The sequence below is a fragment of the Barbus barbus genome (assembly GCF_936440315.1).
Source record: "Barbus barbus genome assembly, chromosome: 47".
Classification (NCBI taxonomy): domain Eukaryota; kingdom Metazoa; phylum Chordata; class Actinopteri; order Cypriniformes; family Cyprinidae; genus Barbus; species Barbus barbus.
In genome coordinates, this window is record NC_136725.1 from 22,342,510 (window position 1) to 22,486,688 (window position 144,179).

A 144,179-nucleotide genomic window follows, 5' to 3' on the forward strand; every position below is an offset into this window, starting at 1 on the left:
TAATTCAAAATAATAGCAAAAAATTACAATAGTATATACTGGCAACCCCTCTTATTTTTCAAATCCTCTCCTCCAATCTGGTTGGACACGCCCACTTTTAATGCTCCAATCAACTGCTGTCAGAGGTCATAATTACAACATTTCTGAGCTATCCAATAAATGCAATCTCAACTGCATATGAAAATGCAACTGCATTCTGCATTCAAGACAGAAGACATTTCCTTAAGCGAAATATTAACATCCAGGTCATGGTGAGTAAAGGTGAGAGCTCATCCCAGTATTACTGTAGAATTATCAGACCTCACTACATTGTCTTAAGCACGTAAAGGAGGGCGAGGGACGGCAAGCGTGATCTTCATCAGACCCACTGCTGTCTCCGACACACACACACAAAACTAACACAACGTGACAGTGATGAATGTGCCAGAGCGCTGCTGGGGCCGCTTGGACCCTCTGTGAATCTGCATACATATGGCGGGGGGCCGACCCATGTGCCACATTAATGTTAATCAAATGCACTTGACAGTTCCTGATTAAAAATGTTTTACCTAGAGGCCAGACTTCATGGAGCAGGTACAGTCGCTGCATTTTAAACACTGCAGGAGTTTCACATAAACGTGCTGGAAGCATGAGGAATATGATGATTCTGGTTCTGATTTAGAACCATTAATGCTTCTTTTAAACATTCTTTTAGTCAATTTGAGGAAGAATAAACAAAATACATTATTGTTCAAAAGTTTGGGGTTGGTATTTTTTTTAAAGTCTCTTCTGCTCACCAAGGCTGCATTTATTTGATGAAATAACAGCAATATTGTGAAATATTACTACAGTTTAAAATAGCTGGTTTCAATACATTTTAAAAAGCTATTTGTTTCTGTGATCAAAGCTGAATCAATTACTCCAGTCTTCAGTGTTACATGATCCTTCAGAAATCATTCTAATATACTGATTTGCTGTTTAATTTCTGATTATTATCAATGTTGGAAACCGTTTTCTGCTTCATATTTGTTCATAGAAACTGTGATATATTTTTCTGGATTTTGTGATGAATAGAAAGTTCAAAAGAACAGTATTTATTTTAAATAGAAATCTTTTGTAATATTACAAATGTGTTAACTCTCACTTTTGATCAGTTTTATACATCCTTACTGAATAAAAGTATTAATATCTTTCCAAAACTTTTGATTGAGGTGTATATTTGGAAAACCTTTCATATTTTACATCCTATACTTAATAAAATAAAAATTTAAAATATTTTTTGCATTGTAAGAAGCTAAGACTAATATATAAAATATACAAATATTTTTTTCAATGGAAATAAATTATTATATATTATTGTATATTGTTGGTTTATTTGACCATTTCCAGCATTTATAAAATAAATGGCGTAAAGTCAAATAAAAATAATATTAAAAATGAAGTGGATTCCCAAACCAATATAGCAAAAATATTTAAGCAGATTAGGAAAATAAGATCAATTCACAATTATGTTTTTTAAATACATATGCTAACTGGGCATTTATACATCATATGATAAATCTTACGGGTCATGGCACCAATTTCAGCATCCTGCATCTTTCAAAAATCCACTGTACCTTTGAATTACTCAGTCTAGCATCATCATGTGCGACGAAGAATAAAGAAAAAGAAAAAAAGAGGCATCAGAATTTCACATTAAACCTTTTTTTCTTCTCCCTGTCCTTTGTGGCCCTTCAAGCTCAGGCAAAGGAGCCCATTATGTGTTGCCCTAAAGCCTGTTTTGTAAAGCGCCATGGCACAGTGTAAATAGAGCGTCTTTCTCTCTCCGAGAGGCTGCTGTACGGGTCCATGTGAAAGGATCAATATGCTAAACTCGCGCAGTGCCCACCACCTGTAGGGCCGTTTCTTTTGGGCCGTTGCTCTGTCAGCCTGGCAGTCTGTGCCATTACATTCAGCCCAATGAAAGAAAGAAAGAAAGAAAGAATGAAAGAAAGAAAGAAAGAAAGCGAAGAATAGACTGGATTCTGCCGGACGGGACGGGCTCGTGTGTATCCCCCCTCTCTGTCCTGCATTAATCCAGGGTTGGAGGGGCAGCTGCTGTACTGCTGAACAGACACCTGGTGCAAACCGCCAAGAACAAACGCTCAAAGCGATGCTCTTCACCAAACGCTAAAATAAATATCACTTAACCGAGAAATGTTCAGCGTCACATTCTTCGTCAAACATTCAAATAAATAACACTAAACTGGGTTGTTTTTAGCATGTCGATGCTTAAGTATTCTAAATTGCTTTTAGCCTGTTGCTATATGATTGCTTTGGTGTTCTGAATGATTTTTTAGCATGTTGCTATGTGGTTTCTTACTGGCCAAAGTCTCCAGATAGGCCTTATTAGCTGCGATACCACATCGTCGGAGTTTGTTCAAATCACCAACCCAAACTACGACCAATAGCAACAGTCCTGTTTGCCTTAACCAGTTTTTGAATTCAAATTCGCATCGGGCAGCAGATGCCGTGATCATGGGCATTAGACGCTGAAAGGCCTTTCATGCATTTAAGGGCTTCGTGCAAGATCTGCATGTGATTTTGCCTCCTCGCAGATGTGTCTATAGTTAATCTATACTTAGCAGACGGGCAGAGCGGGGGGAGGCGGCATCAACATACAACTCATTGTGCCTGAAACTGACCCCATTCAGGGTCATTTAGCATGTGACACCACTTGAGGCGGGGCTTAATGGCCCCGTAGAATCAGCCACACAAGGACCATAAAGATGCCAACCCTCTTTTCCCCCGGGGTAGGGAGGTGCATGCTGGCCTCTTGACATACACTGGCAAGCCTGGAGGGGGAACAAAAGGAGGGCCGGTCTAAATGGCCCTGAGAATGCCGAGCGGAGGGCCAGGCAGAGGGGAAAGAAAAGGGCCACTGAAGGAGCGAGCCGTCCACTCTGATTGGTGAAGCTCTGAGTTGGGCTCCCAGATGGCAGACGGACCCCTTGTGCCACGGCCAGTTAGAGCCCGGCTGGGGGGGAGGGGCCCCCGATTCCCTCTCTCGCCCTCTCGTCATTAATCATCGGTGACCCCCGGTCTCAACGATGCAACACGTCCCGCAGCATTCGTCTCTGAACTCAAGTGCAGTTGCTTTAAATGTGAACAGAGCGCTGAACCTGGAACTACAATCAACAGAAAATAATTTAAATTCATTCCTCAGTTCAGTGAATGATGCATGTAAATTAATACATTATGCTGTACACTAAAGTAAACTTGCAATGGAGGTAAATGGGGCACTTTGAGGGCACAAAGGCAGGGTGGCACATATTTCTATTAAAGCACTTACATGGAATCTTCTTGAAAATAAGAACTTTAAATAACTCAAATAAATAAACCAGTTATCTGACACATGCATAATTCCGGTCTATGGATTTGATCCCCTATGTAAAGTTATTTATATATGCATCTTATTTTTTTTTGGACCAGACTTTGCATGGTAAAGACAGTTTAAATATTCAGTTACAAATTTAAAAAGTGATTTCTAATTTTTGCACCAATTTTAAAAGTGTATTAAAAAAAACAATGCAGCAACAGCTGCAGAAAACTTATAATGGATGTAAATGGGGCACTTTGAGGGAATAAAAAGATGAGGGACTGCATATTTTTGTTAAAGCACTTACAAGGATTCTTCTTTAAAGAATTATATATATATAAATACATAGTGAGGAAAAAAATTATTTTGTCCCCTGTGGATTTTGTATCTTTTCCCAAGAAACGATCAGTCTATAATTCTAATGGTAGGTTTATTTGAACAGTGAGAGAGAATAAAAAATAATTAAATAAATAAATCCAGTAAAACGCATTTCAAAAAAGTTAGAAATTGATTTGCATTTTAATGAGTGAAATAAGTATTTGACCCCTTCGCAAAAGATGACAGTACTTGGTGGCAAAGCCCAATCACAGAGATCAGACGTTTCTTGTAGTTGGCCACCAGGTTTGCACACATCTCAGGAGGGATTTTGTCCCACTCCTCTTTACAGATCCTCTCCAAGTCATTAAGGTTACATCGTAATACATCGTCCCTTTGATGCGGTGCAGTTATCCTGTCCCTTTAGCAGAAAAACACCCCCATAGCATAATGTTTCCACCTCCATGTTTGACGGCGGGGATGGTGTTCTTGGGGTCATAGGCAGCATTCCTCCTCCTCCAAACACGGCAAGTTGGGTTGATGCCAAAGAGCTGGATTTTGGTCTCATCTGACCACAACACTTTCACCCAGTTCTCCTCGGAATCATTGGCAAGCTTCAGAAGGGTCTGTACATGTACTTTCTTGAGCAGGGGGACTTTGCGGGTGCTGCAGGATTTCAGTCATTCACGGCGTAGTTTGCTACCAATTGTTTTCTTGGTGACTACGGTCCCAGCTGCCTTGAGATCATTGACAATATACTCCCGTGTAGTTCTGGGCTGATTCCTCAGCGTTCTCGCGATCATTTAAACTCCACGAGGTGAGATCTTGCATGGAGCCCCAGTCCGAGGGAGATGGACAGTTATTTTGTTTCTCTTCCATTTGCGAATAATCACACCAACTGTTGTCACCTTCTCACCAAGCTGCTTGGCGTTGGTCTTGTTGCCCATTCCAGCCTTGTGTAGGTCTACATTCTTGTCCCTGACATCCTTGGACAGCTCTTTGTTCTTGGCCATGCTGGAGAGTTTGGAATCTGATTGATTGACTGCTTCTGTGGACAGGTGTCTTTTATACAGGTAACAAACTGAGATTAGGAGCAGTCCCTTTAAGAGAGTGCTCCTAATCTCAGCTCCTTACCTGTATAAAAGACACCTGGGAGCCAGAAATCTTGCTGATTGATAGGGGATCAAATACCTTACTTTTTTGAAATTCAATTTTTTTGTTATTCTGTCTGTCACTGTTTAAATAAACCTGCCATTAAAATTATAGACCGATCATTTCATTGTCAGTGGGCAAATTTACTAAATCAGCTGGGGATCAAATATTTTTTTCCCCACTGTATAGTCAAAAACAACATACATCTGTTTTAGGCAGTTGAACTTTTAGTTATTTGTCATCTGCCTAATTCCTGCTTGGGTTTTCTGAATCATTGTATGGATAATGTTGAAGTCACAGAGTTTTCTGGCTTTGCATGATCAAGATGAAATATTGGATCATAACTGTACAGACAATGTCAAAAATTGATTCTAATCACAAGTCTAATTTTTTTGCACCAATTTTAAAACCAAATCATCATTTAAGACTGCTGTCTTAGGCAGTTTAACTCCTAGTTATTCATCGCTTGCATATTTACTGTTTGCATGGGAAAATCCAGGCACAATCAATCATTTTCATGCATCACTGCATAGATCATGCTAATTTGAAACAAAACAGTTGAAATACTGGATTACAATTTTGCATAAACAAGGTCAAAAACCGCTTCCAACACACAAGTCTTACGTTTTGTAAAGTATGTAAAGCAAAACAAGGCACTGAAGTAAATGGGGCACTTCGAGGGTATGAAAAGAAAGCGCAACATGTAGCACCCACATGGATTGTTTCTTAAGAAAATTAAACTATGAATTTGTCCAAATTGTCATTTGAGACTACTGTTTTAAAAGCAGATGAACTTCTAGTTATTCTTCACCTGTTTGGATTTTTGTAAAAAGTCATTATCCTGCATCATTGCATGGGTCATGCTAAAGTAAGATTTTCCTTGCATTGCATTGTCAAGATAGTTGCATAAACATGTCAAAAAGCGATTATATCACAAATATTTTGAAGGCAAAACAAACTTACAATTAAAGTAAATGGGGCACTTTTATCACAAGTTTCATTTTGGCATGCCAATTTTAAACAATGGAAGTAAATGGGGCACTTTGAGGGCACAAAAAAAAGGGATACCATACCACATTGTTTTGTTAAAGCACTTGCATGGATTTTTCCTTAAACAAATTGCTATGAAGTTGTCCAAATCAGTCATTTTCCTGCATCATTGCATGAACTTTGCTGAACAGAGTTTTCTGGCTTTGCATGGTCAAGATTGGATCGTACCTTTGCAAGTCAAAAGCAATTCTTTCACAGCAATCTTGAAGGAAGAGAGTTGCATTACCCCATTTGCTTCCACTAAGTCATAAAAGCAAAAGAACACGAAGGAACTCAAACACACAAGGACACACAGAGAACCCAGCGATTTTATGATCAAGATTTTAATGAAAAGATTCTAAAATGACTTCTCGTAGCTGTACATTAAGACTGTGAACATGAGATGAGCTCTCTACACTGTGTTTTATTCACATGAGACAGAATTCGAGCTGCATGCAGCTCTGACCTGAATACAAGCTCTCTGGAGGAACGCAAAACCGCTGTGTTGTCCACGCAACATGTTCAAGGCTGACCAAAAACATGACAGTAATTCGAACTAATAATCGTCAAGAGTGACTTGCGAATCTGACGTCCTGCTCTCATTCAGAATGAAAATAAATATTAAACAGCATATAAAGTTATTGGAATGCTAAATTAGAATGTGTATGGTGGACAGGCTAGCACTGTAATATGGCGTTTAAGTAAAAACATGTGGGAAACATGCCCACCTGCTATGCACGTGCTTGTAAATCTGGCTTTGGTTTAGTTAGTTTGGGTTGGTTTGGTAACTTCAGGTCCCTAACACTTACAAGTTATGTTGAAGAGAGGCAACGTTCAACAAAAACAACATATAATACTATCTGGGATATGTAGAATCGGACACAACTACACATTAGCAGCAAACAAGTGTGAGTTTTAATCTTTGCATTTACTTAAAGCTTCAGAACTCAAGTAAATAACCGATAAGATGTCATCGCCTGCGTAAAGGACCTCAGTGAGAACTTAGAAAGTGCATTTTATAAAGCTTAAAAAGGTGTGATCTTGCAGTGGAAAGTTGAGATGATGTGAGTGTTTCTTAGGAAAAACCTTTGGCTCTGTTGGGCATTTGAAAATAAAACTCCCTTAGAGAAGAAAAAAAAAAAAATGGAATTGACCGGCAGCCTTGAATCGCAGCGTGCAACAACACGGCAGCTTTCAGTACAGAAAACACAACCTTGAATGCCTTTGACACAATTCTAAAAGGTCCCTTCCTGTATCGGCGGGCAGAGGCGTACAGACAGAGAACATTTAAAATCGACAAACAGCCTTCAAGTGTCCGTGACAGGAAACACATGATCCAGAGCACATGCATGCGTTGAGTGAGATAAGATTACAAAAAAATGATGTGGGATACATCCTTTATGATGGACACTTCATGGAGAAATACATTCCTCATGTCTACGTCTTCACAGGTTTGAAAATGATCTATGTCTTGTCATTTTTTTTTTATTATTATTTACCTCTCAGCTTACTACAACAGAATAAACTCAGACCCTGAAGACACGTCGTCTCACCCAAAGTGAACGCTTAAAAAGTGAAAACAGGATCAAACAAATAAATACATTCATCACTGACAATAGACATTTGATAAAAAAAGTGAACACTGTCAGTAAGTGTTTGCACCAATGTAGACGGAGGAGAGGCCAGTCGGTTTTTAAGTTGCTTCTTTTGTGGACAAAGAAAAAAAACAAACAAAAAAAAAAAAAAAAAAAAAAAAAAACAGGCAGCTCAGAATACATACAACACATTTTTAAAAAAACAAACAAAAATAAACTAAGAGAGAGATGATGCAAAAAAATTAAAATACAATATATTTATTTATATTTATATATATTTATGTATATATGCAGCAAGTTCTAAAAAGTAACTTTGAGGTAAATGTGTATGTAGTTTTATTCATGCGTATTTACATAAAAAAAAGAAAAAAAAAAAAAGAAAAGCAGCAGATTCATAAAAATAATGATGTCAACAACATGATTTTCAAAAGGGATGTCTCGGCACATCTTAAAGGGCCAATCGCAGATCAATAAAAGTAGCAGCCCATCCAAATCAAAAGCATGCGGCTATGTTCACAGGGTAAGACACACGGTTACGATTCGTTTAAAGACGATGACCTACACAGAAGCAGGTTCAAACTGGCCTCCCCTCACCTGAGGTCTATGACTGTAAAGAGTTTATGTAAACAATGAGATATTATACACAAGTATCTTTAAATGTCAGACAAGCTGTCAATCAATCAATCAAATCAATCATTCAAAATGTGCTTTGGTTTAGAAAATAGTCTGAAAATTTGGGTATGAGCTTTCATCTTATTCGTTTATACATTTTGCGCTTACTAGAATGCTTTTTTTTTTTTCTTTTTTTTTTTTGTTCAAAAACACTCTAGAACTTAAAAGTAAAACTCTTCCATGCACATCTCTGGCTTTGTTTTTTTTGTTTTTGTTTTTTTTGAAGGCGTTTTTGAAATGGGAACACACTCGTAAAATCTATTTCGTAGGAAACTAGTGTTTTGCTTTTCATCAATAAAATACAGAAATTGACACAGTATTGACAGTCTTACAAATGTAGTCGAAAGCTCCGCATTTCAAAATATGCAGAACCATCCCTGAAGCTTTGAAGTAGAAACATTATTGTCACAGTTTGAAACTTTGTCATCCTTTTCTCCGCTCTCCCAGTTCTCTCAGCTATAGTCTCAAACGCTGGAATCAATAACAGAGCCTCGTATCACCCAAGACATCATATTTTGATGGTATTCAAATTAAGTGCTTGTAAATTAGCAAGATATCAATGGGAACCTTTTCCTGGAATCCTATTCGGTATGTTTGACAACAAAAAAACATTTAAAAAGTCTCCCTGAGTTGAGGTGTATCAACGCCAGAGCGCACTTATACTGTAACAAAACAAAATCTAACATCAAGATGTGCACAACTTAGAAAATAAGACATTTTGGTGACTTGCATTGGGTTAAAGTGAAATATAACTGGCTATTTTGGTTAGCTTTGGTGCTATGCTGAAATCACATGAATACTGTGTGTAAATGGAATGAGTTGCACATGTCTTCAGTATACTAACTTGAATTACTAATGGAGACAACTATAAAAATCAATGAAAAAAAGTTTGAGCAGGCAAATTAAAGACCGAAAGAATTCCAGGAAAAAGGCGTCTGTAAACACTGCTCTGTTAACACGACTATAGCTGCACCCCAAAGTTCATCATTAGCAAGCCCAGACACAAGACTTTGGAGAAAGAACCAGAAAAAAAATATCCCCAAAAAAAGGAATGCCATTAAGACTTTTACATTAAGAAGGCTAAAAATTACTCCTGGAATGTGATACACTGGGATTGGGGAAATAATTAATCCGTAACTGAGTTATGAAATGAAGATGGCAGCAAATAATTCAGCACTGAACTATAAATACATCCATCAGCGTCTACCCAACACTGATCATGTAACATTCACCCGACACAATTACCAGCATTTTGAATAACCTTAAATTCTTTTCAACATGCATACTTTACATAATATCTCAAATTAGTAAATGATAAGGGTTTTTACTTGATGCCATGTCATTTAGAATGGTTTTAGAACAAGGTTTTATTTGGGGCTGATGGCTAATAAGCAATCCAGTGCATCAATTCCTCCTCATTCAGTAAGCTTTCCAAGTGTGGTCAACATGTAAAACAAGAACCTACGATACTTGCTATGCGGTTTTCTCTTGGTCTGAACTAAAATAAATTAGTCCTTCTGAAGTTCTTCAAAGACTCTCTGCAGACAAAGAAAGAATCCAAAAGACACTCTTGAAAAACTACTGTAAACTTCAAAAATGGAAAGCCAGCGGCCCACCAACCACCAGAAGAAGTTCATTGGTTTAGTAAAATGTCAAGTACAAACTAACATCCCACTACATTGCTCTTCGTCAAGAACTAAAAGACAAAAGTACATCCTTACCTCCTGCAATGCAATCTAAAAACTTTGGTAGGGATATTCTACAGGAAACATTTGTTGGTAAGCCATTCTCCCCAATATTAAATTTCTCTTTGGATTTCTCTGACATAAAACTCTCAATACCTTAAATACATGCGCCCAAAGAAGCTATTCTCTACATTAATGCTATTAAAACTTAAAACCTTTGTTGATGGGCAGGTTACAACTACTTTGAAAGCCTCAGCAAACTTTATACATCTATATTCAGAGACCTCCATAGTTCCAATTAATGTATTGTTCTTAATTAAGAGGTAGCAATGAGACAAGACCGTACGGACTCGTCTTGTTCAGTGAAGGGAAGATACGTAATCAAAAAAAGTGAAAAATAACAGTACCGACAGAATTTCTGAAGTTCAAGATCACTACAATGAACCCTGCCCAACCCATCACCCAACTCTCTCTGATCCCAAAGAAATAAAGGAAAAAAATTCCAGTTAAAACATTCACAGAAGCATATCAATAAGTTATCTAAAGAAATCTAAAAACAAGTACCTTTAAGTTTGGCTTTTCTTTGAGAGTAAACCCCTATATACTATGTGAGTAAACGACAAAAAAGACGCCCATGGCCTCTCGTCACCACTTTGCCATTGGCTTGCATCCAGATGTAGGAGCAGGGTATATTAGGGTAAATCCATGCTAAATCTGATCACCGAATCATCAACCACAGTAAAAAAAGCTTACAAAGACCCTGTTTTCCAGCTACACCTCAAATTAAGCCAATGGATGTGATGTGCAGAGTAGGTATACTGGGAAATGTTTGGTTGGATGCACAAAGCTTCTATGAAACACCACTTAAATGACGACAGACAAGCCATCTTGTATGTCTGACAACACTAACTTTGAGACTCTTAGGAGACACTTCAAAGAATTAGAACCTTTGTGTATAGAATAACTTGGTCAGTACAAGCCCAAACTTTGCTGAGAGTTTTACATAAAATATACCACCAGAACTCTCGAGAGTGATACTTTATCAAGGACCAAGAATGTTAAGGAGGAATATTTCTGGGATACCCAAAAAAAAACCTAAACAATCAGGCAGACCACACGGACTCGTGAAAGCAATGCATGGATTGCAGTGGCTGAGAGTGGTCACAATATCCCAAGGAATCATACAACAGCATTAGTTACCCCAGTTTTACATTCACAGCAAAATTCAACAAAGAAGAAAAAAAAAATTAATATGCCCATAAACTCATACCGATTGGTTTATTCTTTCCATTGTTTGGGCTCGTTGTTTGAAAGGCTCCTCCTGTAATTTACAGCAGAAGAGAATCCTGCTTTGGGTTATCGGCTCCTTGCAGTGTACTTCAAAAGGAAGAGGTGTGCATTGACTCTTTATGCTGAGGGTTTCCTGTTCAAGGTGTCTTTGGCTTATGACGGGGAGGTATGCATTCGTAGGTGGCTAATGAGGTTCCGCTGCTGGGTAAATTTGCCCCCACATAGCTGACATTCGTACGGCTTCTCACCTGAGTGAACACGCATGTGCTCCGTGAGCCGGTATTGGCGGGTAAAGCGCATGCCGCACTCCTCACAGGCGAATGGCTTCAGCCCCAGGTGGCTGCGCATGTGGCGGGTCATGGTGCCACGTTGGGTGAACATCTTGCCGCAGATGTTGCAGGGGAAGGGACGGGTGAGCCAGTGGGTCTTCTCGTGTTGTCGAAGAGTGGCTGGATCTTTGTAGCTCTTGTTGCAGACCGAGCAGCTGAAACGACGTGACTCGGCGCCATGGACACGGTTTATTTGTGAAGACAAGTCTTCCGCTTCTACTTCATCTTCCTTTGGATAGGAATCATCCTCCTCCTCTTTGATGTACAACTCTTCCTCTGTGTGGGTCTCCACATGGGCATTCAGTTGCTCGGAGCTCGGGAAGCCTTTGCCACAGGGGATGCAAACGTAAAGGTTATCACCAAGGGCAGGCTCAAAGCCTTCCTGGCGGTAGACATAATTGGCGCTATTCCGCCCACCTTCACTCTCGCTCTGTCCACTCTCTTCACTTTGCTCCCGTCCGTTCTCCAAGCCTTCCTCATCATCTTTACACTGGAAGGATACTTCAGAATTGCCATTTCCTCCACCAGGGAGCCTCTCCCCAGACACCTTCAATCTTTTGACAACTCCGTTGGGTAAAGTTCCTCGTTCTGCAGCTTCACTCTTGTTGCCTTCACTCTTGGGTTGCCGCCTCTGCCGGGCGACCTGCCGGGAACTTTTATGCTGTTCGATGTCCGGAGGCGGTTGGCTCTCTTCGCATTCTCCTCCGCCCAGCTCCATGGGCTCTCCAGCTGTGAGGTTCTGCGTGTTGGTGTTCTCATCAAATGAGGCACTGTTGGCTGTGGATTCTGAGGCAGATTGAGGTGATTCTTGTGGGATGCTGCTGGGACTTACTTCTTCAGTAGCTGTGCTCCCTGAGGGGCTTTTCTTGGAAAGGTCTAGGCCAAGTTCCTGCATGCCACAACTGCCATTGCTTCCATTTTTACTCGTTGAGGGACTGAGAGAATTTGCTGAGGTTGCACAGTGGGTGTTTCTCACAAACATCTCGTCCTCAGACAAGTCGCCTTTGAGTAGCTCCTCATGCCTCTTTGTCTTCTCACTGTCTTTTAACCCTGACATTTGGTTTGGAGTTACAGGTGTAGAGGACAGCCTTTGGTTCCTAGACGTTCTTCCATTGGTAGGTGTGGTTGGTTTATTAAGAAGGGATCTCCCATTACGCTTGAGCTTCTTCCTGCAGAGGGCAGCCAGGTCATGAAGCTGGAGGTAGCTTGCTGCCGTTAGAAGGGAATTGAAATTGTGGTCACTGAACTGATCAGACGACAAAAGCTTGCCAGTATAAATGAAGTCCAGAACCTGCCGGAAAACCGACGGGTTGACCATGTCCGTGTCGAGGTTAATCAAGTTGTCATGAAGGATAAGGGATTTGAAATAGATACTGCTGGCTGCCAGGATGTTCTTGTGGGCCCGAAAAAGGGCATTTTCTACTACTATGATCACATCACACAGATAACCTTTGGCTCTTTGTTGGTTTAGCTGCAGCAGCAATTGTTTGGCATGATTTGGCAATTCCATTTCCAACTTCTTTTTCTTCACCTATGAAACCTAAAAGAGAAAAAACACTGTTATGCATTGTAATGGAAAAAAATCCATATAGTTTTATGTCCTACATCAAACACGTACTAGAAAGTTCACACCAAGTGACCTTTTTTGCTGACACTTTACTGATTTTCTGGTTTTGTATTCACAGTTGGGCATGGCATATTGAAACACCCAATCCTTATTTTAAACAGGCAATAGTTACAACACAGCTATTGCTACTTGCTGGCCAATCACAGGGGGAGGGTCATTCCTGTTGGATAGTGCATCTGATTGGACAAAACCCAGTGCAATGCTACAGTCAGTCACATTTTACTAACAAATAATGAGTGTAAACATTAAATGTACAGAGCTGCTAAAAATTAACTATCAATGTTTTGGAACACATAGAATATAGATGAGATCAGCTAACAGGCATGAACTGAAAACCACAACTTTTATGCTCAAGCAAATCCACATAAACAAGTCTTAAATAAACTCTTAAGAAATTCTGTGTTCTGAATTTAAACAAATCAAGACTACGGAAAATTTGGTTTCTTCTGCCAGAGAATGCTTGTGGAAAAAGGCCTTCTCATAGTATGCATCTAAGTTGCATTTTAAGTAGGCATCTTATTCATCAAGTGTGTAAAAATTCTCAACTTTCAGCTAAAAGCAGAGAAGGGATAAAAGGTTTGAACAGTAATGCAATTTCTTTTCTTCTGAGGGTGTCCACTAAGGCTTAACGTTCCTGCCAGCAGTCATTAATGCCAGCCTCCAGGGTCAGTCCCTTTGTTGTCATATGGGGGTTGGGTGAAAAAGGCTAGTGGACGTCACCGACTAGCTTGTGTGACAGACAGCTTGAAACCTGAGCTGGGATATCACCAAGGGTGTGGTGGGAAACAGGTAAACCAGCACCCTTTCCACAGGATGAACAGGCCACGGCTTGCAGCAGAATCTTTGTAATGCGGCAAACAAGGTTTCTGCCCCTTAGACCAGCCGAGACTGGCGTGTCAAAGGGAAAAACAGGGATTTACCTTTGCACAATGCCCAGACATTTTCACATTCACAGCGTTGTGGTTATTCAATGCCTCGTTTATGAACAATTAACAACACAAATTAGCATGGGTGGAGTACCTGTCCCTGTGGAACACCCAATTGAAAACTATTATTTTTTTGTACTGGATTTTTGTAAAAGCTTACTCTTGCATATTAGACTCAACAAAATCCATAAATACCATGCTTAAAATAGGTCTAAAAGGTGTCTACATTTCTGTTTATGTACCATGCTGAATATTTAGCCTATCAGTTGTTCCAAGTCAGTCTATCTCAGATTAACTATTTATAGCTAATTCATGATGGCAAATGTACAACTGAGCCAAAACCAATAATGGGGACAGGAAACCAATCAGTCAGCGGAATTTTCAGTTTAAGACTGCTTAAAAGCAGACAAATGATGACTCAGCAAGGTGTGAAAAAATAAATATGTAATGTATTTTACAAGATATTTAAATCCCACCAATATGATACATTAAAAAAGCAAAAAAAAAAAAAAACACGGATTGAAGAATAGTTAATGCAAAAAAAATAAACAACTTGTAGCTATACAAGTCTGAACCCTGAAATCTTCAAAATGACAGTCTCCATTTACTTGTCTCATAAAAACCAGTATGCCCAGCCCTAAAACTAAACCCTATAGCATGATACCATCTCTCAGGGTATTTATAGGCCTCAAGCACAGTCAAAAGAACTGCAGAGATAACGATAAACCACAACTGTTTGGGCAAACACTGATAGCAACAAAAACCCACTGCTCAAAAAACAAAAGACGTTTAAGAAACACATTTATCTAAAAGTTGCACACAAGTTTTGATAAGATGCTGCTGGTCTTTCAATTGCTTTGCTGACATTCCAATCCCTCCACAAAAAAACAGCAGACCCGTCCCAGAGATGAAACAACTGCTCTAATCAGAGAGATTGTCGTCTGAAAATAAAGTCAAAGTGCAAAAGCGGCCAGTAACAACACGGGTAAACAAGTCTGGCAAGGACTGCACTTAACCTCATAAACAAGCTTATCCAGTGGCACGGACCCCTGGGGCCCTGATTTTATTGTCTTAATGCCATAAAAACACAGAGCAATTTTGCTCATATGAAAGAGGGCATTGGCAAAACAAATGCATAGTCATATAATATTTAACCTGCAGTAAATTAAGAACAAAATACAACCACAAACACTTTCCATTTTTAAAGTGCCTGAATTTTTCAGTGAAGATTTAAGATGCACTAAAATCTCCAAAAACACTGCTGAAAATTGGGTTTTAATAATATCAGGTAGGTTAACTTGGTAAGTGACACTTCCATAGATTGTGCCCAAAAACATTAAGATCTAAGTGCTTACTGTAACCACCAGCCTCAAGAGATCCGAGCCTACTTGGAAGCCAAGCAAACCTGATCCAAATAATCTGATGAACGACCTCAACTAAGAGATAACATAGTATCACTTATCTGAAGAATTCAAGGCCTTTGTCCACTGCCCGTGTGCTTTTCATTCAATGTTATGCCCTATTTGTGCTAAATGAAGGATGGGATTTTATTTCCAAAATCAGGCGTAAAGTCTTTTTAACGGTGATGAGAAAACAACTGCACAAACAGACTAGCTTCTCTCTGTATTCAACCATTAAATCTAGAATCTGACACATCAGAAAATTAATGTTCAAAAATTAGTGTACGGTGAGATTTTTTATTTGCAACATGAAGCAATCATGCATTAAATCAATTCTGACAAAAAGTCAACTTGGACTACAATTACACTATTGCTTTCAAAGGCTACCGTTTGAAACCTGCAGGACATTTCTTACATTTGTCCAGACATGCACTGCTGTATATTTTGCAGATAAGCTAAAAGTGCATCTGGGTTCACGTGCATGTCATTTGTGGGCTGGGATGAAAGTTGCAGAATACCTGAGAAATTAGACTCATAATGCCTAAAAATTGTCCGAAGACATCAAAAGACCTCATTCTCACAAACCTGTTTCAAATGCACTTGCATGTTACACATTTAATTAAAAAAACTAAATGACTGAACCCAAAGACCACACAACATGCTTGATGTAACATTTCTCTAATGGAAATCAAGAATTAGGGAATCTGGCACAAAAACAACCACTTAACCAGATTGGGCAACCCTGGAACAACCCTCACAGATAAATCACATCGTATTCGTCCCAACGCAATCATGTAATGTCTGTTTTGCCCAAGAAGTGGTTAAAAGGTTCCAGGTTAAAAGGATCTAGTCAATAAACATGCCAAGCATGTTAGACAAGATTTCAGACATGGGGTGATGCCTTAAAGCAACACGTACACAATGCATGCATTCAGACATGTACACATCTAAACTGGCCTAAAAGGGTTAAACTATATTGTGGTGAAGAACAGAAATAGACCCAAGTTAATTATTTCAAACAAGGTTTATACCCATTTTCCTGTTATAAAACATGAGGGTAATTTAAAAAGAAAAAAGTAAAACCAGACAGTACTAGACAAGTACAAGTGGCATGACTTGATGAACAGATAAAGCGGTCAAAAACATTGTAAATTTCATGAAGAAGAGGAAAAGATTGTGCTCCTCTTAAAGCGAAACAAATACTCAGCTGGGTGTGAAATAAGATTTCAATCTAAATGCAAACCCACAACACAATTCATAACGATCTTCTCAATGATAATGACTCTAAATAAACTGTCTTCAAGCGTGTTCCCACCCCACTCACTCAATAGATCTGATCATCTGCATTATTCAAAGCAGAACCCAAAGCTTCCTTTCATAAGAGTATTGATTAGATCTTAACATGAATGCCACTACATCTATTAAACACATCTTTTATCCTCGTTTTCTCTGACCTTTGTAAAGGACAACAAAACAATTACGACAAGGCCAGCCCGAGCTCGTCGAGAAGCATTTGGAAGCAAACTCTACAGTTTGAAGATAAGCCTCACTGGACCATGGACCTCAACATCAGCGCCAAAGGAAAGCAAAGCAAAGCATGCATCTGCAGGTTTGCTTACCTTAAAAACATTCATCACGACAGCATGCACAAGACTCCTAACAGGATTTCCTTACACAAAATGGCCATATCTTTGGTTAAATGTAACTCTACGCCTCATTCAAGGAAACGGTCACCCAGAAAGGGAGTTTCTTTAATGGTGTGGCACTGATCTAAACCTACCAACCACTGTAAAACAAGCCCCCTCCCCCAGCCCATTAAAATGGATGAGATTAAAAGGGTCCTTCAAGCTCTCCTCAAGAGATAGATCATTTATTATAACATTTATGCATCATTTAAATAATCAGAGCCATGATGATTACAACCACAAAAGCACTTTAGACCCTTAAATGCACTTAATAAAGCAAAACAACATAGCACCTAGGATATTGTCCTCATAAAGAGGGATCTACTTGCAAACAGCAAAAATCTTCACTGCAATGCTTGCCAAACTACAGTGACTGAGGCAAAGGTAAGCTGTCACAACACCTAAAATACTTCCCCATATAAACTGTAGCATAAAACCACAACATTGGGTGAAAAGTTACCCATCTTCATGTTTGCATGACTCATATGCCTCATTACTGCAAAAGAAACAAACTAATTATCCAGTTATTGCTTCATAACACCACCTAGTCATGATGATCTGAATGTACAAGCACACAAATAGACAGCAGACAAGACTCGACAGATACCACTAAAAAAAAATCAGCTTTCCACTCATAAACAGCGGTTTGCTTTTGTGTATTTAATGAAACAATCACGGTCAACCTAAAATCTTCATTAATGTTTGGATTAACAATGCAAAACATTATTATATACGAACAGTATACATGTTAAACGCGATAGTTTAATGCATGCATTAACGATGCACAAATATTCATTATGAGCATTATACACGTTAAGGTAAAACACACACTGAAGGAGGGGTGAAACAGGAATGCTGGCCACATAAAGGGCCACTGATCAGGTTTTGCCATCAAGGTGTGAATTAATCATTTTTAGCAAATTATAAAGATGCAGTATACAGGTATTTCATTTTTTTTAAACGTTGCATTTGATTACTGCATAAGTCAGGCTGAAACAGGTACAATGCTTTTGATAAAACACACATATCTGCCCCTGCCAGGCTGCGCTCGCGCTGTGTGTGCATTAAAAGCCCAGTGGGCACGCGATAAGAGCAGTATGTTGGAGGAATCAGTGTTTCTTTAAAAAAAAAAAAACAAGAGAAGAACCCCCTCACAAACCCCCGTTACATCGCTCACAACACAAAAGCAAACGCGTATGTAATAATAAAGTATCTGTACCTTAATGCATCGACAGAAGCTCTTCAAACAGTCATTCTGTTTTCACATCTCACAGCTTTCCGAGCGCCATCTTGCCTGCAAGCTTGTGTGACGTGAGAAATCCTCACCCCTGACCCAAATTTGAATAAGAGGCAGTAAAGCGAGGGGGGGAGAGGGTAAATGCCCTGCCTCTGCCAGCCACACACTCTCATTTGCCTAAACAGCCCAGGGCTGCTGCTGCTGAGATGGTGTAACGTGCCATGACCTGCCACTGCTGCTGCCACATTTACAACCAAATGCTACTGTGTGTGTGTGTGTGTGTGTGTGTGTGTGCATCTTCATCATGCTCAGGGGTTGCTCTCATTTCTCATTCTAGTATAGTAGACTAGATTCAAATATACATGCATGGAATATTTGTACTTGTATGCGTGTACTTTTAAAATTTAAGGGGAAAATGTGGTTAAAACAGCCTCTCAAATACACTGAAAATACATTGGCACAGAAACAGTTTTCACTCAGAAACTGCCTGTTAATTTCACTTAAAAACAAGTAACACATTAAACAAAGTGGAAAAACTCAAATAAAATATTAATAATTAATATTAATATATATATATACAGTGCACATTTATATATAGTGCTTTATACAATAACCTACAGATGTTTTCAACGCAGCTTCACCATAATAAACACGAAAATAACTGTTAATGATTGCAAAGTTAATCAAGTACAGCTGTGCGGAAGACAATAGTGTCATTATTCAGCTCAAACTAGTTCAAGTGTTTGTATTCTCATCTGATAGAGTCAGTACTGTTAGATCATTAGCAATTTCTAAAGATTGATATTCTTTTGAAGCATTTACCTATTTAGCCATATACATTTATATTAATTGTAGCCTAAAATATTAATGTTAAAAAAGTCTATAATATGTCAGCTATGCATCTTGACGTTGTAGGGGTCTTTTATGTCTTTGCACATTATTGTTAGGAAAACATGTCATTCTGATATTAAAGACTGATTTCAAAAAGTTTAAATTTTATTATTATTATTATTTTCACATCATTTAAAATTTCTAAATTAAAAAGCTATTAGTTAATTGTGTAGGCCTACATCTTGATATATATAAATTAAATTACAAGAACACTTATTTAATACAAATGACACTTGTACAGAGATTTTACTGACAAAAGAATTAACCATGTTTACAAGAATAGTTGTTTTTTTAATGGTTAAGTCAAACTTTATCTTAATATTATATCTCTGGCTGAGGCTAGACTGTTTTGCTGGTTTGTTTGCTCAATATTTCTGGTTTTCAAGCCCCTGGTGTTTTGAGAGACAAACAGGAACAGCAGGTTTGTAAAGAAATTTCCGTTGAAATTCGTTAACATGTTGTTACAGCAGTAGAAGTGAAACTATGTTAAACATTAGGAAATGTAGAAAGTTTAGAAAAAGGAAGTATACACGTATAGAAAAGGAAATATAAAAAAAAAGAAAGAAAAGGAAATATGTATGCCAAGATAAAAAATTCCCTTTACTTTCTATTTTTTCTTTCAGTTTTGGAAATGTTTCTTTTTTTTAATTACATATAGGCTACTACAATAAGTAGACATGTGTGGCCTAAAATAACAGGCTTAAGTTGATCCCCAGCTGAGGTATTATTGTTCTGGGTCAGATTGTGCAGCATTATTAAAGTGCTCTTATACCCTCTAGTGGACTCGTCTTGCTTTACTTTCTCATGTTGAAGTAGATTATTGCAGCCTACTTTTTATGCAAAGAATATGTATCTCCTTATATATAACATATATATATATAGATGTAATATTTATAATATTTAGAATGGTTGTCGTCTTAAAAACTGCATTTTCAGTTGTCTAATCTGTTAACATTATGTGTATTCTTTACATTGTACTGCCAACTGTATGTCAGATAAAATAACATTAACACGCTTATAAAACTAATTAAATTGTAACCACAATTGAGGAAGTAGCAGCAGATATTACTGATGGCTAAATAAATATTTATATAATTACAATATATATATATATATATATACATACATACAGTCAAAAGTTTACATACACTTTGCAGAATCTGCAAAATGTTAATTATTTTACCAAAATAAGAGGGATCATGTAAAATGCATGTTATTGTTTAATACTGACCTGAATAAGATATTTCACATAAAAGATGTTTACATATAGTCCACAAGAGAAAATAATTGTTGAATTTATAAAAATGACCCCGTTCAAAAGTTTACATCCCCTTGATTCTTAATACTGTGTTGTTACCTGAACGATCCAAAGCTGTGTTTTTTTTTTTTGTTTAGTGATAGTTGTTCATGAGTCCCTTGTTTGTCCTGAACAGTTAAACTGCCTGCTGTTCTTCAGAAAAATCCTTCAGCTCCCACAAATTCTTTGGGTTTCCAGCATTTTTGTGTATTTGAACCCTTTCCAACAATGACTGTATGATTTTGAGATCCATCTTTCCACACTGAGGACGACTGAGGGACTCATATGCAGCTATTACAGAGGTTTCAAACACTCACTGATGCTCCAGAAGGAAAAAACATGCATTAAGAGCCATTGAATTTGAAGATCAGGGTAAATTGAACATATTTTGTCTTCTGGGAAACATTTAAATGTCTTCTGTAGCTTCTGAAGGGCAGTACTAAAGGAAGAAAAAATATGATACTTAATAAGAAAAATTATGTTCAAAAGTTTTCACCCCCAGCTCTTAATGCATGGCTTTTCCTTCTGGAGCATCAGTGAGTGTTTGAAGCTTCTGTAATAGCTGCATATGAGTCCCTCAGTCGTCCTCAGTGTGGAAAGATGAATCTCAAAATTGGTGTTTAATGAGTTTTTGGCTCAAGGTCTGCATTTAAAGTCACACCAGAGGAGTTCAGCTGGGATCAGGACTTGGCTTTCTGCAGACCAGTCAAGTTCTTCCACACTGACTGAATCAATCATGTCTTTTTGAACCGTGTCTTATACACAGAGACACTGTCATGTTAGAATAGAAAAGGGTCCTGTCCAAACTGTTGCTATAAAATTAGAAGCAATTCCCTAGAATATCATTATATGCTTAAACATTAAGATTTGTACTCATAGAAATTACTAAAGTAGTCAAACATGTTCATTAGAAAGGGGTGACCCAATACTTCTGGCAATATAGTGTGTATATTTATATATATATACACACACATTGCCTGAAATAATAGGTATAAACTTTAAATGAAATAAAATAAAAACCTGATGTAGTATAATAACTAAAACTGAAATTAAAATGAATGAAAACTATGCAGACATACTTAAAATAAACACAACAATTATTTAAAAAAAGAACACTATAAAATTAATATCATTCCAATGATGGTAAAATAACACTGTATTTGTCACACATGATGCACAAATGATCTTTTATTAATTTTATTCATTTATTTGAAGTAACTGAGGAGAATTCTACGCGCTTTGCATTGTGGGTAAAGTCAAATCAAAGATGGCGGCGAGCAGGCGACTGCATAAGGTAAATATTCCGAAAAATCTGCTTTTATGCATACTAAATAGCGATTTTACTCGCTTTACCTCCGTGAATAGGAATAATGCGAACTTGAATCACGGTTGGGCGGAAAGCTGAAACTTTAGAGCACTGTGGTGTGAAATGTGACGAGGGTGATGAGGAAGAAGCTAACGATCTTAGCCGTAGTTCGATTTTACACATATAATGGAAATAAACAGCCAGATAAAGCTCAAATAAGATCATCCTTGGTCTGGGTGAGTCTAACTGACGGTGTGCTTCAGAATAAACGTTTGCATGTCTGTTAAAACAGATGATGTTTAGTATATAAGACAACAACTACATTATCTGTAAGTTTATCAAGTAAGATCAAATCCAAAATAGCGGTCACTTTGAGATATAATGAATATTATCTAGTTTAATATAACAGATGACGTTTTCTGCGCGGTTTTAGTGTCATTTGTGATACTATGAGAAAGCGAAACAGGAAGTATGTCTGTTTTCTTCCTTTAAATCATTTGTACTTGACCAGATCTTTTTAAGATTAATGGTATTTTTTTATAAATATATGAGGTCTTTTAGTTTTTAATGATTACATTCATTGTTCAAACTCTTGGGCTTCGCAGCCTGTTAAATGTTCAAGACATAAAAATAACATTTCTCAGTATTTTGCCTGAATTTGTGCCATTTTAACAGATTTAAATGAAAATTTAAATTTTACAATGCAAATATAACTAGATTTAAGTGTCGATGAGAATTGTTCACAGGACCACAGTGAAACCGAAAGTATTTTGTTCTCACTTTGTGGTTTCTCAAATCTCTCAGCAATTCGAGAAGTATCAGGTTTCTTTGTACCATCATATATACTGTGTTTAACAGGAACTTGATGAAATCCGCAAGTCTGGAATGAAAAATTTCCGCAACATTCTGGTGGATGAGTCAAACATTCTGACCTGGCAAGGACTCATTGTTCCTGTAAGTTTTTTGCATTAATTGCATGCATAAAAATATCACCATCTTCTCTCGATTTAACCATTTCGCATGCGCCCCATTTTCTTTTTCAGGACAACCCTCCATACGACAAAGGTGCGTTCCGGATTGAGATCACATTCCCTGCAGAATACCCCTTTAAACCTCCCAAGATCACTTTTAAAACCAAGATCTACCACCCGAACATTGATGAGAAGGGTCAGGTATGTCTGCCGGTCATAAGTGCTGAGAACTGGAAACCTGCAACCAAAACTGACCAAGGTATAGTCTCTGGGCCCTTTTATCCGCCTCGCACTCGTAATATTGGCATTAAATATGTTTTCCCCCCTCTTTCACCAGTAATCCAGTCTCTCATCGCCCTCGTCAACGACCCCCAACCAGAACACCCGCTGAGGGCCGACCTGGCGGAGGAATATTCAAAAGACCGTAAAAAATTCTTTAAGAACGCAGAAGAGTTTACAAAGAAACATGGTGAGAAGCGGCCAGTGGACTGATATCGCATGGGCGCGTTTCCCTTGTTTCTCCTTTGCCCACTCCTCCAAAACCGTTTCCCCCAATCTGAGTCCCCGCCAGTCCACCCTCACTCTCGGTCCCCCGCGGAGCATCCCAGCCGCATTTCACCTTCGGCAGAAAGACCCGTGACTTCTCAGCCTCTGGGTGTCGAAGCGTGTCAAAATTGTGTTGAGGGGAGCGTACGAATGAGAACTCGATAAAAGTGGTGAGATTTGGGGGTGGGGAAGGACGGGGGCGAAAAAGTTGTTCCTTTTAATTTGTTCTTAAATTGCACAGAGATGTGTTCAGGTCATGTAATCTGCTGCGTAATGAATCTTGACTGTTTTCATAGCAGAATACTACGGTGAACCAGAGTATAATGTTAAGTTGTTTCACTTTCACATTTATGACATTCGAAGAAATCCAATCCAATAGTTTGTTGAATGAAAACACGTAAATGTCAAAGGTGTGTGGCAAATGTTTCTTTTTTCTCTCTCATCTGTTATTTTTTTTGCTTAAGTTGCACTGTTTTCTGTGGAATAAGGTTTCATGTTCTTCATAATCTCAGTTTGTAACTCATTGAATCAAACTAGTCACTGTCATCAATATAATGTTTATGATGTCATAAAAAGGAAAGCAAAACTCGAATTGACTTTGTGTCTGACTGAATATAACTGAATATATTAAAGTTTTTCCTAAAAAAAAAAAAAAGTAAAGTGGTAGTTGCGGTAATTATGTCGGGATAAGGGATCTAGAATATAATCATGCATTAATGTATGCTTTTTAAGTACTAATAAACAGACAATATTCTAGTAATGCTAATAAGCAACTAGTTAGTAGTGAATAGTGTTCCCTAATCTGAAGTGTTACCAAATTCATAAACTAAACCTCCCTTTTTAACTGCATGTGAGAAATACGGATAGTATAGGAATAGTAATATCTCTTTTCACTAGTTAATTCCTGGATTTAGCATAAATATAATGATACAATCAGTGTATTGCTGTTGTCAAGGTTTAAGGAAGCATTTTTTTCTTAGATTGAGGTGTTGTGCAATTAACATTAAAATAACTAATGTTTTTGTTAGTTCTAGAAAAAACCTGTTTAGTCTTATTATGCAAAATCCAAAACACCTTATACATCTAAAGATGAGAAGATATTTTCTTATAGACTACAGGATTGCTCAGTGCAATGAGTTTAGTTGATTACAGCAAGCTACCATAGTTGCCACCAAAATATACAAGTACTGTACGGTTATTGCCGACCAACGACAGATACTGTGGTAATTTGCTATTAGCTACCACTTTAATCAAAAAAGAAATCAAAACTGTAAATTCTCAGTCATGGTAGGCATATCTACAGCTCTACACCCATTTGGTAAGTTTGTAAAAGTTACAGTATTCTATCTTTTTTTTTCAGTGTATAATTAGCTGATTAGACCATTTAACCTATAACTGACCGATTTTCTCATATTGACATTGTGTTTTTATAGTTCAACGTTCTTCTTTCCATAAAAAAGTAGTGGTGTTTCCAAGGTACAGAGATGTTATCAGATGGTAAAAAAAAAAAATGCCTATAAAAATATGCCTGTATTTTTTCAGTGGTTTATACAATAAACACGCTGAACCCATTTTGTAGAAGCACACACATATTTACCCCTACCCCCATCCTGCTTCTCTCTTAAGTATAGAACCAAGATTAGCATTATTAGATACGGCACTAAGCAGCTCTAAATGGAGAAATTAGCTCCACTGGATTAGTCTGGATAATGATGGTAGGCCAGTGTCTGGCGTTAAATTAATTAGTTTAAACCACTGTGTAAAGAAGGTTGGACCTTTCTGCATTTTACAATTGATGAAAGACTGTTCAGACAAACACTGAAACGGTCATAAATCTGGGAGAGAAAAAAAGTTTGACAGTGTAGTGCTTGGGCAATGTTTCCGGCCACTGGGTTCCTAGAACCTTGTAATGATATGATGACATTGTTAGTAACATCCTGCTGCTAAATACTTTAGAGTAAAAAGCAACATAAGGGGCCTTATTTATAAATTGTGCATACTCTCAGATTTGATCTGGTATTTGACGCGGAAAAGTGCTTAGCGTCACGTCAGGGTCTGAGCAGGAGTATGCACTTTTTCTTGTTCGAGTACTGCAGGTTTTTGAAAATGTAAGCTGTTCTTGCAGCTTGCTGTTCTAAATTATGATTAGTAATCTTTTATATAATGACATTAATTAGGAATCGTTTACAAGGCAGAGAACTGAAACCATTCAATTGAGTGCAAGTTCAAGATCATTCAAGATCATTTCTGTTCATATGTTCATTCTATGAATCACATGTACTCATATTCGAGAGATGATCGTAAAATTAAATTAAGGAAGGTAAATGAGGCCCAAGATGTCTACACTGTGACTGCAAACAAGCAACGTTACAAAACTAGAACATTGCTGTTATACCAAAAGTAGCTCTTTACACTGCTACCAAGCATTTTTGTTGATTGCAATGGCAGCGTTCTATCAGTTGCTATCTGTGTGCACATTATGTTAGTGGTTGCAAAGAAACAAGAAAGCAGTTGTAGTATTAGGGTTCATTTTATTGAGCTTTCTATACATATAAGACCTTCGGTTTTGGGATTAGTGAAGGAGTGTCCGTGTTTCTCTTGCTGTGTCCATCCTTCATTAAAAGAGCATTGCTCACTTCTTAAAATGTTGGATGGGGGCAGGGATCTTGATATCCTGGCCCTTTTCCAGCCTCTTCTCACACTCTATCAGGTAGTTGACACCATCGATGACTAGTTGCACCAGTTCCACCTTGTAAAGAAAAGCAGAGTCACACCAGAGTTTGAGAAACTTATGCATGTAAAACTCTGTAAATTAACCCACTGATTTTGAATGACCTACCTCGGATTTGCCCAGGCGGTCAAGGTTTGAGATGTCGAAGGTATCACCCACTGCAGCTGTGTCCACACCTCCAGTGCCACGCTTCTGCAGCCGCAAGTTATCTAGGATCTTGCCAAAGCGAGTGTCCTACAGGCAATTGTTACAATTAGACAGATTTCAACAACGGATACACCTTACTTCCGAAAGCTTTCACTATACGATAAAGGTAATTATTGTTACCTTGCTGAGCTTTGGTAAGCGGACGTGTACTCCAGCCCTGAGGCCGGTGCCCAGGTTGGATGGGCAGGTCAGGATGTAGCCAAGATGTTCATTCCACATAAACTCCCAGCCTCTCTCCTGAATCAAGTGTTCTACCTGTCCAACAGAGAGGCAGCCAACAGATGGAAGACATTAACCTTATAGGACAACTCAAGGTAAGTTGGTTAATTGTTAAAAGTATGAAGGACGTGTGGTTTTACCTTTTTGAGTCCTCTGCAGAACCTCTCAAACACCCTTTTCATGTTGCCACCCTTCTCCATGGAAATGACACGGGTGTGGTCTTCCTCATTGATCCATATTAAGAAGGTCTTCTCGTTGTTATGCCTTGTAAATAATGGGATGTTTAAAAGACAAAAAGGGGCTCTGTGCTGTCAGTCATGCCAGCAAGTCCTGCTTGTTTTATGAATCAATAGTATCTTGCAGTAGTATCATGCCTTCAAACTAACATTAAAGCTACATATGAATGTTTTAACTGAATGCAGTTCTTTGCGGTTGCTTGCAGGCAAATGTGAGAATATTTATATTGTTCTTATGTGTTCTTATATCTTGTTAGTTACATAAATGATCAAATCGTGCCAAGAACTTCCTAAAGCCATACCAGATGCCTCTTGCATCTGGCCAGTCACGGGCCATAAAGGCACAAGTCAACAAGGGGGACACGGGTTTGTCAAACAGGAAGTGGTCCTACAGAAGGATGAAAGGAAGACAAAGGTAGGTGGAACTGGAGGAGGATCAGAGAATTAGAGGAAGACCAGACACTTGGAACACTTCTTGAGTCAAATGCAACCAATAAAAAAACTTGGAAGATGGGAGGAATGGTCTAGAACTACAGAGACTGTTGGGGTTGTACTGTCATGGCTTGTTTTCTCTCCATCTAGCCTTACCAGATCCCACGAGCATCTGGCCAGTCCCTGGCCATCCCAGATGCAGTGAGCAGAGGAGACACAGGCTTGTCAAAGAGAAAATGCTCCTAAGCCATGATGCCAGCATGAAAGGAAGAGTTCAGTATCATGATGTGTGGAAGCAGCTCAGTTAATCCCAATCACATTATCAACCAAGCACTAAAATATCCCATGACTCAAAGAACTTTATGGAAGCAACTCACGTCGATAAGTCTCTGCTGCTCTTGTTCAGTCATTTCAGCCAGGCTGTAGTAATGACCAGAGAGGTCTCCCTTCAGGCCAGCCAAGGCCTGGACCGTGACCCTTTCGACTTCACGTCGCTCAGAGCGGCTGCAGGCAGGGGGAAGGCTGAGGCCACGGATACTGCGGCCTGTGCGTACACGGGAGGACAGGACGTAGTTTTCATCGAATATGCCTGAATGGATCTGGAAGATAAAGAACAACCAAGAAATGTTGGAAGGAAATAGAATTAAATGGGAATCTGAGAAACTCATTTTGCACAAAGAAATAAAAACAGACGTTCACCTTGGAGGCATCCAGGTCAGTGGGATGCTTCATGGTCTTTGGGTCATAGCCATTGTGTCTGTCCTTGATTACAGGATCAAAGATTTCAGCAAACACCTGCAACATCATTTGGCAAAGAAGTCAAGGGTGTTGTCTCTAGATTAGTTTGCACAACATTACCTTGAAAAGAGAGGAGAGGCAAAGCCAGAACCTGCTGAAAAGTCCAGCTTATACAATAATAAATTAGATTTGGCCAAGCTGGTATAAGTTGTTTAGTGGTAGTCTAGTTAGCAGACCAACATAGTTGTACCCTCAACTTGGTCTTTCTGGCAAAGCAGGATGATCAAGGAAGTCTTGCTGGTTAAGTAGCCAGCATCCCAAGCACAACATATACCATTGACCAGCTGGTCTTTTCATCAAGGATTGAACAAAACTGCCTTGGGAAGAGAAGTTGGATATTATGTCATATTAAAAAAAGCGTGTAGGTAGTTTGAATGTTAGGCTGTACCTCATAGCTCTCCTCGTCACCAGCAACCATCCCAACTGTCTTGATGAAGGGATGACCAGGGTTGTCCACACCAGTCTGAATGCACTGGTCAAGAGTCCAGTTGTTTGGGGTGATCTTGTCCCTCAGTTTGGCATAGATGGCCGGGGTCAGTGCACCGGCCATGCAGTTGTTGTGTTTGCGAAGGTCAGGGTAGTCAGCACTGTTGAGGAACACAAAGTCACATCTTTAGTCATGTTCTATCATTGGGTTAGACCTAGAGCCTGTGGAAGTGATGACTGAGAGGGAAATGACATCCAAATTGTTGGCTATCATGCCCCATGGCATTCTTGTTGGATTGAAGATTGTGTTCAGCAGTAGAGTGATGCAACAGGGAACACTACAGAAGGTCATTTCTATCTACTGCTATAAGACTGTACAACTCATCCACTATATACTATAGTTGTCATTGTCATTGGCTCGATTGGTGAACCTGTTGGAGATTCAGTCAAATCACGAGACTACACTAGTGAGGACTTTGTAGTGTACTGCTACCCGAAAGTCTATCCAGGATTAAGTCAGTGTAGAGGATCGCAATGCTTGAGGGAGGTATTTGGGGCATATGAACTTCTTGTGAACTGGGCCTAAATCCAAAATCTATAGGACTGTAACAGGAGACTGACTGCTCATTTCTCAGTTGAAGGTTTAAGTATTAATTTAGGTGTATGATGTTGGTTTTGGATCAGCCTAAAAGAGAAATTCTTCATATTTGGCTCCTTAAAAGAAGGAACTCAAATCTTGGACTGCTGATCTGATTTGGTCTTTGGCATCTATTAGAGTAGTGCAAATAAGGTGACATGTGGGACAGGACATAAGCTACTTAAGTGTCATGTTCCTACCCATTTACCTTTCACTCAGTTAACGTGTGATACTTCATCACACAGTACATCATGACCTCTACGTCTGATCATATTTTTTCCATTACAGAACAGGTGCAAGTAAGCTGATGGAATAGAAAGTACCTCACCCTCCTTCTTAGATTCTCATGCATTTGATTCTGATATGATTGCTGAATAAGCAATGTATTAAGTGACAAATGGTAATCTTAAAGCAAGTCTAGATATTTATTAAATAATGACTAGCTGTATTTCATGCAATATTATCAATAGGAAGTAATTGTACTCAAACCTCAAGTGCTTACCTGGGAGGGTAGATTTTCCTCCTCTGATCTGCAGAGGCGGCAGCATTATCGCTCATTAAGTAACCAGTTGCCACAGCACCAGCTCCAAGGCTTGCCATGAGCAAGCCAGTGGTACGGCTCGACATCACCTTGGCGAATGAGCTTGCCATCTTCACACCGTTTCTTGTCAAAAAGTTCTGACGGGATCAGCACTGGTAGAACAAAGTGGCGAGGTTTTCACAATGAGCATAGCTTATTTTTAAGACTATAGCTATCAAACTAAATTTTGTGTTACAGTAGTTGATGGTGCCCTAAGCTGACAAGTATCACCTGATTTACTTGTCTCTGACTGGTCACCTTATTAAGAGACTGGTTGATTAACTCTAATACTTTCTTTTACTAATTGTCCTTCACCAGTTTCTAAAGGACAGTTAAGGAGGAACCTTTATAATGTTTCTGAGAATTGTCCTAAATATAAGGCATAGTTTAGTAGTCAAATCAAACACCACTTTGTAATATTTTGTCAAAGAAACCAAACAAAGGAACACTTAAAATACATTTTAAATACACCTCTCCAAAATTTGGTCAATTAATATTAGTTTCTCCACAGCAGATTCTTAAACTTTAACATTTGGCGACATCCTTGACAAAGTCCTTTTGACTGCAACTGGAACTCTAAAAGTGAAAGTGTTATTAATAGAGTAGCAGACTACATGAAGTGTTTGGAACGGAGCCCCAACTGGCACCAGTCTACCCTGAGGCCTCGTGCTCAGTCGTGACATTCTGAACCGGTCACACAAGCATACACGGGACCCAACCAGAATCTGGCAGCCTGAACTCAGATCTATATTATACAGCAAAACCATGAACACTCTGTGATGCTTCTAAGCAGGTGGCCCGTCAGCACTGGACTGTGGTTTAAGGTCTATCTCTCGACGGAGTTGTGGGGGATTATTAGGCTTTTAACTCAAGGATTAGTCGAGAATGTTAGGAGAATAGCACTAACGAGATCCTGCTTACTGTCCTTCAAGATGGCACAGTGATTCCAACAAATGCTTCCTATTGAAATAGTAATCTATATAGGCATCTGCAATCTGTTTAATTAAAAGTTGTACCAAATATACACTACACTTTGTTAATAAGTATATATCCAAGCAAATAGCTGATTGTTGGTTTACCACTTTGCATCCAGCATTTTCAATATTTATAATTTAATGGAAAGCGATGAGTGATTTCTTACCAGTTACTGGAATTCTAATTCTCAAAATTAGCTAAAGGTTTTTTTTGTGAGTAAGTAGTATAAGAGAAGAGAGTTTTACCTGTAGAGTCTCCTCTGCTACAGTAGGCTGTGTCAGGAAGCACACAGTCTGTGAGGGAAGCTGGCGCTCCTCCCAGGATATGGGATTAGAAGTGGACCTGATGGCCAATCCTCTTCCACGTAAGTGCCAGGTCATAAGCCATGTCTGTCGTCCGGCTTGTCCTTGAGACTTGCCGCCATAGTCCAACATTTTGCACTGTATGCAGCCTCTTAAATAGAACCACTACCAGCTCTTTAAAGGGCACCTATTATGCCCCTTTTTACAATATGTAGGTGTCCCCAGAATGTGTCTGTGAAGTTTCAGCTCAAAATACCCCACAGATCATTTATTATATAATTTTAAAAATGCCTATTTTAAGTGGAAGCAGAAAGACGCTGTTTTGTGCATGTTTCCTTAAATGCGTTTCCAGAATAGGGCTGTGCCTTTACACCTCGTACATCAGATACTCTGCTAAAAAAACATGTTTGGTTTTGATTATCATGTCTATCGTGCCGTTTTAAAGCCAAATCAGTTGAAACTTCTGATATACGGTTTTCTGAACGTGCACATCCAAAACACGCACAGAAAGCAGCTGTCACTCAACATGTGAGTGCTAAACTAAGCTCTCTTTCATGTCTTATTGCACTTAAACTGTCAAATACACACAAGCTTATGTTAAAAACAGACATAAGTTACAAAAACACAGTCGGTTATGTCTGTGAAGGTAAACAGCTGGAAAGAAATCGCATGCTTATATTAGATCCGTGTATTAAGTGAGCAGCAAAATATAGAGTTACCTATAGCTGTCTACGCGGTTAATATGACCCAAACAATAAAATAAAAGCAGAAAATCACTCACTGCTCTTGAATGAATAATTTCTGTAGCTCTAATTAGAAGACATTTCTTACTTGAACGCTGCTTTTAAATGCTTTTGCGTGAAGATAAACATGACGGATTCATGGTGGGGTCACTGCTAATACGGCAGTGTCCGTCAGCAGTCGTGGGTGCAGTGTGTAAAATGTGAAGTCAAGTTCACATGCTAACAACATCTGGAATAGACAAGTGGATATCTTGAATACTTCTTTAAATCACAATAATAATTTCATCCCATTATAAAGGAACTTGCACAGACGGGCAGCAAGCTAGCTAGCCAGAATGATAAAAAATATATGTTGTTTATATAAATGATCTTTTGCTATAATTCATCTTTTGAATGCATAAATGGAAAACAAACCATACAGAAGATAAGACAAATTTTATTTCAAAAGTTACAGCTACATCATGGATAAATGTACAGCACATTTATGCCATTGACTGAAATCACTTATGAAAAAAAGACCCTTCTTTAGAAAGTGTGCATGAGTCAACAGCATGATTTAAATAAAAAAACAACAATGCAGGGCTGCCTAATGTTTACAATATCTAAGTTTCCAGCTAAAAGTTCAAATAAATGAATATATACCCAATTAAATAAACAGGACACTGTGCTGAACCCATGTTTGAATTAAACAACAATTATTCTCTTTGTACAAAAACAGACTTAAATGCCCACTTAAACATTTGTGTAAAATCAGATACAGCTGGGTGCTGTAAACTTTATGAAAACAACCAAAAACTGTAAACTAGCGAATGATTCCCTGCTCATATCAAACTCAACAATAAACCACTTCTTCTGCATCAGCCAAAAAGCATCTTTTCTGCACATAACAGTATGGTGTATAATACCATAGTACACAGATATGATAATAAATCAGTACAAAAGTACCTTGGTATTACCATCACTGTATCATGGTACCATCACAGTATTTCTGAAGTGTACAAAATATGTAACAAATGCTTGGAATCTGCTATTGTTAATCCAAAAGGTAGAGACAAAAAATTTTTTTAAAGAAGAATTAAGAATATGATTAAGTACAGATTCATGCAAACACATAAAACAGATTCATAAAAACACATAAAGCCAGAAAATATAAAAAATTTCTACAAACAGAAACATGCTAAATGAGCAAATGCAGCCTCATTGCAACATGCTGTGTAAACAGATGACACCTAATATTAACAAATGACAAATGTAAAAATATGTTTATTTTGGTAAACCATAAACGTGCTTGGTTGAGCTTTGACATTTCAGCGAACTCCAGTGGATCAAAGTACTGACATGACTGTCATACATGCGGGCAGACTGACTGAGAAACTCGCTTGTCAAAATTGGACAATCACACACATTTTTGATATCTGAACACGTTTGCACGCATACAAATTCTCATTATAGTAAAGGAATGATCAGACTTTAAAAATGGAACTAATATTCTGCATTCAGGCAAAAAGAGAGATTATCAAATTGTTATTAAAATGCATCATGCTAGAAATATGCTCTATGAAATATTATAACTGTACATAATATTGACAAAAAGGCACATTTAAACCTGAGTTTACAGCAAAAAAGATACAAAATTTTATGGAATGAAATAAATATATGGAGAGGTTGTTGTTGACAGACTTCATTTTAGATTCCCACAAACTGACTATATGAAAAGTTTCTTACTTGATATCTGAGTCTGGTTGTAAACATTATCATCAGGTTTAGTTGGCAGGAGGGAGTCTTGGCTCAATCTTTAGAGATAATTCATAAAGCGTGTCCTCGTCCATTACAAGAGTCTTGTCGAGGAGGAACTGTGTTACCTGAGAGAAAAACAGCAATGTGTTACATAAATTGAGACCCAACTACAAAGTCTGTCTTTTAAACCTATAAAACTACTGTATCATATTTAATATGCAAATTTCTAAGGTTTCTAAATGTTCAACATGACCAAAACATTGCTGTTAAACCTGTCACACTCAATCTACTCCATGCCTTGTCGTCTGATTGATAGTTTAGACTTTTTTTTTAGCAAGTAAAAGGTGTAATTGTACAAACGTCCACCTTTAGCTGCTGCTTCACTTATTTCACAGATTTTTATAAAGTAAATGTAAGAACAACTGAAGTTTTATTTCCAGATGAACACATACTGGACTGAAGCAGCTCATCAGTGCGTCTCAAATCTGATCATGATGATCTTTTGAGGAACGTCTTTTTCCAGAAGCGTTACTTTCACTGTTCCTGAGTGGAGGAATGATCTACCTAAGCCTCCAAAACATCTCACGTCTTCTGAGGAACGATTATAACGATCTCTCACTCAGCATTGGATTGCATTGCATTATATGTTTGGATCATTTCAATCTTGTCTTACTAAGACATATTATTGGAGATATAGAATGACTAATGATATTTATATCATTTTATGTAAGTATCTGCTGTACTGTTATAAAGATCTCATTGATCTACATTACAAGCATCAGAATTTCATCATATAAATAATCAGCATTGGCACCAAACTGCATATTTTACTAAGTTTGTGTCTCTGAATAAAATTCAAGTCCAAAAAGTAAAATTTTTCTGCTTATTATACATGTCAGGTTTTACAGGTTTAAAGTTGTGCATGAGCTTCTGTCTTGAAATGTGCACTATGCCTAAAGCAATTCTTTATCTATAATTGTTCCATAATGTCACTATACATTTAGACGGTACCTTGGGTTGCAGATCAATCCTGTAGGGCGCCTGCTGAAACTGTCGGATCTCTCGTATTATGTGTGAGATCTGTGAAAAACAACAGAGACATTTGAAGACCGGTTCACTGATGTCTTTTGAAATCCTCAGATTTGACGTCCTACAAACACCACAAGCAGAAGAATTGTGTAAATACCATCCTCATTTTAGAGAAGTTGACGAGACCCTCCTCTGTGAAGTTGGGCGTTCCTTCCTCGATAAACGCCAAATCCGTCAGGTACATGCCCAGATAGGGCACACACGGAGGGTTACAGCTGTTGATGAAATACGCCACTAAGCATAAAATCACAGAGTATATATATTTTTATACTCTGTGCAAATCTAACAAACTTACTTTTTCAGAGTTTCCCTCAGGTTCTTAAACCTCCCTTCAGATGAAACTATCTTCTGCAGTCTGTCCATAACTGCCTTGGTCTGATAATTAACAAAATCCCACATGGTTAAAATCAACAAAAACTGTTTGTTTACATAGGGGGACCATAAATTCTCCTTTTCTCATATATATGTTCGGGGGACTTTTCTTTTCAAACTTGCTGAAGGTAATTATTGAAGGTCTGCATTATGAATCGCATATTAATCGTGATCAGGATTTCAGCTTTTTTCAATTAATTAAACATGTGCCTGCTGGTTATAATCCTAAAAATGTTTCATTTTTATTTGGTATATGCATAATCTTGCTTTGGGAACAAGTCTCCACAGGCTTTCATGGCTGGGGTTGCCAGATTTCAAGAGTTTAAGTCCCCCAATATTTTTTATAAATTGATACAATTTCATCCAGTAGTTTTCTTAATCTTCCCAATCTGGCAACCATGCACACAAGCTCTCTCTACATTATGAAATAAAAAGTGCTGATGATCTGAAATAAAACAACAAACATATAGAGTTTAATGTGACTAAATCTCTGAGCAAACCATGCGAGTTGATATTCTTTTGATTTGTGCTTATGTGAAAGTGCAATAATTCTAATGAAAGGTAAAAATGACAATAATCATGATTACATTTCTGAGCAAAATAATCGTAATTAATCATTTAACTACTATCGTGCATCCCTAGTTTGACCAATAGCATGCAGGCACCAATCGTGATGTGCGAGGAGGTGGAATCTACAGAGAACAATCAAAGCAAAGCAAATAGACATACATATAAATGTATGAGGATTGAGGACTGTAGAGAGCATGTCAGTAGGAAAACAAAGCCAAAACCCAGACGTTTTAGCAAATTAGGGTGTATGTATGGCCACCCTATTTTACAATCCTATGGAATCTGTGAGGCTTTTTTTGACTCACCTGTTTGCAAACCTTGGCCCATGTTTTCTTTAGCCTGTAGACGGCGCTGCGGTTCAGTGCAGATGTGATCTCTAACACGCCGTTGTAGTTGTTGAGACAGCGACATATATCAGCCACGGCCAGCCACTTCTCAATGGATGCGGCTCTGGAGCTCACATCTGCATGAGCCATGATCTGAGACGCTACCAGATTACTCATCTGTTCAGAAAATGAATAGTTTCAAAAGAAAACAATTCAATGTAATATATTTAATATATATTTAATATATTTCTGTCTTTATTTTTTTTTATAAAATACTAGTAGTACTACTAATATGTTTATAGATTATAATTTTTGCCCACGTCATTGAAATGCTGACTGGTCTTCATAATGTATGGAGTCCTTTCATTTTTCTCCGTTTTCATCCAGCCTTGACCAAGAAACTCCCTGGAAAGTAAAACATCTCTATTAAACATCATGCAATGCTACTACATGTGCATCTCAATAAATTAGAATGTCGTGGAACAGTTCATTTATTTCAGTAATTCAACTCAAATTGTGAAACTCGTGTATTAAATAAATTCAATGCACACAGACTGAAGTAGTTTAAGTCTTTGGTTCTTTTAATTGTGATGATTTAGGGTAACATATTAACAAAGACCCACCAATTCACTATCTCAACAAATTAGAATACTTCATAAGACCAATAAAAAAAACATTTTTAGTTAATTGTTGGCCTTCTGGAAAGTATTTTCATTTACTGTATGTGTACTCAATACTTGGTAGGGGCTCCTTTTGCTTTAATTGCTGCCTGAATTCGGCGTGGCATGGAGGTGATCAGTTTGTGGCACTGCTGAGGTGGTATGGAAGCCCAGGTTGCTTTGATAGCGGCCTTCAGCTCATCTGCATTGTTGGGTCTGGTGTCTCATCTTCCTCTTGACAATACCCCATAGATTCTCTATACCTCAGGTCAGGCGAGTTTGCTGGCCAATCAACCACAGTAACACCATGGTCATTGAACCAGCTTTTGGTACCTTTGGCAGTGTGGGCAGGTGCCAAGTCCTGCTGGAAAACGAAATCAGCATCTCCATAAAGCTTGCCAGCAGAAGGAAGCATGAAGTGCTCTAAAATCTCCTGGTAGATGGCTGCGTTGACTGTGGACTTCAGAAAACACAGTGGACCAACACCAGCAGATGACATGGCAGCCCAAATCATCACTGATTGTGGAAACTTCACACTGGACTTCAAGCAACATGGATTATGTGCCTCTCCTCTCTTCCTCCAGACCTTGATTTCCAAATGAAATGCAAAACTAACTTTCATCTGAAAAGAGGACTTTGGACCACTGAGCAACAGTCCAGTTCTTTTTCTCCACAGCCCAGGTAAGACGCTTCTGACGTTGTCTCTGGTTCAGAAGTGGCTTGGTAGCCCTTTTCCTGAAGACGTCTGAGCGTGGAGACTCTTGATGGACTGACTCCAGCTTCAGTTCACTCCTTGTGAAGCTCTCCCAAGTGTTTGAATCAGCTTTGCTTGACAGTATTCTCAAGCTTGCAGTCATCCCTGTTGCTTGTGCACCTTTTCCTACCCAAATTCTTCCTTCCAGTCAACTTTGCATTTAATATGCTTTGATACAGCACTCTGTGAACAGCCACACCTTTCAGTAATGACCCTCTGTGACTTGCCCTCTTTGTGGAGGGCGTCAATGTTCGTCTTCTGGATCATTGCCAAGTCAGCAGTCTTCCCCATTATTGTCGTTTCAAAGAACAAGAGATACCCGGAATTTATACTGTAGGGATGGTCGTTTATTGAAACTCAAATGTAAATATTCTAATATTTTGAGATACTGATTTTTGACTTTCATGAGCTGTAAGCTCTAATCATCAAAATTAAAACAAAAAAAAACTTTTGAAATGTTTTACTTTACATGCAATGAATCTAAAATATATGAAAGTTTCACTTTTTGAAATAACTTAGAAAGGAGAAATGAACTTTTTCACGACATTCTAATTTATTGAGATGTACCTGTATAGTAAATTGCCAACTATTTAAGAATAAAGCACTCTAAAGTAAAGTGATACACTCACTCATATGGAATATTCCGGAACACAATATGGTCCAGTAGAGTGATTTGTTCTGCTAGTTCCATCGCTGATAGTGACTCAAAGCATTCGACTCTCGGACAGTCACACTGGAGAACACACATAATTACACAGAATGAATAAATGACATCTATACACACAAATCAGAGAGACTTCAGTGCTGCAGTAACACTAACCATTTGCACAATGTCCTCAATCTTCAGCTGTGAATCATCTAGTTCTTCTTGAGAAAGTGCACTTAGAAAGATGAACATTATTAAAAGAGTAGTTCAACTAAAAATGAACATTTCAAATGTAATTATTTACTCATCACATATGATATATGTTGTCCCATTAAATGCATATGCTATTATTTAAATCCATTTCACAAAATTCCATAGATTTCCTCCCAAATTTTGCCTTTCAAAAGTTCTGGGCGTTAGACATTTATAATATTACAAAATCCATTTCAAATAAATGCTGTTCTTTTGAACTTTCTAGTAATTAAACGGGTCATTAGATGCGAAATGCACTTTTACACGCTGTTAGAACTGAAATATGTGTTGGCAGTGTGTGTACACAACCACCTTATAATGATAAAGATCCACCCAGTGTTTTTTAATCTCGTTAAATCATTTCCCCTTTCTCAAATTCATCACACTGACAGGCCCCTCCCACGATTGTTGATTGACACTAGCGTTTAACCTTAGACCCGCCCTGAGTGAGCTGTCAACAGTCCGCCATTGCTTCACCGCCGGAGCAGATGTAGACAAGAATGTCTCCTAAGCGATTGAGATGTTTTGTTGTTGGATGTAATAATGAACATAGCAGTTGTCATTTACTCCCGACATCTCAGCAGCTGAAGACGCAGTGGAGTACGTTTGTTTTTTAAGGGAATGCACCCCCACCGATCTGCCTAAATACATCTATCTTTGCGTGAATCATTCGTGATCCAGCTTCACCTCCAGAAGAAGTGAGTGTAAGGTTTTTTTAATGAATCTTTGCAAATCGCCTTTCCTAATAATGTGCTGGTTAGCAAGTTTCACGATGTATGCGGCTAAAGTTTACCGTCTCTCAGAGAGTGGCTCTGAAGAAGAGAGGGGTGGGGTGAGCAGAGCTCATTTGCATTTAAAGCGACATGCAAGAAAACAGCTTGCTGTAGACAGAGCTGTTTTTGACAGGGTAAAAAGGGTGTTGTTTTACACAACCATTGAGAAATTTTAACCAAGCTATGTTACAGACGTTTCATTAAGACCCTAAAGAATCGTATCAACTTGTGGAAAATGGGCATCCGATGACCCCTTTAAATAATCCTCAAAAAATGTATCATGGTTTTTACAAAAAAATAGTAACTGTTTTCAGCATTCTGAAGGATCATGTGACACTGAATTAATGATGCTGATAATTCAGCTTTTCATCACAGGAATAAATTGCATTTTTAAATATATTCAAATAGAAAACAGTTTATTTTAAGTTGTAATAATATTTCACAATGTTACTGTTTTTACTGCATTTTTGATCAAATAAATTAAATCTTACCAACATTTAACTTTTGAATGCTAGTGTAAGTGCTTCAACTCACTGTTGTAAGTCATTTTTAAGTGATTAGTTAATGATGAACTAATCATTTACAAAACATTCATAAGCAATTAATAAGTGATATGCTAATAATTTGTGTATGTTTTGTTAATTCATTTACAAGTCATGTACAAGTAATTAGCTAATGATGAACTAATAATTTACAAAACATGACTATACATTCACAAATTATTAAGTAATATGCTAATGATTTTACAAATCTGTCATAAGTTATCTTTAAAAAATAGCATCATGAAATAATCAAACAGATCCTTAATGGTTAAGATCCTTAATGATCCTTAAGGTCAGGGTGAACTATCCCATTTTTCAGTGAGACATCAAACTAATTCTCTCAGATCTTTAAAGATTTATCACTCATGCAGCTGAAGCACACAAATGCAGTCTGATTGACAGATAATATGTTCTCCAGTGGAGAGGGCATCACCTCAGTATGTTAACTGCAGCCTTCCTCTCCTGCGGCAGAAGATCTGGATCTCGCAGCACCTCCTCCAGCAGAGCGATCACAGCCATCGTCAGCTCTGCGTTCATCTCAAAGTCCTGCATAGACAAACACAAACACAGTGCTTCAGGGAGCATGTTCCTGTAATTCATGCACTCCATGAGCGTAAACATGACCGTCTGTTTTTATTTCTGAAAAACGGACATGAATTTTGCTCATGCAACTTTCGCTGATGCATGGATTTTTACAAAGTTGATTCAAAAATGGTGTTTGTGTGCGTGCACAGGTTAAATTAATTTAATGTAACTGCTGTCCAGAAGTTTGGGGTCAGTAAGATGTATTAATGTTTTTGAAAGAAGTCTCTTCTGCTCACCAAGGCAGCATGTATTTGATCAAAAATACAATTTCAAATAACTATTTTATTAATTTTTTTAAATGCAATTGATTTCTGTGATCAAAGCTTAATTTTTAGCATCATACTCCAGTCTTCAGTGTCACATGATCCTTCAGAAATCATTCTAATATGCTGATTTGCTGCTTAAGAAACATTTCTGGTTATCAATGTTGAAAACAGTTGTGCTGCTTCATATTTCTGTATAGTAATAGGATACTTTGATGAATAGTGCAACAGCATTTATTTAAAAATAGTATTTTAACTATTTAAAATGTAATTACTTTAACATTATAAATGTCTTTACTGACACTTTTGCCCAATCTTACTGTATGCATCCTTGATGAATAAAAGTATTAAATTAAAATGTCTTAAATAAATAAAAAAAAATCTTACCAATACCAAAAATTCAAACAATAGTGGATTTAAATATATAAACATTTCGTTTTCCATATAAGAGAATTTTGAGTAAATGTGAAAGACAATTTCATTTATATAGCCCTTTTATATATTGTTTTAATATGGAACTATTTAACAAGCTTGAGAAACATTTCTCAGTGTCTTCGCTATGCAAAAGAGTTTGTAAAATATGTATTTGATTCTAAAGATTTAGAGTAAATGGAGAAATCCATTTAGAAATGAGACCTAAAAACTGAATAAATTTTTTTTTCTAATTTTCTCTTTTCAGAATTGTGAGTTTATATCTTGCAGTTGCAAGTTATAAACTTGTAATTGTGAGTTTACATATTGCAATTTCCACTACCCCCCCCCCCCCCCCCCCCCACAGAATTCTGTTTACATCTCACAATTTTTAAAAAATCTAATAATTCTGACATTTCTCTCAATTGTGTTTTTCTCTCACAATTTTGACTTTTCTTCATATCTTATAGTACTTCTAATTCTTGTAAGTCATAACTGTGAGATAGAAATTAACTTTTTAACTTTTTTTTAATTCTGTGGCTGAGACAAGCTTTCATATGTCTGTCTTCAGATTAGTGGAAAGAAAACATCCAAAATACAAAGTGTTTATTTTATTACACTTTGGCCTGGTTTCACATACAGGGCTTAAACTAAACCAGGATTAGGCCATAATTCAATTAGGACATAAGTAATTTTTATAAACGCATTTAGACAAAAACATTACTGGTGTGAATCTAGAGGCAAAACAAAGGCACCGTTATATTTTAAGATCAGTCAGAATGAATCTCTTTCAGTTGAAACAGCTCAGACTTAGATTTTAGTCTAGGACTAGGCTTAAGCCTTGTCTGTGAAACCGGGGGTTGATCTATTTGTGTGTGTATATATTTTACCACTTGCATATACCGTCTTATTCATAACTATGTTCTGAAAGCTTTTACAGAGGAATTTGGCCCACAGCCAGCTATGAGGTCCGGACCTCTGTAAATGTTTCATGTTCAAAAATAAAATTTGTTCTCTGAATGACTTATTTGCTGTTTAAAACTCCTCATATGAATGTCTGCATGTAAACGGTTTAGACAGTTTGCAAGAATGTTTAGCGTCCGTGGAATGAAAATGAGTCTTGAGAGAGTTGTGTGTGAAGGCACGGGCACAACCAGATCCAGCTATTATAAGACTTGTCTTTTCCACTTAATTTGACACTTTAGAAAGTTAATAAAGTGGGAAGTTGCAGTTTAGGGTCAGCGATATCTTTATCTTATCTGCAAAACATTTGAAAATTTCTGTTCATTTTTTTATTTATTTTTCGGATTTTGTTTGTGTTAATAGCAATATCTGGCAACACTGCATCACCGGCACTTCAACAGCAATCAAAAAAGCCCATTGACAGGTTATTGCCGACAGGATAGCACATTCGGTAAGGGAAACTCCAAAAAATATCATGATATTATCTGTCAGAAACATTATCAACGCGGTCAAAAACAGTAGCATTGAAGTACACAGATCTGTAGAACAGGTTACAGAATGAAATGAAATAGCTTATGCAAACACTAGCCATGAAGAAGTCTATGCTATGTCATTCAGTATAGTAGTAAAATTTTCACAAAATCATGCTAAAACCATTTATAAGAGTACTAGACAAAAGTTATCATCTATACAGCAATTATTATTAATGAAATCTATAACAGTAATATGTATTGCTGCATGAATAAGCAACTGATAAAATTATCCACCCCATAGTAAAGTATTAATGAATTTTAATGCAATAAATATGATTTACAGAGAAAATATCGTTCACAAACATCTACATGCCTGTTTCTTTTAAAGTGTTTATAGTGTATATAATGAGTTGTATTTGTAGGGGTTTTTATAGCACAATTATTTAACCCATACCCTGGACCTCACTAATTTTCAAAGCTTGGCTATGGCTATGTATATAATTTAACATTTTATTAAAAAAAAAATATGGTGAAAATTTATTTTTTTCTGTCTGTTGAAAGCATTTTCTAATTTATGGTGAGATGAGAAACTATCTTTTTATATAATATTACATTTTTAAAAACAGAAATCTAAAATCCCCTTGGCTAAATGTCAACAAAATGATATAAGGATTTTGAACCTGGCTTTATCCAATGTTCAGATTCATGTTCTGGAATTATAAATTAGTGCTTATTTAATTAGATAATGCAACATTGCAACAACATTTAAGGAAACCTCTAATACAAAGCAATTGATGAAAACATATGGTGATATCTATTAGTTATGTAAAGTAATGATGTAAAGTCAACAAACCTGCGAATGTTTGGAAATCCAGTGGCGCAAGACGTTGAGCACCCTGTTGGTGGCGGCCCGGCGGATGAGGAACTCCTTGTCGTAGGATTTCTCAGGGTTGGTAAATCCTGAACGAGAGACAGTAGGAGATTTCTGTTAGATGAGGACGAAAAAGACTCCCCAGAGCTGTGTCACAACTCAACCAAGACCCGATGGGAGATCTGTTTCAGCGGCGAGGGCAGCTGTCCGACCCCATCATTGTCTCTAACCTTGCGGGCTGCTGTGTCCAGCTGCGGCGGTGGCGATGGCGAAGGCGGACGCGGGGGACACGGCACAGCGGGAGCTATCGGGAGACTGACCTATGAGGACACGACCAGAGAAAACAAGTATCATGGGAAATTAGATTTTCTAGTTTTGAAACATGAGTTTAATCCAGCTAACAGGGAACATTCTCAGAACTTTGAACAACATTCTGGAAATGTTCTCTCAAAGGTACAAACAAACATTCTTTCAGTAACATTAATAGAATTGTTCAGATGTTCTCAAAACTTCAGCACAAAAACAGTCTTTATACAGTACATCCTTCATGGAACGCGTTTCTTCTAAAACATTTTAGTTTTAGTTTTTTTTTAAATGTTACATTTCGGAATGTTCAGGGGACAAAATTATAAAATGGAATGTTTTCCTTTAACAAGAAAAAAAACATGTTAAACATGTTTTTTGTCATGATAAAATTCCAGGATAATATTCCAGTTAAATGTGTCCAAACATTTGAAGTAAAGGTAAAGTATAAAAAACCCTGTTTAATTTGGTTTTTAAAAATGATGAAGTTTAGGAAACCTCGACTAACTTCAGCGAAAAACACTACTGAAGTGTACAATATGTATAATTCATAACCCAATGCTTACAGTCTGCTAAAATAATCAATGAAAAAATAAGATTGAGAAAGGCAGTACCTGCAGGCACTCGGTAGCGGAGGTGTCGCGGGGTGGACGGTGAACGGCATGGAGCCATGTCTCCTGAATCACTGGATGTGGGTGTCTCAGGAATGAACTTATCCAATGATACTGAGTCCAGTACAGCTGTCAGGAACATCATACAACATCAGTCATGTATCTATCAATCTTCACTATCACACTATTGCACCTGGCCATAAAGTCTGCTTTTTCAAACACTTGGGGAATAAAATGGGTCATGAATCACGTGATACTCTCCAAAATGGTGCCAGGGTGATGCGGAGGAGACGAATTGTTGAATAAAGTCGTTATTTTTGTTTTCTTTGCGCACAAAAAGTATTTTCATAGCTTCATAAAATTACAGATGAACCACTGAAGTCACATGGATTATTTTAAAGATGTCCTTGCTATGTTTGTGGACCTTGATTGTGTTAGGATCCTTGCTGTCTATGGGAGGGTCAGAGAGCTTTTGGAATTCATCAAAATATCTTAATTTGTGTTCCGAAGGTGAATGAAGGTCTTACAGGTTTGGAACGACATGAGGGTGTGTAATTAATGACAGAATTTTCATTTTTGGGTGAACTATCCCTTTAATATCCTAATGATTTTTGGCATAAAAGAAAAATCGATCATTTTGACCCATAAAATGTATTTTTGGCTACAGCTACAAATATACCCGTGCCACTTATGACTGGTTTTGTGCTCCAGGGTCACACGTGTGATTTTCTAACCCATTCATCATCCATCCAGTATGAAGTGAATTCGCAGCTGAACGTTAGAGGACCCAGAACGACACTCACCTCGTCGAATACTCCGTCGCAGCTTCCCACAGAAGGCGTCGATACGCGGCAGCTCCCCGCTCTCCTCTGGGGTGGAGGGGCTGAGCTCGGGGGAGCTGGGGCCCCGGCTGAGGTCCAGAGGGGCCCTGGTGCAGGTGGGTGGAGGGGAGGTGATGACGGGGGTGTAGGAAGACGTCGGGCTGCTGGCCGCAGAAGAAGTGGCCGTCGACAGGTCCAGAGCTCCACCCTTACAGCTCACAGGAGAGCTGAGGGACAGCTTCCGTGAGTGGATGGGGGAAGAGGTGCGCGAGGGGATGGAGACGGGCGGAGGTGCGGAGAACTTGCGAGACAGACGGGGGGATTTGTTGTTCAGGTGCTCTCCGCTCCAGGGGCCTTGGTTTGTGGCGAAGAAAAGCTCGAGGGACCTGCGCCATCAGCATAAGATGGAAACAAGTGAGTAAATACACCGCACAACCAGATCTGCCCTTACAGAAATATCTATCTATCTATCTATCTATCTATCTATCTATCTATCTATCTATCTATCTATCTATCTATCTATCTATCTTGTCTGTCTGTCTGTCTAACTATCATGCTGTGTATCCATCCATCCATCTATCGTTCTCTCGCTCTATCTATCGTTCTGTCTACCATTCTGTCTATCTATCCATCCATCCATCTATCTATCTCTGTCTATCTATCGTTCATTCTATCATTCTGTCTATCCATCCATCTATCGTTCTGTCTGTCTATCATCCATCCATCCATCCAACCATCCATCCATGCATTCATCTATCTATCTATCGTTCTGTTTGTCTTTCCATCCATAACATCCATCGTTCTATCTGTCCATCCGTCCATCCATCCATCCGTCCATCCATCCATCCATCCATCCATCCATCCATCCATCCATCCATCCATCCATCGGTCTTCCAAAGAAGAACATTAGACAGCTGCAGCTTATCCAGAATGCTGCTGCCAGGATTCTTACTAGAACCAGAAAATCTGAGCATATCGCACCAGTCCTCAGGTTCTTACACTGGCTTCCAGTTACATTTAGGATTGATTTGAAAGTACTTTTATTCGTTTATAAATCACTCAATGGCCTAGGACCTAAATACATTGCAGATATGCTCACCAGTGTTGAGCAAGTTACTTCCAAACTTTATTACATTATATATTACTTGTTGCTGTTTTTTAAAAGTAATTCCTTACCTTACAATATTACGTGTATTACGTTTGAGTTACTTTCACCAAAATAACTACAGAAGTAGAACTTAACATTCCAAAATGACAAAATGTGCTAGAGCCCTGCACCGGCCTCAAATTTAGGCCCTAGCCCGGCCCGACAGCTTATCAGAATTACCGACCCGAGCCAGTCTTTTTTTTTTTCCTTCTCCCAAAACGGCTCATTTTCAGCTATTAAAATAGTTCAGTTTTGTATGCAATGGCAAAGTGTTTATATTTCGTTTTTTTTAATTAAGTTAATTTAGAAAAACGTTTGGAGCATTTTTTGTTCATTAAATAAGTTTTTTCTTTCTTAAAGTAATGACCAAGCGGCCAGCAGCAGACCGGCAGGCTGATCATAGCTTATGTTTGATCAATTTAGCCTTCTCAAATCATCACGACTTGCCTAAAATAAAATCTATAGGCCTATTCTAAAACAGTTCAAGCATATAACAATGTTATATATATATATATATATAACATTTAACGTTTATAAATGTTAAACCTAGATAAATGTGCGCTGCATCCAGTAGCTTGTGCGGAGAGTGGAAGCTAAAGCGCAGGACATGGAGGCACCAGCGCAATCAATTGCAATTTTTTTCAATGGAAACAACTTACGCCGTATTTTTGCTCATAAGAGTAATACATAATTCGGAACTGTAAAGGGTCTACTTTTATTTGTGTGCACTCACAATATCAACAAAACATTGCGCTTTTATCTTGAACAGGAGCGCTTCACAACAATGAACCGAAAGACAGCAAATACATGCCTCAGAGACATGATAAATATATCTATAGAAAGCTTTAAATTACTACTTAACGAAATAAATAAAAACGAAAACTCTTTAATATATTTATTATCCGTGAAGATGCACTTCTCTCCAAAGGCGCGTCTAATGAGAAGATGGCAAAACCTTACTATTTCCCCCGGACACATTCATGATAATTACTTTTGTTGGGGCTTTTGCGTTATTGCGTGTATTTGAACGCAGAACTCTTAAGCTGAGCTGACGGCTCGAGCGATCGCTGCTGCTGCGGGTCACTAAGCATCATCGAGCAGCTCTTGACAGTCGCGGCAGCAAGGACTCATGTTGTTTCCACCATCGCGGCTATTTTTTTCATCAATAATTGATGGATGTCTAAAATATATCGATAAGTAGAAGCCTAAAACAGGCCCGAATAAAAAAAAAAAAAAAAAAAAATTTACATTTAATTTTGGGCTAAAAATGTGTTATAACGCAAGCGTTACTGAACATGTACAGAGTAAAATATTACTGAAAATTGATTAGTAATGCCTCACACTACTGCGTTACAGCAAAAAGTAATCCGTTACTGTAATGCATTACTTTTGTAACGCATTACTCCCAACACTGATGCTCACTGAATATAAACCTAACAGACCACTCAGATCATTAGGATCGAGTCAGAAATACCAAGGGTTCACACAAAACAAGGGGAGTCTGCTTTTAGCTATTATGTCGCCCGCAGTTGGAACCAGCTTCCAGAAGAGATCAGATGTGCTAAAACATTAGCCACATTTAAATCCAGACTCAAAACTCATCTGTTTAACTGTGCATTTGTTGAATGAGCACTGTGCTACGTCTGAACTGACGGCACTGTACTGTGTTTTATGTATAATTTTTATTTCTAACTGTTCTAAATTCATTTTAAATAATTTTAAACATTTTTAAATTTCTGGTTTTATTGTTGTGATTATTATTATGATTATTTGACTTCCTTTTATGTAAAGCACCTTGAATTACCATTGTGTATGAAATGTGCTGTATAAATAAACTTGCCTTGCCTATCTACCTACCTACCTACCTACCTACCTACCTACCTACCTATCTATCTATCTATCTATCTATCTATCTATCTATCTATCTATCTATCTATCTATCTATCTATCTATCGTTCTGTCTGTCCATCCATCCATCCAAGTCATTTACATATATAAGTCTTAAAGGTACAATAGCAAATACAAACTGTATAGCTCTACGGATCAGAAAGATGGTGGGAAATGATCATGAAAAACTAAATTATGAAAACAAACCCGATTAACTGATAGTATAAAATGGACATGAGAGAAAATAAAGTCCAAAAACATGTTAAACAAAAAGAGACAGAGGGAGAGACGAGCGATGAGTTACTTGGACTGGTCCAGCGCAAGCCTTGTGATCTTCAGGCTGTAGTCTGGACAGATGGAGGTGATTGACAAACGGTCGGACGAATGATACTGAACCCTGCGAGTGACAGTGAGGGAGGAACAGGAGAATTGTGGGAAGCAGAGGATTGAGGGAACAGAGTGAGTTCTGTGGTCTGTATTCTAAAGACACAGATGAAGTCAAACCTTAAAGGGTTAATTCTCTCAGAAATGAAAATTAGCCTGTGTTTTACTCACCCTCAAAGCTTCCTAGCTGTATGTGACTTTCTTCTTTCAGACAAATCCAATCAGAGTAATATAAAAAATTGTCCTGGGCCCTCCAAGCCTTTCAATGGGGGCAAGCGGGTGTTTGTTGTCAACAGTTCAGAAGACGTGAAATAAAGTGCATGCATCTTTAATAAAATGTCCCTCACATGGCTCCAGGGGGTGAATAAAGGCCTCCTGCAGCCAATCCATGCATTTTTGTAAGATAAATATCCATATTTCAAACGTAATAAACACTTTTTTCTCACTTCCGCTGACTGTGGTACGTGGAAACCGTTCTGGCGGATGACGTCATAGGACGGAGGCGTTGCGTGATTAGTGACGAATGCGGAGAGAGAACAAAACAAAAAACGCCGGTCATGAATTAGAAGCACAAAACGAGGATTTGTAAAGAAAAATGTCGGAGGATTTCGATATAAGCGAATAGCAGACTGGCTTTCCTTTGCTAAAAGGAAGGAAACTTTGTTTCCTTTGCTTCTGCATTTCTCAGAGGTGTGCGCACGATGCCTACGTCATCCACCGGAATGACTTGTGTGTACCACAGTCAGCGGAAGTGAGAAAAAACTGTTTATTACATTTGAAATATGGATATTTATCTTACAAAAACCCATGGATTCGCTACAGGAAGCCTTTATTCACCCCCCGGAGCCATGTGAGACACATCTTATTACGGATGAGCGTGCTTTATTTCACGTCTGCTGAACTGTTGATAACAAACACCCGCTTGCAACATTGAAAGGCTTGGAGGGGCCAGGAGAATTTTTAATATAACTCTGATTGGATTTGTCTGAAAGAAGAAAGTCACATACACCAAGGATGCTTTGAGGGTGAGTAAAGCACAGGATAATTTTCATTTTTGGGTGAACTAACCCTTCAACATTTGTATGCATCTTTTAGTGTACTGTAAAAGTAATGGTGGTTTTGTGTATTATACAGATCAATAAAAATCCATAAAGAAGGAAAATCAATTAATCTGCATTTTACCTAATGATTTCTTGCACATAGACTGGAGGATTAGATTTGCCTTTTTATTTTATTGCCTTCAGTTTGCATGTTTGAATTTGCAAATTTGTTTTTAGTAAAAAAAAAGAAAAAGAAAATCTAATTTGTATTTCGACTGAAAACTGATTAAAGAAATCATTAAAAGATAAACTAAATATCAAAAAAGTTTTGTTCAAAAGTTTGTGATCAGTAAGACTTTGTTTTCCAAAAAGAGTCTTAAAAGAACATTACTAAAAGATATATTATGAAATATTATTACAAATTAAAATGACAGTTTTTTATTGTAATATATATACAGTGCCCTCCAAAAGTATTGGAACAGTAAAGACAAAATTGCTCTTTTGGCTGTGGAGTCAAGAAACTTACAAATATGATTAAAAGATTAATATGAGACAAAACTACAGAATGTCACATTTTATTATTAGCCGCTTCAACACATACATGTTTTACCAGCTAAGAAGTTCAGCACTTTTAGAGTTTCATCCCTCTATCTGATGTGAGCATAAGTTTCTAAGTGATCAGCTGTGTCCTTTTGCATTAATTCTTCAGATATTAAAAGCAGGGAATGTGTCGTATCAGTTATATCCATTACTTCTGTTTTCTGAATCTTGCATTCGATGATGACACACACAAACCAGGATGAAGATGAGGGAGCTGACTTTGAGAGAAAAGCAAGCAATTTGGATGATAAAAGAAAAGAGGAAGTCAATTAGAGCTACAGCAAAAACAAAGGGCATGGAGAAATCAAGAGTTTGGAAACCACCAGCGACACCAGCAACCAACAACTACCTGATCGGCTGAGAAAACCACAGTAGTTGATGACAGACAAATCATAAAAACTGTGAAAATGAATCCTAAAAGACGTGTCTGTAAAATCGCCAACAACTTCCAGAAAGCTGGGGTGATGCTCTGACAATCTACTGTCCTCAGGAGACTTTGACACAGAATTACAGATGCTACACAGCAAGATGCAAACCTCTGACCAGCACCAAACATAGAAAGGCAAGATTAGAGTTTACAAAAAAGCACAAAGGTGAGCCAGAAGAGTTTTGGAACTGTGTTTATGGACCGATGAGACAAAGATGAACCTTTATCTAAGTGATGGGAAAGCAAAAATGTGGAGAAAAAAGGGAACTGCAAATGATCCCAAGCATACAGCCTCATCTGTAAAGCATGGTGGAGGTGGTGTCATGGCATGGGCATGCATGGCTGTCTCTGGAACAGGCCCTCTCAACTTTACTGATGACTTAATGTATGATGACAGTAGCAGAATGAATTTGGAAGGGTACAAAACCATCTTGCCTACCAATATTCAAGAAAATGGCACCAGATTCATGGGGAAGTGCTTCATATTGCATCAGGACAATGACCCAAAACACCCTGCCAGTTCAGTCAAGGAATTTATAAGAGCAAAGAAATGGAAAGTCTTAGATTGCCCAAGTCAATCTCCAGATTTAAATCTGATTGAACATGAATTTCACCAGCTGAAGAGGAGAGTAAAGGCAGAAACTCCCCAAAACAAGCAACAATTGGAATTGGCTGCATTAAAGGCTGGGAAAAGTATTTCAAAGGATGAGAGCAAGAGTCTGGTGATGTCTATGGGTCACAGACTCACTGCTGTGATTGTGTGCAAGGGATCTGAAACTAAATAATAGCTTTTAATCTTTTATATCTGCCTTATGTTCAACTGTCCCAATACTTATGCTCTCATCAATGAGTGGGATGAACTCTAAAACTGCTGCTCTTTTTATTTGGTAAAACATGTTTGTGTTGAAACGGCTAATAATAAAATGTGACATTCTGTAGCTTTGTCTCATATTCATATTCGAATCATATTTGTAATTGTCTTGACTATGGAGCGATTTTTGTGCCAACAGAGCAATTTTGTCTTTACTGTTCCAATACATACATACATATATATATATATATATATATATATATATATATATATATATATTTTTTTTTTTTTTATTTATTTTTTTTACATTTTATGTTGCAACATTATGTTAAACTGCTTTAAATTACTTTTATTTCCACATCAATCTACACTCCATACACCATACTGACAAAGCAAAAACAGAACTTCATAATTTATTAAAAATAAAAAATTTAAATAAGTACATTGCAAAAGTATCCATACCCTTAACTAAATATTTAGCTGAAGTACCTTTACAGCCTCAAATCTTTCTTTGTTTGATGCGACAAGCTTTGCTCATCAGCATTTGGCAATTACCTGCCATTCTTCTCCTCATCTCTTCATCTCTCAAGCTCTGTCAGGTTGGATGGGGGCAGATGCACATTTTTAGGTTTCTCCAGAAATATTTGACTGGGTTCAAGTCTATAAGCCACTCTTGCTGTGTGCTTAGGGTCATTGTCCTGTTGGAAGATGAACCTTCTGCCCAGTCTGAGCTTCTGAATGCTCTGGACTGGGTTTTCATTAAGGCTATCTCAATATTTTGGTGTATTGAGCTTTTCCTCAGTCCCTGCCTCTGAATAACAGTCCCACAGCATGAGGCTGCTAGCAGCACACTTTACTTTTGGGATAGTACTCTGCAGGTGATGAGCAGAGCTGGTTTCCTTCAAACATGATGCTTAGAATTGAGGTTCATCAGACCAGAGAATCTTGTTTCTCACAGTCTGAGCTAGGGTCCTTTAAGTGCTTTTTATTGAAAATTCAAAAACCGCACCGCCATAAAGCCCAGATCGGTGGAGTGTTGCAGTGATGTTTGTCCTTTTCTAGGTTTCTCTCATCTGCATAAATGATCATGGAGCTCAACTAGAGTGACATCAGCTTCTTGGTCACCACTCTAACCAATGCCCTTCTCCATCAATTGCTTAGTTTGGCCAGGAGGCCAAGCTCTAGGAAGAGTCCTAGTTGTTTTAAACTTCTTCCATTAAGGGTAACAGAGACTACATGCATTTGTGACATGTAGCAGTTTTTTCTGAACTCTTCCCCAGATGTGTGGCTTGACACAAACCTGTTTCTGAGCTCTACAGGCAGTTCTTTTGACCTCAGGACTTGGTTTTTGCTCTGATATGCATTTTCAGCTGTTAGACCTTTTATTAATTCATGTGCGCCTTTCCAAATCATACCCATTCAGTGTAGTAACATCTACAAGCAATATGAATGCTCCTGAGCTAAATTTCAACTGTCCCAGATAAGGGTATGAGTACTTATGCATTGGAATCATTTAAGATTTTTATTTTTAATAAATTGTTAAAAACCTTTTTTTGCTTTGTCATTATGGTGTATGGAGTGTAGATTGATGTGAAATGAACACTAATATATTATATATATATATATATATATATATATATATATATATATATATATATGAACGGCAGTATACATACTCGAAATGAGCTTCAGATTAAGTGTATCACAATCATCACAATAATAACTGGCATTCAGACAAGGATGGAGAACATGTTGTAAATATGTGACAGTCAAACAAAACATTTAGATGAAAGCAGTGATCAAATCAATCATTTTTTGCACTTCCTTTGCACTGGAGAAAAAACTAAAAAAAAAACTTCTAGAGTGACAGATACTCTAACCTGACAGGTATAGACGTGAAGGGTTTCTTGTAGATGTCGGCCAGTTTGTCCACCACAACAGCCGCGGTGGTGAAGATGCGGTAGGTGTGGAGGAAGGTGTTGAGGAAGTCGATGGACAGGAAGCGCAGGTCGGTCAGCCGTTCCAGGAGTCTCTCCACGCTGGCATAACGGATCTGTGGCACCTTGCAGGAGTTCAGCGTCTTACTGAAGCAGATGTCCACATCGTCTTTATGTAGTCGGGCATCAGACCTGCAGACATGAAAGAGCAAATGATTAAATTAACTATTTACAGTGAACTCATCTGGACTAAGTCTGTGTCTAGTCTGTAAACTAAAATTAAAACTTTTTTGTTAAATGGTATTATGAAATGAAATCTAAATATTAGATAAAAGTCTTAAAGTTAAATGGAATTTAGAAATAATATCTTGGCAGCTAACTGAAAAAAAGTTTTTTTAAAAACATTTTAAATACATAGATTTTTATTTGAAAATAAATCAAATATTTATATTTTATAATAAATGTTTGTTTTGATATTTTTCATTTTTAAATAAATAATTGATTTAAAATAAATATGTATTTACTGCATTAAATAAAAATGTTAAAAATGTATTTTTAAATAATTAAAACAAAAATACATTTTATGTTTATTTATATTGTGTGTGTGTGTAAATGTAAATAAATATTAATTTAAAATTAAGAATATTTATGTTAAATACATGCATTATTATTGTAAAATAAACTAAATATTTTTATAACAAATATATGTATGTATTTGTATTTGCATAATAAAGGAATCTGAATTTAAATTAAAAATAAAGAAAATTAGAGATTAAAAAAAGCTGAAGCACTACAATTGCTAAAAATTAGGAAAAAATAAATAAAAAACCTAAACAGAAGTAATAAAAAAAATAAAACACAAATAAAAAAAAATCTAAGTAATAATAAAATAACACTGGAGTGCTTGTGTTTTACTTGATCATGTGAGGCACGGTGACTTTGGAGTTGTCGTCAAACACGCTGGTCATCAAGCCATTGCAGCGAATGTTGTCAATGCACTAAATGGCATAAAAATAAGAGAAAAGAAAAATAGAATGCAGCAACTTCACACTCATGTTCTAGCAACTGTAACAGGAGTCAAAATGAACAAACTAGGGGTGCACAATATATCGGTAAATAATCATTCTCAGCTAATATTAGCATTTTAAATGATCAGCATTCGTCTGATTAGGCTCATACTGGCAACATATAATATAAGGGCTTATTTTTCCTACTCAAATTGTTTTTATGAGATGAAATCAAAGAGTTCATCTGAAGCACATAAAATTAGATAAATAAATAAACAAAAAGACCAAAACAGTTACCAGTACTAACATAAAATATGCATACTAGGTTATCCCTAGGGCAAAGTGTATAATAGACAGTTCATACTAAAAATATTATGCAAAAACCTTACCGTAAAGTCAGAGAATCTATTTATGTCAATGCAAATATAACGGAAACTTCTCACTCTTGTGCATTTCATGCATGTTGCTTTCTAGCTAGAAAACATGAACTTCTGCTCTTTGGGTTTGATGGAATCTCTACATTTCTGAGCTTGAATAAACTGCAGTTTAATTCTTGTGCATGCATTTTTGTTTCATACGAGTTGTGATATTCATAGAAAAAGCTGTCTGTAGTTTGTTCTACAGATACTAAAGGTCTGAATAAGCGAGTTGCATGTATTGTGTCGATTGTACCTGGCTCATGTCGCTGGTCCAGGCTGCTTTCTCCTGCCGAGACGGAGCGAGCAGAACGACTGAAAACGACGGCCCATCAGCAGGTTCAACCACTATTTTAAACTCCAGATGGTTGAATCCCTGGCCAGCAGCATTATCTGAGGAGAATGGAAATCGAAACTCACTCTATTTACTTCATTGCTAGTTAGCTTTGTGTTGGTATCAGTAGGTTTTAATGATAGCAATAAAGTCGTATAGACGGTTGGTTTGGCATCACACTTACAGTCTTCATCACTGGCGTCCAGCTCCTCGATAAGCGTACACTCTATCAGAGACAACTTGCTGCCCTGCTGTGGTTTGGAAAAAAGGCACTTTTATTATAGTTATTTTATGCTTTTGCATGTAACATTAAAAGTAAAAATTCCCCCAGATGTCTGAACTGGTCTTTTCAACAAAGGTGAACAGTGACCGATACTGTAAATAAATCAAAGTGAGATAGGAACAACATGACGGTGATTAATTGATGAGAATATTTTAGGGTGAACGATTCCTTTAAGAAATTTAAATCACTTTGGTTACTTTAATTGCTGAGGTGTTGTTATTTTCAGGGTGACTCAACTCACTTTGAGAAGGTGCATATTTTTATTTCTGATTATTTTAAAATAAACTAATTATATTAACTGAAAACGATACACATTTATTAAAAATAATTTCTACATTTTCTTCATCAAAATAATTAAAATACTTTTATTTTGATATTATATATATATATATATATATATATATATATATATATATATATATATATATATACACACACACACATACATACATCATACATATACACACACGTTTAAATGAAGACAGAAAACTATTTAAAATAAATAATGCATATTTAAATAGTAAAATTTTTATTTTAAAGCAATTTTATTTTTAAAGAAATATATATTGATTTTTTTATAATTTTGAAATAGGGAAATACTGTTAACTTTAAATAAATAATACAGATCTACATTAAAAACTATATAATTTAAAATAAAAAAATAATATTTATATTTAATATTTTAAATAATACATTTATTTTAAATTTTACATTACATTTTATTTTACAATAAATACAATTATTTAAATAATAGTTAAATGTAATAATTAAAATATATATAAAATATCTAAAACATTTTGGGTGAACTATTCCTTTAAGAAACTCAAAGCATCGATGATTCTTTGTATTGCTGAGCTGTTATTATCTTCAGAGGGACTCGACTCACTTTGAGCAGGTGCAGTTTGCCGCCTGAGGTGCGTGTGCAGATGAGGAAGTGTTTGGTGAACAGAAAACACTGGCGTTCAGCTTCTTTCCTGAGCGACAGCGAGCCCAGACGCACCTTACTCAGTTTACCCTTCTCCACGGAGGGCACCTGAATCAGAGAGCCTACAGCACACACACACACACACACACACACATCAACTCATTACCCAGAGGAAGGAGAACATTAAAGACAGCGTTTCAGGGAGAGAGGGCAGCGCTGTCTCATCCAGAGACACTTTTCTATGAGACAAGATGCATTAAAATGGCACATTAGATCTCATTAGAGCACATTTCACACCTTGCTCTCAGTGTGGAGCAGAGCTGAATGAGATCAGTGTATGGGTGGAACAGAAACAATCACACACTCATATTCATACAAAACTACTGACTGACTCCAGTTAAGCTGGTCAACTTTTGTTTTAAATAAAGAAACAATAATAATATAAAACAAACAAATAATACATATGTATTTTAAATAAACATTTTTATTTTAACACAAATAAAATATTATTTTTGTTTGTTTGTAAATATGCTTTTATATTTGTCACTTTCTTAAATAAAGAAATAATATTAATTTTAAAACTTTTATTTGTATCATATATAAAAATAATATATTATATTAAATTGATTATTTTTAAAATAAAAGATTTGTGTTTGTAATAAATATTTATTGCAAACAAATATTAATTAAAAATGATTATACATATAGAAATAATGTTAATTAAAATAAATAAAATATTTTGTTTGAAAAAAATTAGTTTAATTCTGTATAATACATTTATAAAATGTATTATATATTTTTTTTATCATTTTAAATGTAAAATAATCAGAATTTATAACAAAAAATAAATAAATTAGATTTTTTTAAAATATAAATTTATGTTTAACACTTAAAAAGAGAACTAATGCCTATTTTTAGGTACATTCAAACGTGAACATCTGACCTATAAAAACTTTTCCTTGCCGTAACACGATAAATAGGTCGGAAATCAGTAATATTTAATCATTTAAATAAATAAAACAATCAAATAAAACTAACAAACAAACAAAAATAGTTACTGTGGATCAGCTGGTAGAAAATGGCACTAGTAATGTAGAACAGAGAGAAACAAACAAGAAGGAATTCACTTCATGAAGTATTGGGGTAGTAATTAATTTGAAGAGGAAGTGTCCTGCAATCAAACACCCTGCTGCTCCATTCATGTGACTGGAATGAACTGTGCGTCTCACCCTGCCGTACAAACGTCTGACTGGTGTCCAGCAGGATATCACACCCCTCCACGATCATTCGCTCGATCGCCAGATTCTTACGGATGTTTTCTGTGTCACTCACTTCATCGTGCATCATTCTGAGAATAAACACACAAACACACAGCTGTATCCTCTCAGTGATATAAAAAAAATTATGTTTTATACTAAATATATATATATATCATTGAATCATTAAAGTCAATAAAGAACGGCATGAACAACTTTCTAATACTCTAGTTCTTTGTTGTACTCTCTATGTTCTGGTGCTTTATAGCCAAAATACTGGTCCTTTTTTAGCTTTCACTCACTTGGACAGTTCCTCAAGTTTGGATTTGGCAAATTCCAGACTCTTGCGCTCCACATGTTCATGAGGCGTGTGAGCGAGGAGCTCATGAAGGGTGATGATGTACCGCGGGATCTAATAGCAACAATTTTAATGCACAATTACACATTTTTACACAATGGACCACAGTGAAATGAAATGCAATATGCAGTATGCTAGTGTTACAATCGGTTATTCTCACACTCATTGCTCAAAGGTCAGAGGTTCACCTGAAACATGGGGTAGGTAAGGAAGGTTTCCAGCATTCGCTCCTCACAGGCGGTGTTTGCTTCATACTGCTTCAGAAGCTTGTCAAAGTCCCGGTTCTGTTTACAGTTCGCCAGAACCTGCAAACTGTACTGATGGTTTCGCACAAACTCCTGATAAATGTTCAGCATCGGCAGCAAGATGTCGAAGAGATCCGCTGAAACGTCACGGTACGGTTTTGCATCATGTTTATGTGAACATTGTTAGACAAAATTATGATATGTAAGTGGTCGTGAGCATTGGAAGGAAGTCAATAACACACTTACTCTATGTGTGGAGAGTAAAAAAAGCATTTCACTGCATATCTGCATGTATGTTTGTGTGCAAAAATAAAATAAAATACATAAACTCACCTAACACTAACGTTGGCCAGTTGGCTATCCGAGCCTTCAAGCCTTGATGGAATATCTCATGGAGAAACATTATCGTCTCACTTAGAAATAAAGAAAAAAATGAGAAATGCATGGCGCATCAATTTCTGATACTTAAAAACAGATATTATACTTTCAAAAAGAGCTGCATATACAGTGCTGCTTGAAAGTTTGTGAACCCCTTGCAGAATCTGTGAAAATGTGAGTAATTTTAATAATCATAAACAAGAGATCATACAAAATGCATGCTATTTTTTTTATTTAGTACTGTCCTGAGTAAGATATTTGACATAAAAGATGTTTACATTTAGTCCACAAGCTGAAATTATTAAAATAACTCCATTCAGAAGTTTGGGAACCCTTGGTTCTTAATACTGTGTGTGGTTACCTGGATGATCTACGACTGTGTTTTGTTTTGTGATGGTTGTTCATGAGTCCCTTGTTTGTTCTGAACAGTTAAACTGAGCACTGTTCTTCAGAAAAATCCTCCATGTCCTGCAGATTCTTCAGTTTTCCAGCATCTTTTGCATATTTGAACCCTTTCCAGCAGTAACTGTATGATTTTGAGATCCATCTTTTCACGCTGAGGATGATTGAGGGACTCAAACACAACTATTAAAAAAGGTTCAAACATTCACTGATGCTCCTGAAGGAAACACGATGCATTAAGAGCTGGGGGGGTGAAAACTTTTGAAAAGGATGAACATGTCCAAATTTTTATTATTTTGTAGAAATATAATTTTTTTCCATTTAGTACTGCCCTTCGGAAGCAGCAGAAGATACTTGGATGTTTCCCGGAAGACAAATTAAGTAGAATTTACCTTGATCTTCAAATTCAAAAAGTTTTCACCCCACGGCTCATAATGCATCATATTTCCTTCTGGAGCATCAGTGAATGTTTGAACCTTTTTTAATAGTTGTGTCCTCAGTGTGAAAAGATGGATCTCAAAATCATACAGTTACTGCTGGAAAGGGTTCAAATATGCAAAAGATGCTGGAAAACTGAAGAATCTGCAGGACATGCAGGATTTTTCTGAAGAACAGTGCTCTGTTTAACTGTTCAGAACAAACAAGGGACTCATGAACAACCATCACAAAACAAAAAAACAGTTGTAGATCATCCAGGTAACCACACACAGTATTAAGAACCAAGGGTTCCCAAACTTTTGAATGGGGTTATTTTAATAATTTCAGCTATTTCTTGCCTTGTAGACTAAATGTAAACATCTTTTATGTAAAATATCTTACTCAGGACAGTACTAAATAAAAACTAACATGCATTTTGTATGATCTCTCTTATTTTGTTAAAATTACTCACATTTTCACAGATTCTGCAAGGGTTTCCCAAACTTTCAAGCAGCACTGTAGTTGCATATTGTAAAAAGATTATAGTTGCATATTTTAAACATTTATTGGTGGTGTCTGAATAAAAGGGTTTTTTTTCTTGATCAACAGCCCGACAAAATAAAAAAAATAAAAAAATAAAAACTACTGCATAAAGCTTGTTTCTACCAAGGAATAAAAAGCTAAAAGTGCTTCATAATTAAAGTAATTGTGACTTTTATCTCAAAATTCTGTTTTTTTCCCCACAAAGAAAAAACAATTGTGAGAAAAAAACTTTGCATTGACCGTTTTCATTATTTATTCTGTGATGGAAAAAAACTAAATTGCAGAGAAAAAAAACAACCTCAAGATATAAACTCGTAATTTTAAAAAGAAAAGTCAGAATTGTGAGATAAAAGTCCCAATTACCATTTTAGTACCTTGGTGACAACGAAAAAATAAAAATGTAAACTTACAATTCCAAGACAAAAATCAGAATTGCAAGATATAAACTCATAATTCTGAGGAAAATTTTGAATTGTGAGACAGAGATATAATCTTGCAATTGCAAGAAAAAAGTCACAATTACCTTTTTAATTTTTTATTTTGTGATGGAAATGAAAAAAATCAGAATAGCAAGACAGAATTGTGAGATACAAACTCACAACTGTGATATATAAACTCGCAATTGCAAAAAAAAATCTGAATTTGTGAGATAAAAACTCAGCTTCCACAGTATTCCTCCAAGTTAACCATCAGAACATGAATTATACCTATTAAGGAAGATGCTGCTAACATCGTCATGTCTAATGGGGGGTTTTTTGGAGCTGGCCGCCATCCTGAGCGGCCGCAGGAAGCAGTTGACCAGGATGGAGAGCTGGAGCACGTACTCCGTCTCGGCCTCCACCATGTTAAAGACGATCTGGTTTCTCTTTCTCATGCTCTCGGCGTGAGGTGAGCAGATGTAGTCCTGCACAATGATCTTCCACTTCCTCCTGCACAGCCAACCACGCATGAAGCTTTGCACCTGCGAGAGACGCAACGGAGAAGCCCGAATGACTTCACTTACACTAGACACAATAGCAAACATTACTGTGCAAACAAGGTGGATATATAATTCTGAACAAATATACAATCCAAATGTAGACAATCATATACCTTCTTGATTTTCTTGATATCTGGATCTTCTTCCTCTTGATTGGACTGATAGGGCAACATTCGCTCTTTTGTTTTGTTCAGAACGATAATCTAGAACACAGATAACAGTTCATATACACATAGCAGGGTTGCCAGAGTTTTCTTGTACAACTGTGCTCTTGAAAAATTTAGTTGGAAATGTATATTTTTTGGGGAGTACTTTTACAATGGGCCGCGGCCACCAAAAAGGTTTATCTATAGACAAAAAAAATATGAAGATCCTTTCTCAAATGTGTATTGATACTTTCCTGTTAATACCTGGCAACCTAAGGACCACTGAAAGAGCAAGTAAGAGCGAGACTGTGTGGACATATGTTTGCTGTCATGTCACAAACTAAAGGTTGCATATATATATTCAGTAACTTAAGAGGTAAAGAATACAGTGAACAATAAATATGCAAATATTACATATAAACTAGTCTAGCTAAAATCATTCAAATGAAATGTAAAAAACAAAAAACCTGTAACGTTTTATTTTAAGTCCAATTATAGGAATCCAGCAGCTGTTGACTGTGACTGGATGCTTAAAAACAAGGCTAGTTTTTATTAATTTAACGGTTGGCGTTGAGTTGGTTTTGGGCTGGATTTTTTTTCTGAGAATAAAAAAAAAAAAACGGTAAATGGAATTTTTTCTCACACAATTCTGACTTTTTTCTTGTATTTTCAAGTTTATATCTCACAAGAAAAAAAAAACTGCGAGAATATCTTACAGACAGAATTGTATACATAGCTATGTCGGTATAATATGCTCTGAGAGTGTTATTATTATTCGTAGCTCACATTTTATGCAATTTATCATGCAAAATGCTTTTTTTTAATTTTAATTAAAGAGAGTAACTAGATCAATAAAAATAAAATTTAAACATTTATCAAAACGTCTGTCAACTGGGATTGGACACTGGAAAAATTGGGCTTGTTTTCAGTCCTTATGGGTGGGTTTTGGAGTGTAAATTGTTCCGGGACCTGGCAACCCTTGACAGAACCAGTGAAGATGAACTGACCTCTGCCTTCAGCCTCTCGATCTCTGTATCCTGGTCTTCCAGTTGTGTCCGCAGCTGATTTGCCGCCACCTTTTCCGTCTCCATGATCTGCACCAGATGGATATATTTCTGCATGAGAACTTCCCGCTCGATGATGAGGTCTGAATAACTGCCAGCGATAGCAGAAGAACAAAGCTGGTTAGAAACATTTACAAAGAGAAACTCTGAGTGCTAAATAAATCAATGAGCCACTCAAATGTAGTCACCCTAATGCAGACACACCTATAAATACTCGCGCATACATATAAACTTCCATGCAGACACACCTATAAACATTCGCACATACATATAAACTCGATGCGCGCGCATACACATCCATAAAACACTCGCGCATACAAATAAACTTCCATGCAGACACACCTATAAATACTCGCGCATACATATAAACTTCCATGCAGACACACCTATAAACATTCGCACATACATATAAACTCGATGCGCGCGCATACACATCCATAAAACACTCGCGCATACAAATAAACTTCCATGCAGACACACCTATAAATACTCGCGCATACATATAAACTTCCATGCAGACACACCTATAAACATTCGCACATACATATAAACTCGATGCGCGCGCATACACATCTATAAAACACTCCCGCATACATATAAACTTCCATGCAGACACACCTATAAACATTCGCACATACATATAAACTCGATGCGCGCGCATACACATCCATAAAACACTCCCGCATACATATAAACTTCCATGCAGACACACCTATAAATAGCTACTGGCGCATACATATAAACTTCCATGCAGACACACCTATAAACATTCGCACATACATATAAACTCGATGCGCGCGCATACACATCCATAAAACACTCGCGCATACATATAAACTTCCATGCAGACACGCCTATAAACATTCGCACATACATATAAACTCGATGCGCGCGCATACACATCCATAAAACACTCGCGCATACATATAAACTTCCATGCAGACACACCTATAAACATTCGCACATACATATAAACTCGATGCGCGCGCATACACATCCATAAAACACTCGCGCATACATATAAACTTCCATGCAGACACACCTATAAATAGCTACTCGCGCATACATATAAACTTCCATGCAGACACACCTATAAATAGCTACTCGCGCATACATATAAACTTCCATGCAGACACACCTACAAATAGCTACTCGCGCATACATATAAACTTCCATGCAGACACACCTATAAACATTCGCACATACATATAAACTCGATGCGCGCGCATACACATCCATAAAACACTCGCGCATACATATAAACTTCCATGCAGACACACCTATAAACATTCGCACATACATATAAACTCGATGCGCGCATACACATCCATAAAACACTCGCGCATACATATAAACTTCCATGCAGACACACCTATAAATAGCTACTCGCGCATACAAATAAACTTCCATGCAGACACACCTATAAATAGCTACTCGCGCATACATATAAACTTCCATGCAGACACACCTATAAATAGCTACTCGTGCATACATATAAACTTCCATGCAGACACACCTATAAATAGCTACTCGCGCATACATATAAACTTCCATGCAGACACACCTATAAACATTCGCACATACATATAAACTCGATGCGCGCGCATACACATCCATAAAACACTCGCGCATACAAATAAACTTCCATGCAGACACACCTATAAATACTCGCGCATACATATAAACTTCCATGCAGACACACCTATAAACATTCGCACATACATATAAACTCGATGCGCGCGCATACACATCCATAAAACACTCGCGCATACATATAAACTTCCATGCAGACACACCTATAAATAGCTACTCGCGCATACATATCAACTTCCATGCAGACACACCTATAAACATTCGCACATACATATAAACTCGATGCGCGCGCATACACATCCATAAAACACTCGCGCATACATATAAACTTCCATGCAGACACACCTATAAATACTCGCGCATACATATAAACTTCCATGCAGACACACCTATAAATAGCTACTCGCGCATACATATAAACTTCCATGCAGACACACCTATAAACATTCGCACATACATATAAACTCGATGCGCGCGCATACACATCCATAAAACACTCGCGCATACATATAAACTTCCATGCAGACTAGGGTGACCACCCGTCCCGCATTTTGCGGGACCGTCCCGAAATTGGGAGCTTTGTACCGCTTCCTGCAAGAGGTAAGGTGTGTCCCGCATTTCAATTATGTATTCTGTATGTTTTTTTATTCATCACAGAAACTGAAATACCAAAATAAGAAATACATTAAAAACTGACTGGCATTTAAAACCCCATTTGCGCAGTCGTCATGTTCTAGCTAAGAAAATAACCAACCCACACAGTCGTAGACAGGGAGTTTTCCGCAGATGACGACTGCGTGGACGGCACAAAGGATGTGCGGACCTCATCAAGGGCTCGAGCACCACCGACTGAAATGGTGGAGCGCACACGGAAAAACACGATATTCTCCTTTCATTGAAAAAAAAAAACGGTTGCAGCTTTCAGACATGACTTTCTTCTCATTTTAATAGTTCATTTGAGGCGGTTTCTATGGCGTTATTTTAATGAAAAGTGTCCAGAGCGCATTCTTGTAATGCGAGAATGCAACAAATGTCTCTGTTTGCAGGATTCTCTTCACTCTCACACAAAACAGATGCGCGCTCTCTCTCGATCAGACATTAGGGCTACGTGTGCAAGCTCAAAACTTATACTCTCTCCTGGATTTAATGTTGCCAGAAGCGCAACTTGGAGTGTGGGCAATGGGCATCCATCGGCAGAAACATAAATCGGCACACAAGACAACGGATGTAATGTAAATCAGTATTTAAATAACATAACAGTAGTAAATGTATCTGTCTCACACGTGTCCCGCATTGTCCCGCAAAATCACATCTACTGTCCCGCAACAGATCTATTAACATGTGGTCACCCTAATGCAGACACACCTATAAATACTCGCGCATACATATAAACTTCCATGCAGACACACCTATAAACATTCGCACATACATATAAACTCGATGCGGGCGCATACACATCCATAAAACACTCGCGCATACAAATAAACTTCCATGCAGACACACCTATAAATACACGCGCATACATATAAACTTCCATGCAGACACACCTATAAACATTCGCACATACATATAAACTCGATGCGCGCGCATACACATCCATAAAACACTCGCGCATACATATAAACTTCCATGCAGACACACCTATAAATACTCGCGCATACAAATAAACTTCCATGCAGACACACCTATAAATACTCGCGCATACATATAAACTTCCATGCAGACACACCTATAAACATTCGCACATACATATAAACTCGATGCGCGCGCATACACATCCATAAAACACTCCCGCATACATATAAACTTCCATGCAGACACACCTATAAACATTCGCACATACATATAAACTCGATGCGCGCGCATACACATCCATAAAACACTCGCGCATACATATAAACTTCCATGCAGACTAGGGTGACCACCCGTCCCGCATTTTGCGGGACCGTCCCGAAATTGGGAGCTTTGTACCGCTTCCTGCAAGAGGTAAGGTGCGTCCCGCATTTCAATTATGTATTCTGTATGTTTTTTTTTTTTCATCCCAGAAACTGAAATACCAAAATAAGAAATACATTAAAAACTGACTGGCATTTAAAACCCCATTTGCGCAGTCGTCATGTTCTAGCTAAGAAAATAAACAACCCACACAGTCGTAGACAGGGAGTTTTCCGCAGATGACGACTGCGTGGACGGCACAAAGGATGTGCGGACCTCATCAAGGGCTCGAGCACCACCGACGGAAATGGTGGAGCGCACACGGAAAAACACGATATTCTCCTTTCATTGAAAAAAAAAAAAACGGTTGCAGCTTTCAGACACGACTTTCTTCTCATTTTAATAGTTCATTTGAGGCGGTTTCTATGGCGTTATTTTAATGAAAAGTGTCCAGAGCGCATTCTTGTAATGCGAGAATGCAACAAATGTCTCTGTTTGCAGGATTCTCTTCACTCTCACACAAAACAGATGCGCGCTCTCTCTCGATCAGACATTAGGGCTACGTGTGCAAGCTCAAAACTTATACTCTCTCCTGGATTTAATGTTGCCAGAAGCGCAACTTGGAGAGTGGGCAATGGGCATCCATCGGCAGAAACATAAATCGGCACACAAGACAACGGATGTAATGTAAATCAGTATTTCAATAACATAACAGTAGTAAATGTATCTGTCTCACACGTGTCCCGCATTGTCCCGCAAAATCACATCTACTGTCCCGCAACAGATCTATTGCCAGGTGGTCACCCTAATGCAGACACACCTATAAATACTCGCGCATACATATAAACTTCCATGCAGACACACCTATAAATAGCTACTCGCGCATACATATAAACTTCCATGCAGACACACCTATAAATAGCTACTCGCGCATACATATAAACTTCCATGCAGACACACCTATAAATAGCTACTCGCGCATACATATAAACTTTCATGCAGACACACCTATAAACATTCGCACATACATATAAACTCGATGCGCGCGCATACACATCCATAAAACACTCGCGCATACATATAAACTTTCATGCAGACACACCTATAAACATTCGCACATACATATAAACTCGATGCGCGCGCATACACATCCATAAAACACTCGCGCATACATATAAACTTCCATGCAGACTAGGGTGACCACCCGTCCCGCATTTTGCGGGACCGTCCCGAAATTGGGAGCTTTGTACCGCTTCCTGCAAGAGGTAAGGTGCGTCCCGCATTTCAATTATGTATTCTGTATGTTTTTTTTTTCATCCCAGAAACTGAAATACCAAAATAAGAAATACATTAAAAACTGACTGGCATTTAAAACCCCATTTGCGCAGTCGTCATGTTCTAGCTAAGAAAATAAACAACCCACACAGTCGTAGACAGGGAGTTTTCCGCAGATGACGACTGCGTGGACGGCACAAAGGATGTGCGGACCTCATCAAGGGCTCGAGCACCACCGACGGAAATGGTGGAGCGCACACGGAAAAACACGATATTCTCCTTTCATTGAAAAAAAAAAAACGGTTGCAGCTTTCAGACACGACTTTCTTCTCATTTTAATAGTTCATTTGAGGCGGTTTTTATGGCGTTATTTTAATGAAAAGTGTCGCGCATTCTTGTAATGCGAGAATGCAACAAATGTCTCTGTTTGCAGGATTCTCTTCACTCTCACACAAAACAGATGCGCGCTCTCTCTCGATCAGACATTAGGGCTACGTGTGCAAGCTCAAAACTTATACTCTCTCCTGGATTTCACGAGTTCACACTTACATATATTTAGCACGAGTTACGTAATGCGTATTTGGCGAGTATGGTAATACGTAGTTGGCGTGCTGTCCTGGGGAAGGGCTCTGAGCTCGGGAATGGCCCGAACCCAGAGTATCCCCCCATGGTATGGTGAGAACTTAGTGATATTGGTGGAGAAGGGGTGGTGGAGGGATGCTGATAGACCGTCAAATGAGTGGAGGTATGTCAGCTGTATTTATGTCTGTGAGTTGATTGACTTGATTGCGTACCACTTGTGTTTAATTAGGCTAAGTATCTGACTTGCTCCTCCCGAACTTTGTTAATAAAACATCATTTAATGTTGCCAGAAGCGCAACTTGGAGTGTGGGCAATGGGCATCCATCGGCAGAAACATAAATCGGCACACAAGACAACGGATGTAATGTAAATCAGTATTTAAATAACATAACAGTAGTAAATGTATCTGTCTCACACGTGTCCCGCAAAATCACATCTACTGTCCCGCAACAGATCTATTGCCAGGTGGTCAGACTGGTCACCCTAATGCAGACACACCTATAAATACTCGCGCATACATATAAACTTCCATGCAGACACACCTATAAACATTCGCACATACATATAAACTCCATGCGCGCGCATACACATCCATAAAACACTCGCGCATACATATAAACTCCATGCGCGCGCATACACATCCATAAAACACTCACGCATACAAATAAACTTCCATGCAGACACACCTATAAATACTCGCGCATACATATAAACTTCCATGCAGACACACCTATAAATACTCGCGCATACATATAAACTTCCATGCAGACACACCTATAAACATTCGCACATACATATAAACTCGATGCGCGCGCATACACATCCATAAAACACTCGCGCATACATATAAACTTCCATGCAGACACACCTATAAATACTCGCGCATACATATAAACTTCCATGCAGACACACCTATAAATAGCTACTCACGCATACATATAAACTTCCATGCAGACACACCTATAAACATTCGCACATACATATAAACTCGATGCGAGCGCATACACATCCATAAAACACTCGCGCATACATATACACTTCCATGCAGACACACCTATAAACATTCGCACATACATATAAACTCGATGCGCGCGCATACACATCCATAAAACACTCGCGCATACATATAAACTTCCATGCAGACACACCTATAAATACTCGCGCATACATATAAACTTCCATGCAGACACACCTATAAATAGCTACTCACGCATACATATAAACTTCCATGCAGACACACCTATAAATAGCTACTCGCGCATACATATAAACTTCCATGCAGACACACCTATAAATAGCTACTCGCGCATACATATAAACTTCCATGCAGACACACCTATAAATAGCTACTCGTGCATACATATAAACTTCCATGCAGACACACCTATAAATAGCTACTCGCGCATACATATAAACTTCCATGCAGACACACCTATAAACATTCGCACATACATATAAACTCGATGCGCGCGCATACACATCCATAAAACACTCGCGCATACAAATAAACTTCCATGCAGACACACCTATAAATACTCGCGCATACATATAAACTTCCATGCAGACACACCTATAAACATTCGCACATACATATAAACTCGATGCGCGCGCATACACATCCATAAAACACTCGCGCATACATATAAACTTCCATGCAGACACACCTATAAATACTCGCGCATACATATAAACTTCCATGCAGACACACCTATAAACATTCGCACATACATATAAACTCGATGCGCGCGCATACACATCCATAAAACACTCGCGCATACATATAAACTTCCATGCAGACACACCTATAAATATCTACTCGCGCATACATATAAACTTCCATGCAGACACACCTATAAATAGCTACTCGCGCATACATATAAACTTCCATGCAGACACACCTATAAATAGCTACTCGCGCATACATATAAACTTCCATGCAGACACACCTATAAATAGCTACTCGCGCATACATATAAACTTCCATGCAGACACACCTATAAACATTCGCACATACATATAAACTCGATGCGCGCGCATACACATCCATAAAACACTCGCGCATACAAATAAACTTCCATGCAGACACACCTATAAATACTCGCGCATACATATAAACTTCCATGCAGACACACCTATAAACATTCGCACATACATATAAACTCGATGCGCGCGCATACACATCCATAAAACACTCGCGCATACATATAAACTTCCATGCAGACTAGGGTGACCACCCGTCCCGCATTTTGCGGGACCGTCCCGAAATTGGGAGCTTTGTACCGCTTCCTGCAAGAGGTAAGGTGCGTCCCGCATTTCAATTATGTATTCTGTATGTTTTTTTATTCATCACAGAAACTGAAATACCAAAATAAGAAATACATTAAAAACTGACTGGCATTTAAAACCCCATTTGCGCAGTCGTCATGTTCTAGCTAAGAAAATAAACAACCCACACAGTCGTAGACAGGGAGTTTTCCGCAGATGACGACTGCGTGGACGGCACAAAGGATGTGCGGACCTCATCAAGGGCTCGAGCACCACCGACGGAAATGGTGGAGCGCACACGGAAAAACACGATATTCTCCTTTCATTGAAAAAAAAAAACGGTTGCAGCTTTCAGACACGACTTTCTTCTCATTTTAATAGTTCATTTGAGGCGGTTTCTATGGCGTTATTTTAATGAAAAGTGTCCAGAGCGCATTCTTGTAATGCGAGAATGCAACAAATGTCTCTGTTTGCAGGATTCTCTTCACTCTCACACAAAACAGATGCGCGCTCTCTCTCGATCAGACATTAGGGCTACGTGTGCAAGCTCAAAACTTATACTCTCTCCTGGATTTAATGTTGCCAGAAGCGCAACTTGGAGTGTGGGCAATGGGCATCCATCGGCAGAAACATAAATCGGCACACAAGACAACGGATGTAATGTAAATCAGTATTTAAATAACATAACAGTAGTAAATGTATCTGTCTCACACGTGTCCCGCATTGTCCCGCAAAATCACATCTACTGTCCCGCAACAGATCTATTGCCATGTGGTCACCCTAATGCAGACACACCTATAAATACTCGCGCATACATATAAACTTCCATGCAGACACACCTATAAACATTCGCACATACATATAAACTCGATGCGGGCGCATACACATCCATAAAACACTCGCGCATACAAATAAACTTCCATGCAGACACACCTATAAATACACGCGCATACATATAAACTTCCATGCAGACACACCTATAAACATTCGCACATACATATAAACTCGATGCGCGCGCATACACATCCATAAAACACTCGCGCATACATATAAACTTCCATGCAGACACACCTATAAATACTCGCGCATACATATAAACTTCCATGCAGACACACCTATAAACATTCGCACATACATATAAACTCGATGCGCACGCATACACATCCATAAAACACTCCCGCATACATATAAACTTCCATGCAGACACACCTATAAACATTCGCACATACATATAAACTCGATGCGCGCGCATACACATCCATAAAACACTCGCGCATACATATAAACTTCCATGCAGACACACCTATAAATAGCTACTCGCGCATACATATAAACTTCCATGCAGACACACCTATAAATAGCTACTCGCGCATACATATAAACTTCCATGCAGACACACCTATAAATAGCTACTCGCGCATACATATAAACTTCCATGCAGACACACCTATAAACATTCGCACATACATATAAACTCGACGCGCGCATACACATCCATAAAACACTCGCGCATACAAATAAACTTCCATGCAGACACACCTATAAATACTCGCGCATACATATAAACTTCCATGCAGACACACCTATAAACATTCGCACATACATATAAACTCGATGCGCGCGCATACACATCCATAAAACACTCGCGCATACATATAAACTTCCATGCAGACACACCTATAAATAGCTACTCGCACATACATATAAACTTCCATGCAGACACACCTATAAATAGCTACTCGCGCATACATATAAACTTCCATGCAGACACACCTATAAATAGCTACTCGCGCATACATATAAACTTCCATGCAGACACACCTATAAACATTCGCACATACATATAAACTCGATGCGCGCGCATACACATCCATAAAACACTCGCACATACATATAAACTTCCATGCAGACACACCTATAAATAGCTACTCTCGCATACATATAAACTTCCATGCAGACACACCTATAAACATTCGCACATACATATAAACTCGACGCGCGCGCATACACATCCATAAAACACTTGCGCATACAAATAAACTTCCATGCAGACACACCTATAAATACTCGCGCATACATATAAACTTCCATGCAGACACACCTATAAACATTCGCACATACATATAAACTCGATGCGCGCGCATACACATCCATAAAACACTCGCGCATACATATAAACTTCCATGCAGACACACCTATAAATAGCTACTCGCGCATACATATAAACTTCCATGCAGACACACCTATAAACATTCGCACATACATATAAACTCGATGCACGCGCATACACATCCATAAAACACTCGCGCATACATATAAACTTCCATGCAGACACACCTATAAACATTCGCACATACATATAAACTCGATGCGCGCGCATACACATCCATAAAACACTCGCGCATACAAATAAACTTCCATGCAGACACACCTATAAATACTCGCGCATACATATAAACTTCCATGCAGACACACCTATAAACATTCGCACATACATATAAACTCGATGCGCGCGCATACACATCCATAAAACACTCGCGCATACATATAAACTTCCATGCAGACACACCTATAAATAGCTACTCGCGCATACATATAAACTTCCATGCAGACACACCTATAAACATTCGCACATACATATAAACTCGATGCACGCGCATACACATCCATAAAACACTCGCGCATACATATAAACTTCCATGCAGACACACCTATAAACATTCGCACATACATATAAACTCGATGCGCGCGCATACACATCCATAAAACACTCGCGCATACAAATAAACTTCCATGCAGACACACCTATAAATACTCGCGCATACATATAAACTTCCATGCAGACACACCTATAAACATTCGCACATACATATAAACTCGATGCGCGCGCATACACATCCATAAAACACTCGCGCATACATATAAACTTCCATGCAGACACACCTATAAATAGCTACTCGCGCATACATATAAACTTCCATGCAGACACACCTATAAACATTCGCACATACATATAAACTCGATGCACGCGCATACACATCCATAAAACACTCGCGCATACATATAAACTTCCATGCAGACACACCTATAAACATTCGCACATACATATAAACTCGATGCGCGCGCATACACATCCATAAAACACTCGCGCATACATATAAACTTCCATGCAGACACACCTATAAATACTCGCGCATACATATAAACTTCCATGCAGACACACCTATAAATAGCTACTCGCGCATACATATAAACTTCCATGCAGACACACCTATAAACATTCGCACATACATATAAACTCGATGCGCGCGCATACACATCCATAAAACACTCGCGCATACATATAAACTTCCATGCAGACTAGGGTGACCACCCGTCCCGCATTTTGCGGGACCGTCCCGAAATTGGGAGCTTTGTACCGCTTCCTGCAAGAGGTAAGGTGCGTCCCGCATTTCAATTATGTATTCTGTATGGTTTTTTTTTTCATCCCAGAAACTGAAATACCAAAATAAGAAATACATTAAAAACTGACTGGCATTTAAAACCCCATTTGCGCAGTCGTCATGTTCTAGCTAAGAAAATAAACAACCCACACAGTCGTAGACAGGGAGTTTTCCGCAGATGACGACTGCGTGGACGGCACAAAGGATGTGCGGACCTCATCAAGGGCTCGAGCACCACCGACGGAAATGGTGGAGCGCACACGGAAAAACACGATATTCTCCTTTCATTGAAAAAAAAAAAACGGTTGCAGCTTTCAGACACGACTTTCTTCTCATTTTAATAGTTCATTTGAGGCGGTTTTTATGGCGTTATTTTAATGAAAAGTGTCGCGCATTCTTGTAATGCGAGAATGCAACAAATGTCTCTGTTTGCAGGATTCTCTTCACTCTCACACAAAACAGATGCGCGCTCTCTCTCGATCAGACATTAGGGCTACGTGTGCAAGCTCAAAACTTATACTCTCTCCTGGATTTCACGAGTTCACACTTACATATATTTAGCACGAGTTACGTAATGCGTATTTGGCGAGTATGGTAATACGTAGTTGGCGTGCTGTCCTGGGGAAGGGCTCTGAGCTCGGGAATGGCCCGAACCCAGAGTATCCCCCCATGGTATGGTGAGAACTTAGTGATATTGGTGGAGAAGGGGTGGTGGAGGGATGCTGATAGACCGTCAAATGAGTGGAGGTATGTCAGCTGTATTTATGTCTGTGAGTTGATTGACTTGATTGCGTACCACTTGTGTTTAATTAGGCTAAGTATCTGACGTGCTCCTCCCGAACTTTGTTAATAAAACATCATTTAATGTTGCCAGAAGCGCAACTTGGAGTGTGGGCAATGGGCATCCATCGGCAGAAACATAAATCGGCACACAAGACAACGGATGTAATGTAAATCAGTATTTAAATAACATAACAGTAGTAAATGTATCTGTCTCACACGTGTCCCGCATTGTCCCGCAAAATCACATCTACTGTCCCGCAACAGATCTATTGCCAGGTGGTCACCCTAATGCAGACACACCTATAAATACTCGCGCATACATATAAACTTCCATGCAGACACACCTATAAACATTCGCACATACATATAAACTCCATGCGCGCGCATACACATCCATAAAACACTCACGCATACAAATAAACTTCCATGCAGACACACCTATAAATACTCGCGCATACATATAAACTTCCATGCAGACACACCTATAAATACTCGCGCATACATATAAACTTCCATGCAGACACACCTATAAACATTCGCACATACATATAAACTCGATGCGCGCGCATACACATCCATAAAACACTCGCGCATACATATAAACTTCCATGCAGACACACCTATAAATACTCGCGCATACATATAAACTTCCATGCAGACACACCTATAAATAGCTACTCGCGCATACATATAAACTTCCATGCAGACACACCTATAAACATTCGCACATACATATAAACTCGATGCGCGCGCATACACATCCATAAAACACTCGCGCATACATATACACTTCCATGCAGACACACCTATAAATAGCTACTCGCGCATACATATAAACTTCCATGCAGACACACCTATAAACATTCGCACATACATATAAACTCGATGCGCGCGCATACACATCCATAAAACACTCGCGCATACATATAAACTTCCATGCAGACACACCTATAAATACTCGCGCATACATATAAACTTCCATGCAGACACACCTATAAATAGCTACTCGCGCATACATATAAACTTCCATGCAGACACACCTATAAATAGCTACTCGCGCATACATATAAACTTCCATGCAGACACACCTATAAACATTCGCACATACATATAAACTCGACGCGCGCGCATACACATCCATAAAACACTCGCGCATACATATAAACTTCCATGCAGACACACCTATAAATAGCTACTCGCGCATACATATAAACTTCCATGCAGACACACCTATAAATAGCTACTCGCGCATACATATAAACTTCCATGCAGACACACCTACAAATAGCTACTCGCGCATACATATAAACTTCCATGCAGACACACCTATAAATAGCTACTCGCGCATACATATAAACTTCCATGCAGACACACCTATAAACATTCGCACATACATATAAACTCGATGCGCGCGCATACACATCCATAAAACACTCGCGCATACATATAAACTTCCATGCAGACACACCTATAAATAGCTACTCGCGCATACATATAAACTTCCATGCAGACACACCTATAAATAGCTACTCGCGCATACATATAAACTTCCATGCAGACACACCTATAAACATTCGCACATACATATAAACTCGACGCGCGCATACACATCCATAAAACACTCGCGCATACAAATAAACTTCCATGCAGACACACCTATAAATACTCGCGCATACATATAAACTTCCATGCAGACACACCTATAAATAGCTACTCGCGCATACATATAAACTTCCATGCAGACACACCTATAAACATTCGCACATACATATAAACTCGATGCGCGCGCATACACATCCATAAAACACTCGCGCATACATATAAACTTCCATGCAGACACACCTATAAATAGCTACTCGCGCATACATATAAACTTCCATGCAGACACACCTACAAATAGCTACTCGCGCATACATATAAACTTCCATGCAGACACACCTATAAATAGCTACTCGCGCATACATATAAACTTCCATGCAGACACACCTACAAATAGCTACTCGCGCATACATATAAACTTCCATGCAGACACACCTATAAATAGCTACTCGCGCATACATATAAACTTCCATGCAGACACACCTATAAACATTCGCACATACATATAAACTCGATGCGCGCGCATACACATCCATAAAACACTCGCGCATACATATAAACTTCCATGCAGACACACCTATAAATAGCTACTCGCGCATACATATAAACTTCCATGCAGACACACCTATAAATAGCTACTCGCGCATACATATAAACTTCCATGCAGACACACCTATAAATAGCTACTCGCGCATACATATAAACTTCCATGCAGACACACCTATAAATAGCTACTCGCGCATACATATAAACTTCCATGCAGACACACCTATAAATAGCTACTCGCGCATACATATAAACTTCCATGCAGACACACCTATAAATAGCTACTCGCGCATACATATAAACTTCCATGCAGACACACCTATAAACATTCGCACATACATATAAACTCGACGCGCGCATACACATCCATAAAACACTCGCGCATACAAATAAACTTCCATGCAGACACACCTATAAATACTCGCGCATACATATAAACTTCCATGCAGACACACCTATAAATAGCTACTCGCGCATACATATAAACTTCCATGCAGACACACCTATAAATAGCTACTCGCGCATACATATAAACTTCCATGCAGACACACCTATAAACATTCGCACATACATATAAACTCGACGCGCGCATACACATCCATAAAACACTCGCGCATACAAATAAACTTCCATGCAGACACACCTATAAACACTCGCGCATACATATAAACTTCCATGCAGACACACCTATAAATAGCTACTCGCGCATACATATAAACTTCCATGCAGACACACCTATAAACATTCGCACATACATATAAACTCGATGCGCGCGCATACACATCCATAAAACACTTGCGCATACATATAAACTTCCATGCAGACACACCTATAAATAGCTACTCGCGCATACATATAAACTTCCATGCAGACACACCTATAAACATTCGCACATACATATAAACTCGATGCGCGCGCATACTCATCCATAAAACACTCGCGCATACATATAAACTTCCATGCAGACTAGGGTGACCACCCGTCCCGCATTTTGTGGGACCGTCCCGAAATTGGGAGCTTTGTACCGCTTCCTGCAAGAGGTAAGGTGCGTCCCGCATTTCAATTATGTATTCTGTATGGTTTTTTTTTTCATCCCAGAAACTGAAATACCAAAATAAGAAATACATTAAAAACTGACTGGCATTTAAAACCCCATTTGCGCAGTCGTCATGTTCTAGCTAAGAAAATAACCAACCCACACAGTCGTAGACAGGGAGTTTTCCGCAGATGACGACTGCGTGGACGGCACAAAGGATGTGCGGACCTCATCAAGGGCTCGAGCACCACCGACGGAAATGGTGGAGCGCACACGGAAAAACACCATATTCTCCTTTCATTGAAAAAAAAAAAACGGTTGCAGCTTTCAGACACGACTTTCTTCTCATTTTAATAGTTCATTTGAGGCGGTTTCTATGGCGTTATTTTAATGAAAAGTGTCCAGAGCGCATTCTTGTAATGCGAGAATGCAACAAATGTCTCTGTTTGCAGGATTCTCTTCACTCTCACACAAAACAGATGCGCGCTCTCTCTCGATCAGACATTAGGGCTACGTGTGCAAGCTCAAAACTTATACTCTCTCCTGGATTTAATGTTGCCAGAAGCGCAACTTGGAGTGTGGGCAATGGGCATCCATCGGCAGAAACATAAACCGGCACACAAGACAACGGATGTAATGTAAATCAGTATTTAAATAACATAACAGTAGTAAATGTATCTGTCTCACACGTGTCCCGCATTGTCCCGCAAAATCACATCTACTGTCCCGCAACAGATCTATTGCCATGGGTCGTATTTTATTTTACCTTATGTAGTTTTGTTTATGGCCTTTGAAGATGTTGCATCTGTCTAATCTGTCTAGATTGCACCAAGTTATAGATGAATATACAGTGAAATACTGTATTTAATTGCAATGCAAAACCAAATCTATAGGAAGTCTTTTTACTTACAAAATATATAAGCCTGTTTATTTTGCTATCCTAACTATGGATGCTTGCAGTATATGGTGAGTTGTATTTTACCATTTGCATTCTGCATTATTTTCTCCTCCATCAAAACTGACCTGCAACTCATCACCAGTGATGTAGAGTGAAAGATCTAATACAATTCTACTTGCTTTCCTACCTCATAACAAATCCATCAAAACTACATACTGCTAAGCCAGTTTAGTAAGGGCCCCACAGAGATCCTAATATATTAACCACACGCAAAACTTAACTTTTTTCCAATAAAATTTTCAATTGAAAACAATGCAATGAGAAGCATTTTCAGTGGTGCATGCCTCATTTCTACATTTTAGCTGGTTTTATTTGAAACACAATCCAGAAAAAAAGAAAAACTATGAAGTTCTTAATTTATCTTTAGTTTAAGTATTAACTTAGTCTCAGATGTTTCTCCTAAAATTAATTTGGAGGAATAAAAACAGGCATAAATTAGACATTTTTGACATACAGTATGAGTATAGTGCTACAAATTAATCTGGATAGCAGCTCAGATAATTTGGTCAATTGTTTCATATCAAGATCTTTGACTTTTGATTATAAACATAGAATTTTGTTAATATTTTTAATAAGATTTTATTTCTATATAATATGTTTTATATATATGTTTTAAATCTAATTTATGTTTTCACTTTAATTTAAGTTAAAAGTTTTAGTAATTTTCTTGTGTTTGTCATTTTTGTCAGTTTTTTTTAAATGTCTGTATACTTTGTTAATTTTATTTCTTAGTTTCAGCTATAAAATGACTAAAGAGTTTCGATATTATTCCTATTTAAAACTTTTGACTCTTCTGTAGTTACATCGTGTACTAAGACTGACAGAAAATGAAAAGTTGTGATTTTCTAGGCATATATGGCTAGGAACTATACTCTCATTCCGGCGTAATAATCAAGAAACTTTGCTGCCGTAATATGAGTGCAGCAGGCGCAGTGATATTACGCAGCACCTGAAAGTAGTCCCCAGCTAGAGCTAGGTAACTAGTTATGATACATAGACATATATAGAAGTCCTATTCCACCGCTCCAGGCACGTAGATGCGGCCGCCATCTTGGAACGATATTTGTGACATCATTCACCATACTGTAGGTTCGCACAGAGCCGTTGAGCCATTCTGTAAATTATTGTGGCATCTTTCGAATATTCAGTGACTACTATGGTGAATGACGTCAAGTTTACTGCTACAATATGGCATCTATGTATATATTCTATGGCTATGATATAGCTGGGGACTACTTTCAGGCGCTGCGTAATATCACTGCGCCTGCTGCACTCATATTACGGCAGCAAAGTTCCTTGATTATTACGCCGGAATGAGAGTATAGTTCCTAGCCATATCGGCCTAGAAAATCACAACTTTTCATTTTCCATCAGTCTTAGTACACGATGTAACTACAGAAGAGTCAAGTTTTAAATAGGAAAAATATCGAAACTCTTTAGTCATTTTTGAGCAAGATGCTAATGGTCTAATCCGATTCAATGATCTATGCTAAGCTAAGCTAAAAGTGCTACCGCCAGACCCGGAGATCGGCTGAATGGATTCAAAAACGGTAAAACTCAACTATTTAACTCTTGGGGAGTTGGAAAATGAGCCCATTTTCAAAAAAAGTGGAATTAGCTGAAATAAAATAAGTTTAAGGTTTTTTTTACATTTAATTTTTTCAGTTAACCGATATTTCAAGCAACGGAAATGTTTTTTTTATTGTTTTAGTTTTAGTTATTTAGTTCTTCAATTTAAACAAAACTGATAAATTAGCGAAAATAAAACAAAATCTTCTTTCTTTCTTTCTGTTAACAGTTATTCCAAGTAAGAAATAAAAATGTTTTTTATAGTTTTATTTAACTATAATAACCCTGGTGTGGGATTGCTGGGGTCTTTTTTCTTCTGAAAAGCAGGAGAAGTCTTCATTTGCATTGCTATATAGAAGAAACAATTGATTTGTCTTTCCTACAAAAAGGTTGTTACATGACAAGCTATCCAGCTCAGCAAAACCACATTATGTTCTCCAAAGACGTTGAGTGTTCAGTCTTTTTATTGTACCTGGCCTGTTGAATGGCCTCCACCCACTCATTACAATCAGCATCCTCTTCTGTCCGCAGCTCCAGAGGTTTCTGCCCATCGTGGCCGAAAATCACCAGGAAGTAATACTGAAAAAGATGAGAGTGTAGGCCACAAATCAGCATTCAGCATTCATAGTGCATTTGGCCCATGGTGAGCAGCATTAATACAGTTCTGACCTAAATAGAGACGCTTCCAGCGGCCACTAGCATGAACTTGCATGCACTTATTAAATGGAAATGACAGTAGACGTGTTACTGAGTAATTTCGCCTTATATCATGAAGCAGCATGTGAAACACCCAATCAAAAGAAGATAATATAATAAAACACCAAGTGTGTCTCCAACACACAGTGGAAAAAATTATAAATAGATTGTATTTCGAAAGGAACATTAAATAAATAAATAAATTACATATATATACATATATACATATATATACATATACATACATATACACATCTATATATACACATCTATCTATATATATACACATCTATCTATATATATATATACACATATATACAGGTCCTTTTAAAAAAATTAGCATATTGTGATAAAGTTCATTATTTTCTGTAATGTACTGATAAACATTAGACTTTCATATATTTTAGATTCATTACAACACAACTGAAGTAGTTCAAGCCTTTTATTGTTTTAATATTGATGATTTTGGCATACAGCTCATGAAAACCCAAAATTCCTATCTCAAAAAATTACCATATTTCATCCGACCAATAAAAGAAAAGTGTTTTTAATACAAAAAAAAAAGTCAACCTTCAAATAATTATGCTCAGTTATGCACTCAATACTTGGACGGGAATCCTTTTGCAGAAATGACTGCTTCAATGCGGCGTGGCATGGAGGCAATCAGCCTGTGGCACTGCTGAGGTGTTATGGAGGCCCAGGATGCTTCGATAGCGGCCTTAAGCTCATCCAGAGTGTTGGGTCTTGCGTCTCTCAACTTTCTCTTCACAATATCCCACAGATTCTCTATGGGGTTCAGGTCAGGAGAGTTGGCAGGCCAATTGAGCACAGTAATACCATGGTCAGTAAACCATTTACCAGTGGTTTTGGCACTGTGAGCAGGTGCCAGGTCGTGCTGAAAAATGAAATCTTCATCTCCATAAAGCTTTTCAGCAGATGGAAGCATGAAGTGCTCCAAAATCTCCTGATAGCTAGCTGCATTGACCCTGCCCTTGATAAAACACAGTGGACCAACACCAGCATCACTGACTGTGGGTACTTGACACTGGACTTCAGGCATTTTGGCATTTCCCTCTCCCCAGTCTTCCTCCAGACTTTGGCACCTTGATTTCCGAATGACATGCAAAATTTGCTTTTATCCGAAAAAAGTACTTTGGACCACTGAGCAACAGTCCAGTGCTGCTTCTCTGTAGCCCAGGTCAGGCGCTTCTGCCGCTGTTTCTGGTTCAAAAGTGGCTTGACCTGGGGAATGCGGCACCTGTAGCCCATTTCCTGCACACGCCTGTACACGGTGGCTCTGGATGTTTCTACTCCAGACTCAGTCCACTGCTTCCGCAGGTCCCCCAAGGTCTGGAATCGGTCCTTCTCCACAATCTTCCTCAGGGTCCGATCACCTCTTCTCGTTGTGCTGCGTTTTCTGCCACACTTTTTCCTTCCCACAGACTTCCCACTGAGGTGCCTTGATACAGCACTCTGGGAACAGCCTATTCGTTCAGAAATGTCTTTCTGTGTCTTACCCTCTTGCTTGAGGGTGTCAATGATGGCCTTCTGGACAGCAGTCAGGTCGGCAGTCTTACCCATGATTGCGGTTTTGAGTAATGAACCAGGCTGGGAGTTTTTAAAAGCCTCAGGAATCTTTTGCAGGTGTTTAGAGTTAATTAGTTGATTCAGATGATTAGGTTAATAGCTCGTTTAGAGAACCTTTTCATGATATGCTAATTTTTTGAGATAGGAATTTTGGGTTTTCATGAGCTGTATGCCAAAATCATCAATATTAAAACAATAAAAGGCTTGAACTACTTCAGTTGTGTTGTAATGAATCTAAAATATATGAAAGTCTAATGTTTATCAGTACATTACAGAAAATAATGAACTTTATCACAATATGCTAATTTTTTGAAAAGGACCTGTATATATATTAGGGATGAGCGAGTACAGCATTATCTGTATCTGTATCTGTTAACCATATGAATTATCTGTATCTGTATCTGTACTCGGACTGGGCGGGGCCTAACCCGGAAATGGGCGGGATTTAACCTGGAAGTGGGTCGGGTTGTCTTGAAATGGGCGGGGCTTTAACAGGTATGTTATTTTAAGCATGCAATTGATATGGGTTGCTTAATTTGTAATATTATTTATACCACAACTACCTTTATTTTTTTTATAAAATACAGCAAGAAAGTGTCATAAAAACTGGTTAGAGCCAGCAGACGGTTTAAAAAAAAAAAAAAAAAAACTCCGATGACCGGCAGAGAGAGAGTGTGTGTGTGTGTGTGTAGCTAATTAATTTGTAATATAGTTTTATACCACTACTTCCTTTATTTTTTTTATGAAATGCAGCAAGAAAGTGTCAGACACTCAGTACGTGAAGTAAAAAAAACTGGTTAGAGCCAGCTGACGGTTTAAAAAAGAAAAAAAAAATCTCCGACAGGCAGAGACGCGAGTCGCATTCTACCAAGCACCACGTCTGAACAAACCCCACGTTTACCAAAACTCTACTGGTTAATAAGTACTACAAACCAAAGTAAAAAACAAACCTGAAGAAACCCTAAACGTTAACGGAAAAAACCCGCGAACCTGAGTGACTGAGGGAGAGACAGAGAGAGAGAGCGCGCTGTTCTCTTCAAGTACACCCGGCTGCAGCCTGCAGATCGAGGCGGGGCTGCACCTGGGGCGGGGCTGCACGTGTCGCCCCGCCCCCAATGCTTCTCATTGGTTAGTGGCAAAGTAATGACGTCGACGCCGCGGTAAACAGGAAATGCGGTTGAAACATAATTGGTAGCAATACATAATTATATAAAACAAACCTGTGAACCCGTTAATTACTTATACCTGGTAAATTTATATAGTATTAAACAATACATTGTAAATTTGTTAATCTTTGGAAAACATTTCATTTTATGTACATTTCCAAGCAAGAATCCAATTACTGCTTTTGACTTCATTGCAGTCGCAATGTCAACAAATATAGTTTATTTACAACTTAAGTTTAAGTTATTTCTATTCATGTGTATTGGTCATTTACCACTTACAAGTTATTTATGGTCGTTTTTTATTTTAATTTCAGTATATGCTTTACTGTTACATGTATTATTAACATTTAAATAAAAGTTAAATATTCTCAGCAAGTGTCATGCCTTAAGATGTTATTAAAATTAATGGTAACACTTTACAATAAGATTCATTAAACAGTAATGTATTAACTAACATGAACTATAACCATGAGCAATACAATTGTTATTGTATTTACTAATCTTCGTTTACATTAGTTATTGAAAATACAGTAGTTTATTGTTTGTTTATGTTAGTTAACTGTATAAGTGCAGTTCATTATTAGTTCATGTTAACTAATGAACCATATTGTTACCAAATTAATAATTTATGGATTTACTTGATAATGAAAATCTTATGGTAAAAATATCAGCATTGTTTGTATATGAATAACATGCCAAGACAATTATTTATTTAGGTATGAAACGGTTTAATTCTGATAAAGAAAGGTGAAATTTGTACATTTGTATATAACACATCTTTTTGTACATATAAATGTCTGGTTAAACATGAACATCCTTTACACACTTTCTTCCTTTATTACTTAATCTCCTTTAATCATTAAACCTTCCTTCTTTATACACTTTACTGGCACATGAAACAGCAGTCTGGGTCCTCTATGCTGTCGTAGCATCCTCTCAGGTAACCACGCTTCCCATTACCTTTAAAACCTGAGCAGGATTTGAACAAGGTTTTACATGTGTTACACTCTTTATTTTCAAAAGGCACCCGCAATTCAGCCTTTGATGTTTCACTCCATTTTCCCCAGTTCACAACACCTGTATCCAAAAACACACACAAAACAGAACTCTTTCATATGCACATCTAAGATTATGTTAGCCATGCCAGTGCTTTAGAAAAAGCAAGAAGCAAGATTACTTAAAGTCAACCTTATACTCATGAGGCCTTATGGACCGAGGAAGACTGGGGCTGCGTCTGCTGGACCGAGGAAGACTGGGGCTGCGTCTGCTGGACCGAGGAAGACTGGGGCTGCGTCTGCTGGACCGAGGAGGACTGAGGCGGCCTCTGCTGGACCGAGGAGGACTGAGGCTGCGTCTGCTGGACCGAGGAGGACTGAGGCGGCCTCTGCTGGACCGAGGAGGACTGAGGCGGCCTCTGCTGGACCAAGGAGGACTGAGGCTGCGTCTGCTGGACCAAGGAGGACTGAGGCTGCGTCTGCTGGACCGAGGAGGACTGAGGCTGCGTCTGCTGGACCGAGGAAGACTGGGGCTGCGTCTGCGGCATCTGCTGGACCGAGGAGGACTGAGGCGGCGTCTGCTGGGCCGAGGAAGACCAAGGCTGGGTTGGTGGTGAAGCATGGGTGGCAATGTGCTTCAGCAAATTTGCCCGAGTTATTACAGTCGCTGAACAATAGCAGCAGTGAAAGTGAGACTTTGCCCGACATTTTAAAATGGTGAAATCTGAAAGGGCAAACAAAAGAAAATAAGTTTGTTGAAAATTGCCTAAATTTAACCTTCACTTGTTTGCATTTTGCTCTGGACAGTGGACAGTCGCAAGACAGAATTTTCATCAGCACCATCCATGTGCAAGCACATTTTTTTGTGATTTCAGCAACAAAGACCCATGGTCAATGCGCGCAATGCAGAAAATTAAATTTACCTGAACCTTAAAATTAAATATTCTTCTACAAATTCACAAGCAATTAAATCCGAAGCATGCACAGTGCATTGCTGGCTGGTTCAGCACCATATTATACTTTAAATAAAGTGAGATGAGCAAAAGATAGTTAAACTCACCATGATGTTGAACTGCCCACTGAAAGTGATTTTTGATGTGATAATACATCAGTTCTGGCATACTGGAGTAACTGCAGAATGGGCACTCACTAGTGGAGCTTTTTAAATACTGCTCACATTCCCCCTTGCTTAACACCGTTTTGTGCATTTTTGCAAGGGGTAATGGCTCTTAAAAGAGCCTTTGGGTTATAAATTGAGGAACAACAAAAAAAGAGGAGAGATGGAGGGGTGGGGATGACAATGACAAGGATCTGCAAACAGAAGGAAATACAGAGAATCAGTATTAGATATTATTTAGATATTATTATAATAATATCTAAATTAACATTTAATCATTTTATTCACAGAAAAACAATAAATTTGTATAGCCATTGTTAATATGAACTTGTCCTATATTACTTCTGCTGGTTCAGTTTTGCCACTATTTATTTTTAAGGGGCTTATTTTGGGAACACTATATCAAATTCATAATCCCACTAAAACCACACACTAACTTTCTAATGCTGCCTTCAAGTGCTCTCGTAAATATTGCACATGAACGCCCTCCCATTCCAAAACCTTAATGGGATGAGCTCGTAATTACAACTTCAATAGTGAGAATTATTAAATTTCCGATAGAACGTGAAGGCAGCATTATGCCATGCTTTTGGGAAACGCAGACCTGGTTATTTAAAAGCAGACCTTTACACCTTGCGTGACATGGCTGAGTGAGTAAAGTTATGCGATTTTATTTTGAAACTACTTTACATTTCCTTTTAACAACACACTAAACGGCACTTCAGAATTAAATATTGTAATTAAACAAATTAGACAAGAGACGTAGCTCGCCTGTACTCACCATGCATCCAAGAAGAACGTAAATGAAAAACCGCTAGAATCGACGTAATGACTTGACGCCACTAACCAATGAGAAGTATTGTGGGCGGGGCGACACGTGCAGCCCCGCCCCAGGTGCAGCCCCGCCTCAATCTGCAGGCTGCAGCCGGGTGCTTCTCGTTCTCTTCTCAGTGTCGCTGTGACTAGCCTATCACAGAACGCAGACACAGTCAGCTACCCAATGATCATCCGGCTCAACTCTAATATATATATATATATATATATATATATATATATATATATATACACACAGGTCCTTCTCAAAAAATTAGCATATTGTAAAAAAATTACATAATTATTTGAAGGTTGACTTTTTTTGTATTAAAAACACTTTTCTTTTATTGGTCGGATGAAATATGCTAATTGTTTGAGATAGGAATTTTGGGTTTTCATGAGCTGTATGCCAAAATCATCAATATTAAAACAATAAAAGGCTTGAACTACTTCAGTTGTGTTGTAATGAATCTAAAATATATGAAAGTCTAATGTTTATCAGTACATTACAGAAAATAATGAACTTTATCACAATATGCTAATTTTTTGAAAAGGACCTGTATATATACATATACACACACACACACACACACACACACACACATATATATAACCAGTATTGTAATTGAACTACTTTTTAGATTACTTTTATAAAACTTGTTTTAAACATACCATATTCATATAAAAAAAGCAAAGAAAAAGAAAACATACTCCATTTTTTTTTGTATATCAACATCATTAATTAATTACTAAAAAGCTAATTAATTACTAAATTATTATTATATTATATATTATATTCAATATTTTAATTGTTTACATATCAGTGTGACCATTAACTGGCATTTGAGAACTGCAAACAAGTGAATGTGTTGTTAAATTATTTGAAATATGAACTGCCATGATATTCCAAGTCTTCCAGGTTTGAAATGTTTTTGTCCAGACTTCCATTGTGAATAATTCACTGCTATTGTGTGAATAATGTCATCATGTAATCTATACAATGGCTTATAAATTTTTCATTATGCTATATGTGACCCTGGAGCACAAAACCAGTCTAAGTCTATTTGTAGCAATAGCCAAAAATACATTGTATGGGTCAAAATGATAGATTTTTCTTTTATGCCAAAAATCATTAGGATATTAAGTAAAGGTCATGTTCCATGAAGATATTTTGTAAATTTCCTACTGTAAATATATCAAAACTTCATTTTTGATTAGTAATATGCATTGCTAAGAACTTCATTTGAACAACTTTAAAGGTGATTTTCTCAATATTTTGATTTTTTTGCACCCTCAGATTCCAGATTTTCAAATAGTTGTATCTCGGCCAAATATTATCCCATAACAACCCATACATCAATGGAAAGCTTATTTATTCAGCTTTCGGATGATGTATAAATCTCAATTTCGAAAAATTGACACTTATGACTGGTTTTGTGGTCCAGGGTCACATATTATTATCCAAACATTGTATTCAACCTTTTGGGCAAGTTATTTACATTCAGTTAACGCAGGTTTTGTACTTATTTTTGAAACTGCTTGATGGTAGGCCTCGTTGATCTTATGCAGCTCAGTTTGAATATTGCTAAAATTACCGACAAATAATGCTTTTATTCCACTGATAAGCTGATGCATTAGCTCAGATCAGTAAGGCTATGACCAATCAGTTTAAAAAAGAAATACAAAATCTGAAAGAAAACAAACTGACAAAGAGATTGAATCCACGATTTTACCATAATGCAAGTTTTTTGTTGTTGAGCAGAAACACTAAATTAGGATTTTCACTACAGACAATATTTTCTGATGTAAATTCACTTGATTATGGATAGAAATATGAAACGGACATGTTCTTGACAGGTTCACCCTCAAATAAATGATGGATTGAAAGAGCCAGAAAAATTAGAGTACTTTATAGGACGTAGGCTTAAGGGCTCGTTTGTGTTCTCATGATGCACGGCTGGTGTGTGTGTGTGTGGTTATGTAACCGGCAGAGCTTCTCCTCTGTCTTTAATGCGCTGTCCTGAGCCTCAGGCCTTGTTTAAACCGAGAGATAACAATAGACACGGCCGGCCCACAAATACATCGGATTCTGTTTCACTTTCACCGATCCACAGAACTATCATCTCCCACTGAAATCAGCTTTATGCATCCGATTACAATAACAAAGCTCATTGACGGGTCAGAATTCATATTCATATCTGACTCATTTGCATAATTTTTGCTAGCAGCTCTAGATGTGTGTTTTCTTGGGTCACAGATTGTCCTTCCGAAGTCATGCACCGTAGACTTTCATTCAGATAACCACGTCTGAGAGAAACACTCCACCAGAAGGGCTACTATTCTTAGATGGGAACCCAGAACTGTGTTGCACATGTCTGAGGCCCGTTTACGGTCAGCAGAGCTCACGAAACCGCAAGAATCACGGGAAACGCTTCTTCCAGACGGCCTACATCTGCAAGAATCCAGAAAAAAATGACAAAATCAACGTGCAATGGCATTTATGCAGTAAGAAAAGTTCAAATTTAAACATGTAAATAGCTAATATTAAAAATATATATATATTTTTAAGGGCGGAAGTGGACTTATTCAACATTTATTATTTTAAAAAGCATAATTTTCTAAAATTCATATGATTAAAAAACAGGCAGGAATTAACTTTTTGGTTCCAGAACTATTATTTTTATTAGGATTTTCTATGCGATTAAGAATCAAATCGTTACATTATACTACTGAAACAAAATAAAATTAGACTTCCAGTGATTAATAATAAATATTGAATTAACTTTATACTGTATTTAAAATATTTCTAATATATTTTAATAGCTTAAAATATATAAATCATTCAGATATAATGTACACTACTGTACACTAAATTTATTTTCTTTACTTTTGCAAACCATAACAGATTTTTTTTCAACATTCTTTGAATACAAATTTCAAAAGAACAGCATTTCATTTTTTTCAACATTGATAATGTTTCTTGAGCTGCAAATCATATTAGAATGATTTCTGAAGGATCATGTGTCACTGAAGACTGGGGTAATGATGCTGAAAGTTCAGTTTTGATCACAGCAATGAATTAGCTATATTTTAAAATATATACACACAGAAAACAGCTATTTTAATTAGCAATAATATTTGACAATATTACTGTTTTTAATAAATGCATATATATTCTCGCCAACCCCAAACTTTTGAACAGTACAGTTATATATAAAGTGCAAGCAGACTGAATTTCTCATTTCATTTGCAGTGTTTAAAGATAGTGAGTGATCTAAAAAATAAACAGGGTACGCTTAAATGTTAATGTAGACTTTAAAGGGAAAAGAAATCAAAGTCAGCTGACGCAGTAGGAAGCTGGTGATGTATAAGTGCTGCAAGCATAATAATACAGTGGCACTTCAACATGACATCAAACCTGATTTCCATGGTAACACAAGTCATTGGCACGCTGGTGGTTGTGTCAAGCATATTTCATTTGCATCTGAATCTTTATCATGTACGTTCAAAGAGAGCGATGAATGCTGCACAGCTGAAACTGGAGCGAGAGGAAATATCGGCCAATCAGATAATGCGGTTATGAGCACTTTGCATCACAATAGCTCAAACTGGATTAGCTTATATTAAAAACTGCCAAACTATCACATTAAAAACGTTACCATAATTAATTCTAATTTTATTCTAAAATGAATTCAGAAGACTTTTTTCCATCGATAAACGACTGTTTTATAAATACGCACATCACAAAAGCTTGTTTAATTGAGTTGGCCCAGAAATCAAAGCGCAATCAGCATTTGCTTTTAAATGCTGTTCAAGTACTCTGAAGCTCTCTGATGCTTTGTGCTGATGATGCGTCTGCAACAAACACCAGCAAATGCAGACAGGCTCAGCTTCAACATACAACAATATTTTTATCAGTAATACCAAATAATAAAGAAGATGCTTGGCAATGTATAATAAAAAGCACTGAAAAATGATTATATTAATGGAAATAATTCAATAAAACACTTTATTGGTCAAAAGTTTGGAATAATTGCAACGTTTTAATTTTTTTGAAATAAATTTCTTCTGCTCACCAATGCTACATTTATTTGATTAAAAATACAGTAAAAACACCATTTAAAATATATATTTTAAAATATACGTTTGAGATATATTCAAATATTAAAAAATGTCATTTGAAAGAACAACTTTTTTGAAATTGAAATCTCTTGTAATATTATTAAATCTTTACTGTAACTTTTGATTAATTTTTTATTTTTTTTTTTATCTTACTTTTCCCAAATGTTGAATGGTAGGCTATAATCACAGTTTCCATAAAAATATAAAGCAGCACAACTGTTTACAACATTAATAATAATCAGAAATGTTTATTGAGCAGCAAATCGAATGATTTCTGAAGGATCACGTGACGCTGAAGACTGGAGAAATGATGCTGAAAATTCAGGTTTGACTCACAGGAATAAATTACATTTTACAATATATTCACATAGAAAACTGTTATTTTAAAATATAATAATATTTCACAATTTCTACTATATTTTTGATCAAATAAATACAGCCTTGGAGAACAGAAGAGACTTTTTTCAAAAACATTTATAAAATGTAACAATTCCAAGCTTTTGACTGGTAGTGTAGTTCAATGAATAACATGCAAATAAAAAAAAACATGTTATTATGAAAAAAAACTGAACTAAACAAACAAAACAAATAAAATGGAAAATGTTAGACTTCACGTCCATACACATGAGCCGTGTGAAGAAAGTGTTTCAGATTGACAGCACACGGCTGGCCAGAACTGACGACTCATAATCTCAGAGAAGTGTGTGTGTGTGTGTGTGTGTGTGTGTGTGGAGGGGGCAGCAACATCTGCTATAACATAACAGAAGAGCTTGTGAGTGGGTTTACTTAGCTAAATCTGACAAAACCTCTTCTTAAAGGAATGCCTTCAATTGGATAGAATTATACATTAATACAGTTTTATTTTAAAAATGCAAAACAGTTGTATTCTATGGTTAGGTGATAGCTATTCTAATTTATATTTTACCTTAAAAAAAAGAACAAATTTATTACATTTCTCATTAGTGAGTAGAGACATTTTACTTTTGAGTTTATTTGTAATTGTCATTATTCACAACGGTCAAAGTACACTGTAAAAGTGTTTATTTAAACTTTTTATTCTTAAAATCAACTAATTAAAAGTAATACAACAAACATCACGAAATATAAATAAATGCCATTTTTTTAAATAAATACATGTTACCCCTAAATTTTAGTTTGGAAATTTGGGGAATTTGAGAGTTATTTAAAACGAAAAAGAAAATAAGCGCATCAGTGTATCAATAATAAAAAACAAACAACAACTGCACGCTCACTTCATTAATAATACGTTTATTTTTAAGTGAGCGAACAGTTAAGTCTTTTTCCGAAAGCCTTCATGCGTAATGCATTATAAAGTGTTATATTAAAGGGTACAATGCATTAGAATTATTCATAATCTATGTTGTAATACATTATATCTTGTTGTAAATAATTGTACCCGAATTTAAAATGCATAGTATAACAATGAATTGATAAGTGTTATGATGTATTAACTGTGGTTACAATTATTCATGAGAATGTACAATGCATTATAAGGTGCATTAACTAATTTCATAATGCATTATACATAAAGGCTTTAAGTAAAGTGTTACCCTTTTTCCATAACTTGCACCTCCATAAGGTGTGTGCTTGCTATAGTGCTTTGTTAAAGGAATTAATCACATCTTACTACAAAATTCATCATTACAATCAATTTTCTCATTAGTGAGCATATTCTCAGTGGTGAAAAATAAATAAATACATTTTACCCCTATTATCTTAAATGGTAAATTTGGATAATTTGAGCATTATTATATATAAAAAAAAAAAAAACAACAACAGGAAACTACAAAACACAGACAGACCCTGCTCATCAGCATGTTAGGAAATTTAGGCTTAGACCCATGAACGGGCAACAGGCCTTAATCTGGACAAAGCATGTTGGCCTGAGTGCCGTCATGCTGATGAGGGGCTTTCATGTCTCGTGTGGTCCCAGTAAAAGGCTGGGGATCAGAATATATCTGCTTCATACGCAGAAGATGAGTGTATAATCTGCAAGATGCTGCTTAACACGAGCGGTGGCCGCAGTGCATGTCCGTTTATGTGCAGACTTACTTTTAATATTGATTCCCAAACCTCTAGACCAAAGAATTTCCATGACTTTTCTGTGAATTTAAAAGCATGGTGGCTGTCCAATAGCCTATAACAATCAATAATACATATAATATAGTATATAATGCAGTTTGATAACAGTAAATGCACTAAAAAAATGCAATATTTACAGAAACTAACACAAGCAGAAAGAAACTTCTGTTAAAGTGCCAAGCAAATTTTGAGGCTGATGCTCAATTTCAAAACAGCCAAAAATATCAGTCAGTTAATCATTTTGCTGTGACTAATTAAAGATTCCACCCACCAGTTTCTAACCTACTAAATAATTCAGAGCTGAGCATAACTACAAAACAAATGTACATTCACAATATGTTCATGTTTGCACACTGACAATAAGTGTTCAAAATTCTATTTCAGAACTCATTTGTATTCATTTTGCTGATGAAGACCTAAACCTTGCACATGTACAATAAACGTTAAAGCCATAATATCAGTGTACAGACATTTACTCACTTATATCCACTCATTTAAAAGCGGTGCAATATGAGCTGTTATTGTAGGTTTTAACATCTTAACACCAACACAGGAATCACAGGGGCTAGTTGTCACATGAGGAATTCATCATAAGGCTGTTTCTTTGGAATTAGAGGAACGAGAGCAGAAAGGTTTAGTATGTTGGTTTCACAAATCTAGTTTAGTTTAGTAAATTAGGACACATTTTATAAACTGTCCTTGAAACTATAGGGTTATAATATTTCACTAAAAATTAAAACCATAAATAAATAAAAAAAATAAAATAAAATATAAAAAGCATAATATTATTTTATTTCTGCAATATGCCAAAGCACAGTAAAAATATTACACTAAATGTTCTAGAAAAACTAAAACTGAAATAAAAAAACTATCATGATTTTAAAAAAGCAGTAACTAATAAAAATGACAAACATAAAATGCTAAAACTTTGAATATATATATATATATATATATATATATATATATATATATATATATATATATATATATATATATATATATATATATATATCGATTAGTCTCAATGATAATAAATTAACACTGCTTCAAACTAAAATTATAATAAAATTCAACTTATGGAATATTTTAAGAAATGTTGAATTTTGTCCGAAAAACTAATTATTTAAACATTCATTTTGTGTCTATACAGAAGATGACTTATAAAAACAAACCTAGACAGAGAAACTGTCAGTAAAGTAAAAACTGTGACAACTAGCCCCAGTGTACTATATGACACACACACACACACACACACACACACACACACTCATAAACAGACACAAACACGTGGTTTGTGTAGAAACCAACTTCCTCGAAACTAACACGCTTACACCTGAAATTTGGCTTTGATCGTAACAGCGAGTAACTAGTAGATCACAGATTAAATGTGGAGTGAATCTGAGGTCAGATCATACCTGCTGTTTATCTGAACTCTCTTTCCCAACGGTGCACACTTTGGGAGCCGGGATCCTCTCGCAGGTGCATCCCTCCAGCAAATAAATCCCTGATGGTCTGGTGCTCTGCTCGTTCTCAAAGTAAAACAGCACATTCTGGTAAAGCGCGAAGTACTTGTCGTTCCAGCGGTTGTTTTCTGCCGCTTTTTTACTCAAGAACCCACGTTTGATTCCCTCTTTGCGCGCCACTACGGACAGATAGAGCGCGTGCCCTTCATTATAACGCACGCTCTTCTGCATCTTACAGCCCTGACTGTCACACTGAACTCATTGTCATCCTCCTCCTCACACACAGCAGCCAGAGATGATGATCTGAAGTCCAGCCGAAAGCGCTGATGCTGTGCGTAAAGGGGATTCCAGACGCGAGTAACGCGTAATTACGCACAAAGATATCCTAAAGAAGTGCGCGGGTAACAAAGCAAACAAAAATACACTTCAGAAAGTCAACAAATATGTCTAAAATGCGCGCACAGACGTAAAACAAAAATAGATCCAGTGAACAGACGGTACAACAGAATCACGACCGAGATCAGCGCTAATCGGCTTTGGCACCAACTTAAAGAGACATAACTATTTTCCCTCTCAGTCTCTCTGTTTACCCAACGCTCTCTATTTACATCACTGTCCACAGAGAATAGGCCGGTATCTCTTTTACTCCTCCCAGAAATGAGTTTTGCCGAAAGCAGCAGATACTAGCGTTAATCTAACTCTGTTTTCAGGAACATGACAGATTTTAGCTCTTTAAAATCCATTTAAAAAGTGTAGATTTTTCCAACGAACGGTTTTCAATGAGAAGCGTTGTTGCGCGACAAAATACAACAGCGCTGTTGCCAGCTGAGATAAATAATACACCTTTTCCACACTGCTGGTGCGTTCAAGACATGTCGGATAGATCGTATTTACGAGTTGAACGCACATGATTATTATTACTGCTCGTAATAACGCCACCACAAAGTCTTTATTACTGATTTTTTTTTTAAAGTCCCGAGTTTCCGAGTTGGGGGCATGTCAGTGAGAAAACATGTCGGATACAATGTTCAAATGAATAAAATGACCCCCCCATGTACAATAAAACTATACAGTGTGTGCAGAATTATTAGGCAAGTTGATATTGTGGTCATATTTTTTTCCCAAGAACATCTGACCAATTCCAATTATTATTCTTATTATTTTTTTTACCCAAGTAAAGACTCTTGAGAACCTGACACATCCCACTTGTGGAAACTCCAGGAAGGTTGCAGTTCTGGAAAATGATAGTGCTGGAGACTAAATAGTTCCTGATGGTTTCTCACCTAATTCTTCACATTAATAATTTTCCAGTTAACGTGTCTTTTCTTGTCCACCTGTTTTTTCTGACTGTGCTGACCAATGAGCATTTCACTGCCCAATGGTCATGCCTTAACTTTGCTAATTCTATTATTGCATTAGTATTGCATCCTTCTCATGGGCATTTAATCATTTTTTTTTTACTTTTATTTTTTATTCTTGAGTTCAATCTGTTTTTTTTGGCTCATTTTATCTGTAAAAGAAAACCTGCCTAATAATTCTGCACACCTGAAATAAGGAGTTTTTGACTTTCAGCCTTCATGGACAATTATATATCACTTATAAAGGATTAAATACAAAATCAATAGTAGTTATTAAGATTGATGTGGCTTGGAATTTGTCAAATATTCTTGGGAAAAAATATGGCCAGAATATCATAAATATTGAGATGTATGCCCTCTGGTGTAGATTGTATGAAATCACCAGTAAAAACAATGCTTTTACTGCATGGACACACTTGAAATAATCATAGCGATCATGTGTTATGCATAAATAATCTAAACTCTGAGCACGTTGTGATGCATTCTGGGATTGCCTTCACTGTAAAGGATGCATTGATCCTGCCTCACAATGCCTTAAAACCCCACCTATCTAGGCATCTCTGGGTTTGGGAACGTTTCATGTGATGTCTGTGATTAGAAACACATATTAAACCTGTTTCAGACCAGAATAAAGCAGCATAAAGCTTGAGGAAACTCACACTGCTTCTAATTTCATCTCCCGCTTCTGGCTGTAAAGCTGACTTCACTCCTACAAAGAGATGAACTTGTGTCTTATAGAGGAAGAGCCTACGATACCAGACGCCCACTTCAACACAACCTCTGCAGGAAACCACATTAAGAGCTTACCCAGCATGCTTTTTAGACTTCTTTGGGAACATGCACTATAATATTTGCAGCTAATATTGAATATCCTCGCAGCCAAGACTCATTAATCTTGAAATATATGAGCATGCGTAAAACAAAAAAATTTGAGCTTGCAAGTCGAAATGCCACAGAAAGCCTCGTGATTGGTAAAGATAATGGGGTAAATTCAGCTAAATTCAAGTAGCTAAAGCAGAACTAGGACATGATTTCTGATTGTGTCCAGCTTTGCATCGGATCAGATGAGGTCCTCAAACTCATGATTTGACATCCTTTACCAATAGCTCAAGGGGTTTTCTTTGAGGAAAAGGGAAACATTTTGAATCAGAAAAATCATCAACATTAAAAAATAAAAACATTTGACTAGAGATTATTTTATTATTATTACCAAAAAATAATTTTTATTATTTACGCAAGGCAAAACACATTGTGGATATTTACATTATATTCAAAATATTAAAAATCATATTTAAAACAGTGTTTTTTTTTGTTTTAATAAAGGTTATCAAGTAAATATTATACAATGTCATATATAAATATACTGCATGAAAATCTAAATTAAAAAAACAAAAACAAAACCGACAAAAAACAAACAAACGTACATTACACTGCATGTAAATATAATGCAGTAATATTGGTTGCTTGTAGATAAAGTAAATTATGTGTAAATATCAAATGGAACAGAAACAAAAAATACATTGGATTAAAATGATAAATTTAATAAGGTTATTTATAAAATACTTTTATTTATAAAAATGTATTTATTTTTTATTTAATTATTCATCTAAAAAGAGGAATATACAATGCATACATATGCATAACATTTGTGAACATTTATTACTTTCAAAATATTCAAGTCTTTCGGTCAGGGAACGCTTCAGCAAGGACAACCCTGTGGGATTATGGGGGATTACTGGTTTGTCTGTCAATCCCAAAAATAGTGGCATACTCCTAAATCTTAAAAAAAAAAAGGGGATAGTGTGGAAATCTGTTTGTAGATGTTGTTTCAAAATAAACACAAATGGAATGAAGAGTCACGATTTATGGATTTGGAAAGCATATTTCCAGGCCCGATGTTCAGATACTGGATCAAACATCATCTTTATGTGCAACAACAAACCAAAATTTCCGTGTCAGATTAGCAAAACATTAAATGAACAGAACAAATACATTTAGCTGTGCTGTTTTAAGTGGTGTTGCTATAGAACTATTTCTATTGCTACCAAAAATTCTGTCTGCAGCTGGGTTCCTATCATGATTTTATGATATTAATATGATTTAAATCATTTTACAAATAAAGCTGTTAAAACTGCTGATACAGTGCCATCTTGTGGCACGTCCAGAATGAATAGGTCATTTTTAGTGGTGTTTGAGAAGCCGAGCATCACTAATACCTTATTGGTCATACTTAGTTTTTAAACTTCAGATCATAAATAATCTGAAAATCATGACTGGGGTCTTTTGACATCCTAATCAACTATTTAGCAATATTCAGATCTTATCAACATCGAAGCAATGTAGCCTCAGAATACCCTTGTAACTGCATACCTTTGCAACCACTCACAACACTAGTATTGTATCAGCAGGTTTTGCACAGGAAAACAGCATTCATGCATTCTTGATCGGAGTATAGATTTAACTTGTTTTTGTACTGAAATGAAAATCAATCTGAGCGGACGCTGCCGACTGCTAATAGAGGAAAAGCATCATTAATGTCACTCGGTTTACTGAGGAAAAGTTGCACCTGATGTTCTTGAATAGTTGCCATGACGATGGCTAAACAATTAGACTGCACTGTGAAGCAGGTTCATGGTTTCTATTAACAGCAGACACATGTGCAATGGAACAGCTCCATGTGTGCAATAAAAGAAAAGAAAATGGAAATAAAAAACAGAATTAATAAAATTAAATAAATGAAAATGTTGAAAAATAGAATAGAATAAAATTATAAAAACATTAAACAATAAATAAAATAGAAAAGAGTTAAATAACAATAAAATACAGTAAAATCAAATTAAATAAAACAATACAATAAAATAGAATTGAATATGAAATCAATTAAATAATGATAAATAATAAAATAAAACATTAAAAAACAGAATTAATAAAATAAAATGAAAGTTGAATAAAAATAAAACAGAATAAAATAAACAATTAAAAGAACAATACAGTAAAACTAATTAAATCAAACAGAACGCAATAAAATTGAATATGAAATAAAATGAAACAAAAAATTAAGCAAAAGGAAAAAAAAGGAAAAAATAGAGAAAATATAAAAATTAGATTAATAAAATAAAACAAAAATAAAATGATAAATAATTAAATAAAACCTACTTTCTAGTATTCAATTTCAATCTATCAATCAAAACTTTTCTGATAAATGACTAATAAATTAATAAAATCACTGTAATGACACTGTAATGTAAGGTTTATATATTAGAGACATTCGTTAGACTAATAAATTACATATGCAGTTACTTCTTAGTCCTTAAATATGACTCATGTACTTCCAGCTTTTATATTTGTAACTTTTCAGTTCTAGCTTTAAAATATTTCTACATTGCATAACTCTAGACACCAGATCACCTAATATCATCACAACCGAAACCAATCATGCTAAATAACTCATTTATTATCCTTTCCACCCCCCATTTCTGCGATTATTGCGTGGTGGTAAAGTGCTGAGTTAGTCGCTGCAGTAATTAACTGTGATCAGATGCATTCAGTCGGTGAGATCCGTAATCTGGAAGTTTACTGTGAGTTTAATCCAAGCTTTGCGAGACTCGTATGCAGCGTTTCTTTATTTCACTGGTTGCCATGGAGATGGCATTGCTCAAGTGGACTGAAACTACGCCATCTCACCTTCCAATCAACCTGACGACAGTTCTTTCACATGTGTAAAGCAACTACTATTTCAGACCACATAAACACCATTACTTCAAAGGTATGATGAAAAAAGACAGGAAATACAGCTGTCCCTAAACAAGGTGCTTTTCTTCATGAGTCGCTTCCTGTTTGGTACAAGCAATGAAAAGCATTTTAAAGTGCTGCCATCTGCATGTCCTTGAGTTCTGAGACATTACACATGCTGTGCAAACCACAGACGAAGACATCCGGAAGTACAGTTTAATGGAGCAGTGTCCCTGTGAAACTCAAGATCCATCCAGTTAAAAACACACGCACACTCACACACACGTTGGTTTTTGTGGTTTATGGGGACTCTCCATAGGCGTAATGGTTTTTATACTGAACAAACTGTGTGTGCTATTGCCCTACACCAACCCTACACCTAAACTTAGCCCTCACAGGAGACTTTGTGCATTTTTAGATTTTCAAAAAAACACCATTTAGTATGTTTTTTAATCCTTTTGAATTACGGGGACATAGGCAGTGTCCTCATAAACCACCTTCATATTGTAATACCTCTGTCATACCCATGTCATTATACACATTTGTGTCCTCATAAACCACATAAACATGCACACACACACACACACTAAAACAAAGTAATTAGTAATGAGCATTTGGTAAATAATCGTGCTTAATTGGCATGAAATGTAAATATGTATATATAAAGTAGAAAATAGTTTTTTACATTTTTAATTTTATTGTGCGCACACACACGCATAATTAAAAGGATACACACACACACACACACACACGCATAATTAATGTGTATCACATGTATCTATCTACCCATCTATCCATATATAGTAACAGTGACATATATATATATATAGATATATTAGTGCTGTCAAACGATTAATCACATTCAAAATAAAAGCTTTTGGTTACATAATATGTGTGTGTGTACTGTTTTAATTTTAATTATGTGTATATAAATACACAGAAAATATATATTTCAGAAAAATATGCTATGTTTATATATTAAATATATATATATATATAAATTATTTGAATATAAATATAGACGTAAATATTTTCAAAATATATACTGTATGTGTGTATTTATATTATTTATATATACACAATAAAAATACACAGAACACACATTTTATGCAAACAAGAACTTTAATTTTATATGCGATTAATCGTTAGACAGCACTATATATATATATATATATATATATATATATATATAATATAATATAACATGCACAGACACACAAATAAAAACTAATACAAGAAATAAAAAAATAACTAAAAATGAAAAAAGTCTCTGAATTTCATGAATTCACTCTTGTGGTAGGGCCTCAGTCAGAAAATATTGAAAGAATTGCCTCTGCAGCACCACAAATTGCTTGAGAATAAATTGTTTCTAAGTCAGTTCTCTGAAACTCAGAAAGGGTCCAAACGTGTATCTGAAGTTCCTGAGAATCAGGTTTATTTTAAGTCTTGATGTTTTCCTGCTTCTCTCTCACACACTCTCTCTCTCTCCCACCCTGCCTGTTTCTCTCTCAGCATGTGAATAATGCACCTCTCATTGTCGCTTAGATCTGATCAACGTCATGCCTGCAATGCAAGCACAGTCAAACACATTTACACTACAGACAGACGGGCATCTGTGACACCGGCAAAACATCACCGACTTCAGCCTCCATCCAGATCGGTCTAAATTTCTTATTACACGGTAAGAACAAAATTGATTTTTTATCAATAGATTTTTGGATTCTTTATCCATTTACCTCTGCATTAACACTGAAAGTCTGTAATATTTGACATTAAACAATTAAACGACCAGCTAATGATAATCATGCCTCCTTTTTACCATATGCAAACTGAAGACAGAACATATTCTACTCCCATGTCACCAAGTTGACTGAATGAGGTTTGCTTAAAGCGTTGTTAGATTTATTTTCTTGTGTTTCACTGGTTAAGTTGGCACAGAGCAGAGAGCGCTTTGAACCAGTACCTTGTTTAGAATAGAAACACTTTACGACCTCTTCAGAATCTCAAGTGCATACTGAATATGCTGTTTCGTACATCATCTTTCCATGTACATTGCAAAAAAAATTCTTCAACTGAAGCAAATGGCATGGAGTCATTTTCTGACTTGTTTGTGCAAAACAGCTGGACAGGACTTTAAGTGCATGAGTGGAGCTTCTCTACCTGCTCCCAGTAGAGTTGGGCAGCTCAGCAGAACATCGCTGACAGGGTAGAAGTCGCAGCTACTCAAAAGCAATCGTCATTTCCTCCATGGTAACAGCGTGCGAGCTGCTCATGACAACTTGTTCAAACCCTTGTTTTCACAGAGGAAATGCAATTGGTACTTGGACATTACTGATATTGTTTCACTGGCTAACAGAGAGCTGTGGCTTTGATTTTAACATTTGCAGCATGCAATGTGGTTAAAGTCCAGATGAAATGACATTTGCAAGCATTTTGCTTCTGTAACCTGACATTTCTGAGGGAAATTCGATATTTGATGAGTAAGGAGCACAAGCACCAGCTGAAAAGGACAGTCTTTTTGAGTAAAGCAATGCATTTTGGTGAGAGATGGCAAAAACTACAGAAATGATCTCTGAAATTACTGTACTAATTAACTGTACACAAAAACACCAGGAATGTTTTCCAAGAAAACACTATTTCAGTTTTTATACTTCAAAATTTCACATTTGGATGCCATTTGTTTGTAATCGATTGTGAAATTTACCAGCAATTTTTTTTTCTAGTGCAAAATTTATCAGTTTTGATTCCATATAGCATTGGTGAAATTGTCAAATATAGAAATTATCTTTGAAAAACTTTTTTTTTTTTTTTTGAGGTTGTAAATAATGATTGGAGCAAGTTTTACAAGAAAATACTATTTCAGTATTTCTAATTTTAAGTTTAATTCAATGTTACTTGCCATTTCTTTGCAAATATGTGAAATTTAATTGCCATTTCTAATTGAAAATTGTTTCTACACCAGTTAGAACTGTAAACAATAACACCAGGAATGTCCGAATGTACATTCAAAATGAGTTCATTATGGTTTCATGTTGAAATTAAGACATTTTCATATGTATTTTTTGAATTTGCATGTCATTCGCAGTTGAGAAGCATGGAAGTGATTGTTTTCAAAATGTTTGTCTTTAATTCACAAGGCCAGATTCTGAGAGACAAAAATAAGAATAGTTTGCAAAACCAAACAAATTACAAATGCTTTGGTAAAAGTAACTTATAATAAATGCAAGGAGTCTTCTTTGTAATGCATCGCTTAGATGTAGGACGAAGCTAACTGAATACAGTATCCATACCTTCTTTACATAAGCACCTACTGCCTCTCCAGCTGACTTAAAAGCTATTCAAGAGCACTTTATAAATCCCAATCAGAGGCATGATGTTCTGCAGACGTGTGTCAGTGCTCTGAGAAAGTAACACCAAGGACAGCAAACACAATGGCCTTTAGAAAGATGCTGTTCCTAATGAAAGCGTGAGGAAGGCCAAGCTTTGCGCTCATGCTGAAAAGGACAGGCAGCACGAAGAATGTTGTCTGGCAGTAATGGTAAACAATAAAGCCAAGGTCTCTGCTTCGGTTTATTGAATTTAGCTTTTCAAAAAAAATTGCTTGAGAGGGAGAGTTTTGTAATTCTACAAAAAAGGAGCTTGTTGCTGAGCAGGACTGGATAAAGAAACACAGAAAGTGCATTTGGCTCCGTTTTATCATCTTGCAGCATTTGTGTGCAACCAATCAAGCATCTAATAATAAGCCTAACACAATAGGATAATTCAAAGCTACTTAAGACTTCCATTGTGTAGATGTATGTGTGTAATTTGCCATAAGAAGAGCTCAACTGTCTTCCATACATCCCTTGAGACAAATACCTAACCTTATTCCCCTTTTCACAGGCTTTGTCATGGCAGCATACGAGATTCCCATCAGGTGCGAGTCTCAGTGAAAGAGGTGAAGATGGAAGGTCCACAAGCTGTCAATACTGATGGCAACTCCTTGCTTAAGGCCGTCTATCTAAGTCGTCTCCGTCTCACACGGCTTCTCCTGGAAGGAGGTGCTTATATTAATGAGAGTAATGAGTGTGGTGAAACACCCTTGATGGTCGCCTGCAGGAGCAGGCATATGGACCACCAAAGTGTCCCAAAGGCAAAGATGGTTGGGTACCTGCTTGAAAGCGGCGCTGATCCGAACATCCAAGACAAGAGTGGGAAGACGGCTCTAATGCATGCCTGTTTGGAGCAAGCCGGTCCAGAGGTGGTGGCACTGCTCTTGGGTAGCGGGGCGGATCCGTGTCTTGAGGACCACACCGGGTCTTCGGCTCTGATATACGCCATCAATGCCAGCGATGAAGAAACACTTAAAATCTTGATCGATGCCTGCAAAGCCAGAGGAAAAGAAGTCATCATCATCACCCCTGACAAACTTGCATGCGGAAGGCAAACAGCAAAACAGTACCTACCTATTCCTCCGCTTGCAATGGTGGAACAGTGGAGTTCCACAATCGTTCCCTGTGCTTCTCCATCTGATATTCTCCTCAGTACATCTCCGCAGGGGACTCTTTCTACTAGTCCTACAGAGCACATGTTTTCCTTCAAGGACTTCCAAAATATGACCAATTCTCAGCCAACTTCTCCATCCCACCAGGTTCCCCTGGTAAACAGTCGGTTGAGCAAAATCCACAATCTCCAAAGATTACACTCCGAGCCTTGGCTGAAGATTCCACAGTCTTTCTTGGCCCAACAGCATGCCAAAAGCACCTCCGCTACAGAGGAACTCCCGGACATCACACCTGAAGAGGAAATTAATTTCAGAATGAACAGACTGGCTTTTGATAACACGCCACTCTTGCGGCATTGCAGTGTTGATTTGAAAGAAGTCAAGTCTTTGAGTCAAACTCTAAGGCAAGGAAGCAATGGTGAAGGTTTAAGACCGGACGGAGCACTGTGCCGAAACATGTCCTTTGACAGCTTATCATCCCTGCACTCTTTATCCCATCCCAATCTTCACTGCAAAAGCAGTGCGGAAGCTTTACCAGCTGAGAAGGATCCAGACAAATCCCTGCCAAATTTGGCCGTGTCCAGTCTCCGTAACATCATCCAGAGAAGGAAACTAGGAATGGACCAATACAGCTCCGATTCCCAACTATCTGTGAGCCTCGCCAACTCTCCAGAAGACCGTAAAGGACAGTTAGAGAAGAGAAAACTTGCTAACTCGCGTTCTCCTACTTTGGTGGGCTCTAGGGAGTCTCTTGACAATGCATCGTTGACGCACTTACACAGGAGGAATCCCATCAGCTACGAGCGGCGAGGCTCCGGGCCGCTTTTGGATCCCATCTCCCATCCTCGAGCTGGTTTCCTCCCTCCACTGAACCAGCACGCACCAATCCCAAATATCACTGGAAGTGGCAACCCAAGCAGCATCAGCTCCAGCAACAAAGCAATTTGTGGCGTAGCAGCAGGGACTAAGCCCTGCATTCCCTCGGCTCCTGCAGGTTATCCAAAGGATCTCAAGACCAGGAGGATGCTGATGAGAAGACACTCCATGCAAACTGAGAAGCTCAAGCGAAATGGTGACTTCACAGAAATTTTTGGACACTGAATGGTTGCCACTGATATAAACAGTAACAAAGGCATCAATTTGCACTGACACCAAGTGATTGCTGGTCCCTGAAACTGAACAAACAGCATCTATACTTTTCAGTCTGATCAAAAACAAAAAATGTAACCATGCATCCTTAAGGTGAGGTCACATTTACTACTGTGCTTTGTGAAATTTCATGGACAAAATCCAGTCATTCCAATAGGAATCGGCATGAGAGCTTCACGTAAGGGCGGAAGATTTCCCTGCACAGATTTTGCACTTTCAAGTTGGTTACGTATCTGCTTGGTTTGAAAGTGATTTCTGTGTTAGGCGGTGCTTCATACATCTCTATGCTATTGACAATGGACCTTTTATTTGCCTGTGAAATTTCACAAATGTGACCACACCTTTACAGTCAAAGACAACTTAACAGGACTAATTGATTATAAATGTGGCTAGAGCTTCAATAGCTAAGAAAACAGGATACAAAAACATTCAAATGACCTGTAGGTTCAAAATACCATTCAACTCGTTGTTAAGACATTACTGGCATAGAAATTCAGCTTGCCAACATACAAATTCATTCATAATACATTTGAGTCATTGTGTATGGAACATATCTTTGCTTGTGTGCTGTGTTTGACATTCATAATGTCTTTTAAGAAAATAAAACAATTACAATAGAACTCTAATGTGAGCAGTAAATTTGCAACAAATCCTTTACCCATTTAGAAAATCTCACTTCATCTAAATGGCAAAACAAAAAGGCTGTTAGAAACATGTCATAAATGAGCATGAGACAATAAATTTGTATATTTATAAAAAATTTTATTCTACATGAGATACATATTAGAAATGAATGTTGTTTTGAAGAACATCCTTAGGTCCCATACCAGATAATTCATCAAATAAATCTGGTTTTCATGAATAAATAGATATACATTATGCAAACTGGTACATCTTAACAGCTTTTTGCAAAGCATAAAAATACTTTAATTGTGATGATTTAATCAGTAACAGTGAGGAAATAATTTAACTCCCAAAATATTCCACAAAGCCCAAATAAAGATCTGAGATGTCTATAAAATGCTCAACTCATTTCACGGACATTTAATCTCAATCCTTCCACAACAATCATGTGTATCTTAAGAACATTTGTATTTGGTTTGTGACAGAATTATAGAAGCCTTCAGAGTATTTAAATATACCAGTCAATATATCAAATAAACTGTTGCATCACTGTTTATGCTGTGTTTTATCACCATGAAGAAAAACTGAATAAAAAATAAGAAACAATCACTCGTACTGTATTTCCTTTCACCAACCACAGTAAAAGTGCATTTTGCAAATTAATGAATTTAGGTTTTTGTTAAGCTGCAGTATTTAAAAAGTAATGATTTCATAAACTTGGCTTCAATATAATTAGAATTCAGAAGCTTTGTTTTGCAGGTTTAAGGTACATTTTAAGCTGAATGTAAAAGTGTAGGATCACAGTCTAGTGAAAGAACTCAAGGTTATTGCATTTATAAAATGGCTACTTAATTCAGAATCACCATCCAGCATATTTCATAAGGAAAGAGATTTCATAATTCTTCAATCTGTCAGTTACAGATATTTTAATGTCTGGAGTATACGGAGGACATTTGGAAGCCTTGTTAACTCGCATCATGGTGGGTTGACCAATTTTTAAAAATTAAAAAACATGGAAAGTGTTCAGATGTGTTGATATTTTTTCAGGCCAACATTTAAAGCTCTAAGGATTCTTCAATTCCTGGCTGGTTACACTAACAACACATTTGCAGTGGTAACAGATGGGGCTGTTTTTCAGTTTGTACAGTAAAATAAAGCCATTTAAAGATCTCAATAAAGGACCTTTTGTTTAATTAGTGCAGTAGTGTGAAAATAATTATATAAATGTTAAAGCAAATCTTTTCGTAGAGATTGTCCTATCGTCCTTTACTCTGAACCTTTCTGGTAAATATAATATGTGGTTTGAACCAATGTTTTCACAAGCATTTCATTAGCTTTTGGGGGTTATAATTGCAGACTGTGTTATAATTTGTAATTTCAATGCCCTATCAAAAATATCACCTTTAATCAACACATGAACTGTCTGTTCCAAATATAGTATTGAAGCTTAATAAAAGCTTAATCAAATTAGCAGATGATTTCATCAATATGTTTTAAACAATCAAACCGAGGCTTATTTTACCCTCTGTGTATTTTACAAATTGAGAAAAATAATCATAAGATGAAGTACTTAAAGTACAATAATCAGTACATAAAAATATTCATATGGATTCTTAAGTCCACATGAAGCTACTTCATATGGTAATAGTAAATTATGAAGAATGCGAAAAAAGATTCCAGCTCAGAAAAAAACAGACATAAAGAAACAGCACTTCATATGTTCGGTTGCCATGTGTGCAATCAAGTAACGATTATAATTACAGGTATATCTGACATAGTCATACATAAACAATTCTGTTTGCGTTCAAACTAACATTCATCGATCAGCATCCAACGATCAGACCCTGGAAACACGACTGAAGAAGCAAAGTTCAGCAAAGTTCTCACGTTTTTATTTTTGTTGCTGATCCAAGACCTCCGATTTATTTTAAAGGATTGCTAATATAGTGCCACTTCAGTGAAGTGCTTTTCCTCTAAAATGCATCAAACTCTCCATACCTTGTCAGAGATCAGAAACACAGTCTGTCTCTCTGCATCTGTGATTCATTGGTACCGATCGTGAAGGTCTGACTGGCTGCCTGTGGATGGAAAGTTTGTAAGTCACCAGTGTTCAAATGCTCAGTGAGATGTAGAAGAAAAACTCCATGTCCATGGCCTGATGGGGGACGCAGGAGCTTCCTCCGTGGATAACGGGAATTAGAGCCCCGTCCAGATCGTTCATATACTTCTGAGGCAGGAGTCGGCCACCAGAGCCAGCCTGGTACTCAACCTATAAAAATACAACAGTGATTCTGCTAAATATTGTGATTTTAAATGTGATTAAAAAAGGCTCTAGGTTTATGCTGTAAATTAGCATTTTATATACATGTATATTAAATGATTGTAAAATTGCAATAGTAATATTTTTGGCTAGTCCTAATTTCTCAAACTTCAAAGGTTGTGTGAATAAATATATATGTATAGTAATAATAATAATAGTAATATGTATATGGCTAGTTCAAATTTCTTAATTTTCAATGCTCAAACGGAGAACCACCGGAAGCCCTTAAGCTGCTCTTTTGTTGATCTTATATTATAAAATGATCAGGTTTTAGCCTGGAAAGATGTTGTTTAGTCAACACTGCTCTGTAATTTAGCACCCAAAATAATTTACCATGTCTGAGTCTGTGGAGACCCGGAGTGCGAGAGAGTTGAACCCATTCGCCATGAGCACAGAGAGGTGCGGGCAGAGGGCGGCGCAGCTGGCCGTGGCTATCTCTCTCTGAAACTGAGCCGATGACGTGAGGACGGCAGACAGAGAGACATCTGAAGACTTCAGCAGATAGAAGACCTGACGGGAGATGGGACATGAAGCAGAGATGACACCAATAAAATCCCTCCTTTTGCAGGCATCATGCCGTACTCACCTCAGTACACCTGATGGTTCGGCCGTCCATCTCAAACTCCGAGTCCTGCTGGATCTTGACGCTGGACACTCCCTCTAGAGACTTGCCATCCATCGGACTGGTGACTCTGCAAACATGCAAACAAGTTACACGTTATGCTGTCTTGGGGGAATTACATTTGACCTGACACAGCATCTTAACAGTCAAAGGAAGCTGAAGGAATGAATATTAAATAGTGCCTAATTAATGCAGAAAACATTTTCAAGGTTACTCGCATCGGCAGCCAAACAGATCAATAGTGATTTATCATTCAGTAAAGTGGTTATCCAGTACAGTATTGGCATACTGAACCTCCACAAGACAGCATCTGATGAGAACATGCACTACTGGTCAAAAGATTGGAATAATTCAGTCTCTTGTGCTCACCTATGCTGCATTTATTTGATAAAAATACAGTAAAAATAGTGAAATATTATTACAATTTAAAATAACTTTTCTATTTGTATATATTGATGAAAATAATGTTAAACGGCAAATAAGCATATTAGATTGACTTCTGAAGGATCATGTGACACTGAAGACTGAAGTAATGATAATGAAAATTCAGCTATGATCCCATAAAATGTAAATGACATTTTAAAATTATATTAAAATAGAAAAGTTATTTTAAATTGTAAACAATATTGCTGTTTTGACCATATTTTGGATCAAATCAATTCATCCTTGGTGAGCATAAGAGTCTTATTTTAAAAACAATAAATCTCAACTACTCTAAATTTTTGATAGTGTAATTGTATATGATAAATCGTTGGTACCCAGAGTTGACAGGTGTGGTCCAGTCGACCCAGCGTACATTCACATTTTCCCGTGTCTCTTCCGAATCTGCCTTTCCACAGGGGATCTGGAAGTCGGACTGGTCCCTGAGGGCCTGTCGCAAACCCTCCATGGTCTCCGGAGGGATTTGCACCATTAACCCGTCTAAAGATGAAGAGGGACAGCGTGATGATTAAACGTTTTGAGAAAAATGACCTGAGGAAGTGTTTGAAAGTGATTTGTGTGACAGCATTACCCTCCACAATGCTGGATTTGGCAATGAATCCTGATGAGGCTTTCAGAGCACCGTTAAAAACCACAAAACTAGCTCCAGTCACTGCAAATGAAAGATGGGGTCCGGTGAGACATCCACTTATCATATTACATAACAAATGTTGCACAACAAACAACTTAAAGAGTGATTTCACACTAAAACTTTTGGTGCTGACCAAAGTACATTTGAAAGTTTGGTTTTCCTAAAGATTTTGATCATATTAAACAGTCTTCCGATCATTCCTTGTCTTGCAACATGCAAGTTTCACAACAAAGATGTTTTAATATCACCTCAGATGTAAAAGATTATTGTTGGTAAGTTTAAATAATTTTCTAAATATTTTTGTGTATATAAATAAAAGCAATTAAAAACTTTTTTCATGTTAATTCAGTCAAAAACATTAGGAAAACATGCCTTGATTATTTTTCAAAAATATCTATATAATATTATTATTATTATTATTATTATTATCTATATAAAATATATATATATAATATTTATTATGTAGGGATGTCAAATCGATTAAATCACATACAAAATATATGTTTGTTTACATGTGTGTGTGTGTTCTGTATATATTTATTTGTATATATAAATACACACACATACATGTATATGTGACCCTGGACCACAAAACCAGTCTTAAGTCTCTGGGGTATATTTGTAGCAATAGCCAAAAATACATTGTATGGGTCAAAATTATTGATTTTACTTTTATGCCAAAAATCATTAGGATATTAAGCAAAGATCATGTTCCATGAAGATATTTTGTAAATTTTCTACTGTAAATATATCAAAACTTCATTTTTGATTAGTAATATGCATTGCTAAGAACTTCATTCGGACAACTTTAAAGGCGATTTACTCAATATTTTGATTTTTTTGCACCCTCAGATTCCAGATTTTCAAATAGTTGTATCGCTGCTAAATACTGTCCGATTCTAATAAACAATAAATAAATGGAAAGCTTATTTGTTGAGCTTTCAGGTGATGTATAAATCTCAATTTCGAAAAAATTGACCCTTATGACTGATTTTGTGGTCCAGGGTCACAATTTAAGAAATAGATGCATTATATATTTACATTTTTATATGATATATATCATACATAAATATGAGATATATAAACATACATACAGACACACACACACACAACCACAGATGTAAATATTTCATAAATACATTCACGTACTTGTGTAATACAATACACACACATAAATTAAGTAAACAAACTTTGATTTTGGATGTGATTAATCGCAATTAATTGATTTGACAGCCCTAGTATTATGTAATATTTTTGTGCATATAAATGAAAATTATTAAATACATACAATGGGGAAAAAAAATGATTTGTTCCCCTGCTGATTTTGTACGTTTGCCCACTGACAATGAAACGGTCAGTCTATAATTTTAATGGTAGGTCTTTTTGAACAACAACCAAAAAAATCCAGAAAAAAAGCATTTAAAAAAAAAAAGTTATAAATTGATTTACATTTTAATGAGTGAAATAAGTTTTCGATCCCCTATCAATCAGCAAGATTTCTGGCTCCCAAGTGTCTTTTATACAGGTAAGGAGCTGAGATTAGGAGCACTCTCTTAAAGGGACTGCTCCTAATCTCAGTTTGTTACCTGTATAAAAGACACCTGTCCACAGAAGCAGTCAATCAATCAGATTCCAAACTCTCTAGCATGGCCAAGACCAAAGAGCTGTCCAAGGATGTCAGGGACAAGAATGTAGACCTACACAAGGCTGGAATGGGCAACAAGACCAACGCCAAGCAGCTTGGTGACAACAGTTGGTGATTATTCGCAAATGGAAGCAACACAAAATAACTGTCCATCTCCCTCGGTCCCTCGGCTAACTACAAGAAACGTCTGACCTCTGTGATTGCCAACAAGGGCTTTGCCACCAAGTACTAAGTCATGTTTTGCAAAGGGGTCAAATACTTATTTCACTCATTAAAATGCAAATCAATTTATAACTTTTTTTAAAAACATTTGTTGTTGTTATTCTGTCTCAGTTCAAATAAGCCTACCATTAAAATTACAGACGGATCATTTCTTTGTCAGTGGACAAACATACAAAATAAGCAGGTGATCAAATAATTTTTTCTTTCTTTCTTTGTGTTTATTCAGTCAAAAACAGGCTTTGATTATTTTAAATGCAAGTTGGAATAATGTGTTTCATGTAATGTTAAAAAAAAAAAAGATTAATCAAATTTTCTGTGTGTTAATTCAGTCAAAGTCACTGAGAAAAACATGCCTTGATTACTTTTCACTTGATTTTTAGATTTTGCATTAAATATCTACTTGACTACAATGGCTTGAAATGATTGAAATGTTGGTCCCTCTGATTGAAAAATAAAATCCTTTTAAAGACATTCAAGAGAAAACACCAAGTTTTTAAGGATTTTCAGCTATAGCAGTGACTAACTAACCTCTCCTAGTTTTTCCTGGTATACTGTTGGCTTGCGTCTGGTAGCTTCCGTCCTCGTTCTGCAGGCAAACCAAGTGAGAATCGGCCTCAGTGCTGAAACAGGCACCGAAACTGATCACATGCTCATTAGAGGAGTTCACCACCTTCAGCATCTACAATAGCCAGAACAAAATAACATATTCAACAACACATTAACACTGAAGCCTAACTGCTACACAATTCAAACATAACTCTGACCTCATTAAACCTGGACTTGGGAATGTCGATAAAGCTGTTGCCCATCTCCATGTGCACTCGCAGATTTTCCACCACCGGTAAACTGTACTGGTAGTTCCTCAGATCCTGTGTTAGAATCAGCAAATCACAAGAATGAAGGTGGATACCAAGGATTTGGCATTACAAGGCCTAAAGTTAAAGGAATAGTTCACCCAAAAATGAGAATTTGCTGAAAATGTTCTCACCCTCAGCCCTTCCAAGACATAGATGAGTTTGTTTCTTCATCAGATTTGGAGAAATGAGGCATTACATCACTTGCTCACCAATGGAGTGAATGGGTGCCATCAGAATGAGAGTCCAAACAGCTGATAAAAACATCACAATAATCCACAAGTAATCCACACAACTCCTGTCCATCAATTCACATTTTTTTTTTACTTCAAACTGTTGCTTCTGGCTAAAAAGTCCATAATCTACAATAAATATTCCTCCAGTGAAATTTGTTTTAGTTTCTTACAAACACATAGTTTTTTGCTTCATAAGATGTTAACTGATGGACTGGAGTGGTGTGGATTGCTTGTGGATTATTGTGATGTTTTTATCAGCTGTTTGGACTCTCATTCTGACGGCACCCATTCACTGCAGAGGAACCACTGCTGAGCAAGTGATGTAATGCTTAACTTCTCCAAATTGATTGTGAATGAAGACATCTCATCTACATCTTGGGTGGTCTAAGGGTGAGAACATTTTCAGTAAAATGTCATTTGTGGGTGAACTATTCCTATAATAACACGCGTGTCATGTGTATCATGTAATGCTATTTTTGTGCATATAAATTAAAAAAAATTAACCAAGACAAAACATGCCTTGATTATTGTACAACTTGATTATTAGTTTTTGCATTGAATATACTTGAATGTATTTTTAAATGTTGGTTCACTGCTTGAAAAAAATCTTTTTAAGCCATAAATAAACAAAGGATTTTTGGGTTACAAGGCCAAAGGTTTGATAACATGTTTACATTCACCATTATACTAAAATGGATCTGCAAAGTAGAATAACCGGTAATAAGCCAATTTAGATGCAAAATAAACTTAATTTGCAGAGATGGGCCACATTTTTCCATGCCTGCATCCAGAAAAGTGGCCATAAGTGTACTTGAAAGCACTATAGTTAGAATGGGGACCAAAGAATCTCTTTAATTCTCAGAAATCAAGAATGGCTCAGAGCTGAAGTACACACTGAGAGGTCTTGGGTTTGAGTCTTGAGCGCTTTCTAATCTCCTTCATTATCTGTCCTGAGCTGAACCCGAGACTCTAATTAGAAAGGTGAAAAAACAGCTTAACCAAACCATCTCTGATGTAAAACCCTTTAGGGCAAATGTCTCACATATTATAACATTTTTAATTGAAACCACGTTAAAATGTAGATATTGTATATAAGGTAAGTAACAAATACAGTCTGCATTATGATCTTGACCTTAACTGCATATCTTTCATCTTTGAGAACCATTAAGCCATAAATAGCTTAAAACATCATCTTTTAAAGGTTCGAAAGGACTCTTTTTTTTTTTTTTAAAGAAATAATGCTAAAAAAAAAAAGTTTCCACAAAAATATAAACCAGCACAACTGTTTTCAACACTGATAATAATCAGAAATGTTTCTTGAGCAGCAAATCAGCATATTAGAATGATTTCTGAAGGATCATGTGACACTGAAGACTGGAATGATGGCTGCAGAAAATTTACTTTGCATCAAATCTTATACAAATCTTACCGAACCCAAACTTTTGAACACCAGTGTACATCTTTAAACAATGCATTGCAAATTTAAAGGAATAAATTCAATACTTGAGGGTTAAATGTGAACACGTACTGTAAGCAGATTCATGATGGTGTGTCCCGTCTCTTTAAAAACTGAGTCACGGAAACGCACGCTCACCAAAGGGCAGGGATACACTGTAAAAATAAACAACACATCACATGACTGGAGGAGACGGTAATATGAGCTAATAAAAACAATGTTTTAATAAAAACAGTGTCTTCTCTACTGTACTAAAGGATGTTTTAATGAGGGCTCACCGTTGTATTGCGCCCCCAGAGTGAGCAGCAGTCGGAGGGGAAACACTTTAGCCCAGGGAACCTCTAGTTTCTGAATCAAAACACCACAGAGGAACGAGACCTGTGGCAGAGCAAGACCATCCAGTGGCTGAAAGGTCGGAGTGAAGAACAGGACGCCCCCATGGTCTTTACTGCCCAGGAAACTGTCAGTGAACGTTACGTTTCCAAGGTGCTCGATGAACTTCCCTTTGTTAGGAAAAATAAGAAAAACACTATAAATATCACTGTTACATTCTGAATATTTAGTGTTTTTATTAAACAAATAAAATATCATGCAACAAAATAAACCTCAAAACTAAGTATTTTTGCTGGTATAAATCTATTTTGCTACTAATTTGTCAGTATAGTAGAAAAAAAAAACTTTATAAGAGTCAAAGACTAAATGGAATATGGACATGAAAAAGCAGATTATGACCGTTTTTGTCTCCCCTTTAAGGCAAGACACTACAGATAAATAGGGCAACAATTTAACTAACAGATATCACCATACATTTTCAGTTGACTGATTACATTAAGAATTGCAAACATGTTTTGCTTAAATATGCAAATGCTGCATTAACTAATGAAATATGCACTAATTTGCAAAGATTTCTAGAAACAGACATTCCAGAATAGGTTGTTTCAGAGGGGATTTAAGATTTTTATTATCAAAAATGTTGTTTAGGCCAATTTATAAAACTTTAACAATTTAGTCAATACAAACATATATGTGCATGTGTGTGTATATACACACACACAATATATATATGCACAATATAATTTCCAACGAAAATGCATTTGCAAAAATGCAAAAAAAAAAAGTGTTGCAATACAGAAATTGTACTGTATTAATTAAAACATGGATTAAAAAAATATCTGAGTTGTAAGATATTCCTTAATTATAATAATAATGATATTACTACTAATAATAATAATAATTCAAAGTAATATTGTAATAAGTTGTATTATTGTTATTATTAGCATTATTTTTACTTTGAGAAGTACATCATTCAAAAATAAAATAAATACCGCCAACAGCCAGAAAAAAATTCACCAAGGTTTTAGCAATAAAATCTATAAAAACTGTAAAGTTTGTCAGTGCGGCTGAAGTGGAGCAAAATGTTATTTTGAGAAAACTGCCTTTAAAGATATGGATTGTAATGAACAGACACAAATAGACAAACTATAATAAAATAAACACTTGAGTTACTTTGGATGTTTTCTTTCCACTAGTCTGAAACATCACGTCATGAAAAGACAAAAAGCCCAAAATCTCAAAACTACCCAGTGCATGAAAGCACAATGTTTTTGCCTGTACTGTGAACTGTTTTGTGTGATGTACCTTTCTGTGCATCCTGGTATAAACTAACGTACAGGTTGAATACGTCTCTAGGTAGGCTCTTCTCCTCTGGGAGACACTCAATTATAAACACCAGCTCCTTCTGGCCCACTCCCTGAAGACCATTAGAGCTCAAACACCAGCACCTCTTCTCACCATCTACAACACAAACAAAGAGAGGGCAATGATGTTTATCAAATGAACAAGCTGGACATGATCACATATTTGAATCAGACTGAGAAACCGTAACATACATGTGACGATCTTGATGTTCACCAGTAAATTAGCGTTGAGCACAAAGGTCAGAGGCTGTGGGCCTCCCTCTTCCAACAGCAGCAATATTTGGCAAGCAGCAGGACGTTCCTCAACTAATAAATCTGTAATGAAATGAAAAGAAAATTACACATGACAGAAAAACAGTACAGCAGCAGCAAAATGACTGTTGTGAGGTTACAAAATAACAACCAAAATGGCTGCAGCTTCAGTTAAAGGTAGTAAAGTAGCTACACATTTATGACATTTTATACTCAATCAGGATATTAACTAACTTCTATAAGTAAATAGTATTTTGCTGTCATCTACAAAGTCCCATTCTGGCATTGCAATAGACACATTTCTGAGCCTGAGTGCATGAAATTTCTCTTCTAATAGTCCAATGTATGTCCAATGTATTATTATAGCAATATGATTCAGGCAAAAAAAAAAAAAAAAAACACCTGTTTAGTAGGGTTTGAAAATATTGCCAAAAAACATAACATTTTCCACTCCATAACATTCAATATTGCTTTATCACAACATTCATTTCAACATTCATGGGGAAGCAAAGGAATTTCACATATTTGCAAGAACTCAAGAAAAATCTGAATATAATTTATTTATTTAGAAGTAAACTACAGAGTAAGCTGCCTTTTATTCTTTATTTATAAATAAATTTGCGTTAGTTTCATCAAAAAAAGTTGTCTAAAGAAGCAAATTCTTGCAACTTTAACCCTCTGGGGTCGACAAACGCGGATACGCATTTGGTGGCAGATTTTCCTGATAAGGCTTGATCGTACAGATAAGAGCAATACACCATTCGAATCTGTAAGGGGTCTACTTTTATTTGTATACACTCATAACAACTAAACTTTGTGCTTTTGAAGAATAAAGAAAACAAACAGGGTGCGCTCTCTGCCTTCTCCGTCTCAGCGAAATGCTTTTAGAAACGCGTCACTAAAATGAAGTGTAACTCAGCGAATTCTGAACACACAGACATGAGAGTTATATCTATAGAAAGCTTGAAGTGTCTACTTTCAAATTAAGTAAGTATCGAAAACAAATATTCTGTGATGAAGTAATCCGTATGAAACCAACACGATGTTCAGTCTTTCCCGTCTAACTCATTATCTCGAATGCAATCCCGCCCCCTCGCGTTCATATGTAAATAACCACGTGAGTCGCGTGCACGTGGAGACGCCAAACATAAACAAAGAGCGAGGAGTCGTTCATCGCGGCTACTGTTCGTTTCTGGAAGACGACACGCTGAGTAAAGGCTGGATTTCCCTCAAAAGAAGAACAATACTTAATCCAGAAGAGAAGATCGATCTGATGAGTAAGTAATGTTTATTTTTTTCCATTAGTTAACTACTAAACTAGACTACTAAACTAAACTTCAACTAAACAAAAATATATAATAACTAATTTCCAGCAAAAACGTTATTTTATGTCGATTTCTTTTTTGGGCAAATACAGTGCTGCAGAAATTGTAAACTGTATTAATTCAATCATGGATAAAAAAAATCTTGGTTGTATGATATTCCTTAAAAAAAAAAAATACTATTATGATAATAATAATTCAAAGTAATATTTTACTGATGTATTATTATTTTTGCTTTTAGAGGAGAAGTAAATTTTACTATTTAACAGCAATATATTTTTGTAATAATTTCTTCAAATTAAACCATACTTTTATTCTGGTGTGTCATTGCGAAGACCTGAGTTTGTGTGTGTATCTGACAATAGTTTTTCTCAAATGAAATGATGGCAAAAGTGACAGCTCTGGAGATGAAGTACATGAGTTCACTTTCAAGTTTATTTTCGATATGGTGTATTTGTTTTTTGTTTGATGTCAACTTATAGCCCTGCCCTAGGGGCCATCAAAATGACGACTACCCTCTTGTTTAAGCCTTTAAAATTCCTCACCTCCATCTTCCTCCTCTCCTGTGGTAATGAGCAGTGGTGGCAGACCTTCATCATCCTCTGGCACCAGACTGACCACTCTCTGCACACAGCTGCCCACCGCACAGAGCAGGCCGTAGTCCCACGGGCCTCTGATGGGCGGGCGGCTCACCTCGGCAGTGTTGTCAGAACTTCCTCCAGCACTCTCATCACACTCGCCAGGCAATTTATCATCGGGCTAAAAGGCAGCAAATCATTTAATGACTTCAGTTGTCATTATCAGTTTTCTCCAGCATCAGTTAAGAGGATTTAGCAGACTCACCCCTGGCGGGTCTGGCGTTACAGGGCTTGACTCCTGAGAGGATCGCCGGGTCTGTACGGACAGTTTGGTGGTGTCGGCGACTTCTCCGTTTGGCAGGATGCCATCGGCAAACCACACATGTTTCTGCTCACGTGGAAAACCTACGGGAACACATGGAGAAACACAAACAGCAACTTGTTAGGGTAAGGCTTGAAACAGGGTTATTGTTGTGAACTAAAACTAAAATAACTAAAACCACATGTAAAAAACATGTTTGTTACTCAAAATAAAATGTTAAACTGAAATAAAATTTATATAAAAATTTCAGTAAGTTGCCAATGCATCAATTCCTATTTTATTTCAGTTTAAATTAAAGTGCTAAAATAATTAAAATTGAAATAAAAATTAATAACTAGACATAAAAAAAATGACAAAAACAAAACACATTTACTAAAACTTTAACATTTAAAGGAAAATAAAAAATAAAAACAAAAATTCAAAATAGTAATGAAACTATAACAGAATATCAATGACCCTAAAATAACAGTGACTTGAAATACAGTAGGTGTATCAAATAAAATCTCCATGATATTTGGTGTGATGAAGAGGAACATTTTATCTGTTTTCTATTTTTCTATACTAATTACAATACCGTTTAAGAGTCTGGCTTTTGTTTGGGTCAAATGTTTGATCAAAAATACAATAGAAATTGTGAAATATTATTACAATTTAAAATAACTTTACTATTTGAACATTTTGTAAAATGCTATTTATTGCCGTGATCAAAGCTGAATTTTCAGCATCATTACTTCAGTCTTCTGTGTCACATTACTCCAGTGTCACATGACGCTTCAGAAATCACTTTAATATGCAGATTTGCTGCTCAAGAAACATTCCTTATTATTATCAATGTTGAAAACAGTTGTGCTGCTTCATATTTTTGTGGAAACCATGATTTTTAGGATTCTTTGATGAACAGAACAATTTTTTGTAACATTATAAATGTCTATGAATGCCACTTTTAATCAATTTAATGCATACTTGCTGAATAAAAATATTAATTAAAAATCATAACAAAAATCATCATACGGACCCAAAACTTTTACATAGTAATGTACAGTTAAAACGCTAACCTAGTCTAGCACACTATATGAAATGCAGTGCACGCAAATTTGGGACGCAGTCACTCTTTCATTCATGAACTAATTATATTAAGTGGAAGTCACTGTGTTTCATAGCCATAAGAGCTATAACTCTGGCTCAGAGTGCAGTGCGTACCATCATTACCGGGGTGTTTGAGGACAGACACGGGGACCATGACGGTGGGTGGGGGAGAGTTGAGGGTGCCGGCGGCGCGGGCCTGCTGCATGGGCGGTATGGTGGAGCAGTACTCTGATGGGATGTTGGGATTGGGACTGGGCCCAGTAGGGCTCATCATTCTCTCATGGGCTTGAGCTGCACACAAACACACAAAATCAGCCATTCTTAAATCAGTCTTTTCAGTGTGGTGAATGAAAGGTCATGCTAGGTGAGAGAATGAGAGAGAGAAAGGAACAGTGGGTAAATGTTGTTTTGACCCAACTAATTACCACTTATTTAGTTTCTTTCAAGTCAGGCACTTTGTGCAAAAACTATTCCCTCATTTCCCAAGCCGCCTCCCTGAATCCCCACTGGATGACTTTTTAAATTTTGAACCACACTCAAAACATTGTATTTCTGTATTTTAGAGTTTCTATAAATATTAATAATATTATAATTATAATAATATAATAATTAATATTAATCCAGACCCTCCAAGTCAGATTAGAGGAAATTGGGAGAGCAAACTCACTCACAAATCATCTATATCTGCAAGACATGGGCTGATACAATGTAAGATTCTACATAGAGTTTAATATACTTATGCCAAATTTGCTCAAATATGCCCCTCCGTCAGCAATGTATGTAATAGGTGCAAGCAATCACCAGCCAATCTCATTCATATGTTTTGGGAATGCTCTAAACTACTTGATTATTGGACTAAGATTTTTACGTTTTATAAATCCACTTTTGGCCATTTTTGGGATGGTAGTTGATGTTAACTTTTCAGTAACAGTCCAAAAGTCTTTAGCCATTACTACTTTATTAGCAAGGCATGTCATCCATTTGAAGTGGAAACATTTTTCAACCATTCTTTTGATACATGGCTGAAAGAAGTGTTAGGTTGCATTAAATTGAAAAAAATTTGATTGTCACTCACTGGTTCTTTAAAAACTTTTGACAAGGTGTGGTGCCCCTTTTTAGATTATTTGCTGGCTAACTCTCTAGACATTTAACCTGAGCTTAACCTGAGGACCCCCCGCCCGCCCGCCGCCTTTTCTTTTCTTGTAAAGTGCTTTGTTTTTTAGAATTCTAAGATTGTGTTTTCTTTTCATGGGAAGTTAAGTGATTGAGGGAGGTTTTTACTGGTGCATAATATCATAGAATGATCATAAAATCAGTGTTGTTATCTGTTGATTTGATGGTCCATGCAGAATATTTTGATAAAGAAATTTGAAAAAAAAAAAAAAAATGAAGTTTCTCATTAAAGATTGTGTACAACTTTCGTTTACAGGACGCCCAAAAATTAAGGCAATTTAATTAATCGTTAATAAATTCTTCTGTAAAATATAGTACCCCATATCTGTCTTTACTTGACCTTTTGAATTATGTAATGGGAGAAATTTAACATGTACATAACTATCCAATCAAAGTCTCATCCTAAATTATTTGACAATATATTGTTTCACTCACAAAAAAGGAGTGAAAAGTTCATTATAATAATAGTATAATTTCCTCATCCTCAAGTTTTATGATTTTCTTCTGTCGAACACAAAAAAGGAGATTTAGCACAAAAAGTTCCATAAAAGTAGTAGACGTGTGTGCTGTCATCCATACCTGTGTAAATATTTACTGAAAATCCTGCACTCCACAACAGCAGAGTTAATACGTTTCAATCTGTACCTCACACATTTAACTTCTGGATGACTTTCAGTAGCACACTGGCAAGTATGAACTACTTTCATGGTGCTTTTCAGAGATTGACAACCCCTGATTTATATGCTTTCATTTTATGGAAAGAAAAGCGACAATGTTCTGTTTTTTTGTATTCAACAAAAGAAAAAGTCATATGGCTGCGGAACAGCATGAGTTAATGATGACCCTTTTCATTTTGGGGCGAACTGCCACTTTAAATGCAGTGAAAGAGCAGTTCAAATTTCATATATATTTGTAATACACTACCATTCAAAAGTTTAGGATGAGTAAGATTTTGTTTTTAAAGAAATAAATACCTTTATTCAGCATTGAATAATTGTTCAAAAGTGACAGAAAAGACTTCTGTCAAAAGATTTCTGTTTCAAATTAATGCTGTTCTTTTGAACTTTCTATTCATCAAATAATCTGGAAAAATAAAATGTATCACTGCCTCCAGAAAAATACGAAGCAACAACTGTTTTCAACATTGATAATAATGAGAACTGTTTCTTGAGCAGCAAATCAGCATATTAGAATGACTTCTGAAGGATCATGTGACACTGAAGACTGGAGTAATGATGCTGAAAATTCATCTTTGATCACAGAAATAAATTACTTCTAAAAACATTCACATAAAAAAAGTTATTTTCAATTGCAATAATATTTTACAATTGTACAGTTTTTAATGTTGTCTGATCAGATAAATGCAGCCTTGGTGAGCAGTAGACTTTTTTGAAAAACATCTTAAAGGCTCCAAGCTTTTGAATGGTAGTGTATATAATGCACACTCAGGTTTCAAATATTTTTGTTATAAATCTCTCTTGTCAAGTTGTTGACCTGTGGTAAACCAAATGATGACTAAAGTCCAAACCTCATTCAGCCGAGTCACATTCTAATAGATCAACAATTTACAAGCAAGACTACTAAGCATCAATCACAGCACTGTTGTTATTAAAGTGATGGGCAACGAGCCACCAAACCGAACTCAAGAAACAGGACGTCCAGTTCAGCCACAGCCCAGTGTGATGACGCCTCCTCCAGCCGTGAGTCAGCTGTGCTGTGCATTATGTTGATTAAGGCTCATAGTTGCTCATCGACCTGATTACACTGACACTGACTGTGACACCCGCAAACATGTCACCTAGAAACACGAAAGCACAAATCTGCTGGCTCACTGTGAAAACGGCTACAACAAGACAGATGGGAACTGTGAAGCCAAGAACCAGCAGGACGGAACGTCCTTCAGCATATGGAAATTCTCTAAAGACGGTGCAAAAAGTTACAAACTTAAAGAGTTAACCAGATAAAACAATCAATTACACTTCAAGCCTCAAGAGGGCTCGATTTCGATTCAGTTCAGTGAGCTTACCTCATCCTAAATTAACTCTCTTCCAGGTTAATCACGGGTTGCATGTTAGTCTCCCAGGACAGCGTTAGTGTGCGCTGAGCGAAGGAGGAAGTGTCCCCCTTGCCGTTAAGCGAGAGAGAGACCGAGAGTGAGTGAAATAGAGGGCGCATCCTTGAGCCTCTCTCATCCCGGACGGGGCGCAGCTCACTTCCGCAAGCTCACACTGAGTTCTCGTCTGTCCTGGACCAGGCGAACGTCTCTGGCTGCGAGTGCAAGCTCAGTCCGTCCGTCACACACGCACACAGAGGTCGTATTAAATGGCTACCCTGGGCTGAGAGTGGTGACAAACCCTCCTTGCCTGAAGATGAGATGTGTGTGTGTGTGTGTCTGTTTATGTGTGTCTAACTCTATTCCTCAACCCGGAGAGTGAATGAGAGAGAGTGTCACGAATACTGCACCAGGTGGGTCCTATACCACACACACACACACACACACACACAAATACACACTCAAGGACATGCACCAGTGCCCTGGCTCCACCCAGCCCTGCACCAAACCCTGCGAGAGCTGGCTGGCGACTCGCAGCACTGACGTTCTTTGATGAATGTCCTTTTTAATGTGCAAATGGACCGCACGCTCGGCCACACACCGTGTGCCAGCCTCTTTTTATAGACCGGCCAGGACAAAAAAATAAAGCCTTGATCTTCGCCATTAAATCAGCCCTTGAAAAATAAAAGAGCTTCAGATGTTTGGTCCACAAAAAAGTTGGACACAAATGAAAAGGATAGGGGATCAGCTTCTTTCAAAAGGGATGCAAGTGAGCCAGTGTTATTATTGCTTACTGAAACTAAAAGTAGTAGTAAAGCTTAAATGAAATAAAATGCACTTAAAAATGCTGCCTTGGCAACTAAGTGAAATAAATTTAAGTACTAAAATTCTCAAACTGAAATTAAAAAATATTACTAACAAAAACTAATTTTAAAATTACAGAAGCACATAAAAATGACTAAAACAAACATTAAAAATTTAAAAATCAAAGCTAATTCAAAATATTAATAAATACTATTAGTTAATAAATAATACTAAATTAACAAAATTACATAAACCTAAACTAAATTTAAAAATAAATCTGAAGACACAAAAATAAAAAACTAAACCAAAATATTTATTAAAACCATAATAGTATAAATAATACTAAAATAACAGTCATGACAGCATTGCATCAACTAAGGACATCAGTGACATTATATTGTTACACAATTGTATAAAAAGCCATTAAAAACATCTATGAAGGTTAAAAAAAGTATAGTTATAAATAATTAAACTGGGAATTCACTGCTGGCAAGAAGTGCACTTAATAATGGTTGGTCGTCTATGCAGTACAAAGGCAAAAACTTGAAATCTGTGCTACATGACTGGAGAAAACAGAGGAGAAAGGGATCAGGCATTCGGTTTTGTCAAAAACTTCATCACTTTTGACGTTTTTGACCCTCTGTTTATCCAACTGTCCATGGGCAAGAATACAAAATGTTAAAGTCTGATCTGTAGTTTTAACAAAATCGCTGGAGCTCTCGAAAGCAGGATAGCGCAAAATGGCCCCCTTTGTTTCATCCAGCGGACTGATAATTCAAACGTTTTTTACTGCACAAAAACCATTGTCTGCCTTTTGATGATCAGCATAACTTTAAACCTTCCACAACGGCTCACAAACATGTAAAGCAACCAACTACAGTTTGTTTCGCTTCAGTGCCTATAACAGCTAGGTTCATCTAATATACACTGCCAACTAAAGAAAATGATTGTGGTTGGTAATAGTGTGTTGATTCACACCAAAAACCATACTTACAATATTAGCTGTATCGGCGTCCACACTTATAAAAGATAACATTATATTTAATCTAACTGTAGACTTTACTCATAGAAAGTTTTGTGAATGTGACGTCAACATGCACTTAAATGTTTTTATCGTTCATTAGATGAAAAAGCACTGAAATTGATTCCAACGATATTGTTTCTCTATGTTGTATTTTCTTAGAGTTTTTTAAACTTTATGGTTATAGTTCTCATTTTTGGTGTGAATGTACCTTTCTGCCAGAACTAATAAAGACCGATACAGTTTTAAAATGGTTAAAATTGTTATTTTTTTAAAAGAATAGAGTTCATATCACAACTATAACGATAACGGCACAGAGGAGTGATATCTCTGGAATCGCTTTCAGACCTATTTTTTCCCAGCTGTAAATGACAATGTTATCATTATTGCTATCGTTTTATGTGCAAAAGGGCCTTTACAACTGATTACTTCACGGATATAACTAATACATGCTAAGTGCATCAAACAAAGCTCTTTCAAAGATTTAATGCCAATATCACAATACAAATACAATGAGTGCTTTTCAGTAGTTCTTCCTCAAAAACACTCATTTTATCAACCTAATTATTGTTTACTACATTACACCAGCTAGAAATAAACCATGGTTCAATCTGTGGCAGTAGTTCATGTAGGCCGAAGTGTAGAAATGGGTCATACCGACATGAACCACCGCCACAGATTGTCGGCCTTTAAAGAAATAGTTCACCCAAAAATGAGAAATTGCTGAAAGTTCACTCCTTCAAGATGTAGACGAGGTTGTTTCTTCATCAGATTTGGAGAAATTTTGCATTACTTCCCTTGCTCACCAATGGATGCTCTGCAGTGAATGGGTGCCGTCAGAATGAGAGTCCAAACAGCCGATAAAAACATCACAATAATCCACAAGTAATTCACACCACTCCATTAAGGCATTTTAACTTAAAACTGCTGCTTTTAGCCTAAACACAAAACTATAATCCACAGTAGGGTTGGGTGATATCTACAAAATTGGCATCGGACGATGTCTACAGTGAAACATCGCGATAGACGATGACATCGGGGGAGTTAGGAGGTGTGCCCGAAGCATGAATCCATATTCAGAAAGGCACGGAAAACAAATATGATTGCTAATGGTTGCCTGTTACAGTACATAATGTGTTAGAGGATCACGATGCCGGCTCAACATCGTGATGTCTATTAGCAATCGGCAATGGCATCATCTATCGGCCCAACCCTAATCCATAGGACTGGATATTAAACGGAAGTTTATAACATCTTAATGAAATGGATTTGATTTTTACAAACATGCAAGATGTTAACTGATGAACTGGAGTGATTTGGATTATTGTGATGTTTTAATCAGCTGTTTGGTCTCTCATTCTGACGGCACCCATTCACTGCAGAGGATCCATTGGTGAGCAAGTGATGGAATGCTTCATTTCTCCAAATCTATTCCAATGAAAGACACAAATTCATCTTGGATGGGTGAGGACATTTTCAGCAAAATTTCATGTTTGGGTGTTCTATCCCTTTAATGTTTGGTTGTTGTAATGGATGTTTTAAAGGTACAGTGCATTGCATCCACTTGAAAATATTGAATTCATTTTTATTAAGCCAGCTGGGGAGTATATTAAAGTGGTTTAGGACTCACCTTTCTGTATGGTTACATGGCAGATGACACAAACCCTGGCCTCTTTGTCCAGATATTTCAGTCTGCATTTGCGGTTGCAGCAGTTTGCACAGTACACCTGCAAAGCAGACAACATTATTCACTCAAACACTGGCTGTACAAACGCAGTACTTCATCGGACATAAACCTGGAGAAAACTCTCTGGTGTCCTTTAGCCCATTTTATTTATTGGCCCAGTATGTCTTGAAAACAGCAACTCAGTGCTGCAATTCAAGCGGGAAATTATATCAGCGCTAAAAATACATTCTGCTGACCCAGCAAATCCGCCTCTATATTTAGCACCTCCAGAGCAGAATAAACACCACACTGACGTAATGAAAACAAAAGATCTCGCACCAATACATAAAATGAGTATTTTTGCTGTCTAAGGCAGTGGACTACAGGTTTAAGGCTTTCCTGTGGTTATAAATAAACTAGAACACAATGGCACAGACCGAAATCAACGCAGCTGACTGCATGTTAATTCATTGATTCACACTGCGGTTATTCGCCTTTCACCTCCAAAAGTCAGGGCACACTCAACTACTACACAAGAAAGTCACTCTCAGAACTGAAGCAAACACATTACTAAGATTCAAATTAAGTTCATTTATACAAAATAAACCCTGACAGGGTGACCAGGATTCAAATGTAAAAGAGTTTATTTTGAAATAATGACTGGCTGACTGTGCATTTCTTGCTTATTATGAAGATACTTGACATGAATAAGTGGACATGAAATATTGATCAGAGTTTAAACTATTTTGTTATGTGAGAAGAAAGAGTACAGACTAGAGTAATATAGCAAGTAAATAACCCCCTTGGGACAATGGTCAATTATACAAATAAAATAAAATAAATAAAATAAAAAATGTTTTTTTATCAATTTATAGGTAAAATCGCTCCATTCAGTTTGTATCATGCTGCTGTGGTCACAGGTTCAGTTCAATAAATACTTAATATGCATGCACTAATTAGATTGATTTGAGACAGATATAAATAAACAATATTGTAGCAATTCAGTTTTTTTTGAAGAGACCCTTTTACCAGACATTTACATACATCCATGTTTATATACATTCAGCCATACAGTGCCGTAAAATACTTCATAATACTACTGCAGCTAATTATTCTTATTATCATTAAGTATTATCCAAATATTAAATATAACTACTGAAGTTTAAAATTTTATGTTAATGTTAAAGTCAATGTTTTAGAAAGAAGACTCTTGTGCTCAACAAGACTGCATTTATTTGATCAAAAATACAGTAAAAACAGTAGTATTGTGAAATATTACTACAATTTAAAATATCTATTCAAATTTCAAGGAGAAATTTGAATATTTTGAAATATAATTTATTCTTTGATATAATTTATAAAAACCAAAATGTGAGCATCATTACTGTCTCTAGTGTCACATGATCCTTCAGAAACCATTCTAATATGCCGATTTGCTGCTAAATAAAGATTTATATTATTTATTATCTGCTGAAAACAGGTGCATCTTATTTCAGTGGAAACCATGATACATTTTATTTTTCAGGATTCTTTGATGAATAGAAAAGAACAGCATTAATTTGAAAGATATATTTTATAACTTTATGGTCACTTCTGATCAAATTAATGCATCCTTGCAGAATAAACGTATTAATTTCTTTAAAAAATTAATCGTAAGAGCCCAAACTATTTTATATCTTCCAAGTAATTGTGGGTACTGACACTGAGATACAACAAACTCACCTTCCCACATGCTCTGCAATGGTGTCTCCTCTTGGTAAAGGTAAACTTTTGCTCACAATTCATGCAGTTAGGAGCCTCGGAGTCCGGCACCCAAGGGGGCTGCTTTGAACCCAGATCCTCGGCCTCGTGTCCTGGTGGATCAGGACTCTCTCCTGGGTATGGTGGAGGCTCCGAAAGCTCGTCATGGCCATAATTGGCATCATATTGCTGATAAGAAGGGGGTTCACAGTTATTTTCATCTATGTTGGGAGAAACTTGCAAGCCATTCTCTGCAGAAAGGCCTGGCACATCGGGTTCAGTATAGCCGGTTCGGTGTCTTTCAGATGGAGGCCGTGCGGTTTGGTTGGACAACTGCTTTGGTCTCGCCCCACCGTAATTTGACTCTTGGTTGGAGGCGCAAACTGACTGAATCTCAACAGGGCTGGTTGCATTTTCATGGCTAATTGTTTGTGTGGCATCGGTCCTCAGCGGGCTGCTGTCCTGAGATGAAGAAGAAACGTTCGAACCTTCGCTCTCCTCCAGATATTGAGGAGAACCATCGCTCTCAGGAGAAGCAAATGTCTCGACTTTGCAGCTCTGCAGTTCCTCATCTAAAAAGCCTTCCACGTTTCCGTTAAATTCTGAAAAGCCGTCATCTACAAATTTTTCTGCACCTGCATCAGAGTTGATTTTAACACCCTGACCCATCAGAAAAGCGTCCAGCTCCTCGTCCGTAACCATCATCACAGTCTGGTCGCTTTCAGGAAGGTAATCATTGGAGATACTGAACTCATAGGAATAATTTGGGCTTTCTGAATAGGGCGGAGACGGGTTGCTTTTGCACAACTCTTTCTCTGTCGGCGACAAGTTGCGCTTAAAGTTTCTTTCAGGGTAATGGCCTGAGACAGCAGTCGCCCTTTCTGTGTTCGACATGATTTGGACAAGCTCAGGTTCATCTTCAGGTGAGGAATCAGCCCTATTGGAGTAGAACGGAGTTGTGGGTTCTTCAAACGGAAGAATTAACTCTTCAGCCTCTTGAATTGCTGAATTTTTTTCCACTTCAGCCTCATCTTTGGTTTCAATCACTGCTTCCTGTGGGTCTAAAGACGCCACAAGGGATCCACACATAGATACAGCTATCGGCAAGCAAGACAGAGAAGGTTCCTTCTCCAGGGAGGGACTTCCAGCTGAATCCTCTGGTTTTTTGACACTGAGATCTTCAGACAGTTGGGTATCTGTTGAGTCCGGCTGCAGCGATACAGCATGCTCTTCATTGGATGCTGAAACAGCTTCATTTGTAGCATGAGGAATTGAATTACAAACATCTTCCTTGTTTACTGAGACTTTGCATGGAGAACTGTTCTGATCATTGAAGTTTGAGTCTTCAGGACGAGAACTTTCAATCTGATTGCACTCCACAGGTGTGATGCTACTTAAACCATGAGGGTCACCAACGGCCGGTAATATGACATCTAGCAGGCTGAATGAGTTATAGTTAATCTCAGAGTCATATTTTGGTAATTCACCAGCGTTAGAAGCATCTTCTGAAGCTGATACTACAGGACTCTCAAAGTCCACTAGCAGCTCCTCATTAGTTTGTTTCTCAGGAACGTTAAAGTCCTCCTGACTATCGGCTTGCTGGAGGTTTGCAGAACCCGTATCATTCACCAGGTCACACACAGGCTTTAGTGAGCGGTCCGGACAAGGAGGAGCTGAACTTTTGATGCCTCTGCTATCAACGGAGGACAGGAGGTCCACACCTGTGAGTGGCCGTTCATTTGAATAAGAATCTTTTTGGTTTAAGGTAATACTTTGTGATGTAAGTCCATAGTGCAGGGCATTGACATCTGGGAGTGTTTGCGAGACTGTGTGTTGCTCTGGTATGAAGCTCTGAAGGTCCAAATGGTGACCAGGGACAATCGTGGAGTCTGGACAAGGAGGGCTTGGAAAAGTGGTGGGCTTGTTCTCAAGCTCCTCTGAAATTAAAGTGAAACATCATATTAATTTATAATATAGCTAATATGAAAGCATCAGAATAATGAAACAATTAAAATAAATGTTATGATACCATAAAACTGACAGAAAATAAGATCAGATAACATATATAGGATATATATTGTTGCACATATTATATATTATGAATAACACATCATTATTGTAATTTAATATTTTTTTTATGTAATTTATTCCTGTAATAAAAAGCTGAATTTTTAGCATCATTACATTACTGATCCTTCAGAAATCATTCTAATATGCTGATTTGTTGTATTTCTTTAGGAAACATTTCTTATTATTATCTATGCTAAAAAAAATTTAATGCTTCATATTTTTGTGGAAAGTACCATGACACAGTCATGTTCAAAGGTTTGGGGTAAGTACAATTAAAAAAAAAAAAAAAAAAAAAAAAAAAAAGTTACTAAAGATTTCTATTTCAAAACAAATGCTGTCCTTTTGAACTTTCCATTCAAATTATATATATATATTTTTTTTTTACATGGTTTCCATGAATATATTAAGCAGCAAAACACATTTCAACATTGATAAAATTAAGAACAATTATTAATAATTGAGCACCAATAATAACTAATAATAATAATTTAGAAGCAAATCAGCATATTTCTAAATTATCATGTGGCACTCAAGACTAGAGTAATGATAATTACTGAAAATTCAGCTTTGCCATCAAAATAATACATTTGAATTTTAAAATATATTCAAATACAAAAGTGTTATTTCAATTTATAATATTTAAAAAAAAATCAAAAACTACCAACATATGATAAAACTTATGACAAACTATAGGATACATACTTATACAGAATGTACGATCAATTAAATGAATAGGCAAAAGTGGTCGAATTTACATCAATTTACACCCTAAAGGAATTGTGTCCTCAGCAATTTGGAAGTGCAAAATTAATATTTGTAATACAATAATATCAGTAAAGCAAAAGTCTCAAACCTGCATTGAGTTCAAAGTCATCCAAAAGCTTGTCCAGGTCGCACACAGCAGCCTTGAAATAACTGTCCATCCTAGGACGGGGTACGATACACCTCACTTACCCCTGCAGAGAAACTGGGGCAGTTGGGACAGAGAGTTAAAATTTTTTTTTTTTTTACAAATATACATTTTTCCGTCTTAGGAATCTAACTAGGGAATCCTTGGTAGTTGCTGACAGTAATAGACAAAATAATAAGAAACAAATAGGCAATGCTTAAATACAAATAAGTAAAAAGTGGGGACAAATATGTATGGCTATTATTCAATATTGAAGATTTGTATAATTGTAAGATTGAATATTTTCAACATCTGAATTGACAGTAATTTAACGCTTTAGATGTTTACTTTGCTGTGATTTATTGTGAAGTGAAAAGTGGAAGTGTGATTTCACCAGGTCTGCAAAGCAAATCAAAGATTTGACAAAGAACACATTGTAAACAACGATACATTATAAACAAGAAACTATAAATACAAAAACAATATACTAAATTAATTCACTCATTATAGTAACTATCTAGGATTCCTCTGTCATGAGCTATGATATCAACCTTTGTTTCGAAAAGGATGTTAATTAGTCATCTAAATCAACTGGATAACGTTTACTTAGTGCGTATTAGTCCTATTATTTTCAATATTAATAATAACATCATTATTTATCTAAGATAAAGTCTCTAATTACCCATATGAATATAATTTACCAGCTCACTGCAGTCAAAAACTAATAAAGCACACCATTCAAACCGTTTCAGCACACAATAAAGCTTTCGTAACCCCAAAATATAAAAAATAAACAGTACGTTAACTTACTATTTTCATAAAGTTATATTAGCTGTTCAGTTATCATTAGCAATCTGCTAACTAGCTTCTAGCTGCTAGCGTCTAATCACACACAAACATAAATACAACCCAGTTGACTGGAATATTATTTTTTATGATATGATTCCGATTAATTAGCTACCTTAATATGTGTCATTGCTCAGTCGTCTTCGTTTGTTGGCGGTATTCAGATGAAATGTTAGTGTATTTCACTGTTAGCAGCTAGCTAATGTTTTCTTTTTCCTCAGTAAATGCCACAGCCGACTGCGCGAGCGACCATTTCCACCCGGCGCGAGACTCGCTGTTTAAAGGGGACGCGCACTATTTTTGACTCTGCATTACAGACCTTAGTCAGGGTAGCGTCATATTGAATTTTTTGACAGGAATAAAAAAATGAGTCAGTAAGGGACTTAAGTACAGCGTGTTCAGTGCACTGTATTGTTGTTTAACAACTGCGTCTTTTCGGAGAGGAAGAAGAAAAAAAAAAAACACTTCCAGGAGACAAAAACTGCATACAGTTTTGAAATCTGTGAGTTTGCTAAAATCACGTGATTTAAAGACCACAAGTCATTCATTCCCTCGCAGTTCAGGCAGCGGCTAACCTGATGAAGGCCTTAAGTTACTTATAAAACATGCTGAGCGTTCACAGAACCTTCAAAACGTCCATTTCTGTAATGTTTATTTGAACATTACAGAAAACATTAAGGGAACCCCCCCCCCCCCCCCCCCAAAAAAAATGTTTTCTAATATTCAAAATTATATTTCTGAATATTGTCTGAAATGTCTAGTTTTAAAAATATTTTACGTGTTGTTTTTATTGGTTAAGCCAATGTTAAGGGAAGATTTAATTTAATCATTTTGCAAACATTATGAGAACGTTCCCTCTGACATTCCATGAACAATAGGGTAAATGTTTTTGTGTTAACGTTTTGAGAAGATTATTAAAAACCAGAAAACTTTATATTAACATTTATATGAACATTTGTTCATAATGTTCATACCATTCTGTTCTCTCCAAAGGTCTGTTAGCTGGGATGTTAATATTTCAGTATTTTATTCAGTGTGTATGTGCGCATTTTTGTGACATAAGGATATAAATTTGTATAATGACACAGGTATGACAGGTATTACAAGGTGAAGGTGACTTTTCAGGACATTGACCCATGTCCCCACTTTTCAAAACGTTTATAAATCATACAGAGTGAGGTTTTTGGGGAAAAGATGAAATGCAAAGTCTCCTGTGAGGGCTAAGTTTAGGTGTAGGGCAATAGCACATACAGTTTGTACAGTATAAAAACCATTACGTCTATGGGATGTCCCCACTATTCACAAAAACTAACGTGTGTGTGTGTGTGTGTGTTTATTCCTACAGCAACACAAATACACAGAAAATTTAAAATGAAAAGTTAGTCCTTAGGATTATCCAGCTGTTACTGAAAGAGTTCCTATTCATTTTTGCCATGAGAAGGTGAGGTGGACCATAAAAAGACTTGCAGAAGACAGTTGTACAGCTCAATACTAGTGTGTTTTAGCAGTTTGAAATAAGAAGGGGTTGTTAATGTTTATTACAGATCATATTTGTTTGAGGTATAATAAGTAACTGATACCTTTCAAACTAATCTTCTTCATTTTCATCTTAAGAAATATTTTGTTGCATAATAGTTTTGTTTTCACCTGAACAACATCTTTGTTTTAAACTGAGCATATTTCCACATATTCTTCCTCTATATGCTTCTTTAGTTCCTCAACTTACTGAATGAAAACTGCTTTCTGTGTGTCAACTGAAAGTCTCTGTCTTTTCATGTTTTATCGAAAGATGTTTGGAAATGAATCACACTGACAGCACATGAGATAACTCTTGTTTAATCAGTAAATACAGCATGTTGTTTTCCCAGCAAATGATGCAGAGTAAGCAAGATGTGACTGAGCAATACTGATGATTTGCAAATATGTCTATACAGAAATTGAAGTCAGCCATTGTAGACTGAAGGCAGCATGAGGAACTCATATCCATCTTCTGATCTGAATACAAATGACATCTTTATAGTGAAGAGGAAGCACAAACTCTTCCTGTAGTGAGTCACGTGTGTGATTTATTCAAAATATATCTTATTAAATATTGTTAATATGTGCCCTTTTATAACTACTTGACTTTTAAAATGACTTCAGTAATGTGTTATGTTACTCTATAATGTAAACCAATATATTACTCTTCAAAAAATGTAAATACCTGTCCACGATAAAGATCAGTCTGCACACATTAGTCACCAGTTTCAGTCAATGCCATCATTGCTCTTACAGCCTGTGAGAAGAAGAAAATAGTTTCTAATGATTTATGACAGCTGAACAAAGTTTGTCTCTCTCTTCAGGTAAAGTCCTCAAGTCTCTGATGACGTCACACGCAGGGATAGGCTGCGTCACGTGGTACAACTTTCCAAACCTATGTGTGTATGTGTGTGTGTGTGTGTGTGTTTTCCGAAAAAAACGTAGAGGAAGAAAACCCTCTTTGATGGTGGAAAAGGTAAGACGAGACAATCCTTAAAGTGTATTAGTGAATCTTTATGTATAATACCCTTGTATATTAAAACTAAGCCGTTGTTGTTTTATTATAAACACATCTGTCTGTCAGTGTTGTTGTTGTGCTGTGGTTTGGTTTAGCTCCAGTTTACTAAACGTTCTTTTGCTTTGTATTTGAAATATGTCTTAAAACTAAGATCTCTGCTTTCTTTGAGAGTAGATGTACGCACTATTTAGGATAAATAACCATTATTTAAACTTTGCTGACCTGTTGATCCCAGTGTTTTTCTTAAGCGCGCCTTGTTTCAGTTTAGCATGGAATGTATGAATTGATACATTGTAGAATTTTAAATGCTGTAATATTCATTACTGGTAATTAGTTACATTGTTGAATTACTGCCAGCAACCCACAAAAACGATTAGCTTGTACTATGGTATTTATATGGTTAAAAAGCATAGCATTACTTTTGATCCCTTTTAGTACATTTGTTAGTGTCATATGATGTATACAGGTATTTTTGGCCCTTCATGAATGTGTTGATTGCTTTTATTAATATATTATTATTGTCTGTCTTTCAGGCCTTTGGATTCACGTATATCAACCACTCAGAACTCAAGGCCAATGTAAGTCTTGCACAGTGTCTGCGTGTGAAAGGTATTCTATAAAAGTGTCTTGTTTTTTTCTCATTCGTAATACTTTTCTCTTGTTGTTTCATTAGGTAAACTATGCTTAAGGAAGAATGTAACATGGAGATTGTTGTTTTCTTTATTTTATGCTGTTGATGCAGTGTTAGTAGTCTGTGATTACCCAATCAGACGTCTAGTTCTTGAACAGGCATGTTCAATTCTGTCTTGATTCTATCTGTGTCGTAAATGTTTGGGTTGCAGTCGCGTATCTCCTGTGGGTTTTGAGTTAACGCTTTTGCTAGTGGATGACGGGTTTCTGTTTCAGTCGCTGCTATGTTCAAGTTACAAAATTGGACCGCATAACCTGGGGAGCACCTGTGTCCGAGAACATATATTGTACATAGATCAATATAAACATTTATCACACGTCTTTGTAATAATTTTAGCATTACATATTCAAATAATTTTGTATAATTATGCTAAATTGTGTAATTGTCCCACATAGCAGTTCTAGTTTGTGACTCTGCATTGTATACTCGATATATAATTCCATTTAGTTCACTTCTTCGTCCCTTTAAGACACTGTTGCTCCTAAGGGTTTCTTGTACCACTTCCTGCTGGTATCCCAAACGGTGGTTATTTGTGTCGATAGCCACTTATCTACTTTGGAGAAGGGTTTTTGCATAATATCTTCATGCTTTAGCTTTTTCCTTGTGCTCTTTCGCTTGTAGAGAGGCATTTCCTGCACCGTAAGTCACCAAAATCATTAAGCTTTATCTTGGTTAGTAACAATCAATATACAAACAGACAATTTTGCTACAGTTTCTGAAATATTAACATGAAGCATCTAGCACACTATCTACTCTTTAGGCCTAATAGTGGCTCTCAATTGGTATTGCAAACAGTGTTTGATTGGATGCACTTCCTTTGACGTCAACAACAAAGGTTATGGGAATTAGGAGTTCCTCTTATTTAAAAGTTAATAAAGCTACTTATTTGTTATATTTGCAAAACTAAAGAACGCAGATGCCTGACCAACTGTAGAGTAGGTCTGCCTCAATCCAAATCTTAAATTTAAGAAAGTGCAATGCTCAGTCTACAAGCTAAGCTTAATTATAGTCATTTGCATTGTTCACAACAGACCTGTGACCAATTTTTGGGTCATAAACCACCGGTTGAGAACCACTACTCTACAAGAACTAAAACCAGTTTCCTAGATCTTTTCCTAAACCTTTTTACTTCATGTTCCTTTAAGGATAATTGCATATTCTGGAGGAGACGTCATTCGTCATTGTCTATAATAGCGATTCTCAACTGGTTTTGCTTCAGGGCCCAGATTTTACATTGCACATCAACTCATGACCCAAAACTGTACCATAATTGATACAGAAGTAGGCAAAAATGTATTTACCATCAAACAGTGTTTGAACTTCCTTTAACATCAACAACAAAGGTATCGGAAATCAGTAACCTACTTCTATTTAAAAGTTGCTAAGACTACTTATTTGTTTTAACTTATTTGCAAAATAGATGAAAATAAAAGACCAGGGCTGTCCAAACTCGGTTCTGGAGGGCCGGTGTCCTGCAGAGTTTAGCTCCAAACCTAATTAAACACACCTGAAGCAGCTAATCAAGCTCTTACTAGGCATGATAGAAACTTCCATGCAGGTGTGTTGAGGAAAGTTAGAGCTAAACTCTGCAGGACAACGGCCCTCCAGGACCGAGTTTGGACAGCCCTGTAAAAGACAGATGCGCAGCCAAGAATAGAAGAAGTTTTAGAATTTTAAAATTCTCAAATTTTAGAATAAAAATGTGACTCTCACTCTCTACAAACTAGACATTTGCAATGTTCAGAAAAGTCTTCTGACCAATCTTTGGATCACGAACCACCAGTTGAGAACCACTATTGTACAAGAACTAAAACCAGTTTTCTAGATTTTTTCTAAAGCCTCTTTACTTCATGCTCCTCTAGGGATAAGTGCAAATTCTGGAGGAGACTCCATTCGGCATTGTGTCCGAAACATGCCCCAAAACAACGATGTACCCACAGGCTCACTCCCGAGTCTTCACAGCTTGACTGATCACAGGACATCTGACTCTTTATACTCCGAACCTCTTCCACCTCCTCCCCTACCAGACCAGCCACCGATAGGCCCTGAATTTGACCCCAGTGGAAGCGAGGATAACGGGGACTCAGCCATCAACATCAAACCCATCCACCGTTTCATCCCAGACTCATGGAAGAACTTCTTCAGGTCCAGCAGCGGAAGCAGCAAGTTGAAGTCAATGTTGGGCTCGAGCAGCAAGAACACGACCAGTGACGGCGTTCGTTGTTCTCCGCCACACTCGCCGTCGGTTCCCGGTTCCTACCGCGACCCATACGGCGGATCTGGAGGCAGTCATAACTCACGTAAAGAGCATGAAGCAATGCTGTTGGGCAACCCTGTGGAGTCCATTGATGGCCGTACAGTACACACTGCTTTGACATACGGAGAAAAAGTCGAGGAATACAACCAGCGCTACGCCTACATGAAGTCTTGGGCTGGACTTTTACGTATTCTTGGTTGCGTCGAGCTGCTTCTTGGAGCAGCGATTTTTGCATGCGTTTGTGCTTACATTCATAAAGACAATGAGTGGTATAACATGTTTGGATACTCGCAGCCTGGTGGGGCTTATGGAGGAGGTTACGGAGGTTATGGAGGCGGTTATGGCAACACCTACTACACCGGACCCAAGACACCGTTCATCCTCGTGGTCGCGGGATTGGCGTGGATAGTGACCGTTATCATGCTTGTCTTGGGAATGACCATGTACTACCAAACTATCCTTCTGGACTCAAATTGGTGGCCTTTAACGGAGTTCTTCATAAACCTGGCTCTTGCACTCTTGTTTTTGGCGGCTGGCTGCGTGTACGTAAATGACACTATTCGAGGTGGACTCTGCAACTATCAGTACTTCAATAATGGCATCAATGGCGTTTTCTGTCGCACTGAGGCTGGGCAGACGGCCGCTATCATTTTCCTGTTCTTCACCATGATCGTGTACTTGGTCGGAGCCATAGTGTGTCTAAAACTGTGGCGGCACGAAGTGGCTCGACGACTACGAGAACGTAATGGGCAGGAGGTGAGATTTTCTATTTCTGTTGCATACTAGCTATATACTAAACGTGTTAACTATAATAACCCTGTACTAAACAAAATATTTTCAGATTGGCTGTAATTTTGTGACATTGTGCACCATTTTTGCTTGTGTGAACAGAAAATTGCTGTAGTATTATCATACCCAGTTAGAACATGTATGTTCTGTTAATCATGATGTATCATTGCCAGTATCTTCATATCTTCATTTGTTCTAATTAAATATAGTTGCAAAAATGAATACAACAATAACTGAATCACCTCCACTTCTGTTTTATAGATGCGGCCAAGAGATTATCCTTCTGCTGTGCATTTGGCAAGTATTTTGGCTCTGTCTGTTCCCATGTTTACCCATGGTGCATTGCCATCTGCTAAAAAATTTGGATGAATAGCATTTCTAGTTGAAATTAATAATTCTGGTTATGTAATATAAGTGTTTGTTGCCCAGGGGTGCATTTCCCAAAAGCATCGTTAGCTAACTATGGTGGTAAGTCCCATTGAACTGGTTGGGGAATTACATTTAAAACCCAAGGACCAGGTATGATGAACAAAGACCAGGAGTCAGAGATGCGATAAATTAAAGAAAAATTGACTGAAGAACATAGTTTTCAGTTTCATCAGCAGAAGACAGCTTCAACACTCACAATGGAGTTCGTAGGCCGCTCTGCTTTACAATACAAAAATTACCACAATTATACCCTGACAGACGTTGCTAATTGCATCAATGCATAAGTCCGCAAAATTCTGATTGGTTCCAAAACCTAGATAAACTTAGACAATTTCCACATATGGACGCAAGCTTTAAGCATATCTTCTGATAATTATTTTGGTGACAAGTGATGAGAGGTCAGACGCAATACGTCTCTAAAAAGACGTATATCTGATACGTTAGACATTGGCAGTTGAACGTTTGTCCTGGGACTGTCTGAGCTTCTCCCTGTACAGACAGATACTAACACAAATACGCCGAGAAACACTTATCTTACTTCAAGGTTGCCTCAGCCCTAAACCTTATCGGGCATGGTCTCACACACACAATGAGAGTAGCTTCTTGGAGAGTAAAAACGCAGACTAAAGCCATATTCAGCTTATTCTCTAACATGCTTAAATGTAACTTTGATTATAATATTTCTTGAATAATTATTAATTAATATTATTATGAAGGCCATTGTAGATCTGCGATCCACTCCTTCAAACTCTATTGGTAACGACTTAACTTGCGACCATAGTTGCTTTTGGGAAACGCACTCCAGATTAGCAAGCAGACATTTCCATTGCATATTTCTCAACTAGTTTAATGTTTTGCATATAGCCTTTAAGGGCATACTGGAAACCAATTTGGCGACTAATATAACAAAATACAATGCATACATTTAAATGCATCTTAATCCAGATGTTATTCAGTTATTCCTGAGGTAATTTACTTCATTCATTTGCCTTCATCCATGTTCGACAGCCAAACAAAGATGAGTTTACCTGTTCAGTGATGTTTAATATCCTCAACAACCTTTTTAGTCTCATTTAGCCGCTTGTTAGCCTTTTTGAAGACAAGTAAAAGCTTAAAAAAATCACAAGGGGTATTACTGATGTAACCACAGACCTAATTTCAGACGTTTAACCAAAAACCCATTGACTTCAGAACGATGGAATGAGAAGTGCTAAAATGCAACTTGTTTCTGGGTTTTGGCCCACAAAAATACACCATTCCTCCAGCACTCTATTAATAACCATAACTAAGGTGGGCGGGGCTTAGCGACGGGTCAGTATGTGATATAGTCCGAGAATATTGCTGGTAATTTTGCATCCTTCTCTTCACTCTAATAGGTTGTTGATGGCTCAAGGGAGCCGATGCCAGTCTCAGCGCCGGTACAGCACACACACACTGCCGTCGCCAAGCCCAAAGTTGTGAAAGGGCATATTCCAGCTGGACACACTCCTAAACCTGTGATCATGCCGGACTACATTGCGTGAGTATTTGCTTCACAATCTAAAAAAGAGAACTCATTTCACGACCATGAGATGCTTTTGCTCTGTGATTAAGTTCACCCTTGTATTTTGTCTTTGCCTGCAGTAAATATCCAGCTATCCGAACAGACGAGCAGCGGCATCAGTATAAAGCCGTGTTTAATGACCAGTATTCTGAGTATAAAGAGCTACATGTAGAAGTTCAAGCGACACTGAAGAAGTTTGATGAAATGGATGTGATGATGCAGAATTTACCGCAAAATCCCACCAGCCATATGGTCAGTTGAAATTTGCTATTAACTTGCTGTACACTTTAGTCTGTCCTTTGTGACATGTAAAAGAATTTCATCAAGCACAAATTCATGTCTCTGTGTGTGTTTTGGAAAAATTCATTTTTAATCTTAGTCTTTGCAGTACGTTTCCTAAATGTTCCTTGTTGGACGTTAGAAGAACAGATGTTTTGATGCCTCAGCTTGAGAACTTATGTGAATTTGCTATTTTTTAAAGATACTGCAATTTGTCAAATGTTTGAGAACAGTGTTGGCTTGATCAATGTCACAGGAATGATTTTATCTTATGTTCTCAAATTTTGAATGTTATTAAAAAAAAAACTCTTTACAATAAGGTCACATTAGTTAACATGAACTAACAATAAAAATACTTCTAAAGCATTTTTAATCTTAATTTCAACATTTACTAATACATTGCTTCCTAAATCTAGTTAAATCTGGTTTTATAAACCTGGCATTGCATGTTGTGAATATTGTTGGCTCTTTGACAAATTGCTTTTGTTCTTTTTTCATAAGTCACTTTGGATATAATTGTCTATTAAATGCATAAATGTAAATGTATTTCAGAAGAATAATTCTAGTTTTCTAAATAAAAATCTCTCATTTTTGATTGTAGGAGCGTGATCGAATCAACAAAATCCTGCAGGAATATCAGAGGAAGAAGATGGTGAGTTATTGGAATCCATTTGATTAGTGGTTTAAAAAAAACGCACTGACCGTAAAACTGCATTGTGCATTATTTAATTAATGTTTTTATTTAATTCGATTATTATTATTATTTTACTTTCAAAGAAATAATTTTTTTGAACATGCCTTTCTGTCACTTGCAGCATCATACATAAGCCACGTGTGAAAACAATGTGATTTTGTTCATAATACGTTTGTTTTGCGGGTTTAATGTTAAAAAAAATTCCACATACACAATAATAAGGGTCACATCACTCTTCTTTACTGTTCAAATTAAACCATGCACAAGTGTACACTTGACAAGCATTAATTTGGATCATACATTCGTCTACAAAAAGTGTAGTACTCCCAGCTTAGTTTAACAGATATTACTGTATTTAAATCCTTTTCCCAAGAAAATCAGCACAGAAGACGGAAAAAAAAAAGTCTTGAGACTCTGTCTGGGCTTTACAGGCCAGTAGGTTTTGTCTGGCTGATTTATAACATTGTGAAGCGTGAGTGGTGAGGATGAGGAAGGGGTGGAGGCTGATTTTCCCACAGGATTTACCCCATTGTGTCTGTTCAAGAGGAGGAAATGACTATAGTCACTCAGACCATCGGTGGCTCCTTTATAAAGACAGTTTGAGCCATATTTTGAGTGGTGGCACAGGAAAATAAACAGGTCGTGCCTCAGTCAAGAGGTTTTTTGTTCACAGTTTTGTTTCTGTGATTTTTCTAGAACCTCAGATGAGCTGCATTAAAGGAATAGTTCACCAAAATAATTTAAATATGCTAAAAATACCCTCACCCTCAGGCAACCAAAGTTGTAGATAAGTTTGTTTCTTCAGCAGATTTGGAGAAATGTAGCATTCCATCACTTGCTCAGTAATGGATCATCTGCAGTGAATGGGTGCCGTCAGAATGAGAGTCCAAACAGCTGATAAAAACATCACAATAATCCACAAGCAATCCACACCACTCCAGTCCATAACGTCTTATAAAGCCAAAAGCTGCATGTTTGTAAGAAACAAATCCATCATTAAGACTTTTTAGCTTCTTTCCTTTTTAGAGTCCTCTATCCATAATACTGCTTTCTCCAAAGAATGAGTTCTCTCATCTGAATCAGGAGAGAAATCTGCACAAATCAAGCACCGTGAGAGGACAACAGAGGATGGGCTTTTTCAATGGATAAACCGTATTTAAGTTAAAAATACGTCTTGATGGATTTGTTTCATATAAACACAACTTTTTGCTTTACAAGACATTTATTGATGGACTGGAGTGGTGTGGATTATTGTGATGTTTTTTATCAGCTTTTTGGACTCTCTTTCTGACGGCACCCATTCACTGCAGAGGATCCACTGGTGAGTGATTTAATGCTACATTTCTTCAAATCTGTTCCTAGGAAGTAACATACTCATCTACATCTTGGAGACCTGAGGTTGAGTAAATTTTCATTTTTGGATGAACTATTCCTTTAAAGACTAGTTGTTCAGTTTGGCTGTAGTATGCTGTTTAACCCATTTTAATTACTGTGTATGTGGCTATTGAGAGGATATTTAGTTCTCCCTCTTCATGGTCTCATTTATGTCTATGATGGTGTATTTGTCCCAAGGATCCTTCATTTCTGGAGAAGAAGGAAAGATGTGAGTACTTGAAGAACAAACTCTCGCACATCAAGCAGAGGATTCACGAGTACGACAAAGTCATGGGCTGGAACGATGGTTACCGCTGAAACAAACAGCACTAGATTCAATCCTGCTGTGACGGTCCTTCATTTTCACGCCAGGACATCGTATTACACTGAACATGTGACCACTGTATCTGCAGAGCCATGCTGTCTGGATTTATCTTACAAACAGTAATCCAATGAGGGATCGATAACTTGCATGCTCTTAATGTACACATTGAGCCTTGAGCACTGACTGAAAATACTGTTTTATATTTTATAATGCTGACTAAAAGTGCATGAATGTTTAAAGAAATACTCAGTTCAGTTTGTGAATGTATGCAGAACCGCTGGGTTTTTTTTTTTTTTTTTTTTTTTACTGAAGTTTATTTTAATGATTGTATGCACTGTTCAATTCATTTTTCTGCTACTTTGAAGTTCTATTTGATCTGAACAACAGCCTTGTCCTTATATATTCAGTGTTGTGTATGCATTTTGACAAGCTGATCAGGTGATTTATATGCAAATAATGTAAAGAGTGAAAAGTCAAAGCATTTCATGTAAATTTGTTGTAATTGAGAAAATTTTTGAATAAAAAAAAAAAGTCCAGCCAGGAGGCATTTCAGACACAGAGCAAATCTACAACCTCAAAAAATGATACATATATTTATGTGTTAAGAAATGCAATAGCAATATTGCATGTTTTCTTCAATTTGTTAAATTCACTTCTCTTCTAAGCATCCCTATTGTTCCCTTCCTGTCTAGACTAATGAATGAGACTATTTTTTTCATACGCTTTCATTTCCCTCTGTGGCTGATTGCAAAATAAACATAAAAAGCTTAAGAATTTCCTTATTCCCTAAATAATTTAATTACCACTCTTTTCAGAATCAGAATGAGCTTTATTGGTCAGGTATGTTTACACATACGAGGAATTTGTTGTAGTAACAGAAGCTTCACAGTGCGACAGAAAGACAGCAACAGGACAGGACACAGATAATAAAAGAATAATATACAAATATCCAAATAGGCAATGTAGGAAGCAGCAAAAACGATGTATTGACTGAGGGAAGAAACTGTTCCTGTGTCTGGTCATTCTGGTTCTCAAAGCTCTGTAGCGTCGACCAGACGGTAACAGTTCAAAGAGGGAGTGTGCTGGATGTGAGGGGTCCAGAGTGATTTTACCAGCCCTTTTGCTCACTCTGGATGAGTACAGTTCTTGGAGAGTGGGGAGGGTTGTACCAATGATTCGCTCAGCAGTCTGGACTACCCTCCGTAGTCTTCTGAGGCCAGATTTGGTAGCTGAGCTGAACCAGACAGTTATTGAGGTGCAGAGGATGGATTCAATGATGGCAGAGTAGAACTGTTTCAGCAGCTCCTGTGGCAGGTTGAACTTCCTCAGCTGGCGAAGAAAGTACAACCTCTGCTGGGCCTTCCTGACAATAGAGTCAATGTGAATGTCCCACTTCAGGTCCTGAGAGATGGTGGTGCCCAGGAATCTGAATGACTCCACTGCAGTCACAGTGCTGTTCATGATGGTGAGTGGGGGGAGAGCAGGGGGGGTTTCTCCTGAAGTCCATGATCATCTCCACAGTTTTGAGCGTGTTAAGCTCCAGGTTGTTAAGACTGCACCAGACAGCCAGCTCCTTAACCTCCTGTCTGTAAGCAGACTCGTCACCGTCCTGGATGAGGCTGATCAGTGTGGTGTCGTCTGCAAACTTCAGGAGCTTGACAGAGGGGTCTTTAGATGTGCAGTCGTTGGTGTAGAGGGAGAAGAGCAGTGGGGAGAGTACGCAGCCCTGAGGAGCTCCAGTGCTGATGGTGCGGGTGTTGGATGTGAATTTACCAAGCTTTACTAACTGCTGCCTGTCTGTCAGGAAGCTGTTGATCCACTGACAGATGCAGGAGGGGCCGGAGATCTGTGTCAGTTTATTCTGAAGGGTGTCTCTGATGATGGTGTTAAAAGTGGAGCTGAAATCCACAAACAGGATACTCACATAAGTCCCTGGTCTGTCTAGATGCTGCAAGATGAAGTCCAGTCCCATGTTGACTGCATCATCCACAGACCTGTTTGCTCTGTAGGCAAACTGCAGGGGGTCCAGTGATGTCCTTCAGATAAGCCAAAACCAGTCTTTCAAATGATTTCATGGCTACAGGCGTTAGAGCCAAAAGTTTTAAAGAAAATATTAATTCTCCATCAAATTGTCCATCTCTTATCAGTTCCAGCAAATCTCCCTTTCCACCACAAACTTGTGCAAATTATATTAAAATAATATAAAAGTGCAATTATATATAAAAAAATATATATAATAATAATGCAAATATAAAATTTGTGACATTTTAGCCATGTTATGTCTCTGTACAAGCCTATGGCGTGTTCTCACTATGCAGAGAACCAGTTTAGTTTTCAAGATAAAGTTTGTAGAGTAGATTTTTTTAATTAAAATAATCACTTCAACAGAAATCTCACCACACCTTTGTTAATTTGGGTGTTTCTTATCGCAGACTCACTCTTTTATCTGTAAGGTGTTTGTATCCTTATACAAGACGACCTCTCTTTATGGCTGTGTTTCAAAATCTAGTATGCTGCCTATCTAGACAGCATTTTTAGGTACCGTATATAATAAAAAGCCATAATAAACGTAGATTGTAGGCTATCAGTCACATGAAGCTGTCTAGTTAGGAAACTCGTTAGAATTTCTAGTTAGAAATTAGAGACTCTCTCTCTCTCTCTCTCTGTGTGTGTGTTTGTGTGGGCGTGTCTCTCTCTCTCTGTGTGGGCGGGGTTTAATCATCTTAAGGACAGGTTGTTTG

At 37.2% G+C, this 144,179-nt stretch overlaps 8 protein-coding genes across 11 annotated transcripts; 3 read left to right on the forward strand and 5 right to left on the reverse strand.

Annotated features, from left to right (window-relative positions):
• Positions 1-8,244: 8,244 nt before the first annotated feature.
• LOC306865577 (hypermethylated in cancer 2 protein-like) lies at positions 8,245-18,353 on the reverse strand. The gene is made up of 2 exons (XM_079410276.1): positions 18,262-18,353; positions 8,245-12,944 (listed from the first exon to the last, which is right to left on the reverse strand). Exon 2 carries the CDS (start codon positions 12,912-12,914, stop codon positions 11,229-11,231), a length of 1,686 nt encoding a protein of 561 aa, XP_079266402.1. The 5' UTR covers positions 12,915-12,944; positions 18,262-18,353; the 3' UTR covers positions 8,245-11,228.
• A 3,361-nt stretch (positions 18,354-21,714) lies between these two features.
• Positions 21,715-24,054, forward strand: LOC306865732 (ubiquitin-conjugating enzyme E2 L3-like). The gene is made up of 4 exons (XM_079410494.1): positions 21,715-21,761; positions 22,632-22,727; positions 22,817-23,003; positions 23,082-24,054. The coding sequence occupies exons 1-4, from the start codon at positions 21,735-21,737 to the stop codon at positions 23,234-23,236; spliced, it is 465 nt and encodes a 154-aa protein (XP_079266620.1). The 5' UTR covers positions 21,715-21,734; the 3' UTR covers positions 23,237-24,054.
• Positions 24,055-25,802: 1,748 nt separating this feature from the next.
• LOC306865763 (creatine kinase S-type, mitochondrial-like) lies at positions 25,803-30,873 on the reverse strand. Of its 3 annotated transcripts, none has more exons than XM_079410555.1 (10): positions 30,777-30,828; positions 29,479-29,669; positions 27,974-28,500; positions 27,815-27,877; positions 27,493-27,714; positions 26,986-27,071; positions 26,588-26,711; positions 26,349-26,483; positions 26,130-26,255; positions 25,803-26,039 (listed from the first exon to the last, which is right to left on the reverse strand). In XM_079410555.1, the coding sequence occupies exons 4-10, from the start codon at positions 27,845-27,847 to the stop codon at positions 25,923-25,925; spliced, it is 843 nt and encodes a 280-aa protein (XP_079266681.1). In that variant the 5' UTR covers positions 27,848-27,877; positions 27,974-28,500; positions 29,479-29,669; positions 30,777-30,828; the 3' UTR covers positions 25,803-25,922. The 3 variants fall into 3 exon arrangements, with proteins under 3 accessions (XP_079266681.1, XP_079266680.1, XP_079266679.1); XM_079410554.1 differs by lacking the exon at positions 26,986-27,071 and adding an exon at positions 27,272-27,357 and having other exon boundaries at positions 25,804-26,039; positions 27,815-27,910; positions 28,302-28,500; positions 30,777-30,873; XM_079410553.1 differs by having other exon boundaries at positions 25,804-26,039; positions 27,815-27,910; positions 28,302-28,500; positions 30,777-30,841.
• A 1,120-nt stretch (positions 30,874-31,993) lies between these two features.
• On the reverse strand, positions 31,994-93,847 carry LOC306865751 (ras-specific guanine nucleotide-releasing factor 2-like). The gene is made up of 28 exons (XM_079410520.1): positions 93,182-93,847; positions 79,640-79,746; positions 61,527-61,674; positions 60,487-60,576; positions 60,102-60,355; positions 57,988-58,067; positions 57,598-57,791; positions 57,354-57,463; positions 57,025-57,143; positions 55,757-55,917; positions 54,772-54,838; positions 54,510-54,646; positions 53,746-53,828; positions 52,774-53,022; positions 47,936-48,028; positions 44,580-44,983; positions 43,780-43,905; positions 43,093-43,182; positions 42,845-42,951; positions 39,730-39,842; positions 37,904-37,964; positions 37,713-37,816; positions 35,991-36,075; positions 35,650-35,847; positions 34,698-34,777; positions 34,500-34,617; positions 34,325-34,393; positions 31,994-33,438 (listed from the first exon to the last, which is right to left on the reverse strand). The coding sequence occupies exons 1-28, from the start codon at positions 93,458-93,460 to the stop codon at positions 33,340-33,342; spliced, it is 3,825 nt and encodes a 1,274-aa protein (XP_079266646.1). The 5' UTR covers positions 93,461-93,847; the 3' UTR covers positions 31,994-33,339.
• Positions 83,331-85,533, reverse strand: LOC306865752 (uncharacterized protein). The gene is made up of 5 exons (XM_079410521.1): positions 85,510-85,533; positions 84,672-84,922; positions 84,185-84,335; positions 83,805-84,093; positions 83,331-83,693 (listed from the first exon to the last, which is right to left on the reverse strand). The coding sequence occupies exons 2-5, from the start codon at positions 84,817-84,819 to the stop codon at positions 83,685-83,687; spliced, it is 597 nt and encodes a 198-aa protein (XP_079266647.1). The 5' UTR covers positions 84,820-84,922; positions 85,510-85,533; the 3' UTR covers positions 83,331-83,684.
• Positions 93,848-102,262: 8,415 nt separating the features above from the next.
• On the forward strand, positions 102,263-103,903 carry LOC306865491 (ankyrin repeat domain-containing protein 34B-like; the record flags this gene model as incomplete). Its single annotated transcript, XM_079410117.1, has 1 exon — positions 102,263-103,903. The coding sequence occupies one exon, from the start codon at positions 102,263-102,265 to the stop codon at positions 103,901-103,903; it is 1,641 nt and encodes a 546-aa protein (XP_079266243.1).
• A 780-nt stretch (positions 103,904-104,683) lies between these two features.
• Positions 104,684-130,787, reverse strand: LOC306865713 (zinc finger FYVE domain-containing protein 16-like). 2 transcript variants are annotated; one of them, XM_079410471.1, is made up of 18 exons: positions 130,637-130,787; positions 129,640-129,753; positions 126,699-128,653; positions 124,941-125,037; positions 118,383-118,550; positions 117,117-117,256; positions 116,819-117,032; positions 114,892-115,014; positions 114,641-114,796; positions 113,281-113,505; positions 113,075-113,157; positions 111,221-111,325; positions 110,985-111,135; positions 108,530-108,610; positions 108,276-108,438; positions 107,482-107,587; positions 107,229-107,405; positions 104,684-106,844 (listed from the first exon to the last, which is right to left on the reverse strand). In XM_079410471.1, the coding sequence occupies exons 2-18, from the start codon at positions 129,707-129,709 to the stop codon at positions 106,686-106,688; spliced, it is 4,173 nt and encodes a 1,390-aa protein (XP_079266597.1). In that variant the 5' UTR covers positions 129,710-129,753; positions 130,637-130,787; the 3' UTR covers positions 104,684-106,685. The 2 variants fall into 2 exon arrangements, with proteins under 2 accessions (XP_079266597.1, XP_079266596.1); XM_079410470.1 differs by having other exon boundaries at positions 118,374-118,550; positions 130,637-130,745.
• A 2,133-nt stretch (positions 130,788-132,920) lies between these two features.
• On the forward strand, positions 132,921-141,977 carry LOC306865683 (MARVEL domain-containing protein 2-like). The gene is made up of 8 exons (XM_079410427.1): positions 132,921-133,015; positions 133,591-133,635; positions 135,611-136,761; positions 137,056-137,091; positions 138,600-138,742; positions 138,847-139,018; positions 139,647-139,697; positions 141,312-141,977. The coding sequence occupies exons 3-8, from the start codon at positions 135,661-135,663 to the stop codon at positions 141,429-141,431; spliced, it is 1,623 nt and encodes a 540-aa protein (XP_079266553.1). The 5' UTR covers positions 132,921-133,015; positions 133,591-133,635; positions 135,611-135,660; the 3' UTR covers positions 141,432-141,977.
• Positions 141,978-144,179: the final 2,202 nt, after the last annotated feature.

Excerpts from the sequence above, each read along its gene's own strand:
- LOC306865577 (XM_079410276.1), bottom strand. The coding sequence starts at position 12,914 with ATGGAATTGCCAAATCATGCCAAACAATTGCTGCTGCAGCTAAACCAA.
- LOC306865732 (XM_079410494.1), top strand. The coding sequence starts at position 21,735 with ATGGCGGCGAGCAGGCGACTGCATAAG. Across the intron at positions 21,762-22,631 it reads CGAGCAGGCGACTGCATAAG|GAACTTGATGAAATCCGCAA; the intron begins GTAAATATTCCG and ends TGTGTTTAACAG. Across the intron at positions 22,728-22,816 it reads GGCAAGGACTCATTGTTCCT|GACAACCCTCCATACGACAA; the intron begins GTAAGTTTTTTG and ends TTTCTTTTTCAG.
- LOC306865763 (XM_079410554.1), bottom strand. The coding sequence starts at position 29,627 with ATGGCAAGCTCATTCGCCAAGGTGATGTCGAGCCGTACCACTGGCTTG. Across the intron at positions 28,501-29,478 it reads AGGAAAATCTACCCTCCCAG|TGCTGACTACCCTGACCTTC; the intron begins GTAAGCACTTGA and ends GTTCCTCAACAG. Across the intron at positions 26,712-27,271 it reads CCAGATGCTCGTGGGATCTG|GCATAACAACGAGAAGACCT; the intron begins GTAAGGCTAGAT and ends ATTATTTACAAG.
- LOC306865752 (XM_079410521.1), bottom strand. The coding sequence starts at position 84,819 with ATGCACAAAACGGTGTTAAGCAAGGGGGAATGTGAGCAGTATTTAAAA. Across the intron at positions 84,336-84,671 it reads GTGGGCAGTTCAACATCATG|ATTTCACCATTTTAAAATGT; the intron begins GTGAGTTTAACT and ends TTGCCCTTTCAG. Across the intron at positions 84,094-84,184 it reads TCCTCGGCCCAGCAGACGCC|CAGACGCAGCCTCAGTCCTC; the intron begins GCCTCAGTCCTC and ends TCCTCGGTCCAG.
- LOC306865751 (XM_079410520.1), bottom strand. The coding sequence starts at position 93,460 with ATGCAGAAGAGCGTGCGTTATAATGAAGGGCACGCGCTCTATCTGTCC. Across the intron at positions 57,464-57,597 it reads TTACCTACCCCATGTTTCAG|ATCCCGCGGTACATCATCAC; the intron begins GTGAACCTCTGA and ends TGTTGCTATTAG. Across the intron at positions 34,778-35,649 it reads GGGCCAAGGTTTGCAAACAG|ACCAAGGCAGTTATGGACAG; the intron begins GTGAGTCAAAAA and ends GTTAATTATCAG.
- LOC306865713 (XM_079410470.1), bottom strand. The coding sequence starts at position 129,709 with ATGGACAGTTATTTCAAGGCTGCTGTGTGCGACCTGGACAAGCTTTTG. Across the intron at positions 108,611-110,984 it reads ACCAGGAAAAACTAGGAGAG|TGACTGGAGCTAGTTTTGTG; the intron begins GTTAGTTAGTCA and ends TTTCATTTGCAG. Across the intron at positions 108,439-108,529 it reads CAAATCCAGCATTGTGGAGG|ACGGGTTAATGGTGCAAATC; the intron begins GTAATGCTGTCA and ends CTTCATCTTTAG.
- LOC306865683 (XM_079410427.1), top strand. The coding sequence starts at position 135,661 with ATGCCCCAAAACAACGATGTACCCACAGGCTCACTCCCGAGTCTTCAC. Across the intron at positions 136,762-137,055 it reads GAGAACGTAATGGGCAGGAG|ATGCGGCCAAGAGATTATCC; the intron begins GTGAGATTTTCT and ends TCTGTTTTATAG. Across the intron at positions 139,019-139,646 it reads AAAATCCCACCAGCCATATG|GAGCGTGATCGAATCAACAA; the intron begins GTCAGTTGAAAT and ends TTTTGATTGTAG.